Source organism: Micropterus salmoides, unplaced genomic scaffold (assembly GCF_014851395.1).
Source record: "Micropterus salmoides isolate LMB-PRFRI ecotype aquatic unplaced genomic scaffold, ASM1485139v1 Ms_hic_scaffold_1, whole genome shotgun sequence".
Lineage (NCBI taxonomy): Eukaryota > Metazoa > Chordata > Actinopteri > Centrarchiformes > Centrarchidae > Micropterus > Micropterus salmoides.
This window is the reverse complement of record NW_024040040.1, coordinates 10356568-10500746: the sequence shown is the minus strand read 5'-3', so window position 1 is coordinate 10500746 and position 144179 is coordinate 10356568. Positions and strand designations below refer to the sequence as shown.

At 41.0% G+C, this 144179-nt stretch overlaps 8 protein-coding genes and 1 pseudogene across 12 annotated transcripts in view; 5 read left to right on the top strand and 4 right to left on the bottom strand.

Moving 5' to 3' along the window:
* Positions 1-47698: 47698 nt before the first annotated feature.
* Positions 47699-53319, top strand: LOC119902066 (L-threonine 3-dehydrogenase, mitochondrial-like). Its single transcript, XM_038717964.1, has 10 exons — positions 47699-47824; positions 49216-49406; positions 49534-49576; positions 49841-49911; positions 50833-50982; positions 51117-51289; positions 51431-51521; positions 52510-52602; positions 52710-52886; positions 52970-53319. Exons 2-10 carry the CDS (start codon positions 49223-49225, stop codon positions 53107-53109), a joined length of 1122 nt encoding a protein of 373 aa, XP_038573892.1. The 5' UTR covers positions 47699-47824; positions 49216-49222; the 3' UTR covers positions 53110-53319.
* Positions 53320-53475: 156 nt separating this feature from the next.
* LOC119902056 lies at positions 53476-54230 on the bottom strand (annotated as a pseudogene).
* A 1025-nt stretch (positions 54231-55255) lies between these two features.
* On the bottom strand, positions 55256-58703 carry cunh8orf74 (chromosome unknown C8orf74 homolog). Its single transcript, XM_038717944.1, has 5 exons — positions 58161-58703; positions 57012-57195; positions 56259-56482; positions 55923-56078; positions 55256-55832 (listed from the first exon to the last, which is right to left on the bottom strand). Exons 1-5 carry the CDS (start codon positions 58206-58208, stop codon positions 55581-55583), a joined length of 864 nt encoding a protein of 287 aa, XP_038573872.1. The 5' UTR covers positions 58209-58703; the 3' UTR covers positions 55256-55580.
* Positions 58704-64942: 6239 nt separating this feature from the next.
* On the top strand, positions 64943-77489 carry rp1l1a (rp1 like 1a). Its single transcript, XM_038735365.1, is given in 9 exon segments — positions 64943-65110; positions 65112-65186; positions 65412-65804; positions 65917-66181; positions 66327-71359; positions 72258-73238; positions 73322-73924; positions 74012-74359; positions 75690-77489. Coding segments are annotated over 9 exon segments (8316 nt in total). The 5' UTR covers positions 64943-64951; the 3' UTR covers positions 76149-77489.
* Positions 77490-80003: 2514 nt separating this feature from the next.
* On the bottom strand, positions 80004-90116 carry gckr (glucokinase (hexokinase 4) regulator). 4 transcript variants are annotated; one of them, XM_038717910.1, is made up of 19 exons: positions 89675-90107; positions 88934-89086; positions 88748-88822; positions 88601-88669; positions 88300-88373; positions 87428-87494; positions 87277-87330; positions 87061-87155; positions 86819-86924; positions 86603-86721; positions 84587-84685; positions 84013-84110; positions 83724-83800; positions 82431-82527; positions 82240-82349; positions 82008-82085; positions 81580-81723; positions 80810-80944; positions 80004-80725 (listed from the first exon to the last, which is right to left on the bottom strand). In XM_038717910.1, the coding sequence occupies exons 1-19, from the start codon at positions 89714-89716 to the stop codon at positions 80612-80614; spliced, it is 1806 nt and encodes a 601-aa protein (XP_038573838.1). In that variant the 5' UTR covers positions 89717-90107; the 3' UTR covers positions 80004-80611. The 4 variants fall into 4 exon arrangements, 3 of the variants coding, with proteins under 3 accessions (XP_038573838.1, XP_038573854.1, XP_038573846.1); XM_038717926.1 differs by having other exon boundaries at positions 88601-88671; positions 88762-88822; XM_038717918.1 differs by having other exon boundaries at positions 88601-88671; positions 88756-88822; positions 89675-90104.
* Positions 90117-94981: 4865 nt separating this feature from the next.
* LOC119902019 (XK-related protein 6) lies at positions 94982-111669 on the top strand. The gene is made up of 4 exons (XM_038717883.1): positions 94982-96384; positions 100314-100510; positions 101234-101651; positions 102420-111669. The coding sequence occupies exons 1-4, from the start codon at positions 95798-95800 to the stop codon at positions 102922-102924; spliced, it is 1707 nt and encodes a 568-aa protein (XP_038573811.1). The 5' UTR covers positions 94982-95797; the 3' UTR covers positions 102925-111669.
* Positions 111670-111763: 94 nt separating this feature from the next.
* enpp4 (ectonucleotide pyrophosphatase/phosphodiesterase 4) lies at positions 111764-120850 on the bottom strand. The gene is made up of 8 exons (XM_038717897.1): positions 120725-120850; positions 118053-118290; positions 117270-117563; positions 116948-117052; positions 115470-115668; positions 115184-115357; positions 114596-114865; positions 111764-114332 (listed from the first exon to the last, which is right to left on the bottom strand). Exons 2-8 carry the CDS (start codon positions 118287-118289, stop codon positions 114232-114234), a joined length of 1380 nt encoding a protein of 459 aa, XP_038573825.1. The 5' UTR covers position 118290; positions 120725-120850; the 3' UTR covers positions 111764-114231.
* Positions 120851-124781: 3931 nt separating this feature from the next.
* clic5a (chloride intracellular channel 5a) lies at positions 124782-135014 on the top strand. 2 transcript variants are annotated; one of them, XM_038717858.1, is made up of 6 exons: positions 124782-125380; positions 130631-130740; positions 132201-132326; positions 132410-132516; positions 132617-132798; positions 132890-135014. In XM_038717858.1, exons 1-6 carry the CDS (start codon positions 124847-124849, stop codon positions 133052-133054), a joined length of 1224 nt encoding a protein of 407 aa, XP_038573786.1. In that variant the 5' UTR covers positions 124782-124846; the 3' UTR covers positions 133055-135014. The 2 variants fall into 2 exon arrangements, with proteins under 2 accessions (XP_038573786.1, XP_038573797.1); XM_038717869.1 differs by lacking the exon at positions 124782-125380 and adding an exon at positions 127752-128025.
* A 2278-nt stretch (positions 135015-137292) lies between these two features.
* The window catches only part of mgat5 (alpha-1,6-mannosylglycoprotein 6-beta-N-acetylglucosaminyltransferase), a 113419-nt gene continuing 106532 nt past the window's right edge, over positions 137293-144179 (top strand). Inside the window, exon 1 of the mRNA XM_038717845.1 lies at positions 137293-137451. The gene's annotated coding sequence lies outside the window, so the exon portion shown is untranslated. The remainder of the gene's footprint in view (positions 137452-144179) is intronic.

Below are 144179 nucleotides of genomic sequence, written 5' to 3'. Positions count from 1 at the left end.
AAAAACTAAATAAATAAATAAAATATTTGCTCCATGAGAGATAATCTCTGAGAGAAGTATTTTGAACACCCATTGTTGGGGTGTTTATGCACAGACATCACTTGCTATTTGCTTGCTAACTACCCACTTTCTTTTTCAATTTATTCTAAGTGAACAGATGATGTTTAAAAGAAATAGTTATAATGGTTAAAATAGTTAGCTAGCTGGGAGTTGATTAGCTTAGCTTAGCATAAAGACTAAAGGAAAGCCTAAAGGAAGCAGAGGGAAACAGCTGGCCCAGCTTACTCCAAAAAGTCCAACTATAAGGTACTGTTCCACATACACATTCGATTTCTTGCCGAGAGTTAGATGAGAAGATTCATACCACTCTCATGTCTGTACACTAAATATAAAGCTACAGCCAGCAGCTGATTAGCTTAGCTTAGCATGAAGACGAGAAACAGTGGAAACAGCAAGCCTTGCACGGTCTGACGGCAAGAAAATCAATACCTCTAAAACTAAAGCTGTATCTCGTTTGTATAAGCTGTACAATAAACTATACCTAAAAAATGAATACAGGCCCATACATACAATTCCAGTTGCAATTATCATTAGTTCTTCCAATAGATGCAATAGAAAAGGAGAAACAGTTGTTATTTTTGTATAATCTATTCTTTTAAGTGAAAACTATGATTAATTCAGGTTTGGCAGCCTATCTAATAAAAGCCTGAAATATTCATCCTAAAAAAAAAAGGTTTTGCAGCTTGCAGGAAATAGCCACATCCTCTGTGGGCTCTGTGTCCACACTGGGTGACGGCTGCTAATTGAAAACGAAGAAATAATTACTGTCTTAAGAGTGATTGAGGAGACACTGGGGAATCTGGGAAATATGGGACTCCACTGGGACAGGAAAATCTCGGTGGGAATCAATGGGTCCAAAGGGAATTCCTCTTTTGTCATTCAGTCAGCACCCAATGGGATGGACACACATTAATTTCACATTTATTTATTACTTATAAACACATTTGCCCATAGTTTTGAACGCACAAACGCACACATATATTGCGAATGTACAGTTCACATATTCATAACAGACCAACACAGACACACTGCAGTCCTGAGGGAGCAAGACTATAATCCCAGCAGGCTGGGTTGTGTGTCTGAGTGCTGATAACAAATGGCGATGGATTGGTGGCTCTGTGGTGCTGTCTGAGGAACAGTTGGTGCTCTGGCCATCCTCATCAGCCGATTTCAATTGGCAGTGCAGCCTAGCATGGAGACCCTAATCTCTCTGCAGACTGTTATTTATATGTCTGACCCTGCTAAGGAGGCGCAGAGCACATAAAACATACACAAGTATACAATTCTGCAACACAGGGCTAAAACATGTGAATGCATGGAGAGTTTTCCAAAAATACTATAAGGCAGATTGGACAAATTGGAACAAAACACATTAGAATAAATGCTACTTTGATTATTATCTGATCCTGATTTTGAGTTTCAACAAAATGTCAGGTTAGCGGTGAACTGTGAACACCGGAAGACAAAAGACGGAGATTGATTTTTATGAGAATGGAGTTGATGAACGCCGTCTCTCCATCCATCTTATTCTTCAGACACTCGGCTCGCCCCTTTTGCCTTTCAGTTGCAGAGTTTAGCCCTACCTCGTATCTCCCATGTCAAACAAATCTATCTGACTCCGGCAAATGAAATCAATGCACCAATGACAGACCCTGCATGGATGTCTTCTATTTAGTTTGATTCTATTGTTTGAAGACGATGTTATTTCAGACCCGTTCTGTATGTTTTAGTCATTTATGTTAATTTGAGATTTTCCTTTCAATGATGTCGCTTTGATTTTGATTGGGCAAATGGCAGAAAGTGCAATTTTTATTACACTTGATGCTGCAGTGTGAATGCCTCTACAAATCAAGTGTAATAAAAATTGCACTTTTAACACTTTCCTCCACGCAGGTGATATAAGATTTATAAAGTAGTTGGTTTAAGCCTGTAGGTCCACAGAAGTGTGGAGGGTTTTTTGTTGGAAGCAGAGCTTTAAGTTAAATACTCAGGGAGAAAGAGAGAGGACTTGCATGGGAATGTGTGTGTGTGCGAGTAGCGAATATGAGCGAGTGAGTAATGTATAATCTGCAGAAGAGCACGTTCTAGTGGTGTGTTCATAGCACAGCAGTGAAGGCTCAGCGGGAGCAGACTGCCTCTCAGTCTGTTGTCTGTCGCTGCTTCACCCTAGCAGCCGGCCTTTTCTCACACACTAACACACCCACACACACACACACACAAATATGAGAGCAGGCTGTCTTTTCACAGCAACAACAAACACTCTCCTTGCGACATGCCGCTACATGGGAGACGCTGCAAATAGCCGCCTTGTTTTGAAGAAAACATGTTTTGATGTGGAGAAGTTGTCACGGCAGTGATTCTGTGAGGTTCTGGTATAAGAATAACCACGGCAGACTTTGGCTTTAAACTGCCTTCTTTTGTTTTGATTCAGAAAAATCAACATGGTAAATGTTCTCAATATGTTTCTATTACTTGTATTTGTAAGAACTAAGAGTTTATTAGATGTAAAAGCATTGCAGGATGCTCTCATTTCACATCTTTAAAGAGTCATTTAGTACCCATTACAACGCCATCAAACCTCATTGACCTCAGCCATAGACGCAGGGTCAGTCTTCAATAGCCCCTCTTAACAAAAGCAAACAATAGGACCAAATGGCCTCCACAACAACAGACCGTCAGCACACACCAGCCATCACACCCCCCCGTGTCTTGGAAGATTTGGGTGACATGACTTGCTATTTTGAGCTCCACATTTTGCCACTGTATATTTTGCAGTCAACCATGGTGCATGGTTTAGTGTTGCTGTCGCCGCACTGCTTTGTATTGCCTGTCTATGAGATTACTGCTATTTCAGTCTGCTTTGTCATTTTTAATACATGACGCATGTGTCCACTTTGAAAGACTTTTACTACTACTACAGGGTACGTGTCCTGGTAAATAAAAAAGATGGGTCAACAAATCCTTTATTTATGCCTTCTTCCCCAGCTGTGTAACTTATATTGAGCTAATGTAGCATAATCTGAGGTTTTCATTTAGATTTAAACTAAATGGTTTGTAATGTTTATGTGGAATCATCATCCACTAACTGCCTATGGCAATAAGAGGTTAATAGAAAAGGCTGTTAGTCTCGTTCCCAAAACTTACTGACTTCCCTACCCTGTCAGCCCATTGCTCACAAATACAGTTTTTATTTATTTTTTTAAAGGCTCAGTATTTTCCTAAAACAGCTGGACACTTTAGTTTTTGGCAAATCTTACTCAAACAGTAGTAATCAAACAGAATTAGCATGACGTACTAGTACTATGATTTTTTACTGATAATACTGATTCAATTTATTTCCATTTTGGATTCTCCTGTTATCTCAGATTGAGCTCTGTCTGCCTCATATCAGTCTGTCATTCATGCACACTGTAGATCATGTGAAAGCAATGGATACATGTCCAATAATGACCCACTTCTGTACAGTAAGGACACAACAGCAGGTGTATTACAGTGCATTTAAACAACAAGGACATTTTCATCTCATTTATTTGTGCATGACTGCTGGAGTGTTTTGCAGTCTGTGTTTGCTTTCCACCGACAGCCAATGGACATGCTCCCTTTCAGATAACTTACTGTAATGGAATCTTGCACTTATTTCACTCCTGTCTCTCCTTTTCTTACCTCCTATCTGTGTACAATAAATATTGTACTTCTTTCGATAAATTTACAATTCCAGTGAACGTGTCTTTGCCTCAGTTTTGTGCTATATACAATATATTATATGATACAGAACGTGCATTTTTAGCAATATATTTTGCCACATGGTATCCCTGAAACCCAGACAACTTGAATGTGTGTCTGTTTTGAAATAGGATTTGAAAATAATGGTGCTTTCAAAATGTGCATTACTTATTTTGAGCATTGTGTCATTAAAACGTTATTAAATAATATGAGATCTCTCAAATTAAAATCTGGAGACTCGACCATAATGCTATTATTATTACTGAGCATAGACGGCTACACCGGGAGACACAAAACCTCTGCTTTCTTAATTTCCTCCCGCTGCAGCAGCCCCGGCCTCAGCCAATCTGTAGGACTGCAGGACCCGAGGGACCCACCAGCCACCAGCTGACTGACCAAGCGGCTTGCTCAAAGGCACAATTAGAGGGTCTTTGTTTCAAACGGAGTGGCCCTTTGTGCCGCGATGTCGCCTGGTGCTGGAGGGGAACGTCATCAGTCACTGGCTGAATGGTCCAAGTGAGAGGAGATATCGCGCACACACACACTTACACACCGGTTGGAGGTTTGTGTCCCTATCAGAGTCGAGGGATCTGACGACACCCTGCTGTGCTTCAATAGGCAGCTCCTCTTCAGTAAGAGATGGTGCTAATGTCATGTGGATGATGGTTCATCAAGCGATTCCTGGTATAACCAGAATTTATCAGATTTCTACACAAACCCTAACACTTGAAAGCTAATTATGCACCAAACCGTAACTTTAATCTTTCTCTTTATCCTAACTGTGCTCATCCTTGAAATGACTTTCGTGGTCTTCAACTGTGTTTTGTTTTTTAAACCTTTTTTACACCTTTTTTCCTTAAAACTAGAAGGATTGGGTCGTGTTGCAGTCCCAAATGAGAAACAAAGTGTTGTTTTTTTTTAGAGAGCTTCAAGTCACCATCCTTTTAAAAACACCACCATGATCAATACTCCATAAGCTTCCAATTCGAGGAAAATAAGATGTGATCAATGCCAACAAGCAAGACCTCATTATTACAGAGCGATTGATCCCATTTGGTGTAGTAGCCGAGCACGACGTTGTGGTTACAGCGCACAAACTGCAAAAACACAAGATTGCGGCTTCACAATCCATCAGAGAAAAACATGAGGGACCTACTTTTGAGAGCAAGACATCAGACATGGACGTAACAGGGAGACAGAGATAACAACATCTTTGTTTTAAAGGCTCGGCCCGTAATTAAAGAAGTGTTGAAGCACTGTCACCCGCTGCTGGTTTTGTTTACACAGTGTTTTGTTTGGTTGAAGATATCTTTTTAGTGTGAAATTTATTTGCTTGGCTTTTGCAACAAGGACTGACAGTGTGTTAAAGCTGAACAAAACTATTCCCCATTTTTCAAGACTCAAAAATGTGTTTTTATTTTTAATTGCTGAAAAAGTCAGTTATAATGGGCGTGGAAGTTTAAAATTCCTACCTCTAATTAAACTCTTAAGGAAGAGATATGAGTGAGCCCTGAAATGTTGATGGTTGAATATATTCCAGACCGTCAGATTTCTCCAGTCATGTACATCAGACATCACACATGTCAGAGAAGTCATAATAGGTCTGTGCCCAGTACCCCCCCCCCCCCCTATCAATCCACCCTTTTCTCTCTTAAATTTGTAGTTTCTTACAGGGAGCCAGGCCTGGATTATGACATGGTTGACATCATTTGATTTCCCCTCCCAGGAGCTCTGAAAGTGCTCCATTAAGAGTTTATTGCTGGTGGGGCGGCGTGCCAGTGCTAGCAGCCTGTCCCTGTTACCCACAGACTCACCTGCTGGGTATAATCTGTCCTGTTAAGATTAAGCCAAGTTTAAATTTACACATACTTTGGAGTCTTTGTACTGAAAGTTGTTCAGAAACACACATTAAGCAGTGAGGATTTTACACTCTGAATATACATATGTAGACACCTGCGGTGCAATTTTCTAACATCTAACAGCTTATTTTAGCATGTTTAAGCACTCTATAACACAAATGTATCATTATTGACTCATCATATTTATCCACTTGTTAGACAGTGATGGTTTTCTTGTGCGAATGGTCAGTGTTGGTCTTCAGAATCAGTTCATGGATGGAAGAGACACCACAGGTCCCTAAACACAGGTTTCTAATCTTATAATTCGATGGTGTCTGCATTATGGCTACACACAAAACAGCATTCTCGATGAAGACACACGAAACTGACAGCGTGCCATAAACCAAAAGACAAGGATTGCAGTCTCCAGAAAGGGTCATCAAAGCGAAATCGAGCCCTTTGCCAAGGCGTGGATTCAAAACGGAGCCGAGAATAGAACGGAGCAGTAAATCAACAGGAATCCTTTTATTTTCCTCCTGGTTCTGGTCTTCAGATCTTACTGGGGCATGTTGTTTGTCTCAAGATGGAGGCGCAGACATGCATAGAAGAAGAAGAGAGGGAGGAGTGTGTGTGGAGGATTTGGACGGAGGCAGGGGGGTTGATTGGTGGGAAGAATTAAAAAAAAGAGGTGGAGGGCAGGCGGGCAAGCAGGACAGTGACATTCACGCGTTACGACATGGCGACACTGACAAGGTGTCCTCCCCACCGCTCGGCCAAGCTGTTATCACAGTCGGCCCCTGTTTCCAGGTCGCAACCCTCAGCGGCACCGGCATTATTGGGTCGCGGCTTGGTGCCACAACCCAGCCCCGGTGTGGGCCAGCGATGCCATTGTCCAACGGTGAAGCGTGGCTTTGAGATACTGAACACACACACACAGACACACACAGGCCCACTGATCCGCCCTGGCAACCTCCCTAGCAACCATCTGTCCTGCTTTGCCATGCTCGGGCTTAGGCACAGCTAGCAATGGGCATGCCTTGACACGTCTGAGTTAATGGGACAAAACGGAGGCGCACAAGAGGACAAAGAACTCACAAATAAAAGAGTGTAGCCAACAGAGATGCAGCAAGGACGGCATAGAGAAAGAAGAAGTGAGGAAAGAGTGGAAGTAAAGACTTACTTCGTCAAACCGGCTAAAGAAAAGATGAGCTGCAAGAGATCTTGGCTCAATAGTTCAAAGAATGATTAATGTTATTCTGGCCTTTGTTCTTTAAAGTCGTGGAATGTAATCCTGGATCATGTTAGTACAGAAAGGATCAGATGATTTATATGTTTATATCAATTACAGTCTTAAGATACATGTTCATTGGAAGGGAAGATTTGCACATGTACTTTACACCCAGACGTATTATAATATACATTAATCACCTTTATCAGTCAGCACATGATGAAGTAGAAAAATAAAGTAACTAATGGATCATGTTGGTCACATTCCTCAGTAACTTACCAGGAATCACAACACTGTAATAGCTCAACAAATTCTAATCAAAAAACAATATATTGACCAAATCTGTTACAACAGAAAACATTATTTATTTGAAGAAATGAAGGCAGGATTTCTTTCCGCTTTTTCTTCTCTCTTCTTTCTGTATTCAGCACCTCACCCCTTCAACATGATCGCTTCTTTTACCTAATCAGTTATCTTGTCATTGTATTGCCAGCCATTACCATTACAACAAATAACAAACCAGTGACATGAGCATACGACAAGTGCTGACAAAGACCTCACGTCCAAATTTGTTAAGGCTTTCTTATGAAGTATAAAAGGATTATCTTTTGAATTTGCATCGTGTTCGTAGAACATTGAGCGGTGTTCACTGCAGCCTTTCAGTTTTGAAGGGAAATTAACAATTTCGGAATACAGAACCTCTGACGGACCTGATTTCATAGTCTAACTTACTTTTGTAGACTTTGTTGAACGCATTGTCATTTCTACTTGGAGCAGATTAGAGCGTTGATGCCCTCAAGGTCAACGTGTGATTGGTAAGGCGTCGGAAGAGTGATGGTTTGCTTCCTGACGCTATAGATTTGAGGTTGGTGGGTGGCGGGCGAGAGCGGGTTAGGGCGTGGCCGGGGAGGGGCAGGGCTGGGTGTGACGCTATATCACAAGCAGATACATCTTCCTCTGTCGGACACGCTGGCTTGTGTTGCCTTATCAGCGTTGCGCCAAAGGCCTCTGACACAGTGAGACAGTGACCCCGCATCTTTCTCTTTCCCCAAAAAGTCTTCTTTTACATGCAAAAACGCTGCCTTTGTCACGCTGTACCCACAGATCAATTCCCCGCCCCCTCTAGAGCCCAAAACCCCGGTCCTATCCAAGAAGCAGAGGGGAGCCTCAGACAACTCATGATGGAGCCCCTTTTGATTGCAACTGAATTTTGCAGCAGTTCTGTTCCTCTCTCATGACCAGATCTGGAACATACCAGCAAGCTTGAACAATGAAGTGTAAGTTTGCCTCAAAAGAACATCTAAAAAGGAACCGTAGAAGTTAAAAAAAAAACCTGAACAGGAAAGCTTATTGGAGACAAAATATGGGAGTTCAAAAGGATTAGCAGATATATGGCTGTGCATGTCTACTTGATTTAGAGATGGTTTTGTGCTTGTGAATTCGCTCATTCTCTTCTGTCTCGACCACAACAAAGACCCAACGTTCACCCTTGAGAGCTGCTCCGACCATTTCCCCCTTTATTTACACCGTATAAACAAGCTATGTCAAGTCAAAAGGAGAGCACCACTCCCCTGGGTTGTCCAGGCTGTGAGATCAGGCGCTCATCATTCCAAAGTTTGGTCCCGTCTTTTATCTACTTCCTATGAGACCTTGTGCTCTGGCGACAAGGACGGTTAAAAAGGGGGGAAGGAGTGATCGACTTGAGGATATGATGAATGTAGCAGATGAAATTTTGCGCCATGCCAACTCTCTACTACCCCCCCTTTCTTTTCCTTCTCTCTTTCTTTCACCGTCTTGCATTTTCAAAGAGCTGAGAGGCCATAGCGAAAGTGAATGAACCATGACCACAGGCAGATGCTCCCCACCTCCCTCTCTCTCTCTCTCTCTCTCTCTCTCTCTCTCATCGTGCCCTTCCCACTTTACACCCTCCATTTCCCACAACTAACTTAACACTGCTGCTCCAGTGAGGCACACGGTACATTTACACAGTTTTGGGTGAAGTTACTGTAGTTGATTATAATTTAAAATGGACTCAAGACTTGTGAGGTAAAGATTCTGTTCCTATGCTCTCAGCATTTAACTATGTAGTTTGGTGTACAGATAAAACGTTCATTATACTATAGCCTACTTCTTTTTCCTACCCTTTACATGTTTAAATCTTTTCATTGTACTGTGTTCTGTGGTACAGTTTAAGTGTTTGTTACAGTGCAATTTTGAGTAATTGCCATTTGTTAATTTCTCCTAATTCCCTCTGGGCACTTGAAGGCTAAATGAGCACAGATGGGACACTTTCAGTCCTTTTGGAACAGTTCATTTGACTGATTTGGATTCAAAATTATTATTTCACACTCTACTTACCGTACTTTGTCTCCTCTCAGAATACTGTGTGCTGAAAGTCAGTAAACACATACTGATACAAAGAACACATCTGAAACCTTTTAACAAGTAGCAGATATAAAAAGTTCCAGCTCATGTACAGTCACTGAAACACCTCTAGATACAGTACGTTTTTGGAAAAGCTGACCTAACTTACTTTAATAACATTTTTAGTTATATATAGTTATATATAGTTAACTAATAATTTATTTTGAAAACTTTTAAGATCAAATGAGACTGTGCAGCAGTGATATGATGAAAAATAACAAGCTAAACACTTCAACAAATGGCGAACATTTAATGCAGGCTCTGTTTACATGTTTGAATAATATCTGCAACTTGCAGGTTTATGAAAACAAAAAAGCGTTATCGTCAGCGTCATCAAGATAAACACCTTCCTGCAAAGTTGAGTAATTTGACATATATGGTTCTAACATACATACATCCAGTAGTAATTCAGTTAGTAACAAAATACATTTCTATTTCCTGCTTTTGGGGGAACTTATTAGTAACATATTAGTTGCTGTAATGTACAGTAAGATTTTGCGTTGTAAATACAAAATCATCATTAGTTAGAGTTTAATGGTATTATAAAATAAAAAAGTGTACACTAAACTGCAGAGGGTTACCCACCACTTTATACCTTTAACATTGGATTATTTTGGTGCGATTCAAATACAAGACATATTTATTCACTGTAAGAGACCCATGGCTTTTTGTTCTCTCTCACACTGATAATTAGAAACATATTTACTGGCCCCGTACTGTCAAATGCAGAAACAACAAAAGTACTGTTATGAAAGAAATATCTGATGCTGCCTGTCTGAAGTGTATTAAGTGGAAATAGTGCCAGTGTACCGCAACACATTCTCATAAAAAGGGGAAAAAAGAAGGTGTTTTTTTTACTGAAGAAAGCTTTTTATCATGTTTATCACATATTCTTAAAATATTATGTCAATAATACAAGATTCCTTGAAAAGACGTTCTATTCAATGCGTTTGTGTGTGTGTGTGTTGACCATGACCACATTTCTGAAAGCAGGAATCAGGCCAATCACTGGCAAGCACCGGGGCAGCGAAGCGACCCAAAATTCACTCTCCTGACTCTCAATAGGTTTTCACTGCAGAGCCAACAACGCTGCCTCATCACCCCTGTCTTGCCAAAAACAATGTTTGTGTGTTGTCTGAAGATTTTCTATTCCAAGAAGCTGTTTGGAATGAGAGGCAAAGCCTGAGCTGATAATAATGTTAGCATTTTGGTAACCAAGGACTCATATTAACCATTATTCTTTAACCACAAAATTGGTGTTTCTGCCACTAGTACATTTCCCCACTGGTTTAATCTCTGTCTGCATGTCCTTTGACTTCTCTATATATTTTGTTGTTAGGATTCAAGAGGTTGCAGCACAAGACAATAAAATCGTGTGTGTGTGTGTGTGTGTGTGAAATAAAACTAACAAACCTCTATTACTGTTTGGCCGTTTCTTTTCACTTTTACTTTGGTGCCAAAAGGGAAACTGTCACATACTGAATGACAATATAGGCCTCATGACGAGAAAAATGTTACACAATATATTCTAAATCAAACATATCAACTACATTTATGAAGTAAACACCATCTATCCACTTAAAAGAGCTGAAACGATTAGCAGATTAATCAATTATTCACCGTCAGAAGATTTGCAAATTTGACAAACTCTCTATTGCATGCTTTGTTAGAGGCTACGTTATATCATATCATGCCATTCTAACTTATTAAGTTAATTTCCATATAGCCTTTTGTGCATTGTATTGTCATTGTTATTATGTAATTGTGAGTTGTCAGTTTGTATTGTCATTATGCATATCTTTACATGATAAGACGGTTAATTAAAACAAACAAACCTACTCTGTTTCAGCTCCTCAAATGTGAGAAAATGTTTCTTTTCTATGTTTTATATAACAGTACATTAAATATGTTTGGGTTTTGAAAAAAAAAAGGCTAATTTTTACTATGTTTTGGAGTATTAAAAGATCACTAAGAACAAAACATTTTTTTTATTTAGATGAAAGTAGACAGCTAAGATTGGACTGAAGCAGAACTACGTAATGATTTGCTCTCAAAAAGTTTGAAATTCAAACAAAAGTCAGTAAGCATTACACTTTTTCATTTAAAATGTAGTACAGCTGTAATAGACACCGGCTTGAAAGCACACTGAGACAGTTTTACTAATTCACTGTCTCTCACACACACACACACACACACACACACACACACACACAGAAGTGTGAAGGACATGATATGATATAATCCCTCAGAAAGAAAAAAATGGTCAGAAATCCATCCTCCACCAAATAATTCTGTAAATTGAAACTGATCTATTGCCGCGCGTATCAGTCTTGATGTGTATGGCATGTTATTGCGCAAGCCTACTTCTCTGTTTGGAGATGGAGAGGAGGCTCCTTCCTCTTTCTCTCTCAGTAAAGGATATCCTGATAAAAAGGTAGAGTAGATGAGAGGGGGCGGTGGACGCGAGGTGATACAGCGCACAGAAAAATTTCATTTCCTGCCTTGTACGAAGAAAACAGTATCAGCTGGGAAAACCTGGCCACGAGATGGGAGATTTACCCTCCGAACATTGATAACCATTTGTTCATTTCCTGACAACAACAGGGGGGAAAAATGCACGAGTCTCCTCTGAAATGGAATAGGTTGAGTATTCCCTCTCTTTCTCGTTTTGTTCTGCGGAGGACGGGAGTCTATTTCGTCGCCGACATGCAGCAGTGGTCCTAATCACAGAATCAGTTATTATTGGGGGCAGTGTTTGCTGCATCGGCTGCATAGCTGAGAGACGAAAAAGAAGGGGTCTGCGGTCAAATTCCCCCACTTTTGTGTCGCTTAGCTTCTCTCCGCCAGGTCGGATTTGCATTTTAATGGAAGGCTTTTATAGACTTCTCGGTGGCGTTCGTGGCACCACAAGTGGCATCATTAAGTGAACTAAGCCGGATTAGAGGCGATGCTGAGGTCAGATACCCATGCGCCATAACAGAGCCGAAACTTTCTCCTCCAGGATTAGACAGAGACAGAGAGACGATGATTTGGGGGGGGGGGGGGGTTGGGAGGGAAGGAGGGGTTTTTGTAAGGACAGAGAGGTAGAGAAGAAAACAACTAGAAAGTGAGAGAGAAAAAAAGTGAGCGCTGTGGAAAGAGAGGGAGTGAGAGAGAGACATAAGGGAAAGAGGAGAGACAGGCCGCAGCAAGGTGATGAATTGCTTGTAAAGTGGCTCCTCTTCACCTCGAGGGCCTCTCAGCTCCCTTTTTTGGCTCCAGTTTCAGTTTCCCACAAAGTGGTATAAAGCACAAACCCTGAAATAAGAGTGTTTGCAAACAATACTGGGCTCACAGAGAGGCGACTGGACCATTCACATAGTGCCAGGTGAGCTGTCAGTCATAGAAACGGTTCATTTTTGGTCATTTTTCAAAATGTCTTTAGTTGTTCATTGCTTTGTGCATGCGTTTGTAAAATGTATACTTTGAAGGCTCATTATTATGGTTTTGTATTTCCCTGTAATGCACCATAGCATTAAACAATGTTATAACATTCTTTCTCAGCTGTGGAACTTAAACCATTTTCTGATGCCCCAAAAATATATTTAAAGTTAGAGTGTGGGACTTTTAAATATAGATGAACATCTGTTACATTCAAGCACTTGCCAAGCGAGTTAACACAATGCTGATTAAGCATCTCACCAGTAGGTAAATCTCTCTCTACTTGCAGTACACTGAGTTATTAAATCTGGGGTCTGTGGCGACATTCCTGCGCTGGTGAACCAGTACAGAGCGCTTCATTTTACCCCCCCCACCAGATTTGCGACAACTCTCCCTTGAAGCACACCAACTTTGCTTCGAGTCCTGTCACCTACTCTGACTCTGATTGGCAAACCTCTCTAACCCTAACCAGGCAATGAGTACTAGAAGAGTTCTGGTTTGGATACCGCTGGCAAAGCCTATGTCATAAGCACATGTTGACATTGTTGTGTAATTACTCTCACTGTCAGACGGGGGAGACAAAAGCTCCATAATTAAATTAATACAAACATGCGACAACTAGTCAGCTAATGGTTTGAACTACTGACGACTAGAAAAATCTTTTGTCGGGTGCAGTCCCAGTTATGAACAGCTGATTAACCTGATTTGGGGAGTTGCAGAGCGCCCTCTGTTGCACAACCTATGCAACGACAACACTTATAACATGACTGAAGAAACCGTCTCTCCGTTCCTTTTAAAATGGTCATTTAATGGCTGTTATAAACACTGATACCGATTTATCTGCAATTAGCTCAAACACACACTTTATAGAGACTACATCTACTCATTCACTGTCCTTCAAAGCCTGAACAGAAAACACACTAAATCTACAAACTTTTACTTTAGCATGACTGGAAGTCTCTCAACTGTTCTGCGGTCTTGTTTTCCAATTAACCTTTCCAGGGTCCAACCTTTGCATGGAAAGACATGGATCAATGCCCACAATGATAAACATCTGCAGAGCACCTATAACTGACTGGAAAAGTGGCTTTGTAAGTGCTGTGTAAATATTAACTAATGTGTATTTGCTGTCAGTCCACAGGTCTGATGCATGCCAGGTGCAGATACGAAGGGGAAGTTGCTGAACCGTTTGAAACTGCCGGCAACGTCAGTGGCAGGTAGGACTGACGTTGAACCGCTGGAAATAGAAAGCAGTCCATGCATCCAAGTTTATGTCTACTCAGTGTCACCTCATATTGTTATTTAAACACCACACCAGTGAGAAGACTAAAGAGGTAGCCATAATCTATGAAACCACACACAGTGGGGACAAAGTCAGAACAACGGCAGCTGCTGCAATGGAAGAGTGACAAACAAACTGAAGATTTGTTTAATTAGTCTAAAAGTTTAAGATGGATTTGTCTAACAAGCTCCAAATGTCAAAAATTGAGAAGTACGGGAAAATATATGGAGACATTTTGATGCAAATATATACATTTTCCAAAGCAGAGCACACCACCTCTGGACTAACTTCTGTTTCTCTAGATTGATATTTAAACAAAATAAACACTGATCACCATAGAAAATTTCATCACTAAGAAAGTAAGAATGTACCGACAACAGAACTGCTTCTCAGAAAGAAAGCTATTTTTAACCAATCATATGGCAGTCTTGTAGGAAGACCACAAGAACAGTGGGGTCTGTTGAGTATACCTGAGCACACCACACACTATTGTTTTGGTATCAAAAGTCGCATAGTTACAGCAGTGTGGACACAATATAAAGGGCATGTGTATATAAACAAGGTCACAAGACAACGAGGTGTGGCAATATCTTTGCTTCTTAACAAAACAGGGCTGGAAGTCTGACACCAAATAGATCGGTGATGCATAGCGTTAACGCTGATGAAAAACCTTGTGCCAACAGAGACAGGAAATACCACAAAGTCTGATACCTTAAGCATCACTATCTAATCAAGCAAGGAAGAGTGCAAGTGCTTACACTCTAACCAGCAATGACACCTGACCCCTGGAATCTACAGGGAAACAGCTCACTAACAAACTAGCATCCCCTTTATCATGTTGTTTTAAAATGTTAAATAAAAAACATTGTCCGGCTGAATGTTGGTAGAAAAGAACAAGCTACAGCTTGATAATAATTGGACATGTCACTAACATGGTGTAATCAAACAGGCAAGGCAGTGCTGAACCACTAAAAGTAACATGTGAGGTGCTTTTGGTAATGATCTTAAAGAATACACTATTACACAAAATAAATACAAATACAAAATAACTACATGTATTTTCTGTATGTACAACACAGCGTGCCGTGCAGAGATGAGCGTCCCGTCACTCAGCAGGCACCAGGCCGTGGAGGTCACACCCTGACAGTTGAGGGAAGAAGAGATTATGCCTGTCTGTGTGTATGTGTGTTTTTAAAAAAGCAGAGATTATGCATTGTGATATCAAACTGGGTTAACGTAGCGGACTGTGTTTGCATACAGGGGTGCCACGGCCTCGCAGGTTTCAGCTTTAATCCCCATACGCACTGAATCCTCACCGGCTGATTTGGCACTTTTTCAGAGTATTAGGCCACCAGGCGAGGAAGCTTTGTTTACCCGACACACAAGTCATCATGTTTCATAAAATGCCTACTAGCCTCTATTTTTCTCACCTTTTTTCCTTCACCACTTGTATAGGAATTATTGCTTTGGTTTACGTCAGTGACACGGAGCCCTTGTCTCAAAAGAGATGTGGTCCTTCACACAGTTTTAAGACAAACATGAGAAATATGTATGTCTCACAGCAATGCACAAAATGTATCCAGAATTTATCTTGAATAAACAAAAGCAAAGACAGATTGTACATTTACATTATTCAAATAACTCGGGTCTACAACATAGACTGTGTGAAAGAAATTAATGTATCCACTGTGATGTCACCCATTGGTTCGTAGACTACCGTTTTGAAGCCTCGAGTTTGACATTTTGGCCGTCACCATCTTGGTTTTTTGGAACCAGATGTGACCAATAGTGACCACTTTTGGGTGAGAGGGTGGAGCTAGCTAGTTTGGTTAGTAAAGTACATCTGTAATTCACATTAACTGTGATAATGGGATGCTAATTTTGACTAGCGAAAAACATGCTTAAAAATAAAGTAAAGAGTGTTTTTTAGTACAACTGAATGCTGTACAAGACATTTTTAGACGACCAAAATGTTACAAATGACTTTCATGAACTGAAAACACACTGTGAAAGGGTCAAAGTTATTCGACACCAACAGCACAGCTGTTAAATAAGCTTTTTCAACAGCGCTGGTCAAATGTACACAGTGCAGGGGATATGTTTCGCCTCTATCCTGATTGACAGATGACTGTGGTAGCACCTTCTCAATCACAAGATAGCCACGCCTTAAAGCATATCCTGCTTTATAGTCTATTTTCCTTTAAATGCTACCATAATTTACTAGGTGAACATCATGCTGTATTGAAGAAAACTTGAAACTTGCGATTGAGACCATAAACTCATTTGGAAAATGTTTACTGAGGTAATCAAATGAGAAGTAGGGTCTTTTTCCCCATTGACTGCAATACAATCCGACTTCTTTTTGCAACCTGTGTTATCGATTTGGAAATATACTGATATGGGATTATTTTGATATCAATAGAAAACTAAGCGAGAACAAGACAGAACGTTATGTTAAATATTTTCGTGATGGCAACAAGACTCAGTTTATCAAAGCTCATATACGTAGCTTATTAAGGCTTTAAGGCCCCGAAAACATTTTCACAGGCTCCTCAAAAGTTATATATGAGAGATTTCAGTTCTTTTTTATTTTCTCTGTGCTCTTCTCACTAATTTGAAGTGGGTGGGGCAAGGTGTCACACTGTGAACCAATCAGGATTTAGAAATGCAAAAAACTTAAGAGATATATTTGAAAACCATGGGTTTCAGACTTACAAGACTATTCTAGGAGTGGTCGTTTGGGTGGGGGGTGGGGGGGTCGTAACACATAATGGGGAGACGCATCTGAAAGCTCCAGAAAAAGCTCATAAGAGGACCAACTGGCTCGGCCTCCTTAGTTTTTTGGCTTGTAATGAAGGCTACATACAGGTATACCAAGTCACCTTGACAGATATATGACACTTCTGTTAGACTGAAGTTGTATCTGCTGTTTGCAAAGTTTGCAAAATTTGTCAACTTACTTAACCTTTGTATTTAGGCTCATTCCATTTGTTACTCACATTTGCAATGCTGTAGGGATGAACATAAGTATAAAGCGCATTCCTAACAGCAGTAAACTAAAAATCACAAAAAGTATTTTGTGGGGAAATTAACTAAAGGGAATAATAGATTAGAATCAATAGGAAAAACATCACTTCACAGCTGCTTTGATTAATGGCCTCTCCTGGAATGATAAATTAAAGTTGAAACTTTCTGTACACATTATTAACCCCCCATTTTCTAAGTCATTTAAAAAGCTGCAGGCTTATTTCCCATTATGTTGATAATATGAGGATGGTTTGCCAAAACTCTTTGTGCTAATTGTGTGTTGGTTCAAAAAGCCATTTTCTGTTAGAGTGCACAAATCCATTACGGCTCCTCCTTAGCCCGGATAATGGGGATCGAATTAATGCGAGGGCTAAAACATGTGGCCCGGGACTCTAAAGATATGATTGATCATCTTATTGCTGGGTATTCAACCGGTTTGGTTGTGTTAATCGATACCATTACCTCCATTGGATTAAACAACGAACCCAGACCAAAAGAAAGAAAGATGTGAGAATGGCTTCAAATACTTAAACTGGTTAATATGCACTTCATTCAAACCACTACTTTAACTTGTAGTCTCAAAACAAAATCACTTCCATCGTAAGATACATCAAACACTGCCAGCTGTCGTGTGTCTAAACCATGTTGCATGGACTGGATAAGGTGGGTTAGGTACTGAGATTTTCATCATATCAAACCCTAATGGCTATAGCCATTAAATATATTATATAGTAGTTTGCACTGTTACTGGCAAGTGCAATAGGTGCACACTGCATCATGATGTAACACAAGAAAACTTTTACAGTGCATTCAGACCAAAACCAAATTAAATCTTTGTATCACTTTTGAGTGAGTTTTATCGCTGGACTACTTTTGAGTGTTCACACACAATGCGATAATGCAAATAAACACAACCCGCAATTACTAAAGCGGTATGAAACCAAAGTAAACATTTTGCTGTGATTAAATTGCCATAAATGAATCAAAATGATGCCGAAATAACTACAGCATGATGCTGATTTGTTAAACATATGAATTCATGCCTTGTCAGGTCTGTCAGCAAGACAGCAAGACAACAGCTTTTAAAATGTTTGTTTTCTGAATGGAGTTTGGATCGATAAGGCCTGTGCTATGCTAACTTGTTCACAGTAAAGTACAAAGATAGCTGGAATCAAGCTTGGAAATATTATTAACTCGAGGTCCACTGACCAGCTTTCTCCTGAGCTTTCAACTGCATCTGAAGGTGTTCAGTGGATTGACCTGGCTCAGCTTTCACTGAGATTGCTCAAACTGAGTGGTTAAAAGTGAAGGATAGTGGACCTTGTTTTTTTCATGTTTGTATTTTTCCCCTAATCACATGCATTTTCTGTTCCAATTCAAAATAAATGAATCTGAATGCAGTAATTTAATAAGAAACAAGCAAAAGTACACTAAAGTACATCAGGCAGATAACAATGAAGGCCCACTAATGACTTGTCAACCCGCTGAGCAATTGTGATCATGACTGGAGAGTGATGATATGGCTCACTTTATGTTTGTGTCTTTACTGCCAGCACCCAAATGATCTGCAACAAATGACTGAAAGAACACAGCCAAAATAATATTATAACAGTAACTCCTTGGGTAACTAACTCCTTTTCAAAAAGAGCTAAAACTAAATCATAAACCTAAGAGAACATACAAAGTGTTAAGGAATGAGGTTGCTGAAATGTACAAGAATGTGTATCAGCAGGGCAGGTCAAAGCAGGAGGGGTGAGAGGTGTCAGCTAATCTGCGGGTTGATATAGATAAACAGTGATGCCTCCCAGAGAGCGGATGTTGTACCCAGATGGACACGGAGCAGTTGGTGGCAGCGGGAGAGAAAGAAAGGGCGATCAGATAGGCGGAGAGGGAGGCAGACTGAGTGGAAACACTGCAAAAAATGTCTCATTTATTTGTACGTTGTGTGTTACTACTGCTATTTAACTTGTTAGAGAATATTCATCATTTCAGAAGTATCAAGTAAAAAGGAATCAATTCAAGACATTTTTCAAAATAAATGAATTTGTTATTATATTCTCTCAAAGCTGAGAGGGAAATTGCTAGCAACCTTGCTTTCTGTCACTAACAGGATCTTTACTTCTTCTTCTTATTTCTGTATATTTACAGAAATATACATGTCGGTTTTCCATCAGCTTGTGCCAGAAACTCCGAAAGCTTCAGTTACTCTTAAAGCACGGGAGCCTTCATCCTGTTTTTAGCTGCGAGGCAAACTGTCAGAGACTGAACACGTCGAAATGAAAACGATGATGATGTATCAATGTTGGAGAGCAAAACATTTCAGAGAGGTGAGAATCAAGACTTAACACTAAATGACTTGAAATGAAGGGCACTTTTTGCAGTGGGCAGCCATGCAGGAGGAAGAGGAGGAAGAGAGCGCAGCGGGAAAGCAGAGACATCAGATCGCCTGTCCTGGACTCCTCGGATGTGTCATCTCACACTAATAACCCTCATCTGATCTGAATGTCTCGCCTGTTTTGTCCTTTCCTCTCCCTCTGCTCCCTCTTTCCTCATGTCTCCATCTTCGCCACACCTCCCTCCTCACCTTCATTCCTCTGCCCCTTCTCTTTTTCCATCCCCCTTTGGTTGTATCACTCTCCCTCTCTGGCCCATCTCCTTCTCATTAGACCTTATCTGAGCTTCCACATTCACTGTTGGTTTTTATCTGTCTAATTATGTTGCTTCTCACCTATGGAGGGCGTAAGGGAAGCCCAGTGGCATGCTGGGAAGACAATTCTTCTCCGGTGTTCTCTTGTGTCCTGCCCTCTTGACTTTTACACACACACATAGCCTCTCTCTCGCGCGCACACACACACACACACACACACACACATAAAAGACAAGCAGAATTTCCCTACCCTCTTTTCAATTTAGTCACCTTTTCAGCATCATGGGGGCCCTTTGATCAGGGCCCCCGGCCCCTAAGTCCCTCGAACAGCCAGGCTCAGTGATAAGACTCCCCAGACACTACTCCATTATGAAGCAATGATAGGAAATACACACACTCGCCGCCATCATACACATGCATACACCAAGGCAGACATACACAAATGCTGCAAGCACATAAAGGAATTTCCACACACTCCTCCCCTGCTTCCTTATCAATCTTTTTCAGTAACCACTACGTGAGCTGCATGTGCTCTTCTTAAACATAACCGTGCAAGAATCCAGCCGCTGTTAATAGAATATTTTATAATACTGGCTGTCCATGATGTATCAGAGAATGAAAGACCATGTGCTAGTTTTTCTGTAAGTTTCTCTTTTTGATATTTCGTATAAACCATGTGAAGACGGAACTTTTCAAACTTTACACAATGATAAAACCCATGACATTACAAAGTAGTAGTTTTCAACTCCCGCCCTCAGCCTTGTGATCTAATTAGGGAAGGATTTACACCTGGCACAACAGGTGAATGCAATGTTGAAAAATGTCTGCTACTGAGGAGTCTCTTGCATTAAATAGATCCAGTCATGGAGAATAACTAAGTATAGTGACTGTACTCCAGTAATGTACTAAAGTACAATTTTGAGGCACTTGTACTTTGCTTTTTTCCATTTTATGTTACTTTTGTATTATATTTCTACTTCAGGAGGGATATAGTTTCCAGTTTGCAGATTTAGATTTTACACACTAGAGATACAATTAGTTTATAAAATATGATGCGTTGCTACGGTAAAACTACCTAACAGTGTAGTAAAATTCCCTCTCTCTGCTTACATGGTCATGTATCAGCATTAATAAACCAGTAGTATCATAAATAATAATGCAACAATGAGGAGAGGGATTCTGCTACTTTTTGATACCTTCCATTTTGCTGACATTTTATTTTACTTAAATAACATTTTGAAGGCCTCTGACATGTAATGATGCATTTTCACAGTATGATAATGCTACTTTTACTTTTTCCACCACTGAATACATGTTATATGTATATAATGCTTAAATAAGTTGTACCTTTTTATATACAGTCAATGAGTTGTACTCTATGTGAAAGTGGACATAGTAAAGTGGTAAAAGGACACACGAAAAAAGAAACACATGTGGTCAAAATGATGATGTTTATTTATTCAGCTTAACTTTTATGCAGACATAATGACCAACATGTGTCATTGCTTTTCATTAAGGATGGTAGACGATTTTGTAGACAATAAGGAGATGCACAAAGGAAGCAGTGATACTTCTAGGTGAAACCACTCAGTTAGAAACTTCTAACATTAAAAGTGTTTTCATACTCAAATTGCTTTTTCTGTCCAAAACTCAAAGATATTCAGTTTACTATAAAGTAAGACAAGGCAAATTCTCACATTTATAATGATTGAATGATCAAATGTTTTGAATTTTTTGCTCTAATCTTTTAAGCTCCAAAAAAGATTGTCTCGTGTAAAAAGCATAATATTAATCAATGTGAAAAACAAAAAGTCTGGAGCTTCCCTTGAAATAAAACAGCCTTATAAAAAGGTTATTGCTTGCTGTAAGTATTTTGCTTAAATGTGTTATTTTAAATTGAAAAAAACATGACACATATTTAGGACATTGCCATGGGCCCTGTTTTATGCAATATAAAAGGTGCATCATCTAAGCATATAAGGTGTATTTGGGTTTACATTTTAAAATAAAGGGTGTTTTATGTTCTTTAGGGAGCTAAGGATTAGTCCCCTACTAAGTAAAGGTTAAAAGATAAAACTTCCTGACGGTTTCTGTAGCACACAGTGGGGTGTTTCACAGACCGGCAGGAGTCAAGCCTGTCGGGTCAAACTACAGCCTATGCTGCTGACATCTGGAAGTGTGTGCATGCAGTAGGACCTACAAGGGGCGATAACCTCAACAACGATGGCCCTTCCGTATCTGCTCACTTGATCCCAGCACACACACACATGCAAACACACCACAGAGCGCACAATATGTGATTTTAATGAACCTAATCTCCAGGATCACCAGGTCTCTGAGCCGGGAAATTAACGAGAGCAGGTTAAACACACACACACAGCAGGTTCAGTGAAACCCCTTTCAAATGATGTGTGTGTGTGTGTGTGTGTGTGTGTGTGTGTATAAGGGTGAAATTGGTTTTCCTCAGGATTAAAGGATTAAAAAGGCTGTTAGTTCCTCAAAGTACTCCAAATACCCCCTCAGTATTCATTACAGCAGATACAAAAGGCAGAGAGGAGCTCATAATGGCCCCAACCTTCTAATCATCTGAAGAAGGGACGCTCTTGATCTCGCACCACACACACACACACACACAGATCTCCTTTTATTATCATTATCCACACTATTAGCATGAGATAAGAACTGTCTGGAAATGACAACAGGGGGAATTTTTATGTAGGAAAGAGTATTGAGGAAGTTGCGGCAGAAAATGTTTTTAGTATTTGTACATTTTCAAATGGATTGGCCAGTTGCTGCTTCAAGAGTCACCTCCAGTCTTTTCTTAATGATTCCCCGATGCCAACAGGTCTAGGTGTGAGGTCTGCCAGCCATAAATATTGTTGAAGAGGATCATAAATCAATATCTGTGTGCCATCACAGCCAGAGTGCCCCCTCCACACACACCCCATTGAAAAACTGTCCCTTCAAGCAAGGAGGAGGGGGGATTAATTGAAAGTGATTGAGAGCGATTCTCACCGTGCCCTTTTTTCACCCAGCGGGTGGCCACTTGTTCGCTGACAGCAATAGAGGGATTGGTTTACATTGTCTGCTGCTGGCTGACCAGCATGTGTGTGTCTGTGTGTGCACATAAAAGCGTGGAGGCTTAACAAGGCTGAAATTGATGCCGTTTTGGGCAGAGAGTCATTTTTGATGGTTGTTGACATTCAGCTGCAGAAAATATTGCATTGGGGTGTGGAAAAGGTCAAACCCAGGAACGAGCAATTGGGTGCCGAAAAAGAAAAAAGAAAAGAAAGCAAGTGGGAGGTTAAAAAAAAAAAAGATTTCATAAAACAAAAGTTGAAATCATTAATAATTGTCTCCTTTGATCGTCACAAATCCTCCAGGAAGTAAAATTTGTTAGCATTTTATTAAAAAATATATTTAACAAAATAAATGTGGTGAGATCATGGTTTTGTATCTGGTCACAAAGTTGTTAAGGTCAAAGTGTGACTGTACATCAAACAGAGCACTATTGCTGAAGATGTTTTTGCATAGAAGGACTGGTGACAAACTGTCAGACTTTACTGCTGTTCACTTGTAGTTTCCTACCAACCCTCCAGTTGGTTTATTTTAACCATGACCACGGTCATTCCCTAATAATGTGCTTATTATTGTAACCATGGCAATGAGGTCTCCTAACTCCTAAGAAGTTTTAACCAAAACCATAGTTTTTCCCTAAACCTACAATTTATGTTCCGCTTAAACCTAACCCAATCTTAACTATAGTGTTGTCACATCATAAAATGCAGCAGTGTTTTGGAAGCATATTACTGCCAACAGAGGCGTCAGATCAGAAAACGCTTACATATGTCGTTCTAGAGGACATAAAGAAAACAAACTTTTGTGTTGTTTCATTTGGAGGACTGGTTGCCCATTACATCATTAAGCTAGACTGATGAGATTCTTTACGTAAGTTACGCTATTGACCCTCACAATATTAAATATATTCTGAGTGGAAATATTAATAATAATTAAATAATAATATATTGTTGTTTGGATCTGTAGAATAGCATAACTTAATTTCGGATTACTAAATGCATCTTGAAGTGCATAAAAGGAAGGAATTTCTCCATAGCTAATGACAGAATGACAGAATCAGCAACACAGTATAAAAACGTGTCATCTGCATAAAGATTCATTTTGCTGTCAGACAGAAGTAAATATACTCCATTATGAGAAATTTACTGCATTCAAACTTTCACTAAAGTAAAATTATAGCTGTATTATGAACAAAATGTACTCGTGTTATTATGATTACTGATGTTTACTCATTTACTTGTAATTCAGGTGGAGGTGGAGCTCATTTCATATACATTTATAAGAACGTATCATATTTTATAAACTGATTATAAGTTTTGAATGTAAAATATTGATACACAATGTATCTTTAGCTGTGAATATTTATATTATATTATAAATATTATATATTATACATAAGTGTTTTCTTCAAAATGATCAGTTCCATCCTGAAAATAACATCAGTTGTGCAAGTTAGCTATTGCCTTATTTGGTAATAAGAAAATAAAGGCACACTCATTACTGGGTGCACATTTAAAATGGCCCACAAGCAGGTTATCACTAAACACAGGGCACACTACATTCCACAACTCAATGGTTTTACTGTCCAGTGGATGAAAACCCTCCAGTCTTAACTACTCGCGCATAAAACACCCCATCAGCTACTGCAGGAGACAGGAAACTATTACATGCACATCATTTTTCTTCACTGTTGGCACAGTGAATCACATCTGCCTCCTCCTGTATCTTCTTCCTCCTATACAAGCACTGAGAAAACCTCCTGACAAAATAAATACTGCAACCACAGCTCCTCAGCTCGTATTTCTTTGCCCGTTTCTTCTTTATTTCCCGTCATCATTTCAGGGGGAGACAAATGTTTGTCACATCCATTGTCTGGGTATACAACGGCTGCTTGGGATTCTGGTTATCTATGATTTTTTTCTACTGTTGCACTTATTTAACATTGCTCTGGATAAGAGTTTTAACTAAACACATAAACTGAATTTGTATATGTCAGCATTTCTCCAAGCCAGGTCTCCAGGCCTGTTTCCCTGCTATTTTTGCAGATTGGAGTTTTACTTCTGTAAACAGTACTAGGGAGGGGGAACTGCTTTATAAGCTGAAATGAAGTACGAAAACCACCAGAGATTTTACTCAAACATCCCTAATTTGAGCAAAAGGTCAAATTTTTTTCAGTAGAACTTCAGCTGGTCCCAGTGCTGGTGCCGCACCGGTACGCAGTACTGGCACATTTTACTCTTGGTGTATCAGGGGTTTTCCTGAAAAAGTCCTCGCTGCCCTCTCTATATCAGGTTCTCTGGGCACTATGTGACTCTCACCTGCCTGCTAATCTCTGTCTGCGGAGACAGACAAGGGAGACGCTCAACAATTCTGTATTTCATTGGTTTTAAAAAAGGATAAGGACCACTGTTTGCCACACATATTGTTCTCCTACATGTACTGCCTGACGTATTGAAGACAATCCTAACGATAGACTGTATTTGCCTATGCAGGAATAACAAATAGGTGTTTGCCTGTAGCCAGTCTGGCTGCAGTCTGCTGCCTCTCTTAGCAACAAGTTTTATTGAGCTAACCAGCTACTATCCATGGAAGGTTCAAATCAAGGGCAAGTGGACTTGTTGAAAATACCTGAAGGCTAAACTTTTTCTCTCTCTCTCTTGCCTGTCATTCACCGGTCTTGTACAGACCTTTGCGTGCATTCCGTGCTGCCGACAACTGCATGTACGTCGCAGTTGCTCGCGGGTCTATTTCAAGTAGGTGGAGGTTTGAAAATGACGTAATATTCTTTGTGTGGTTCATCAACGGTGATAAATTATCCGAAAGGTCCGTGAGGTGCGGACAACTCAGCACAACACCAGAGAAGCTGGAGCTCAGTCTCTTCAGCAAGTGTTCCTCTGCTGCCATTACACACATACACGCTACACCTACACATTTGCACTGACAACCCAGGGTTAGGGTTACAATATTGGATTTATTCACACACTTTAAGAACATTTATTACATGTTTATTTAAAACATTAAATGTTGAAATGTGTATTGTAATAGGCTGTATATTAACTTATTGTCAGAAAAGTGGTAGTTCTATGTAAAATCAAACGTTGAGCACCCCCACATCGCCAAAATGGCATGATCCTTGTTTCGCTGCGAAGCTTCGACTGTGAGATTGGCAGTCGAATCAGGATCTGCCCATCGAAGCATCGAATCTTTGATTATTCGGGGTCTGCCCTATTCCATACGTGTCTGGAGTATCAGAGAAACTCGAGAGGATTTTCCACAAACACCACATTCCTGTGCTTTTTTAAACTTAAGAACACACTAAGACAGATGCTGGTACACCGCACACCCATAAAAAAAGCAATCTAGATGTTTTAAAAGAGTGAAACAGTACATTTACACCAGAGTTGATAAACCATCTCTCAACGGGGAAGGAGATTATGCTCCGCTTACAATGCTGTCCTTGCAACTCTCACCAGAAGACTTACATTTGGCTTCAGGTGACAATGCAAAAGACTGCCATTCTGACTTGGCCTCAGGTGACTCGGGTGACTTCAACAAACATAATGTCATTACAACAACCAAGAGCACCGACAAAGCAAGCGGTATCCGTCTCCTTGATACTGGCCACACAGAAGTTAAAACCTGGCACTCTCTGCCAGTCAGTTACAACTGAAGAAGCCTCTTGAATTAGAGAAAAGTCCAGCTGCCCTTGATTTTAACCTAAACTCGGAGAACTGGATGACTGAGACTCTTCAGAGACAGCTACATACTAATAATAGTGAACATGTTTAAAGGGAAAGGGTGGGGTTGATTGTGCAGAAAGGTAGATCTGGAAAACTTAAAGATATTCAGGGAACATGAGTGAGAAGTTGTTATTTGCCAATTTTTTTCCTTAACATTTTGAACATTATGTTGAAATACTGTTTCAATAAGCTCACTTCTTCAGCAGGCTGCCGATATCCCTTTCAGCATCAATTTCCGTTCCACAGACTGCCAAGATGATCCATCCATTTTTTCACGTATTTCATCATCACCTATCCACATTTCTCCTTCCCTTTAAATACCAAAACCCATCTTTCTTCTCACCATTGTGTTAGTCCCCTCACTCCTTTTTCTTTCCTCCTGCCCTTTTTTCCGCTCCTCTTGTTCCTGCCAAACTTGGCTTCATTAAAAGCACTAATGACTCTCATTAACGGACCGAGAGATCGATTCTGCTGGCGTTCACTTGAGCATCTGCTAATACGGTGTGATTAGTGTTAGTTTTATTCACTGAACCTCTATGTATGTTTGTATGTGTGTGTCCTGCCATTACTTTGATCTTCATTGATTTTCTGTTTGGCCAGTGGATGCCCAGGTGGACTTTCTCCAAGGATTTCTGCCTCTCAAACAGACTATTTCAGAATCACAGCAGTCTCAGTAGCAACTATGAAAATAACTGTAATCACACAGCAAGTATAACAGAAAAACAATATGTTCAAAAACTGTGTTTGTTTCACCCCTTTTTCTCCATTTTCCCCCTTTCTCTCTGTTTCTTCATCTTCCAGTCAGTGTCTATGTTTTGCATTATCTCCACCAGTCTGTCTGTGGGTTTGAAGTGTCAGGGAAGGCCTGAACCTCCAAGGCTGAAGCATCCCAGAGGTTAGACGGATGTCAACACAGCAAATCACAGTGTGATAGCATTGCCATATGCTCCCAGCTGACCAGGACAGTCCATTTCGAGTATACACAAGCTTGGCCAGAGGATGTTTCCTAATAATTCTTTGGATTTCTTTTATCCTTGTTAAAGACAAGTCAAATGTTTAGGGTTTGGCACATAAAAGAATTTTAATAATTGAATGAGTTTGGAATGAAGCATTGCATTATATCTAGATAATACAGGGCTAAAAAGAAGCATACAGCATTATGAAAAGTAAGAAGTACTGTGCCACCTCTGCCAAGGTGTGTTCAACCCCCAGTGGGGATACACAATATAAAAGTGTATATTTCCATTTTTCTCGTGCATTTTGGGCATTATATTTTTAAAAGTTTAAACATTTTTGATTTGAGGTTTGCACAAACCACCAAAATATGTATATACTGTATATGTGTATACTACAACATACATGACATTTCACACATCAAAATTAGTAGCAGTTTGTAATCCAAACAAACAAATGTTGTTTAATTGGAATATTAAACAAAAGAAGCTGAAATCTTAATGGATGCACATATATTAAAGTCTATTAAATTCTATCATATTAAAGTATATTAAAGTTTATTCTTGAATGGTTATTGTCATATCTACTTTTATTGGGTTTTAATATGGCTTATTAAATTATGCAATTAAAAGAATACCATGGAAATCAAAGGGAATACATCTGGAGTTTCCTGGGTTTGAGCAGAAGTACCTACTTTCTTTGTTTGATGTTATCTGTGTGTCTCTTACAGACGGGCCTCTGAGGATTCCCCTCTGAGGGCTGTGGATGATATTGTTCTCTGTAGTTTGCATCTGCTGGTTTGATAATCCAGTGATTTCGCCGTCAGAGGGGGATTCTGGGAGCGCAAACACGCAACAACACACAAACTCCTGGACTGTGACGGCAGCCATTGTTCCTCCCAAACAATGTCTTCACTTTGATGTCTGTGATGCTTGGCCGGCCGAGGGAAGTGTATTCAATCTGTGCTACAGCACCCAATTCCCTCTCTCTTTCTCCCTTTCCTCCCCCTCTTTTAGTCTTTCCTGCTGAGAAACCAATAAACTAAAAAGTATAGTATAGTACAGTATATTCCCTTTCATTTACATTCAACAGATTTGTGGATTTTCTCAAAAAAAAAAAGGACTGGATATCGTATCATAAATGTACAACACTGTATACACACATGCAGCACTAAGTTCATACTCAAATAGTTTATGTCAAAGGTTTGATGCAAGTTAAGATAAACAACTGCATCATTTATGGCAGTAAGTCTAGAAAGCTGAGGAATTTTGGTGCTAAATTTTTAATATAATACTTTTAATGCATTCATGTCATTGAATCATTTGTAAAAGCTTGTTAGGCCTAAATATTTTTTTCCAAAAAATATCCACAGCCTTTAAGACTCTAGTATTATTAAAGGATTACATTTAAACCCACAAAAAAAATAGCCGAACTTGAATATCCAAGGCTTTTTGGAAGAAAACACTAAATTTAAAAACAATTTAAGAGCTTGCCAGTAACTGGGTGCAAAAAATGAGCATTATTTACAGTAATAAGTCAATTCAAGAGGTCACACACTTGTATGGTCTGATCTGTTTCACTTTTATCACTATGACATGGCATGTTGATTGTTGTTTTTGTTTCACTAAAATACCATTAAAAGCCCCTTCAAAGGCTTAAGCTTCAAAAAAGGGTTTTGCCATTGTCTTGCTGCAGGGGCGACATGCTGGTTTCAGTCTTGATTGACAGGTTCGATCCTTCAATGTGCTTTAGCACAAAAAGGTAACAAGCAAAAAGGAAATTGTCTTTTGTCCCTGCCTCTCAGCTATTTAACCTGTGCCAGATTTCTCATTTATTAAAACTGAGACATGTTGTGCGAGACTGACACAAACATGTGTAATGTAGTTAAAATAAACGCTGCAACACTGGTTTATTGCCTTGGGTTTACATTTTTCTCCAAGCACTCCTTTTTATTACATTTTCATGTTTTTGGTTTTTGCCTTTAAATAGAATATAATTAATCAATTTGCATCATTAATTGTAAGATGTTCCTCCATTTTTACATCTACATTAAACACATCTGCAGCAAATTTCATTTAATTCATTCTCATGTACATTTAATATTGTTAATACACTACTCTATACTTTTCCTATCACTTTATGATGACCTTTTAACATATTAATTTCTGCTATGATTTATTAATGCCACTGTATTATTTTCATTGATTAACTTACTGTTTAGCTTAACTGCTTTCAATATTTCATTTTACTTCTTTTAAAATCCCATTTATGGTGTTAGGGCTTTTTATATCTGACTCTTTTAGAGTTTGTTTAATATTTTGTCTAAAAATAAAGTAAAGCCCTTTGAATTGCCTTGCTGTTGGAGGTGTACATATAAACCTGCCTTTACTGGCCTGTTATTTTATTTTTTTTGATCGTTTTTATAGTAAACTTGGTGTCTATGGAAAGAAAAAGGTCCAGCCAATTTGAGATTTTTTTTAAGGTGACTTTAAAAAGTACAAAGAAATACAAAGATAAAGCTTCCATGTAAATAAAAATGTTACAAACTAAAATTTGGAAACAAAATCCAGCCAGCCAGCCAGCCAGAGGTGGAGGCCTGAAGCTCTTCTCTGGCCTGGAACCACTCTTAAGCCAGTAGTTTTGTGCCCCCTTCTGGCAAAAACTGTCCAGCTGATACAGTTGTGATGGACAGAAATGAGACAAGCTAGTAATATAGTGGTAATATCTTTTATCTTGCCACACAAGGCCAACAGCCACCAATGCGCACAGATGATTAGATTTCCACAAGGGTATACAAATTCAGACAATTTACTTTAGTCTGACAACTGAAAAGAGGGTTTCTCTCAACAACCCTCAACATATATTTGGTACTATATGGTATTTGCATTTGTTCTTGTTACCCATACCAAAATGCTCAACATATGCTTAAATACCTGTAACCCTAACCGTTACCTAAATGACCAACTTTAACCCGTATCAGTAAACAACAATTAACACACACACATATATGATTGTTTAGCAGAATGTCAAGTGTGATACAGTCAGGTAAAGATACCAAAAAAAGAGAAAAGAACAGAAATACATTAGTTGTTGCAACATAATCAGAACCAGATCAACCGTTTCCCCTCTGTCACCTCCGAGTACTCTGGAAACCAACCAGGCAGTAGACTCTCCAACTGCACCTCTCATTCACTCCCTATCTCTCTCTCTGTCTCGACTCCATAACTTGTCACATTCCCCATTTATTTCCATGACTGATGCCGACTTCACCTCTCTGCCTTTCTGTGCCTCACTCTCCATCTCTCTTGCCGTATTTCCCCATGTCTCCCATTTCTTCTTCAAATTCTTTTCCCTTTTCTGCCTCTTTCTCTTTCACCTGCTTTCTGCCTTGCCCTCTCTTCTTCTCACATCATCTCTGAGTCTCTCTTTCTGACTCTCCATCCGTCATCTTTCCCTCCATGTGTTTCACTCTGCCCGTTTAGCTTTCTCTCCTTCACACTTATATTCTTTTGTCATTCCTTTAATTTCCCTTCCCTGTATTCCACCCTCCCTGTCTTGGTCCCCATATCTGGTCACACTCCTCATTCATTACCATAAAAAAAGATGCTGACTTTGCAGTCATTCAGTGTTGGTGCTGAGGGTGGGGTGAGGCATGGGATGGGTGTATATATATGTAGGCCTACTGTATGTGTGTGTCCATGGGAATTGTCACTATTAGCATGGATTTTAACTGGTGGCAGAGAGGAGGAGACTCGAAGGCCAAACTTTTATTGTGACTGATGGCTTCCTATTAGAAGGAACACTGTTATCAAGATGGAAAAAGACAAACAGAGGAAAAGAAAGAGGTAATGGAGGGCAAGAGCAGACAGAGAGAGGGAAATAAATAAGAGGAAAGAGAAAGGAGGAGCAAGGAGAGATCACATAAGTGAGATAGAAAGCAGAAGAGTGAGAGAATGAAGAAATAAAATAGGAGAGATGATGAAGAAAAGAAATACAAAAAAGGGCTGAAGAACAGATGAAAACTACAAATAATACTAAGAAGAATTTTTATTTAGAGAAAGATCCTTTAATCTGCCCGTTCATTCACAGACTGAAAAGTCACTTCTACATGCAGTTCATATTTGTAGGTTAGAGGACAACAAATACCAGAGATTATATACATGTGTCTCCCATCAGACCTTTTATACAGCTACATCCATCCCCTTAAGAAATCTGGGTGGACTAGTCCATTGTCGGCAACACTGTAAAATCAATGAGCAGGACTAATGGCAATATTGAACCTCCATATTGAACCATTTTTTCATGAATGTGATGAAATACTTTGATCTACTGGATAAGAATGGGTGATTTTATCTATAAACAGTTTCTTAAAAGATTTCCCAGAAGCTTTACTATATATATCATAACCTCAAATGATATTGAGAGATAAAATTTCCTATACCTTGATAGAAGATTTCATCCATATGACTCACCCCTATTTAAAACTATATAACTATAATGTTAGACATGCAGTTATTGATGTTAGCAACTGGTTGGAATGAAAACCCACAGACCTTAAAGCGAGCGCACTTCAATTAATTGTAACCACATCCACATAAATAAAATAAAAAAATGTTACCTATTTATCAGGTAGAGTACCATTGTTCTTGTTTTAGGTAATTCGTGGCAGCTTTAAGTTAGTGTAGAGACCCAGCCTTGCCAAACAACATCACAAGCAACAGAGCTTCAGGACTTCAGGACATGCTCCAATTTGTGTCTGTTTAAAAATGAGTTCAGCCTTTGTGCATTTTTACTATATTCCTACCCACGGCTGGCCGGGTTCACCGTGGCTTTTCTCACGGCCGGGCGGTGGCCCAGCGACGGGCGGGGTCATACTGTTTTTGTTGTCACCACATGCAAGCAGGAGGGTAAACAAATCCAGTTTTAATAAGGGCTTGTAGCTCATAATCCTCACCCGCCAGCAGGTGAGGGCCAGCATATGGGGAGAGACCACGACGAACGGACAGCACACGAACGCACACACACACACACACACACACACACACACACACACAGAGCAGCTGTCACTTGTTTTCCGAGGCAAGACCGATCCAACAAGAACACCGTGGGTCTTGGGGAGCCGAGCCAAGAGAGGGGAGGGAGAGATATATTAATGCAAATGACAGAAGGTGAAGAAAAGAAGGAAACTAGGAAGGAAGGAAGAAAGGAAGGATTTTCTCTTTCCAATTTAAGTCCATTTGTTTCCTGCCACCATTACATTTTCGAAAACAAGCTGATATTTTACACAAAGCACTCCAAGGCTATTATAATTGAACATGAGCCGAAGCAATAGCTCTATATTTTACTGTGTGGAAGAGTGCGACGCGTTTTAGCTCGGCTAATTTACCACTTTTCTGTTTTGTAAACATAATATGTTTGACTAGTGGGACTTGTTCATGGTTACTTTGCCCCTGTGTGCTTTATAGTGATAAAATGCTTTCAGTGAGGAGGAGAGGGGGGGGAGGAAAAAAAAAATCAATTTCCCCCCTGACTGATTTGGTTACCCACAGCATACACACAGTCTAGCTCGCTGTTGTCTTGTTTTTAGCAAACAAACCTTTTTTTTTTTTTTTTTTGCAGCTTTAGACCGTACAGTTCAGAGAGGCTTTCATGAGTCAAAAAGGTTGTTTTCACCGCCCATAGAGGTTAATGTGATGTTTGAATGGATGTTTAAACTTGAAAATGAAGCCAGAACTGAGGTTTTAATGATTTTATGTCACATACTGTGTGTTTGTCCTCAGAAAATGGCTACAGGAGCCACTCAGTCTGGTTTACATCTCTGCTGCCTCTCTCCTTTTGTTGCTTTCTCATATCGTCTGTCATCACTCTCGTCTTTTCTCCCCCTTTCGGTTCTGTATTACCCTCTCAATTTTTCTCCATATTCTTAATTTCCTCCCTATTTGGTTAACTCTCTTTCTCTGTCTGCCTCCCCTTTGTCTGCCTCTCCTCTCTTTCCTCATCCGCCGCCTCTCTTACCCGCTCCCTCTCCTCCATCGTAACCCATTTCTGCTTCTTATGAAGTGTGAAAAATGATCGTCTGCAGGATGAAGTGGACAGAATTTGCCGGCGTAATGGCCTGACAAAATGAATCGCGGCCTTCCTCGCCATCCATCACCGCTCTGAGGCGACCGCGGTTAAGATCTGTGAAGGTGCTGGCTTATTGATTACTAGTTGTAACTACAAAGTGTCTGATTCAGTGTTTGTGGCGTGGCAGGGTGGAGAGGGGGGTTGATAGTGGGTGGAAGGGAATGCAGGCAGCTATAGCACTTTCAAAAATCCTCTTTTGATAGATTTTAAATGGTGAAATATTGATTTCTGTCCGGTCCAAGGCCTGGCCGAGCAGGCCGCAGCTATTTGTCGGAGGTATAATGCCGGACACCCGGTTCTACTTGCCACCATCAGTCATCCTGACACAGGGAAAAATGAGAGAGGAAGGGAGAAAGGGGAAAAAAGAGAGAGGTAGGGAAAGAGAAATAAATCAGAAGCTCAACCATTTACCTTCATTGAATGAATCTTCAATATGTGAAGTGCCTCACGCATCCGTTCAAGCTGAATTATCTTATTTATGAATATTCTGTATACTGTTTAAAGCACTGACTCATGCTTTTCAGTGGTTAGAACAACAACAACGCCCACAAAAATATAGCGCACAATAACAGCAACACCCTCTAAACTTTCCTCATTATTGTCCATTTGGCAAAGGTACTGAGACTGTGGGTGATGGGGGGGGGGTTATGAGATGGAGGGTAATGACCTACAAAAGACAGCAGACCATGAAAAGGTGATTATTGCTCTTAATTGCTGTCCACAGAGGCAGCTAATGCAGACAGGTAGCATTAATCTACATTAAAGACATTGGCGACGGCGCGCTGAATGCTTTTCTGCTGATTCACACTCATTTAAGGCTGCGTGTTGTTACACTGATAAGCTTGAATTTATTGCATTTTTTTTATGCTGAGCAACAAGATGGGAGGTTTGCAATTAACCCATTGGGGTCTGAGCCTTGCACATGCAAAGAATATTATGATTACCACTGCGTGAAAAGCGACAAATCCAGATGAGGCGACAGCAGCATACACCTCCTATTTACTAATCAAAACACATTTGCATACTCCAATAAGCACAATACTCGCCTGTGTATGGAAGAAAAAGTACAAATATTGTATCATATAACCATTAGCAGGCAATTACAATACACAGTCTTCTTTCTTCAATTGATAGCAGTTTTCCTTATAATCATTTAGAATAATCACAATGGACTTGCACCACACCTGAAAACAACTGTAATCAACACAAATAACACAATGAGCGTTTTAGCATCTTTCAGCTCATTATTTTGGTTTCACGGCGCTCCATTTTACTGTTTTGGTTCACACTCGCTGCTTTCCAGACCCAGATAGCAGTTTTGAGCTGCTAAAGAGCCACATATTTATCTCAGGAGTCTGTAGAGACTAGAGCTAAAGAAAAGTAAATGTGAACTTTCATCAGGTAACTAGAAACTGTAAATGAATGCCATGTGTCTGTTGGATGGGTAAACAGCTGTTTGCTAAGCTGTAAACACAACATATACATATTATCAAGTTAATAGCAACTTTATGAGGTTAGGATAATATGTAAATATTGTGTTTACACATAGTGCTGTCCCTAAGTGGTTTAAACTACAAACATTTAAAGCACTGTTAGAAATGTCTATATGACATTAATCTGCTGCTGGGGTCACATGAGACAACTGTGCATTTAGTTTATTTACAGCAGCTGTCTGTATCAAGGTTGGATTATAAACCAGGCAAAGTGGGCTACTGCCCCAGGGCCTCAGACTCTTAGGGGGCCTAAACACCCTGGATAAACTGTGTGGCGATGTGGTCTGTTTTTCCATTTTAGAACACAATATAAAAAGATGATAAGGTTGCTTCTGTATTTTTACCCTCTTATATCCTTTCTTGTTCAGGAATGTGTCAACATCTAGTTTTTGATGATCCTTGGCATTACACTTACACGACGCATATTCTGAAAAAATATTGTAAAGAAGCAAAATGCCACAAATGAGCTGACACGGCAGCAGAACAGCAGCAGCTAGCACCCCCGCTGACCTGATGGGTACTTAAATGAGAAGGGTCAACAGGGGGTCAGTGGCAGGTTGATCTGACCCTGGTCTGTATGAAGCAGCTATAGGCTGAACTGAGGTATTATGGGTGCTTTTTTGGATTTTATCACCTCTAACCTCTTTTTAAAAAAAAAATTTTTACATTTGAATGAATCTTGAGTAAACGTACTGTCCACTGCACTGTAGTGTATTATGGTGTGTGGAACACTTGTATTATATTGTCCTTTTACACATAAATGTGAGCTTCCCAAAGCAAATAATATGCAATGCTGAAATGGCAATTAAGCATTGAATCTTAAAAAACCTACAGAAATCAAATTAGGCCAAAATATTAATTCTTGACTGATGGAGGCAACAGCATATTCTGAAAATATTAATGCATTTTAAAATATTAAAACAAGGTATCATTATTCAACAAAATAAAAGTCTGTTGTCCCTTCATGCTAAACACATTTAAATGTGTATTAGAATATGGTAACTAAATATCATACACTGTATTTATATCAAAGAATTGCCTCATTTAAACACATTTGTGGTGTTGAGGAAATTCATTCAAATTTTACAATATTATCAATCATAATTTAGATTAAAACTCTTGTGCAATGCAATGTTTTGGTCCAAAGGAAAAAAAAAACTGAAATTAGGGCAAGAGCAGGTGGTGACCGCCACCCACGCACCCTGCACATGTAACACACACACACACACACTTTCAGCACAGAGGAAGCTCAGTCCTGGTGGGAGGTCTGAGGTCTGGCCCTCCACATTCCACAGACAAGTGTCTAGCACCTGCTAGGCCTCAGTCAGCCTTTACTGGCCAACAGATTAGGACGGGCGGACACACTCCAAATCCGTTTACTTTACAGTCTGTGTATTTGTGTGTGCATGTGTGTGTCAGGGAGAGAGAGAATCCAAATCCATTACAGCTCAAATATTTATTTGACTGAGCAAAAGACAAAGAAAAGGGCTTTGACATTAAATCAAAATATAACAGTAACAAATACCCTGAGCAAAAAGACAGATTCTGTGAATCTAAACACACAGCCCTGGTATGTAAGACTCACCAAGTCTCAGACACCACACACACTATACTGTATGTACACAGACATGCACACGCACCTTCAGCAGCCCATATCTGACAGGTGCACATGTCAGTGGTTAGTTCAACCTGGATCAGAGCATTTGGTCTCACTCCGTAGCAGCCAGGCCCCTAGGGTGTGTGTGTGAGTCTGTGAGTAACCCAAGGGCCTGATGCTCAGTACTCAGACACTGCCCATATTGTTTTCTTCAGTGGAGCTAGAAAAAGGGAAGCTGATTTACAGAGCTGTCTGGCACTGGAGCACACGGATGCATGACTGACTCAGCCTAATGGAGTTTTCAGCTTTGGATTTACACTTCTCCCTCTCTGTGAGGAGCGGAGCCGCACGTAAGCATAATCTGGCTATGTTAGCGCCGTGATCTCGTCCAACAACGGTTACCAAGTAGTGATTGCTTCACTGCCAATAGAGCCTGAACCCCTTCTCCCTCATACCATGTTTTGAGCGTATCAGAGGTAGTCAACAGATTTCATAGCGACAATCTAGACGTCTTTTCCTTTTTCGATTATTTTTTGGTTATAAAAGCCCCTGAGTCAGGCACGCTAAAGCACTCAAAAGGCTGTGATGCCCTCATTTAAAATCAATGACTGATTCTAAGTGGACTAAACTCAGATTACACTCATGATTTAACTGAATAAAAAACACACCTTAAGAACCTACTTTCAATTTACACACATGTAACTGAGGTTAAGAAGCTTTACAATTTTCAATTCAAATATATTATAGTACTTATTGTGGGCATGCAAACCATGAAAACCCAAAGATAATTGAATTTACTTTTGATCATTACTAATGAATTCAGCTGTAATATTGTGTTTTCCAGGAATCACAATAACGACTTAGCAACTTACCGCATGTTACTAATATTAATTAAAGACAAGAACCCATACTGGATGATTGTTACAAAAATAGAAAGAAGACCAATAATGCTGGGAATCCAACATTAACGCATAAACTGGACCTAAATCGTTTTTTATCTGTGTCAAATTGTTGGACTGCCATCAGGGCAGGACTGTGCATCTGCGTGCAGCTGCCCCCAAACACTGGCTTCAACAAATTACCCATTTCACAGCTCACAGAGCATTTAGCCTCCAAACTATGTGAACAAAACCATTCCTGTGCTTTTGCAAGGACACCCACTCACATGTGATCATAATATTTCTATCAGTGGCCCTAATACCATGGGCCAAGTTCTACAACCAGATTCTGATCTTAAGATTGTTGGCTGCTATTTAAAACCTTTTAGTCATATGTCATTATGATCTGTCTGTATGGTAAGAGCACTGAAACACGGAAAAGGTGCATTTGTTGTTTGCTACAAATAATTGTTGATGATGAACCTTTTGTCTTTCTTTGAAAATCAGACAACCGTTCGAAGGTGGCAAATGTAATATTCAATCTGTAATCATGTGTGATTGTACTGTGCGTCAGTTTCTGACTTGTAAAAAAGAAACAGCTACTGGAACATCTTCGGACCGGATTTCGCCTGGCAAAGTGTGCTCACACTGAGAAGGACAAGAAAACAATCACAGGCAGGGTAAGTAAGGGTAAGTATTAACTGTGAGAGAGTCGACACCAACAAGTCCCAAGTCTGAACTTTTTGTTTAGAGTCCTAAAGTCATTATGTGTCCTTCACTATATTGAATGCCTTTTCAAATGTTTAAACAGAGTAAAGGTTATTACAGCAAATCTACATAAATAACAAATAGGTCGGATTGATTCATTGCATTCGTTGTCAGGAAAATAAAGACTTGATTCAACCTTCTTATAACATCGTCTTGGAACCTTGGTCTTAGGGAGGATATTAAGTCACTCCTCTTCAAAAGGTTGAGGTCCAAGTCCAAGTGAGTGGTGTTAAAGTTAAAGTCAAGTTGCTTTTTTGATTTTGTCAAGTGATCTGACTTATGACTCGAGTCTGACTGGAACAAACGCTAAGATCGATTCAAGACAGACTCACACAAGAAATTGCAGTACAGAAATGCCAGACTAGGTTAGCGGTAATTTTAAAAACGCTGTCACACAGATTGTCCACCAAAGAGCACTGACAAGTGGCAAGATTTTACCACTGTAAAACGTCACACTTAGTATGTGTGTGGTCACAATTGATTTGAAAAAATCAAATGTATCAAGATTCTTTGTTAATTATGTGATTCTTTGAAGAACATAACAATTGTAAATTTCTGTATTGGCATGGGAAATCCAGCATCAGTCACTTTAGTCCCTAATTTAGCTCCAGATTAGCATTTGTTTTGTTCAAAAAGACCCTTAAATGAAAGAAAGGGAGTATCATTGACCAGTAAGCTGTGCTAGATAGCTTCTGTGTCTTCTTTCAATCACTGATTCGAACATCACCTTCTGACACAACAGGAAATAGCAACATTAGATTACAACAACGCAATGACAAATATGCTAAAGGGAGTTTGGTTCCTAGCTGTATGTCACGGGGCCTTTGACAGCTCTTGTGTATCTTGTGTTACTCAGCCATTCGGCAAGCGAGGTGAGTGAGTAGACTCCAGCGCATACCCATCGACCGTGTGAGAGCAAACCATGAGCGCCGGCTTGGATCCAGACTTCCTTTATTATTACCTCATTTTGGAGCGATGTCAGGGGACTTTGAAGCATGTACGCCAGAAAACTCAGGGTGTAACAGCTCCCATAGCAGAAGCCTTGGTCCAACATCAACTGTTGGCAGGGGCTAATGAATGCTATATAAACTGGAAAACTGATTTCCTTAATCCACTTACATTTCTTTAGATTCTATGGTGCGGTAAGCCTATTAGGCTATAGAGCTGTGGCGAATCGGGCAATAAGTGTTGAAAGTAACAGCGGTGGGAGAATGGGCAGGAAGAACCAACTGTGGCACAATTGTCTTCTGAAACGGACGCCTTTTAGAATGCAGTATGTAATGTGCGATCAAATCATAGTAGTAAAAAAACTGATTTCTTCATTGCTTATATCCATAGTGGTAAGCTTGGATTTTCTCTGGGGTTCTTTCTAAACATTTTCTGACGAAAAAAAAGAAACCAGGGGAGACAGAAAGAGACAGAGGGATCAAGGTCTCTCCCTATAATTACAAAGATAGCAACGGTCGCACTCCCTCCACAGCGGAGCCTCCGAGGCGTCACTCCCTATCCCTTCATATTGTATAAAGACTGTTCTATCATCCCAGGAACGGCATCATTGCTTGTAAATTAATTTGGGGTTCCTGTCAGTCGGGGCCTTCTTCTCTCTTATCTGGCAGTGTAATATGGGAAGCTGAGAGGCTGGGGAGATATTGCTGAGAGCGCTGAAGGAGAGGAGGTGAGAGTAGAGGGGGTGACGGGGGAGGTGGAAGTCAGTATTAAAGAGGAAGGACATAGATAGGAGGAAAGAGAGAGGCCGGGGAGGAGGAGAGGTGAGTGAGAGAAGCGAATGGGTCCCCGCTAGATGTCAACATTGGATTCAAGGAAGGACCTGACTCGGTGATAAGTGAATATGGTCTGGCGCCCTATTTTCCACGCGCACACGAGAGCTATTTGTCATCCAGACTGGACTCTACACCGAGAGGCCTTCACCTATCAGCATTATTTGTCCGCGTGTCACAGCCTGCGGATAAATCTTCTCCCGAGCATCCTTGTTTAAATCCACCCCCCTATTACCAAAAGGTCCAGCCCTCTCATCACCACATGTGCTCAACGCACCCACACACACACACACACACACACACACACCTCTGACCCCTTCAGTTGTTTCTAATTAACCCCTCACCCACTGTATGTAGCCTCAATTCCCTAATGGCAATAAATAGACTACAATCCCATTAGTGGCCTGAGTCATGATGGCGAATTAGGAGAACACTGACTAAATGCTGGGATGGCAGAGAGGCTGAGCTCATTCCCGTACAATATGATCACCGTTACTTAGAGTGACAGGCTGTGCCTTTATTGTCCGAGAGGGTTTATTTGTAGAAAATGTAATTTTTATAACTTATTAAAACATTTATTTATTTATTGTGTTTTTTTTCCATTTTGTGTTCTTATATATCGCAGCCTGTTAATATTATCAGCGTTTTGTGACGAGTAGGTTTTTGTCGGGTGGAAATCATTTGTGTGTGGCTGAAGAAGGAGGAGGCAAAATTAAAATGACTGAAAGGCTTTTACTTTGCTACTTATAAAACCGTACGCCAAATAATATATACTATTGCGGGAACAGAGTAGATAAACTGCTTTTTAATGTTGGTCACAGATCAGCTATTAAGAAGAGAGCCATTGATGTTTTTGGTAAATTGACCAATTAGCAGTGGTGGGAAGTAGATTTTCTCGAGTACAATTTTGGGGTAATTGTATTTAAGTTGAGTAATACCTTTTAATGCTTCTTTATTCTAAATATTGCATTTTTTACTCAACTACATTCATTTGACAGCTATAGTAACAAGCTGCTTTTCAGATATAGATTTGATCAGTTTGTGTAAATATGATGCATTGTTATAGATCACAATACTCAACATCATAGATAGTAATTAAAATTAGTTTCACATTGACAACACTAAAAAGTCGCTTACATGTTCATGCATCAATAATATTCCAATATTTTCTCCACTGAGTTGGGATATTTTGCATAATTGAGTACCTTTAATAATTATACTGCAATTACTTTTGTACTTTTTACATTAAGTGAGATTTTGAGTGCAGGACTTTTACTTGTAGTATTTTCACACTGTGGTACTGTTCATTTAGCTGACGCTTTTATCCAAAGCGACTTACAATTGCTATGCATGTCAGAGGTCGCACACCTCTGGAGCAACTAGGGGTTTAGTGTCTTGCTCAGGGACACACTGGTGGATGGGTCACAGTGGGGGATTGAACCCAGGTCCCTCACACCAAAGGCATAGTCTTATCCATTGCACCATCGCCACCCAAAACATCTTCCAGCACTGCCAATTACAAAACACAGGATTTAGTGCAACACTCAAAACAATTTAAATTAAATCAGTAGCCTTTAGAGTTTGTATTACATGAGACAAACGTTACAGTACATTTGCTAAAATGTGCCCACACAGCAGCAGGGGAAAACTGTATTTGAATTGTGCAGATTCAAAGTGAGAATGCACTGTGTGTGATCAGTAAGACCACTCTGTAGCTACAAAAAGAAAAGAAAAGAAAAAAATGTGTTCTTTACCACAGTACATTGTGGTGAAGCTACTAATTTACCGTAAATTGTATTGTTTTAACAGTATATGTAATAAAACTACAAGGAATTGCTTCATTGTGTTATTTGAAGTGTAAACTCCTTTATTTCAACCAGGAGGCAGTGGTAATTACATTCATGTGTATGTATGAAAACAATAACTATTTCCAAAAAGCATTTCCACATTAAACAAAGAATATCTTCTTTCTAATGCAAAGTCTGCCACAGAACGGAAAGCATCCTATTATTTCAGGCGAGGCAACAATGAGCAAAACAAGCCTGGAATTTGTGCATAAATTCAGACATTTGGCAGACCTCCAATATGGCAAAAAAAAACACCAGAGGCTATTTAAGCAAATGAACAATAAGACATGCATCATCTATTGTGGCCCATTCTGCATGGTTAGAACTGAATCCACAAGAAAAATTGGTTTATCTCTAAAAGCTTGGAACGTGGAGGTAGACAGGACGGATAAATCCGCCCCAATGTATACTTAAATAAAAACACTGTATTTTAAGTTTATCATCCAGTGGTTTCTGTAGGGGCAGAGGATCAAGCAACTCTGAAAATTAACATTTTGAAAATGTTTCTGAAAATACACATCATTTGTTAAATATAAATCGTGTAGGGTATGTGTCGCAGTTAATAATTGGCTTTTGTGGTTATGGTAACAATCGTTATGCATGATAGGAAATAAAAAGAAATAAAAGAAGTGTATGGCAGATATTTATTTTAAAAAAGGATAAACTAATTTATTTTCCTATTTTTGCATTTGCTGGATAACAGTCAAGCCTGATTTCTTGATCTCTAGTGCCACCTGGTGGCTTCTAGTAAACAAAGACATGCACACAAACATCTAAGGTAAAGGTCAAGATACTTTATTGTCTCATACACTTACATGTAACGAAATTGATTCTCTGCATTTAACCTATCCCTCAAGGGAGCAGTGGGCAGCCACTGTGCATCGCCCAGGGACCAACTCCAGATTTGTACCAGTGTCATTGGTCTATTTTCATTTGAATTCTGTGTCAGCACTTTAATAACACTTTTAGTATTAAATTAGACCATTTTAATTTCAGTTAACAATAATATATGCCAATGTTTACAACTGTGGTGTAGTGGGCCTGACTTCTCAATAAAAACTGAATTTTTAAAAGACAATTGTGACTAAATTTAAGAGATTAGTTTATTTTCTGAAATTACATTTTTTTTTTCAATTGCTAAGATGCAATGGTGATAACTGAAGCCACTTTTTCAAAACTCTTCACACAGTCCGCATTACCAACATGCATCCTGGCTTATATGAAACACTTTCATATAAGCCTCAAAATAAACTCGTTCAGCCAAAACACTTGCAACAATACCCACTCAGAAAGCATGCAATCTCACTCATAACAAACAGGAAGCATTATGTACATTTGTTGAACTTTTATCTTTGAAATGTGACTGATATTTTCATACTAAATTTGTATTTCATTACAGTTGTTTTCAGTCACTTTGATACATTTCTCAGATCAGAATAGAAATCCTGCTTGTTCAACCTCCACATCATCTAGTCGCTTGTGCACATCATATGTAAAAGCAGTGTCTCAGTCTTTTGAGAAATTGCAAATTGCTCATGCTTTGACACATTTATGCAAATGATTATGTACATTTGTCTGCTGTTTCCTACATTATCAATTGCTTACTGTATGTCATTGCGTAAGTCACTACATGCAAAATGGTAGAGCACGTCATAATCTGCATTTTCCTACATATGTCTATTAGACTTGTTTTGTAAATTTGTCCTACAGTAAATTGATGAAGTTCTGATATGTTGTGCTGTGAATAAGAATCTGTGGCCCAATAGACAGGAACATCAACCTGACGGGGTGTTTTCATGTTTCCATTTCTTATTTTGTAATTGTTTCTGTTGTGCTATGCAGTGCTGTAAAATAGTTTTGTTTTTTTTATTTTCTGCATCACAATGACAACAAATCACAGTGCATACAGTAAAAGTGTAACTGTGAATCCTGTCCAAATCTCTTGCAATGTTTACTGTAACTCTGTACTGTTGAAATTGATCTATGCCATACAGAAAAAGTACAGCCTTGTGCATTTTCAATCATTGTCATCAAAAGTTTAGCCATAGTTTACCCATACAAATAATTTTGCAAATGTACCAAAGCGACTGAGAACAAATGGAAGAAACCTGTAACATATTTTCACTTTATTGACTGTACTCTAGTATATGTTACAAGAATGAATCAGAACTACATTCAGTAATTTACTTGTGAAAAAAAGAAGTTCCTGACATTTCAGTGCTGCAATACACTTTTTTTTGTGTTTACATAGTTAACACTGGTACCTGAGACCCAATGACCACAGTCTGTAATTGATGCACCATCCCCTTGAATCAATTCTGATAAAATTCAAGCACATTTCTTGCTTTACACTCAGCTTGCAGTTTTACAGTAAAACCACATTCAAAACATTACACATATTTCTCTAAAATATAAAATGGATGTAAATGTTCAGCAAAGATTTTCTATTTATATATATATCTGTCCAGCTACAGCAAAAATGCAGGAAATTTGCAAACATTTAGTTTTGAACAGTTTTGGACACAATGTGTTAGCATTAGAAAAATGTGCTGCAGAAATATAGTGTTTTACAGGTGGTGATGGGAGAAGAGTTCATGGATTTTGGAGAAAGTGGTCATTGAATGCATTTTGTGTTAAAGCAATGAAAAATGATTCACAGTTTGGTCCACATACACTTCTGTTTCGCTGACTGTGTGAAGAGTTTTGACAATGTGACTTCAGTTTGGACCAATGCAGGTTAGCAATTGAAAAAAACTGTTAAACTGCATATTATTTAAATGAACTGGAATTAAACTACACTACACGTTTGACATGCACACGCCCCCTTCACTGTGTTCCTTTGTCAAATATTTTACTGCCAAATAAAACTGATAATCAAGGATGGCAAGGGATTGGATAGTTGAGTCCGAACAAAAGGTATTTCTATGCAATATTAGAATGAATTCTCCTGTGTTTTGGAGGCCCCTCCTGCGGGGCATGAACTTGTGAGATCAGCGATTTAACAAGTATGCATGCATAGATGTTTGCCTTTGTCTAAAAGTGTGTGTGTGTGTGTGTGTGTACACACTTGTCCACTACTCAGTTAGCGATGCAAGACACAGATTAATCTTCCAGCGTCCAACAGAGAATAAATCACTCGTTCATAATTAGCAGGGGCAAGGTTATAACTGACAACGAATTTCATCTTAATTACAGGAGGGAAAATTTGTTCCATTAATTTTATGGGGTTTGCATGTACACATCTCAATTTTAAGTTAATCACACCTGTCACTGTTCTAGTAAATGTCCACAACAGCTAGAGGGTCACTTAATTTATTCTCATGGGAACTTGAAAATGATTTTAATAATTAGCATGCATTGGTTTACATAAATCAATGTACCGTTTAGCTAACTGGGGCCAGCTGCTGTTTAGAGCAACAAAGAATAAGGTATAAAGTAGGATCATGTATCATTTTAGCAACAAAGTAAACAAATTCTGATTTGTGGGACTGTTCACTTGTGAAGTACTACATCAAGCCACATAACAGTAAGTCGGAACACACAACTGATTTATGTTAACCTATATCAATGAGAATAATTGCATGTCTCAAATACATCACTTATACAGCCCTTTCTATATGCTTGGCTTACAAAACACACCCAATAAGGCCGACATTGTCACAGGCTTTGGTTGGTTGGGTGTTTTGTATTTGTTTCTGTGTTCATTCCCTGCCCTTGTGTTTGCTCTTCTCTGTAGTATGTGTTACTTTGTTTATTAGTTAGATTTACTTGTTATGAGTTCATCAGTGTTTTTAGTCTTGTTTCTATGTTCTTTACTTCTGTAAGTTTTGTCTATAAGTCACTCATGTTGTCTGTTATGTTTCATGTTGTGACATTGTTCCTTGATTGTCTTAGTGGTCTCACCTGTGTGTAATTAGTTTCTCCCTCACCTGTGTATTTAAGTGTTTGTCTGTCTTTCACTTGTTGCCAGTTAATTTTTGATATTGCTGTGGATGTTTCCTGTATTGTCCCGTGTTTCTAGTTTTAGTTTATCTCTACAGGAGTCTCTTTGTGTTTTGAGTTTAAGTCTCCAGTTTAGTTTCGCGTCTCTCGGTTCCTTGAGGATAATTCTCTCATTTTGGACTTTGTTTTCACCTGCGCTGTAAGTTTTCACTTTAGTTGCAATAAACCTCACCGACTCTCCAGTTTCCGTGTCAGTGTCTGCATTTGGGTCCTGAACTTCTGTTCTCCAGCGTTCAGCCAGGAGGCTGAACGTAACAGACACTGCTACAGTTAAAATATTCTGGATTCTCTCAACCAACTAGACCTACCTTCTGCGCATGGCTCATGCACATCACACACAATGATGCAATGCAAACGACAAATAAATCCAAATTTGTATACAGCAGCAACAATACAACACATTCAGTACAGGACACAACAAGAACCCAGCAGGGAGTTAAATATTCATCCACAGAGAGACATTTAGCCATCAGGAAACAAACCAGCAAAGAGAGATACATACACAAAGACAGAAGACTGTATCTGTATAATATGGTTCTGGAAGTATCTGGGCACTATTATTTTACTTTGAACCAAATACTTAATTATACTGGTTTTAATGTTGAAACCACTTTTACGAAAATGTTTAATTCTTGTTTAATTGAGTCTGTTCTAATATTCTCTTTAACCTGCTGGTTTGTCCTTAAAAAAACAGAAACCGGTTGGAAGGAATTGTTCAGACTGTGCAGTAAAATTGCATGCATAAATCTGAATGACCTCTCCCAAATACAGAAAGTCAGAACCAGGAAGAAGGTCCAGTCAGTCCTCCCTGACCCTAGTCACCCCTTGATCAGGGAGTTCAGGTTGCTCCTATCCTGACATCCTTAAATATTTTGTGTAGGCTGTATGGTGTATCACATGCCAACAAATTGCCCCTTAGTTGATATTAAAGATTTACCTTACCTTATCTTGTTTTTGATGTCGACGTTGATTCACCTTTCCTTCGTTTAGAAAAAAAGTTGTTTGTCATGTAATGTCCCACTGCAGGTGTTGCTCTGGTGGCCATTTATTTGTTGGTTGACAAGTCCTCACATCTTCTCTCTCCATTGCTAATAGCTGCTGTCATTAGCAGCAATACAAAACTAGCTAACTCTGCCCTTTGTTGAATTTAAATAATGTCGCTAAACTTCCCTTGTTTGTTGAAAGACCGGAGTGTGTTTGGCTTCACAATTCACTTCAGAGTTTCTTTTTCCAGAAACGTGCATTCATGGTTAACGTTATAGAGAGTGACAGACGCCATCCTGTTCCTGACACTTAAGTAAGTTAGTTTATAACCAGCTTCACCATTGCAGTCCTGCACTGGGTTGCTACAGCTTTGTGTAGCTTTTTCCTTCTTATTTAGGGTGTAAAGTCAACAACAGAGGCTTAACTAACTACTTGTTCGTTTGTAACTACACCAGCTTCTAAAGTTGGTTGTAACACAATTACATCTCTTTAAAGGCTTCTGCACCATAGCAACCGTTTTGCTCACTCATTGCTTAGCTGTTTGTGAAACGTCACGACACTACAAGGATTCTGGGAAAATAGCCCATAGCAAAGTGAGGTCTGAGTTTCATATACAGTCTCTGATGCGCACTTGCGAAAAGGGGTGCTGATGATGTCCCCTTGAGAACAACATTAGAGGATCGGGACACCTTACGGTCTTGCACCCTTTAGCCAGAAGCGCATTGAAGGACACAAGTGCGGATGTCTCGCTTACTACGGATTTTATTTTGAAAATGATAACAGGAAGCTTGGACTTTATTTGGACAGGGCATGGTAGCCAAGCCTCTCGAGCTATAAGCCAATCACAGTGGAACAAACCTCTTCGCGTTTCATCACAATCGCCGGCTGGGAGAAGGAAGTCGTCTTTTCATTTTTCCAGCGCTTATCAAAGTAAGAAATTGTATTTTTACGATATACGTTTCATGTATGTTACGGTTTAATGACAGCGAGGCTAACGTCAAAGATGAAGATGTTACGTTGGTCTGGCAGATACCTTATCAGCCACTGCTAGAACAGCAGCATTATCTTGGTTGAACACAAGTGTCACGTCGATCTCTTTTGTAAAAACGACTAACTTTACTAAAACGTCTGTGTTCAAACACGTAAATCGCGTAAAACAGGGCGTAACGCATTTTAAATAATCCATTTGCGCACTGTTTGCAATTCTGCAGTGTACCCACACCAGATAGAACAGCTTTCCAATTTACACTTCACTTACAGTTACAGTTTGTCTGTTGAGTGTGTCAGAGTGGCATTTGTTTAGTTGGAAAACCTGAAGCTGCAGTGTGTGTTGCTGTAATAAAAGTGTCACATGTTCAGGTTATTTCAGGTGTCCATTAAGTTTCCTTCGCCAAGAGGTTAAAATTATACTATACAAACATAATATCCATTGCAGGGCTACTAGATTGCATTATTTACTAATTTTACAGGCGTTTCTGCTTTGGCCACATTAATCCGGCTGCCACCGTATGCTTAAAGGTGGTCTGGGATATAGATGAAGTGGTCTAAATTTAGACCAAGTCAGCAGCAGGCTAATCTGAGATGGGTGCGGGGGTTAGGTAAGACTTAATTCACATATATGTGTTTATTTTTACTGTTCTGTCTTAATAAATACACAACATATGCCTTTTAATTTAGGTTGCTTCATCTTAGGTTTTAATAAGCCTTCTCAATTAGTCTAGAGGTGAAGGTTTAGACAGAGAGAGTGGAAGAAAAACATAGATGATCAAACATAGATATGCAGAATAAATTATACAGGTAGGGTACATATCATGGCAGTGTCAAGATGGACTTTGTTTTCCAAATGTCAGGCTGTTTAAAGTTAAGATGAAACTTCTGGTCGCTGCTGTTTACATTCACCCCAGATGGAAGTTCAAAAAATACACTGTGGAATGTTTGGGGTGTTTACGTGTATGTATAGCTCACGACCATAGACTGCTCGCGTCACCCCTTAACTGTGATATAGTATCATGGCCTGAAGTGACCTATTGCTTTTATAAAACGGTTACCAAGTATGGCAAAAAGAAAGTAGGCTGACAGACGCACTACAATTTGACTTTATTTCATCAACAGACATTTCTTTATGAATACAAAAAGTAGTTCCACCAGGTTGCCAGTGTGACACCAAAATCTGTGACCTATCAAATGTCATATCATTTGTTGTGCAGCAACTAAAAAACTGTCCACTGTCAGTAAACCATAATTGTAGTAGCTGCGCACGCGCAGTATTTTAGAAAACTTCGGCTAAGTGCCCCTGTCATTGTTTCTGTTAATGCACGGAGGTGTACGATGCTGGTGGTGCAGTTGCTGAGGGGTGCAGTAAAGCATGCTGGGAGTAGGCCCCACTGCAGTGTCAAGCAGTTGATCTCAGCAATACGTGGCATCAGCTCATCCCCACAACAGTTATGTGCTTTTGGGAGAACTCATCCGTCATCCTGCACTGAAACTGACCACCCCAAAGTCCTCATCACTGGTTGGTTCATGGTTTTTAGTTTCTTGATTTTCTGAATTTCCTCCTCAAATGTTCTCTTTATAGTATCAAGTAAAACACTGTCACAGTGATATTTGATCTCTACTAATTTGTCCCTTTTTTTTAATAGGAGGGCTTGGACAGCTGGGGGTGGGGATCGCCAATTTGCTGAGGTAAGGAGTTCACATAACCTCCTATTTCAGTTGTTAATCTATTTCCAAAGGTGGCATAGTAGTTGTAGTTCAGTAGCAAATTTTTCCAGGTGAAGAGTTACAGCAAGTGCCACCAGTACTTGTTGGTCAAAGACTATATAATCTGGGATGCATTCTGAGGCTCAAAAAGGCTGGGAAAACAGTTATTACAAATGTCTCATGGTGCCAGAAGGCCTGAAAAAGCTAGTTTTCCCAGAACTAACCATATTGATGTTTCATCCTTAGGAGACAATTTGGAAAAAACAACGTGATCCTGTCTGACATTAGGAAACCCCCCATCCATGTCTACCATAACGGTATGTGTTTGTGTGCACGCACTCATTTCACTTACTTTTTAATGTGAACTGAGCATTGCTAGCTGTTTACCAAGTTTCCAAAGTTGTAAGATCCTGTGAGTATTACAAAACGTTGTGCAGTATTTTGTCTGATAAGCCTTTAAAGGCATTAATCTGTTAGTCAAATGGGACTTTCTGTTAGTCAAATGGGACTTTCTGGATCGTGTTTCATTGTTTTACCATCAGCATGTCCCCACCAATGAAGAACTGTTTGTGGTCTGAGTCCCTGTTTAGGACTGGACAGCCTTTGAATTGAAGTGTGCAGAGCAGGCAAGATAATATATGTGAAAGAAATTCTTGTGAGCTAGTCTGCGCTTATTGATGAAGAAGGTTTCAGGAGCCTCAGGAATTATTATAGATTCTTGGCTGAGAAGAAAATGGCAAGAGCAGTACAGAGTGAGAACACAGTGCAGTGCCAAACCAAATCTCAAGTTTTCTTCATGGTCCATAGTATTTGTCTCTTTACTGTCCCTATGCAGTCTTCGATGTACCCCTACAGGGTCATTTTTTACTGGCCTAAATATGTGTAACCATCTTATTGGAAGTTGAACTAAGTCACGTTGGGTTACATTCTAAGGGCAGACGCAAAAGCAGCATATCTCTCATCAGTGACTGTCTAGGCAACAACTCCACCCAGTTGTTGTCATGCACACACAGAGGAAGACAGCAGTTGACCTATTGCTAGAGAGACGGAGGTCTGCGAGTGATCTGAAAGCAACATCTATGTAACCTGTTCATTACTTTTTACCCACATTAAGTCCCCTACATAAAAATGAAACATCTGAGCAATACTTCCAGGCATGCACTTGGTTTCCACATAAGTGTCCACAACTGAGTGGGTAGACCTTGTTCAAAAGATGCTATCTTTTTGCATGCATGCAGGTCCATTCATCTTCTCAGACATCCTGGACTATAAGAACCTCAGGGAGATCGTGGTCAACAACAACATCAGCTGGCTTGTCCACTACTCCGCTGTGCTGTCCGCCGTGGGAGAGAACAACGTTGCACTGGCCAAAGAGGTCAACATCACAGGTACATGCACGTACACTTGCGTAATAATAATATTACTGTGAAACTACTGAAGATAAGACTCTTTATTACAGATTCTACAGCATTTAGAGCCATCCCAACACAGACTCTTATGCACAGCCTCTCTCTCTTTGTAGGTCTCCATAACATATTAGACATAGCAACCGAACATGGTCTGCGTGTGTTTATCCCCAGTACAATCGGTGCCTTCGGTCCCTCCTCACCCAGGGACCCCACCCCTGACCTGTGTGTGCAGAGGCCGCGCACCATCTACGGTGTCTCCAAGGTCCATGCAGAGCTGATGGGTGAGGTGAGACACACACCGTTCACGCAGATCTACAGTTCTGACAGACATGCACAAAGACATCTCAAGTTCCTACAGTTTTCTTCAGTGCTTGACAACAAATCCCCGGAGAGCCTGATGATGCTTTGCCTCTCCTCTCTTTGTCAGTACTACCACCACAGGTATGGGCTGGATTTCCGCTGTCTCAGGTATCCAGGCATCATCTCAGCTGACTCCCAGCCTGGAGGAGGAACCACAGGTAAGCAGGTCTGAGGAGGAAGTGTTTAAGGCGTAACCTACCTAAGCCATGGTAGGTTTTATCTGTTATCTCTTGCTGTCTCATCAGCCAGATAGATTAGCTTAGCACAAAAACAGCTAGCCTGGCTCTGTCCAACGTTGACAATATCCGCGTACAAGCTCTAAGTACCTCTAAGTAACTTGATATATCTTGTTTTTATTTATATATATATATATATATATATATATATATATATATATATATATATATATAACTGCCTGAAAACGGCTCAATCGTAGTTCAGCCTTTACTTCCTAAACTGTCATTTTGTAACATGCACCATAAGGTCATAATGCTCGCCTAACAGCTAGTGTAGCAGCCCTCCTAAACTGTCATTTTGAAACACACTGAGCTGTAGCACACACAGTGCAAATATCGCCCGCTGCCACCTGTCATCCCCACTCTCCCTACTGAACATTGGATACCCACCAAGCAGTTAATGGACTGTGATTTAGAGACAGTGCACAGTTGAATCGTTACGTATGAAAGATCAATTTGTTACAAGTGAATAACTTAACACTCTGAAATGTCTTGCTCAAGTCCAGGTTAGGAAGCTGGTTTGGGAACATGTATGACTGAAGTCCCAGCTGCTGAAGGAGCTTTGTTTGTATGTTTTTTTTGAAAATCAAACCATGTACAGGTACAACCCCTAAATAAAATGATAAACCTGAAAGCATAATGTGACCTCTTTAATCTGTAAAAGAAAGTGTAAAAACAACAACTTCTGGTTGTACAAGGGGGGGTAATGTAACTATTTCTTGGCCTGATGAAGTGTCATCCTGGAGAGTCCCCTGGTTGCCTGAGGACCTAACTTTGATGATAACACTCAAGTTACTGCGCCTGGGCAAGAAATAGTCAAAGTAATAGTTTGTATGGATTAAACAGACAATGTATAACATGTTCTAGTTTTGCCTGTCCTAATCTGCTGATCTGTTTGTCCATTTCCCAGACTATGCTGTGCAGATCTTCCACGCAGCTGTGAAGACTGGTTGTTTTGAATGCAACCTGCGCAGTGACACACGGCTTCCTATGATGTACATTGGTAATGCCAGACTTTGTAAATTTGTGGTAGAAAAATGGGTGATATTAATACTGTAATCCTCTTTGACCTCCATCTCTTTGTGTTCCTCTTAACCTCCTTCTGTTAAGATGACTGTCTCAGGGCTACTCTAGAGTTCCTGCAGGCCCCGGCAGACACACTAGTTAGCCGCACCTACAATATCAACGCTATGAGCTTTACACCGCATGACCTCACCCAGGAGATACAGAAAGTCCTGCCTGACCTCAAGGTCACCTATAATGTGGATCCAGTCCGGCAGGCTATAGGTGAGATTGCAGATATCATACTATCACAACAACGGTGTTTTAGCAGGATGCCATTACCAAATATCTTTTCTGTCTCTTCTCAGCGGACGGCTGGCCACTGGCATTAGAGGACAGCGCAGCGAGGCAGGACTGGGGCTGGAAGCATGAGTATGATCTCCCAGAGCTGGTGCAGTCCATGCTGAGTCACATCACTATGGGCAGCCAGCTGGCACAAGCCTACTGAACCGTTTGTAGCATTTAGCAACTACATACAAAGTTTTATTTGAATTTATATGACTGAGGAATTTAAGAGCGTTTTAACCATCACTATTTTTTACATTTACATTTACTCATTTGGCAGACGCTTTTACCCAAAGCGACTTACATTTGAGGAACAACATACAAGCATCAACAGAGCATCAAATACAGATCTACAACTGACAATACATACTAGTAAGAGCAGCAATAAATACTAGTAAGAGCTCATAGTACATATCACATCAATGGGGTAAATACCTAGGGACGGAAGTAAGAGTTAACAAAAAGTGCAATCAATACAAGATAATTGTAGGGGATAGAAGAAGAAGAGGTGTTATAAGAGGAAGTGTTCTCGGAAGTGATGAGTTTTCAAGAGCTTCTTGAAGTTAGAGAGGGACGTCCCTGCTCTGATGGCGTGTGGTAGCTCGTTCCACCATCGTGGTGTCACAGATGTGAATAGCCGGGACTGGGATTGCTTTGTGTGAAGGGAAGGCAGAGCCAGGCGGTGTTCGTTGGAGGAGCATAGCGGACGAGAAGGAAGGTAAGTTTGTATTATGGAGTTTAGGTAGATGGGTGCAGACCCAGTAGTCACTCTGTATGCGAGCATTAGTGACTTGAATTTGATTCTGGAGGCCACGGGGAGCCAGTGGAGGTCACTGAGTAATGGAGTGACATGAGTCCTTTTGGGCTGATCAAAAACCAGACGCGCTACTAGTTCTGAACCATTTGTAAGGGTTTCGCTGCACAAGCTTGAATACCTGCTAGGAGGGCATTGCAGTAGTCGAGGCGAGAGATAACCATGGCCTGTACCAGAAGCTGGGTGGCGTACTGAGTGAGGTAGGGCCTGATTTTCCTTATGTTGTATAGAGCAAAGCGGCATGACAGAGAGACAGCAGCATCATGGTCTGAAAAGGACAGCTGGTCATCAATCATGACACCCAAGTTTCTCACCACCCTGGTTGGAGTGATGGTTGAGGAGTCAATTTGTAGTTTGATGTTATGGTGGATAGATTGCTTGGCTGGAATGACCAAGAGTTCAGTCTTAGAGAGGTTTAGTTGAAGGTGACAAGCCTTCATCCATGCAGATATGTCCGAGAGACAGTCCGTGATCCGCGCTGAGACAGTGGGATCGCCTGGCGGGAAGGATAGGTATAGTTGCGTATCGTCTGCGTAGCAGTGGTAAGTGAAGCCGAGCGAATGATCGGCCCCCAGTGAGGGTTAAAAGTTCCTATGTCTTAACAAAATCACCAAGTCTTACCTTAAACCTTAAGATCCTAAATTATTAACAAATAAATTCAGACGGGGGGTTTAGGATTGAGATCAGTAAATTTAATACTACCAATCTGACAATGAAACAAAAGAATAAACTTTAATATCAGAGGTAAAAAAAAAAACATTCCAGACCACTCAATATGGTATTTTTGATTAGATTTGTGATTTGCACCCATCTCCATTTCTGACCATGCTCTTCTCCCTCCTCATTTGTCCATCTCATCCCTCTTTTCCTGTCTATTGTTCATCCATCCAGCTTAATGTGTAAAACCAATGTTGTGCCACAAGCTCATGCTGGATACTATCACTAAGTTACTCAACTTTTAAAGACAGTTTACTTCTATCTCTCAAATGAGTGTATTTATGTCATGTTGTGTCTGTAAGTATGCAAAGACTTTGCCAGCCTATTGTATATGCATCTGTCATCTGTTGATGACGCTAAAAGCTTGCCTTAGGGGGCGCTTCTGCCATCCAGTTGGCTTTGAGTAAGAGCTGCACTCCAACTGGTCACCAATATGTACTGTAACCATACATACTGAAAAGGCTTTACCTCGGGTACTGTTACTCTAGAAACTGGTAACCCCAACTAGCTGCACTGTAGGGATACTTTATAGATTTTAACCGTAGTTGCCTGCAGCAGTATCCTCATGTGATAGTTGTGTTTTCAGGAAGTGAAACCTAGCCGGAAGAATGGCTTCTAAAAGCTACTTGACCTTTGCACTAGGTGCTTTTAATATTTATTTTATTTAATTTGAATGATGTTTATTGTTGCTTTCAGTTTAGTAGCTGCAGTCTTGGTGCTAAATATTTGTGAACATTGAGTCAATGAATGCAGGAAAATGGAGCTCTACTTAAATGACTAAGCTCTGTGGAAGAGACATGTAGAATGAAGGGAGCGGGTATTAGAGCTCGCTGTTTGTTTGTTTTTTATGTTGACGTTTTCTTTAATTATATTATTTGCAGCTTTTGCTGTCAAATCAAAAAAATGACTTTTTTGAAAAAATAAATAATGTATGAAACCAGTTCTTATGACATTTCTTTTGTAAGAAACATGGTCTATACACATGATCAAAGCCCGGTTGTGAACATTTTTGTAGTCCAGTCTGTTTTTGACAATTAACCTGACATCAAATTTCCAGTACAGTAGTGAGATTCATTTATTTGTTTTCTTCACATTAGCTTTATTCACACTGCATTCCCAGACTCCCTCAGTCCTGCTTTTGCTGTGTGCAGCTTTGCCTTTGCTTGTGCATCTGGAAGTAAGTTGACTTGACCTGTGTTGGAAGTAACAGGGTTGTGGAGCCTCCCGGTGGCCAATGCTGCCTGCTGCAGTTTGAGCTGCAGGATGTCACTGAGCAGGGAGGTCTCTTGGTTCAGACTTGCCAGCACCTGGCCTTCTGTGGCCCTCACAGCTGCACGAACCAACGCCAAAACACCCTACAGAATGGCAGACACAATGAAACATGTTTCCAAATGCTTTCACTGGTTTTCTGTTTTGTATTCCTTTGTGAGTCCTCTTTATGATACCTCCTTGTCCAGTTGCTCATCCTCAGGAACATCAACCTCCCCCAGAGTTACCCTTGACCCTTCTCGGAGCATCTGCAGCTTCTCCTCCTTATGTCGCAACATTGAGCTGAGCTCAGCTTGATGACGCTGATGCTCCCACTCATGCAGATCTGTGCCCTGGGGCACAAGTACAGTGCATTGATCAGCAAGGGACACTTAAGCAGATGCATTAAGTTCACTGCAGCATCATTAGATATTCAAGCCCGAATCTGCATTAAATGACCCGTCTGTCAAGTTGTTAGTCTGCACTAGTCTGCCTGGTTGGTAGTCAGTCACTGATTACAAGGGGTTCATTACCTGTGCTAGAGGACAGGGTGTGGGTGGTAACTGCACCTCTAAGTGTAGCTGAGCGATGGACATGTTAGCAGCTCCCCCTACCACCGCCTGGAAAAGCCTCCGCCGGTTGATGCAGGTGTCTGTGAGGAACTGGGTGAACTTATGTTGGTGGACAGAGGTAAGGTTTGGTAAATGCTCAGGCAGCGCTTCTCTCAGTAGGGACAGTAGTTTGGGTACGTCAAGATCTGATCAATAGAAGACAAAGTCCAGAAGCCAGAGAGAAGGTTTATTAACGTACAATTTGTGCTCTGCAGCTATGAAAAAAGATCAGCTCAAAAACCTACACAGCTTCCAACTCTAAGTGTTATGGACCTGCATGAATAATACTGCATTTAATAAGACAGACAGGGAATGAATCACTGGAAATGACTCACTTAAATTTGGGTTCCAGGGTTGGAAAAAGAACATCAATTACAGTAGATGATCAATAATAACATGAATTCATATGAATTTTGTGTGTTTCTAGTGCAGAAAAGTGCAAAACCATGTTTTTGTGTTGCCATGCATAGATTTTTCAACAACACTTAGCAACTGAAATTCACAAACCGATAATAACCGACTGAATCAGTGGGTACAGAACATCACATTTGTTGCACTCTCAGGAAACACAGTGCTCTCCCTGATGGCCACATTAAGGCTCCTTGATCACGACCTCCAGGTGAAGCACTGTCACCTGCAAGGCCTCTGTACAGTACACTGCTATGTAGCTCTGACCGTCCAGCTGAGGGAAGAGGTCTTTGGCCATCACAGCTGCCCGAATCACGTCAGGCCAGGGGAAGCCACAGGCCGCAGAGAACATGGCGACTTCATACACAAACTCCTGATGGAAGCACCGGCGTTCATCGCAGAACTCGGGCCATGAGAAGTGGCAGCTGAGCCTCTGCACGCCAGCCTCTCTCTGTCAAAGCACACAGGTCATTTGTTAATTGTTACTGAATTATTGTTAATGCATTGATGTAGAAGTAGCATTTTAATGCTGTAGGTAACTCTTATCTATCTCACAACTCAAGTGCTGTCATTATGATTCACTCAGTTCACACATTGCTTTTGCCCACTGGCCTTACAAGCAAGTCGTTGGACTGGGAGGGGAAAAGTAAATGAGTATACAGGGCCGTCATGTGAGGAGGGCCCACAAAGATACTAGATCAAATAGCCATAGATGCATGGAGGGGCCAATAGAGTATGCTTATGTACAGAGCCCAGATTTTTGTGTGACGCCCCTGCTTTTCAGGTGGATTATTATACTATGTTTGGTGCATCTGTTACAGTGAACAGACTACCTGAGGCCATTATATTGTTAATTCATAATCTGCAAAGTAACTGGAGTTGTCAAATAAATCTAGTAGCGTTACAAGTACACTATTATATTCTGAAATGTAGTGGAGGAGAGATATAATGTAGCATAAAATGTAAATATTCAAGTACAAATGCCTCAAAAGTCACACACTGTATTTGAGTAAATCTACTTACATGATCTAACTGATACTTTAATAATTACAATTTCACAACTTCACAATGTAAAACATTAAGTTTAAATCGTAAGTAAGTACCTGGAAGCTATTAATAAAAGTGGTGTGAGGGAGCATTCAGTTAATGGCCCATCTGAGCTGACAATTTGTTGAAGAAAATAGATGGCCTACTATATTTCTGGCCCCAGAGATATAGTCGTCAGTTTTAGGGGCCAATGCAAGGTTTGAAGGTGAAAAGAATCTGCAAAAGCATGTTTTTTTAACTTAGCCTTAACTTACAATATGTTTAGGTTGATTATGATCGTGTTGTAAAAAAAAAAATCCTGGCAGCATTTGAAGGCACCACAATAACACGATTTTTAATTAGTAGTTAATTAATTAAACACCCGCCTACCTGGTGTCTCGCTATCTGTGCTATTTCATTCTCTGTGAGGGAATCCATCCTTAACAACCGACACAAGCGCACTGGGTTGCCATTGGAGAGGGACGCGGGCGCGTAGGTGGGACGCTGTCAACGTGATGACGTCGCACACACGTATGCATCTCTGGCTGATGGTATGTTCAGCTAGATATTTCATATTATCTGCAGCACGAAGCTTTATTTTTAAGTTAATTACTTAATGAAAAAAATACTTTTAAATCATATCAAATTCAATCAACTAATTATCCGCAATCTGTTCTAAAACATTCACATAGTTAATTAGCCTAATGAGTTCAGCTGACACCTGTTGTATCCGAGGTTTAATGGCGACTGCTTGAGACAGACTGATATTGTGTTGTCAGTGAGTTTGCTAGTAACTGATCTGTCAAATATAATTAGGTAGGTTGGTCAGTTCGGGAATGCCACAGATGGCCTCAAGCAGGTGTAATCCTCTTTAACATGAACCCCACTCCTCCTCCTCCTCCGCTCTTCTCATCTCTTCTCCACCACCTATTGTTCCTTAAGAAATAAATCGGATGAGAGAGGGTTTTCCAATGTAAAGATAACGGATTGAGATTATGTCAAACTAGCCATATCAACATTACACCATTTCCGGTGGTGCATTTACAAATAAAGGTTGTTTAGCCTTTATTGTTGTTTAGCTGAATTACAAAACCTGTTTTATACTTGTAAAAACTTTATTGCAAATCAAAACAGACTAAGTGAGCAGTAGTAGCTTCTTGAAATGCATTGCTGTGTTGGTTGGTAATAGTGGTTCTGCTAAATCACAGGTAATTTCCATAGCAGGTCCAAGGTGGATTCAGCTTTCTGAATAATGATTTTATCCCGCTGGGGGGGGGGGGGAGTCAAATTTCAATATGAACAATTCTGTTTCTGCACACTGAAAACAGACACTTTTTATTTTTATTCTATACATGTAATGCAAGTAGCCTAATCCTTTTTTGGATATTGGGCACTTTTCCAAATCTGCAGTGTTGGGGAGTAGCTACATGCAGTTTAAAATAAATGGAACTGTAATTCGTTACTAGGATAAATGTGTAATTAAATTACAGTTACTCATGATTCACATCCGAATATTTTATGTAAAAAGCTAGGCTAGGCTTTGTTGAATAACATTCATTTGTTGCTTTACATGTTTTTTCAGAAGAAATTTTGAAAAGTAATCAAAAAATAACTAAATGTAATAAGTTACTTTGAAAGAAATAGTTACACTACTGTTAGGCCTACATTTTAAATAGCGTAACTTGCGATGTGTAACCTAGTCTGATTATGTAAAAATGATGCTGTCCCATTATTTGAGCTTTTCCACATTAGATTCTTTATACAGAATCTTCCAGCTAATGTATCTGATTTAGTTAATCTAGTCATAATCGTGGGCAATTTCCATATTCACACATTAAAGATGAAACAAACTGTTTGAAAAAACTTATATACGTAAATGTCTCAATATTTAACCTATTATTTTGAATGAGAGCAGATCTGTATGGCTTTATGAGTGTTACTAATGGTTGTAAATATTATGTTAATGTATCCGCTACAAACTGCAATCAAAGACAGTATAAAAACTGCGATGCAATATTAATTTGAAAGCCTAAATCAGTGTACTTCCGCTCTTTAAGCCGCCGACTTGACGCATACCTGAACGTGCGCCTTATGTCTATGATCACCGGGGGAAGCTGAACGCGCAGCGCTCTGCTGTGGTCGGTGTGTCTGACGGAGCGGTGCACGCTCACTGCTGACTTTTATATCTCACCATTTGTTTGTTTTCTGGATCTATAATCGCCGATTGATCTTCCATCACTGCTGCGGGTATGCCTCTATAAAGGTAAGCTTGATCTCTTTCTTTTCCCTCAAACTCCTGCTGCTTTAAAAACTCCCACAGAGCTGGAGCTGTAGTGGGTGTCAGTGTTTTTGTGTGTACCAGTGTATGCACGTTGTTAATGTCTGCTGACATCTTATATAGGCCCTATCTGTTTTAAAAACTATTTACATATAGACGCTATACAGTATGTATATTGTGTGTGTGTGAGAGGTCCAGTTGGCTGAGGTGAGTCACACACACACACCTGTTTATGGGACCAGAGACAGAGCAGGAGGGATTGATGAACAAAAGTAGGCCACACATCACATAATCTCTCCTTTGCTTTCCTCTTCCTTTGTCATGCTGACTGAACCAATTAGCCTCCAGCACTGACAAGTTCTCACTATCTCTAAAGCCTGTGACGGGGCAGGTGCTGAAAGTTTTTGCATGATGAAGTGTCTGTGCTGTTGTGTTATACCAACAAATACAACGCAGAAGTGATGGTTTCCTTGATTTATCCACAAGGAATACCCATTAGCATTAGCACCAACAGTTTCCCAGAGAGCGGCTGCCTGCCTCCTCGCTCCTGTCAGCACAGGATCTACTCATCCCTGACTTCCTGTCTACCCAGAAGTCTCTGAGGCCCACCTACTCTTTCTCGGTCTCTCATTAAAGCTGTGAAGCAGATACAGATTGATGAGATTAGGAGTTACGTAAATATGGATTATGCAATTGTGTGCTTATTTTAAATGAATTAGACTCTTATTTTAACTTTTTAATATCAAATAATGAGTGTCTATTATTGCAGTTACAGTTCATGTACTACACATAAAGGTTCAGTGTTTTAGATTTAGGGAGCTCTATTTGCAGAATGTGGCTGCACACTTGGAACAGGGAGGGTAAGGTGAGTAAGGTGGGTATTCAAATCAAAAATCTAAATGCTACGCACTGCTCCTTTAAAAGCTGCTCAGATTAATATTTTTATGCTAACAATATATCAAATTACTGCTTGTATATCACTCTGCCGTTCCCCTCAGTTTCAGTTTGTACGGCCTGCAGCGTGACTCTTTTGTTTCACTCTCACCGCTCTCATCAGCATCATTTCCAGACTCAGCATGCAGCTGCTTCCCTTGCTTTCTATTGATAACCTGAGAAGCGTTCGTTGCTGCTCGTTATCAGAAGAGAGGAAGTTAATTAGAGTAACTAAGTTCAAGTATGTTTTCAATTGTGGGGTCTTCTTGGCCTTGTTCCGATGTACCTGGCCGTATTGGCCCATTTTTCCTGCTTCTAACACAACTTTGAGGACACAATGTTTACCTGCTGCCTAGTATGTCCCACCCACAACAGGTGCCATGATAATGATATAATCAGTGTTATTCACTATACCTGTCAGTGGTCATAATGTTATGGCTGATTGGTGTATGCCAATTTTGGCTTGTTGTTGGCCCCAAGTGGACAAAAAAAATCAATGAATGTAGGTTTAGGTATACCTTTATTGTATGCTTAGTATACTCCAATACATTTATTCTGAGGCCCTACACACTTTTTCACTTACTGCCTGATTACAGCTCCTCTCAGGATGCTTGATTGACATCTCCCTCCCTCTCCTACCAGTTTTCAGTGCGGGAAATATTTGTATGTTTACTGTTTGCTTTTACTTTACCTTATTCCTGCTGTCCACAAGTTATGTTACACATCTACTCAGTTATAATTCCAACCTTATACCTAAATATAGCTTTTTGTTGCATGTTCATTCAAACAGGGTCAAAGAAGTAAAGGAAATAGGGACATGACAAAAACAGATTGAAAATATGGTAGGTTTTTTGCTCACACTAGTGGTGTTTTGCTCAGTAGTGATGACCAAGCGGTCATGATTTGCTCACCGTCAATTCAGACGTCCAGACCGCTCCAATAACGACAACTTGTTTGCCATGACGCATTCAACAAGAGCAGTTGGTGTTTTCGGTGATTTCAGAAGGCACCCTGCTGTCTGACAGACTGTCTGTAATTACAATCCTCTCCAACTAGAGCCGTGTGTGTGTGTGTGTGTGTGTGTGTGTGTGTGTGTGTGTGTGTGTGTGTGTGTGTGTGTGTGTGTGTGTGTGTGTGTGTGTGTGTGTGTGTGTGTGTGTGTGTGTGTGTGTGCGAGAGAGAGAGAGAAAAAGACAGAACAAAGTAGACAGAGAGCAATATGTGCTGAAAACCTTAGATCTTTGTACCATGTACATGTTAGATGGTTTTCTTCCCTCACCTTGACGCACACATATCGACGGTACAAACTGACCACTAGAGGCCAGGCCAGCTACGGCAACTTAAAGCTAATGGGTGAAATGGATTTGTGAAAATTTCTCCTTCCTTTACCCTCACTAACTCAAACTGCAGGAACATTTCAGTTACGATTAAGTTTACCAAATCATCCTTTAATATATTTTCCCTCCCACCCACCTGGGTATAAGTTAGAATAAAAGAAACAATACAAATTGCAAATTAGCATGTGCTTCTTCTCCAGGTCAGGTGCGTAGTGCATAAGAACATCACTTTTGTCACCACCATCTTGGCCTCACCATAGCAACCCCCCTCCTTCTCCCACACACGCACACACACACACACACACACACAGGTCCTTAAGCAGGCTTTTTGTTCTATCCTTAGCCTCCCCCTCCTGTCTTCTCCTCTCCCTTCATTTTTCCTCTCTCCACTCGCTCCCCCCTCCTCAGTGTGCCCAAATACTGACTGCCATTTTACCCAGAGAGCTGTGGAACCAGGGGCTCTGCTTTGCATCTTAGTGTATGACTCAAGCTGCAGAGATAGCCGCCACACACACACATTCAGACACATAGTGCTTACTCCTGGTCTGAGTTGACCTGTCAGACCCTGCACGGACAGAAAGAGCTTCCCTCCGGCGTTTTCACATCTCTTTGGACCATGTTTCCTGAATATGTGAGTAGTAGATAGAAGTAAACTGGTGTAATAATGGTGTACATACTTGTTAAATGTTAGATGAATGAATTGTGGTCATATTAGTGGTAGAAATCCTTAAATTCATATGTAAGAATTAACAAAAGGTATTATTTTAACTAAATTGGTTAATAGTGGTACAAATAGTTCTTTAGGTGACGTTAAAGTTATAAAGACGGGTTTGTAGTTAACATATAATAACAATGGCTTAGTGGTAAAATAATCAATGGTGCAATGGTAATATAATGTGTTAAAACATTTTGATACATAGTGGTAAAAGAGAGTCTGCAGTTACTTATTATTATTCATTATTTTTGATGTTGTGTTTGAAAGGTTCCCCTTTTGCTGTTGCTATTATGCTCAAAAATGTGGCTCATGATATAATTTATTGTTAAAATTACTAATTAATGTGCCATCAGTTTGTATGTTTTCAGGCCTCAGCAGGGAAAAGAATTGAAAGTTAACGTGTGCAGGTCTTTCAAATTCTAAATGTAAAAGTACAGGCCTACTTTCAGATCAGCAGCTAATTAGATTCTCCTTCATCCCAATTTCTTTGTGAACATTTTGTAAAGTCCTCTGTAACCAGCCCTGCCAGCGTCCTCGTCACCCAGTTCAAATGCATTATTTAGATGGAAAAAAGTTATTTGCTGCCATGGCTCTTTTTAAAAAAAAATCATGTAGTTAAACAGTTGGTTAGACTGTTGCATTTCCTTCAGCAGCTAAACGAAGCGTTAGGTTGTTTAGAGAGACAGCTGAAGTGGGATTAAGAAGCACAGCGTCACGTTGGAAGTGTCTACAGCTAAGAGCAGTGATTTGGCCTGCAGTCTGGCCTCAAGGAACCTAAAAGCCTGCTAAGCCTGTTGATAACATTCACCTCCTTTCATAGGTTATTGAAAGTCATCACAGTTAACAGTCATGCTTAACATTGTGATCATTCTATTGGATTTAAGAAGTGAGGTGTCCCTCTGGGCTGATCACTGTAGTCTCCTTTACTGATTCAGGCAACACCTGTTGATATTGCAGTCATTATTATTGTATCTCATATCAGGGACACATGATTTGTTTTGTTGTAAAGTTTAAAGTTGGTCTTGTCTAAGCTTCAAACTCTGTTAGCATGTGTGTGATTATACAATTATCCAAATGCACACAGACCTGTGAACCCCGTCAATACAAAATACAAAAGTATACATTTTTAGTACTACTCTGTAAAGCAGTCGGTTGTGCGGTTATAAAACAAAGTGAAACAGTGTGACCTACGTCCTGTATATTATGCAAGCTGGTTTATGTTGGCTGTGCAGAGTCAGGACAGAAACGTTTCACGTCCGTTCCAAACAGGATTTCTAGATGTGTTCTAGTCCGCTCTGTTAAATATAGCAGGCTGTGGGAAGCTTTAAATATATATATATAGATGTCCATGGAGCTACATTTGATATTGTCAGTCACAGTTTTCTGTTATAGTTCTGTTAAAGTTTTTACCAAATCATCACTTACAAATCTGGCAATTTTTGGCAGGCTGGCGTGTAAGTTGGATTTGGAAATGACTTTGTAGAAAATGCTTCCCCTGCCAAGAAGACATGTAACCATGTCAGTCCTGTTAGAGGATGTGCTGTCCTGGCTCCTCAGTCAAACACCCTGATTAGGAGTTGGGACCTTGAGTGTGATTAGAAAGTATGTGAACAGGAAAACTAAAGGCAGTGTAACACATTAAATATGGTAACATATAAATATATCAATAATAAAATGGTAAATCTATTCAATTGAAGTACACTTTTGTTATTGTAAATGATGATAAATACACCACACTTAAACTGTATATGTGTTTGTGTGTGTGTGTGCAGTTTAAGTTAGTGGCAAGGCAATGATAGTGATAAAACACTTGGGTGGGGTATTTTAGATATATATATCTGTTTTGGTATTTAACAACCTCTTTAGATTCCGTATTGCTCGTTTGTGTACATCCCTCAGGTGTGTGTGAGATCGCAGCATGCATACGGTCCGGGCAGGGGTGTGGGAACCCCAGCCCCCGTCTAAATATGTCTCGCCCCTTCCTCCACCACCCTCGTCCAACTTACGCCTTGCCCATGTGACCACAGCCTCTCCGGCCAAGCGGATCACCTTCTACAAAAGCGGCGACAGCCAGTTCGGGGGGCGTCAGGATGGCAGTCCACAAGCGCAGCTTCAAATGCTTTGACGCCCTGCTGGACGACCTTTCCCAAAAGGTTGGGTGTGACTGCTCTCAGAGCTGTGATGTAGATATTTCTTTTGAAGTTGACTGTGTAGATGCATCTGGACTGTTCTCAACTTGGCAACAGATCTGCTTCTTGAAATTTTCACCTTCTGGTAGAGATTCCTCTTATTATTTTGGGAAAAACTATTTTAAATGTTTTATATTGGTAATGTAATTTATGAGATGTAATGGTAGATACGTGTGTGTCCACATATAGGTGCCCCTGCCCTTTGGCGTGCGGACTGTGACCACTCCCCGCGGCATCCACGCCATCAAACACCTGGAGCAGCTCCAGGACGGCGGCTGCTACCTCTGCTCTGACCGTCGCCAGGCTAAGCCAGTCAACATGGAGCTGTCCAGCAAACGCCCAGGCATCTGGTACCATCACAGCCGTAGGCCCCAGCGGCCCGAAACCTCGTCCGCAGCACCGCCCGGCCATTTGCCTTACAGGCAGCGACGGATCCTGCTGGTGAAGAACAGCGAACCTGGGATGAGGAGGAGCGTGGTGCTGAGCAGGAGGTCGACCCGGAGCCTGCGGGCCTTTCTTGATGAGGTGTCTGAGGTGATGCAGTTTCACGTACGCAAGCTGTACACTGCAGAGGGACGCAGGGTAGGAAGTGTTTTTTTTTTTTTTAATGTGTGGTCAAGATTTAGAGTGTGTTCTGTATTGAAGATGACACCCTGTGTAGTGAAAACTCCTGACACTGTGAATCTGTTTCCAGATTGACAGCGTGCAAAGCCTGGTGGCTTGTCCTGGTGTGTTGGTGTGTGTCGGCCGGGAAGCCTTCAGCCCATTGCTGGTAAACTTCATCAGCAAGAGCTCAGAGGAAAAACTGCCTGGTCTGAGCAGCCGGTCCCCAGGCCTTGGCCCCAGGACTCCTGGAAACGGGGCCCGATCTCCTGCTGTTCAAGGACCAAGATCCCCACCTCACGGAGCTCAGTCCAGAGCCAGCGAATACAATGAAGGGCATGAAAGCAAGAAAAATGGTAATGGCGGTAAGTTATTTGGTCTTCACAAAATGTATAATGTATATACACATTCACAAACCTCAATTTCAACTGCAGACCTAAAATAACTAAAGGAGTAAGAATGAAGTTACATTTACATTTGTTTTTCTCTCTCTCTGTTTAGTTAACTTTGGTCTAGAAACCAAAAAAAGCATCATCCACCCTCGTTCAGATTCCTCAAACCGCTCCACCCGTTTCTCCTTGTCTTCAGAGAAGTCATACGGCAATGGTGTCAGCACCTACTCCCAGGCCAGGCCGGCTATTATGAACGAGGACATTGAAAAGCGTGTCCTGGTCAATAAAGATGGCAGCCTCTCAGTAGAGATGAGGGTGCGTTTTCGCCTACAAAATGACGAGACCCTCCAGTGGTCTACCCAAATCAAAAAATCCCCATCGCTGACCAATGAATGTTGCCCCCTGAGCCAGGCTCAGCCCAGTTACCTGCAGCAGGGTCAGTCAGAGAGCTGCTCTGACCCTGATTCCACATCCTTTGACCCTGAGTGTGTGGATTATTCCAACCAACCGCTGCAGTGTTCATTGGAGGGGAACAGCTGCCCCTGCTGTTACCAGAGACAGGAACAGAAGTATGACTTGTGGGAAAACCCAGTACACAGCTACAAACGCCCTCCTGTCCCTCCCCCACGTGCACCCAGCCACACCCACACTATGACGAGACACACACACTCATCAAGCTCATCTTCATCATGTAATTCGAGGAGGGTGGTGCGCTGTCGAGCACAGCTCTCCAGCTGCGGAGGGGGCTCAGGTTCAGAGCAGAGCCAACTTGTCCAAGAGGAGATGTGTGTGACACAGCAGGTTGAGCGCAGGGTAGAGGTGGAGCAGGATGGAGACACCCACGTAGAGGTGTGCAAGGTGAGCCGATGCTGCAGCCGCAACCTACGACCACTTAGCCGGAAGTCAGTGGAGGATGAGCTACTGATGGAGGAACAGGGGGAGCGTCCTTTTTCTACAGTCAGCAGCTCCTCACGTGTCCTGCAATCGCTGAAGGAGGACCTGGATGATGACCTGCCCCCCAGCGCCTCACAGTGCTGCCATAGCAATGAACCATCCCCGTCCCCATCCTTCGTGACAGACCTGAATGACGAACCAGCGAGCAGCGTCTTGGCAGGTTCCATCCACTCTACCGACCACAAGGAGGGGGAAGAGAGAGGAAGCAGGGCGGTATCTGCAGCCTCTTCCTGTCACTGTGGAGCAGCTGAAGCAGAGGAGATGGATCAGGCTTCCAGCTCCATGTCTAAAAGGAGCAGGTTATCTTGCAGGTCCAGCAAAGCCAAGATCCCAAACTCAGAGGAAGAGGCAGTTGCAGATGATGAGGACGAAGAGCTAAAGAGGGTTGCAAGTGGCTTGTCTGGTCACACAGGACTTTCTGCAGGCTCTCTGCAGTCAGGGCCATCCAGTGTATGTCCTAACTGTGGAGGCTGCAAACGTCCGGTCGACTCTGTGTCCAATAGCAGAGCATCACAGAGGTCCCATCATTCCCCCCGAGCCTCTCCAAAGCCTGCCACACCTCTCTCCAACCAAGAGAATGCCGATAACAACAGTGATGATGACGGCTCAGATGTTTCGGCTGTGTCAACGCAATCCAACAAGACCAACCTCTCCAAACACGGGCGCTTTTCTGCAATGTCAGATGTCCCGGAGGGCCGAGCATCTAGTGCCATGTCCACGACGTCCAATCCTGAGGCAACAGGAAAAGGGGAAGAAAGGGCTCCTAGCGCCGCCTCAGCCACAAGCCACAGGTCCAATAGATCACACAAGTCTGGCTGTAATGAGGAGGAGAGGAGCCCCAGTGCCATTTCGGCTCAGTCCAACCTGTCTGCCAAGTCAAGGAAGTCTCACAAGTCTAAGTGCAGCAGCACAGCAGAAGTCAGGACAAGACAGGAAGCAGAGGGAGAGAATGCTGTAGAGAGAGCACTTAGCTCCTTGTCAGCCAAATCTGGTGCGTCGGTCAAGTTAAGTATACAGTTTGCCTCCCCGACTGATTGTGAAGAGGATGACACAAACCAAAGAACTCTCAGCGCCCTCTCTGTTAAGTCTAATGCTTCTGTCAAACCTGACAAGGCAGAAAGACCTGAAAGTGTCCTGTCTGCTAAATCAGCTAAATCAACTCAATCGAATGTGTCAGCAAAGTCCGGCACATCTCGCAGGTCCACTTGCAGTCATTGTGTGAGAGCAGTATCTCCAGGTGATAAGGCAGCAGGTGAACCCGTTATCGAAGCAACAGGACTGGAAGAAGGAACGCAGGCAGAGGCGAGAACAGCCAGTGCTATGTCAGCCAAGTCCAATCTATCTGCCAAGTCTCATAAATCCCATAAGTCCACCAAAGCTGCAGAAAGGTCACTTTCTCCCAGGTTGGAAACTGGAGGAGATGGAGAAGAAAGTAAAGCGAGTCAAATGTCAGTTAAATCTAACTTGTCTGTTAAGTTTTCAAAGTCATGCAAGTCTAACTGTCATGTCAATGAAACTGCAGAATCTCCAATATTAGGGGCAGCTGAAGTAAAAGAAAATGAGATGGCAGAAGAGGAAACACAGCAGAGGCCTGAAAGTGTAACTAAATTGGAAAATAAAGAGAGGGCAGCCAGTGCAGGGTCCTCTAAATCTCATAAATCCGCCTGTAATGAGAGCGCAGGAGCAAGTTCTGAGACAGAAGACAATACAGGAGGCGGTGAAAAGGCTGAAGACCGGGCTGCTAGTGCTTTATCCGGTAAATCAGCTTCCTCTGCAAAGTCTCAGCACCCAGATTGTGACGCATGTTCAAGAGTGGCCTCTCCAGCTGAAGGCACAGGGAAGACAGAGGTGGACAGCATGGAGGACAGAACCCACAGCGCCCTGTCAGGGAAATCGCATACCTCTGCCAAGTCTTCAAAATCTCAGAAGTCAAACCGCACAGTGGCATCACCAAATGAAGAAGAGAAGCAAAATGAAAATCAAGAGAGCGTGTCTAGTGCCATGTCTGTAAAGTCAAAATCTTCAGTGAGGTCCAGCACTTCTCACAAGTCAAACTCGAGCAAGAATCTCAAATCGGTGTCACCAAGTCCAAATGCTATCACCATTAAAACATCAGAAGGGGTCGATGAGGAAGAAAATGAGACAACAGTGAGGGCACCGAGTGCTGCATCAGCAAAGTCAGGGAAATCTAAAGTTTCATCTGCTTCATCCAATCATAACAAAACAGCTGATATTGCTGTTATTGAAACAGTAGATGCAGATGAAAAGGTTGAGGAAGACAACGCACCAAGAAGTAAATCTTCTGAACAATCTGGCCAAATGCTTGCACGCAAAAGCACGCGTTCCCCACGGACCCATTCACCCAAAGCTCCAGCTGTATCCCCCAGCGGTGCCTTGTCAGTTCACTCCACAACCCCTGCTAAATCTGGCAGATTGAAATGCTGCTGCGGAGCAGCTTCAGCACTTGAAAGGGCAAAAAAGGAAAAGGAGGGTGAGGATAAGGAGGTGGAGAAAAAGGAAGATAACGACGAGCTGAAAAGTGAGGAGGCTTCAGAGCGGCCTGCCAGCATCCTGTCGTCCTCAACCAAAAGACACAGGAGAGAATCAGGAGGCACGGAGCAACCGCTAAGTCGAAATTCATCGGGGTCAGTCTCTCTGGGGTTGCCAGATGACCAAGAAACACCTGACTCAGACAGTGGCAAGTCTGGTGTTTCGTTTCACATAAACACTGACCGTAGGAGCAGAGTGAATACAGCAAATCTTGATGTCCCCAAAAACATAGAGCAGTCCGCTATGGATGAAGACGAGGAGGGAACAGGGTCCAGCTGTAATGGAAGTAAAAGCACTTTATCTCAAAATCCTCCAGCCATTGATATCCCTACTATTGAAACCACAGCGGGGAGTGAGGATAAAAGTGAAGAAGGTGGAGAACTAAAAACAAAAAGAGCGGCCAGTACATTTTCAGCCAAAAGCAGCAGGTCTCACAAGTCTTCTTGTAACTGCAGTGTCAAAGCAGCAGCTCAGCTGCTCGACAATAAGTCCAAAGAACAACATACTAGTGCTAGCTCGACAAAAGCTAGTAATCTGGACGCCCCGGTCAACAGGACCTCATCTGCAATGTCATCACCAAGTGCTAAAGTTCGGAGCAAATCCCCTGCAAGTGCCAGCTCTAAAAATGCCAATGTAGGAGAAGTAACTGTTGAGGATTCAGCAAATAACTACACCGAAAACCAGGCTGCCAGAAGACCAGCTAGTAAGGCCAAAGGGAAAGATGATATTGCAGACAACAAGGTAGACAGTGTCCTCTCCAAGAGTCCCTGTTGTCTCAAGCCTGAGTCGGCAGCTTCGGCTCACTCAGGCTCAAAGGAGAGCAAAGGCGGGAAGGCCAAATCCAGTGGCAGTGTCAAGACATCGAATTCTCAAAAGAAAGAAACGCCTATCAAATCCCCAAGCCCCTGTTCTTTACACAGCTCCAGACCAGGTAGCAAAATGGAAACGGACAGTCAGAGCACCCTGTTTCACTCCCTGTCCGCTGCTGACCTGCTGAAGGAAACCATGGCTGCTGCGCGTCCACCCAGCCAACAGACGACGGCCAGCAAAACCAGCGACAAGCCAAGGAGCGAGAAAAGTGGGAGGCATCAGAGGAGGAACAGGAACCAGGCGGATCTGGAGGAGGTGCTGGACTTGACACCTGCCTTTCTGCCCAACGCTTCCCCTAATGAGGTGGTCAGTGACTGGCTGCGGAGCATTCCCACTGACAGCAGCATGCTCGCACTTGGTGATGAGCTGAATGACGAAGAGGAGGGGCAGGAGAAGGTGGCGGAGGAGAGACATGTTGATGAGGGGAACGAGGAAGAGGTGGAGCAGGAGGGGGTGGTGGAAGACAAACTTGGTGAGGAGCTGAACGAGGAAGAGGTGGAGCAGGAGGGGGTGGTGGAAGACAAACCTGCAGAAGAGGAGGAAGTTGAGGCTGAAGAGGAAGAAGAGAAAGAGGAGCAAGCTGAATGTGATGCAGCAGAGGAGGAGAAGAGTTCAGATCCAGCTCCGGTTAAGGCAGTGGGGGCTTCTTCCCGCCCCAGCGCTCTGTTGTTGAGCGGCGAGTCTCTGCCCAGGAACTGGCAGTCTTCAGCTGCGGTGATGAAAGTTCTTCTGAGCTCTTCTCTGGGTCGATGTCAGAGCATGCCTGAGGTAAGCCAGTGACCATATGCGAAGGACTTTTAAGCTGCGTTTACACTGCAGGCCTTAATGCTAAATCCCGATTTATTGCTAAGATCTGATTTTTTTGATTGACTGTTCACATTATTTGGTTAATGTGGCCCGTATCAGCACGCTTTCATACAAAAGTAAACATGGAGGCCACTCGTTATTTTCTTTCCTGACAGAGTTTCGACAGCTCTGCCTCTGATAGGTTAGGGTTGGTTAAGGTTAGGATTAGGGTGGGGTTAAGGTTAACCAATGAGAGGCAGAGTAGGGGACAGGACTTAACGCAAAGCCGGTGTCAAATGAGAGTTGTCGAGACTCTGACAGGGTTTTGCAACATGTGCATGCTAGTTGTCCGGGTAGTGCTTATACACACTGTACAGAGACAGTAATAAAGGCAATAAAAAGTTGTTAAAAACTTTCATAAATCAGGAGAAATACGAAAAATCAAGAGAGTTGTGATCCCGGGAGGGATCGCAAAGGGAAAAGATCCGATCTTCTTCGTCACCTATGAGCAAAAAGATCTGATTTGTGTCACTTTGGTCTGCAGTGTGAACGCAGCCTTTCTCTACATGATCATGTAACAAAACATTTCCTATTCTATTTTGTGGAATTATTACAAAAAAGGAATCAAGGTTCCGGCGTTAGGATGAAACTGTTAAAGCTACATCTAACAACTATTTGCAATATAATGAATAAGAGCTTTTTTGTCAAACCAATAGTCTAAAACCCAAAGATATTTAGTTTAATATTATAAAAAACTGTCATTTGAGAAGCTGGAACAAAGGATGTTTGATAAATAACTTGAGCAATTCAAAATGTTTCAGTAATTGACTAATTCATTATTTTTTTTGGCAATATCTATATTCTCCGCTGTCTTCTGTAGGTGTCTCCAGTTTATGGTCGTAGACTGAGCACATCAGCTAGGGGGCTCCTGGACTGTTTGGCTCAGCTCCAGCTCATTGACCCTGCAGTGAGCCCATGCTGTGAGCAGCAGAAGGACCGCAACCAGCAGTATGAGGACATTATGACCATCCTTCAATCCCTCTGGCTCACTGAACCCAAGGACATTGAGGCCACTGAGGTCAAGGATATTGGCAAAGATCAGGTGACTCCACCGAGGTCCTCATCTGGGGTGGATATGAGCACTGGCTCCGGCGGATCAGGGAAGGAGGATGGAAATAAAGGTGGAGATGAGACGACGCAAAACAAAACAAAAGAGACAGACTCTTTACATGAGGATGAGGGGGCGGAGAAGGTTGTAGAAGAGGAGGAGGAAGGAAATGCAGAGGCACAACACAAGGAAACTAAGTCAGAACCAGAGGAGATATCGACAGAGCAAGCTAAGACAGACATAGCAGAGGAGCTGGTACAGAGTGAAGAACAAAGTACAGTCCCTCCAAGTCTGGACAGCCCAAAAGCCTCTGACAATCCCTCATCATCAGACAAGAGCTCTGCTAATGACAGCTCAAAATCCCCCACTGATAACGAGACGCTGGAGGACTCCAGCTCAGGCACGCCCCCGACTGTCCTGCGAGCACCTTTGTCAAAAAGACCATCCCAAGACCCTGATCCGAGGTGGGTCCTGCACCTCCTGAAGAAGCTGGAGAAACAGTTCATGAACCACTACATTAACGCCATGGCGGAGTTCAAAGTTCGTTGGGACCTGGACGACAGCCTCATCCTGGACACCATGATATCTGAGCTGAGGGAAGAGGTGAGCCGTCGCATCCAGAGCAGCATTGAACGCGAGATGAGGAAGATTCAGGGTCGTGCCGGCAGAGGTGGCAGGTCGCCCCGGCCGCCGCAAGGTGGGAACCTCTCCAGGGAGTCCACCATGACAGACAGAAGGCGTCAAATGTTGAAGGTAATTCCACCACAAATCCTTTTTCATAAAACAAGAAACTGCTGCTTGTAAGGCAGAAAGATAACGTTTGATTTATTTTTCAGATCATGAAGAATCAGTCGGTGAAAACTGGAGACTCCCTCAGCGATGGTGAGATGACGGGTGAGTTCAGCGACCAGCGAAGCGATGATGAGTATTGCCCCTGTGACGCTTGTGTCCGCAAGAAAATGGCCGCCCGGCCGCTCAAAACAAACCCGATGGCAGCCGAGGCACCGGTGATGATGGAGTTCGACCTCCTGAAGATACTGCAGCTAAAGAAAAGCCCATCACCTGTGCCTGCAGACGTGCCACAACCTGCAAAGGGGGAAGATGATACCGTGGTTGTAGATGAGCAGGGGAGGAATTTAGAGGTTCTGCAGGAGGAAGAGGAGGAGGATGAAACTAAAGAGGATATCAAAGCTGATGAAATAGGAGAAGAAGTAGAAGGGGGAGAGGCAGGAGAAGAGGAGGAAGTAGGAGCAGAAAATGAGGGAAATAGGTTGGGCGATGAGGAGCAGGAAGAGGAAGAAGCAGGTGGTGAGGAAGCTGAGGTGGTAGAGACATCCGAAAATGGAGAGAAGGAGGGAGAGGAGGAGACGGAATGCCAGTGCCAGTGTGCCAGACATGAGGAGGAGAGCGACAAAGCAGAAGAGTCAGAGGAGGGAACAGCAGAAGGAGAGGATGCTGCAGAAACTAGCGACAAGACAGGTGAGGATGAGACAGCAGAGGATGAAGAGAGAGCAGGGGAGGAAGAGGGAGAGAACGCAGAGAATGAAGGGGAGACAGGGGACAATGATGGAGAGGAGGAGTGTGCAGAGGTGGAAGAGTTTGAGGAAGAAGAAGAAACGACAGGCAGGGAAAGCGGAGAAGAAGAGGCAACTGGGGAAACGGAGGACGACGGGGCTGCAAGAAATGAGGCAAACGAAGAATCCACGGCGGTGGAGGAGTTTGTGGAGGGAAATGTCAGCGCTTCGGCTGAAGCGGGGGATGAAGACGATGGGGACGACGGCACCGGGGAGGGGGAGTCCCATGAAGACGAAAAGGGAGGAGAGAGTGAAGAACCGCAAGGGGAGGCATCAGAGGAAGAAAGAGCCTCACTACAGGTAGGATGAATCAAATACAAAATAACTTTAATCAGTAATCATTCTGAGGCAAGAAAAGACGAGATTAACTTTCAGCTAAAATTGAACCAAAACACTATGTGTACACAAAAGTTAACTGCTGAGATCTGGGAACGCTGCAACATAATGCCTGCTAATCAGGCGGGTTAACGAACACGATCAAACAAATTTTATTTTGAAGAAAAAAACACAGGAAAGCGGGAAAATGACTACCCAAGCTGCGTGTTTTAAAACATCCATCACAGTTTACAGACCGACTTCCTGGCTCAACTTCGAGATGCCGTATTTGCTGTAGTCTGGCACACACACCGTTTTCCGGTAACTATGTAAACTCTAAATAAATGGGTTATAACATAAACAACATTTATAAAGTAGTTACAGATAGATAGAGACAGAGATATGAGGGCTTTTTAAGAAACAAAATGGATGATCAAAGAAATAATGAGTGATGAAACTATAATAAACTGATACAGTTGGTACAAAGATGAACATTTATAAATTATTACATTTATTAATGAAATATTTGTTATATTTTTATAAATACTTGCTTCTTTACTCTCTGTGACAACTGAGCAAACTCATCTGTTCATAAAGACACGTTTTGAATGCAATTATGAACTATTTTAAATCCGACTGTCAATCATGTGTATTAACAGTTAAAAACAAACTGTGAGAATTTGTTCTGTGTTATACTGTTATCAATTATATATTAACTTATTATGCAGCAGTTATACAATTGATGACAAATACATTTATTAACTGTTCACACTTACTGCGTAGGGGAAGGGGTTTTCAAGTAAAGCGTTCCCCGGTTTCCTTTCCAATGAGTGAAGTATTTTTAATCTGAAAGTTTAATAGCGGTGTGGTCTGCTATAAGATGACTATTAACTTAAACACAAAATTTGTTCTTTGAAGTAACTGTTTTTTTAAATTAGGTTGGATCACATAAGGGACTGTTCTAGTTATGTACGCCAATTTGAGCACCACAGAGCGCCTGCACATGGCTGCAGCGTTAACGTCTACTGTACCTTAAAGAGTAAGCTGACCTACATCAGCTCTATCACTAATGCTAAGCCTGTGGGAAAAGATAATCTCGCTATCCAATTACACAGACTGAACTGTAACAGACAGACTGTTTAACTGCAAAAAGCTTCTGTGTAACAGGTTCTCATACTTTAAATCATTGTGATTCATCTAATTTATGGACCAATCCTGTCACCAACATGTAGCAGCAATTATTGACCCAGTAGTGCCCAATTTGGGTAATTACAATTACTTAGATAATTTTCTTGTCATCTTGTTTAACCCTCAGGGTCAGGGGGTGACAGAGGGAGAGGAGGCCGACGCCGAAGACTCAGACACTGACAAACGTCCAAGTGACACCAGTGCGGACGAATCTGGACGTGAGGGGGCTGGAGCCACAGGAGACGAGGAGGAGAAACAGGGCGCAGGAGATGGAGATGAGGTTGTGGAAGATGCTGTTGAAGAGTTCAAGCCTGAGGAAGAGGAGGAGGGAGCGGTTAAGAGAAACAGCAGGGAGGATGGCGCTCTCCTCCATCAGTTCACCAGGACCTCGGTGGAGTCCCAGCCCGGCTCCTTGGAGGAAATTAACACAGATTCACCTCAAAACCCTGTAAACTCCACAGAAGTGCCCAAAATGGCTGCTGATGTATCCACTGGTGGTGGTACGGGCCAGAGGAGGAGCCGGTCGCCGGCCAGGGTCAAACGGCGCAAACCCAAAGAGAGTGACGTGGAACTGGATCACTCTTAACTCGCACAGAAACAAAACCTTATGATGCACAGACTTCAGAAGGTTCCCATAAACCCTTGCTCTGTCTGTGACTACACGGGTAGATTTATGTAGGTTAAAAAAAGCTGTTACTGAAAACAAAGACTCAAACACTTGAAGCACTTTATCACTCCAGATCCAGTGTAGGAGGAGTCACAGTGAATAACATGTAGAAACTTGAAACCACATCCTTATCCTACTTAATTATATGAATTATATTTGTAATGGTTATTTATATATTTTTTAAGTTAATTGTATGAATGACGATATATGACTATTTCTGTACTGTATGTGTATGAATCAGGTATATTTTTGAAAACAAAACAACTGACACCTATGAGTGTATTATGTAAACTCAGTTTTGTGTTCAGTGGACCACAGGTTTAATGATGTATTGAATCATAGAGCCATTAAGTTAACAAGTACCTCAGAGATATGTTAGATGTTAATTGACTGTTCCAGTAGTGTTCGCCAGAACCGGTGTGTTGATACTTGGTTTATGTATTAGGTCAATTCTCAATAAGTTGATGCTGTATTCTCAGGGGTTTGGACAGCCACTTTGCTCTTGAAAGGTAATCTCCTAGCCGTTACTTAACTACCTACTTAAATCTGTAGTCTGTAAAGAAGACCTCTGTTTATAATTGTACTCGAGCTCTGTGATGTAACCTGATTAACTTAAAGGAATAGTTCAACATTGTTGGTTTCTTGTCGAAGAGTTAGGTGAGAAGATTGATGCCTCTCTCTGCACCCTTAATTTGAAACTGAAGCCAGGCGACACTGTGCATAGCTTATTTTAGCTCAAAGACTAAAAGCAGGAGGAAAAAAACTAGCCTGGCCATGTCCAAAGGTCCAAATGGAATGAAATCTCTACCTCTACCAACACCTTTAAAGCTCACTAATTAATATGTTGTATATGGTTTGTTTGATTTGTACAAAAACAAAAATGTAAAAATGAGTTGTGGTGTATGGAGAGTTATGTGATAGGCTATATCTTAGTCATTTTCGTGACATTGCCAGGCCAGATGCAAGGTATTAATTTATTAACTTTAAGTTGTAGTTATTTAACCTCTGGACAGGCCCATTCCCATTATTTATGTCAGCTAAGCTAAGCTAATCGACTCCTGGCTGTAGTTTCATTTTTAGCATATAGAGATATCTAAGACAAGATTGATCTCACTCACTGCAAGAAAGTGAATTACCATATTTCCCAAAATGTTGAGCCATTCATTTAAGTACCTTTTGGATTACTTTCTACTTCAAATTACAAACAGTATTTTTGTAGCTTTATTGTATTATGTTTAAACTTTTGAATAGGTTTTCCCTTTAAACATGCTGATGAACTCTTATTATATACCATATAAATATTTATTTGTTTAGTCCAATTTACTTTACATGCATTTCCTTCCCAGGAATCCATTTAAAGAACTTGCACACCAGGGCACTATGTGACACTGAGCATATCTGTGTGTATCTACAGTAAATGCCAGGAGGCAAATGTCTGAATTTGATGTAAACCTTTTTCTGCAGCTTGTCTTTGGGGTGTGTTACATGCTGTAGATTCTGGTGGGGTTTGCATAACCAGCCATGTGGAACAACAGCGTGAAGCGTGTTACTGATGCCTTACTGTATCTATGGTTATATGAAGGTAGATCACAAACAGAGGAGTGAGATCACGGTGGCTGTCTTTTGTTTCCTGACATCTTCTCTCTCTGTGAGTGGCTCTACAGCAGAGTCAGAAAGCCTGTTAAAGAGACTGGAATGGATCAAAGCTGCTCTTTAAAATGCTGGAAAATATACTACATAAGACCCCGTAAGAGTATTTTATCTCATTTAACCCTGAACCAAGGTGAGTGAGCTCAGCTCCAGATTTATTCCCTAACAGTACTTTTAGAGCAGAGATGTTCTGCAAACGGTCAGTGTGTGTTCGTGCGTGAATGAGGCAAAATGTGTATCCCTTATTGCTTTGTTTGACAAAAAAACTACTGTTTGTGGGACCTAGAGGGTGTGTGTGTATGTGTGCCTATGCTGCTATTGGTCTCTTTGGCTGTCCATCAGTCTGTGGCATCAACAAGTGAACACAGTGTACCTAGAGCAAATGGATAAATGAATGTGATAATGTTAATATAAATAAATCAATAAATGCACAGGATGGTGATTCTCATATTATTTCACATCAGAGCGTGCAAACTAAAGTGTTGCTAGATTGGTGTATTTATCTTGATTCTAAAATGATTTAACCTGAGACCATTTGGGCTACATGTTACTTCACTCTGGTCTAATGTAACACATTTCAGGTTAGGCTTGAGTGCATATTTAGAACACTTTACCTTCAGCTACCTGTAGTGGTATCTATAGCTGATACTGTAGTTTTATGAAGTCTGTCTCTTAGATTAACAGGAATTGTTCAACATTTTGGGAAATGTGCTTATTTGCTTTTTTGCTGAGAGTTAGATGAGAGGATTGAAACGACTCTCGTAGCTGTGCAGTAACTATAAAGCCAGAACTAGGCCATTAGCTTACCTTAGCATAGAGTTTGAGCAGGAGCAGCAGCTATTCTGGCTCACTCCAAAGCTCAAACATATGCCTGTCAGCACCTCTAATGTTGCATTCAATGTGTAGAACAGGAAAACTGCCCATTATTACAACCATGGTTACCACCGCTAGCCTTGTAGTCACATCATCAAAAGTCTAAATTAGTCTAAAGTCTAAATTATTATCTTTTGCTGTGTTACCATTTGACTCTGTTCAAAATAAGCTGCTAGCTGCTTCCAGTGTTTATGCTAAGCTAAGCTAAGCTAAGCTAATCGCCTGCTGACTTTAGATTTAAAATTAGCATACAGTCCTGAGTTTCAAATTCTACATATAATGTAATTTGCTGTACACTCAGTACAGATTTCAATTCAAAGTTTGAATGTTGTTGATGTATTAACTAATTTCTACTGAAAAAAACAATTCATATAATAAAACTTCTGCGTCTTCTGCGGATAATGGTTATTATAAAAGATAGGGGTGGTGATGGCGCATAGATAAGATGCTTGCCTTTGGTGTGGGAGACCTGGGTTTCCCACTGTGAGACATCTACCATTGTGTCCCTGAGCAAGACACTTAACCCCTAGTTGCTCCAGAGGCGTGCGACCTCTGACATGTATAGCAATTGTAAGTCGCTTTGGCTAAAAGCGTCAGCTTAAATGTAAGATATTGCTTTTGAGGGGGTTTAAATATAATTTTCCAATGCTCTGATCATCACAATCCCATTCACCTCTCTTGTATTGTGTTTGCAGCAGCAGAAAATCTGGGGACAGAAATTGCAGTAGAAAGAAAATCAAAACTATCTACATGAATAGGTACCGCTTTAGGGGTACTGTAGGAGAGAAACTGGGAGAACCAACCCACTGAATTGAAATTTGGACGAATCACCCCTTGGCCCAATGATAAAAGCAGTGTAATGATTATAGCAGATGTTCACTATGTACAGTGGCGCCCCTTTGTATTAGTCTCAAGGTGGCAAATAGTAGCTTTTTTATTACTTCACAGGTGTTTATATAAACACTGAGAATTATGTGCTAATGCTTTCTGATCCAGCCCTGATGTGTACTTTACCTTCCTGGGCTGATTTTGCTCTGTGCTTCCCTACTGTGTTTGGCTCTGCTCTAAAAGTGTTTCCAAAGCTGCTCAAGCTCTCAAGACACACATACGTCACACTAATCCAGTACCTGTGTGAGTGTGTGTGTGTTGAGCTACAGAGGGATTGAGGTTGATTTACATCACACAGACCAAATATGGCAGAGCCCGTACTGTTGCAGGACACGGTGAAGCATGTGAAACATCACAACTCAGTATCAGCCCAGTATCAAACTTTTTAACATAATTCAGTCGTGCAATATACAGTATGTATTGAAATGTCATGGAGGTACACCTGCTTTGGTCAGGAGGAGTTCAATTACATCAGGAGAACATTTTTGGCATGCCAATTACTGAAAAAGTAGAAACAAATAAAAATTTTATTGATGTATTTTCCTGATTTTATCACGTGCACTATATTCTAACATCTTTTACCTTAATTTGTGAAACTACTTGTTTAAAAACCCAGTACAAACTGACTGTACATTTGCAGGTTTTTATGACAAGGTTTGCTTTTCTCGAGGTGTAAAGTCTGCCCCTTAGTGTTATAACATGGTTTTGCATTCAGGTGTCAAATTCCAAACTGTTGCCTCAAAACAATATGGTTCACATTTTGGCTTATAATAAATATTAGCTCATAATCAAACCAACAACTAACAAAAGAGTAATAATTACACAAAATGTTTAAGAAGTCAGTTTATCTGAGATCCACATTAAAGCTATGATCTCTCTGTAGAGGTGAAATAGAGGACTGATTGATTAAATAATATAAATGACTGCAGTGTATGTGTGTAGGGAAGGTGCTTGACTTCATGTCATGTAAATTATGACAGGCAGGCCTCCACAGCCTCCCTTACGATTGGCTGTTGCTCCAGATGAGACTCTGCCTCCATGAGAGAGCAACCAGTCAGCAAACAGACCAAAGCCAGAGGGACCACCTGCACAGAGAGAGGAAATATATTACAGCCAGCCACCAGTCATGCATTTCCTCCAATACATTATGCACCTTACTTCCTCCTTACCTTGGTCCTGTTTCTGGCAGTGTGTGTGTGTGTGTTGATGTCAGAAGATGTAATGTCCACTGTCAGCTTGTCCACTCGGTAGACGGCCTTGAGAAGAGCTTCCTCACATTGGGACTCAGGGCAACCTGACAGCTTCTGGAAGGAGAAGGAAACAGCTTTGATTTAGCTCCAAAACCCTCTCAGTGGTTACTGTAACTCAACTGACTCTTCTATCAGGTTCAGATCAGGAGTATGTGCTGTACGTCAACATGGTTTAAAAGTAAGTTTAGGAAAACAGAAGTTTAGTTATGTAGCACCTTTAGAGCAGATGTCACAAACTGCTTCACAACAAAACTACATTATTATAATCTTGTGGAGGGACCCTGTGTCAAAATCTAGTTAATTATTTCACTTTATTTAGGAAAATACAGCACGTGGGCACCACTTCAAGTTGTTCTTCATCACACCACCTCAAACTAACTGACACAAAGAAATCAGATAGTATTCCTGTATAGGAGAACTGGTTGGTTTCTGGGTCTCTTTGTAAAATATAGTGAAACTACCATCTAGTGTTCTTTGGGCTGTGTGCAGTGTACTAGATGAGAAATTGGAGGCAACAGGGGCCCAACAGTATAAAGGTTAATCCAGCCATGATCCTGAATGACATGACATCGAAACCAAAAAGACACATCTTCTTCACAGTGTGTTGTGAAAATAATGCGCAGTTGACAAACAGACAAAGGAACATGTATTGTATATTTGGTGGGATAACTTCCTTTAAATTTCTATACCTGGAGTAAACATATGGCTCTGCGGTAGAGTTTCCTGTTGGTGACCTGCACGTCGATCATGTGGTTCTGGTAAATCTTCCCCTTTAAAATGTGAGCTCCGGTGCTCACACCGTTCAGCAGCAGCTTAGTGGACAGCTCCCACTGCTGGGAGAGAGGCGGGATTGATTTTCTTTCTACATCAGCATCAGAGGAACAATGTAAACATATGAAAATAGCTTGTCATCTAAAATAGAAATAAACTAATAAGAATGTCTTTTAACATTTGACAGGGAGGACTCACTGCAAAATGGTCTGTTGGAGGAGGGAAAAGGAGAAAAAATGAGGCAACCTTGATATTTATCATGCTCCAGTGAGTCACTGAATCAATGTTTATGTGTGTGTGTGTGTGTGTGTGTGTGTGTGTGTGTGTGTGTGTGTGCGCGCTGTACCATGTGTAGTAAGCTCCCTGAGGCAGGTGACAGCCAAGTAAATTTTAGTGAGGATAAACACAGCTTATTGATGTCATCCTGCAAAAAAATGGAGACTATATGAGATAGATAGATAGATAGATAGATAGATAGATAGATAGATAGATAGATAGATAGATAGATAGATAGATAGATAGATAGATAGATAGATAGATAGATAGATAGATAGATAGATAGATAGATAGATAGATACTTGTTGGACAGCAGCTGCAGTGTCTCCATCAACATGATGATAAACAGCATGGAGGTTGGACGTCTTTTTTCTCACTCTGTGTGCCAACGTGGCCACCTCACTGACATCGTCTGTGGAGCGAAGCCATCGAGACACATGTTAATTTCATTTGGACAAAATCCAAACATGAAACGAAGAAGGTGTTATCTCACCAGAGTGCGTGTAGAGAAGAAGAACGATGTCCTGGTCATTAAGAGATGGCAGAACTAGATGCAAAAAATCCTCGTGTGCTATGCAAAAGTTGGGACCCTAGAGGAAAGAAAACACATATGTTCAAATATCTATGTGATGTATATATCATTTATTTTTGTAACGTACATCATGTACATTAGTTATTTGTGGTAGTAGATATACATTCATACAGCTTTTCAATATTTTTATGAACAACATTTTTTTAAATGACATATCCAACATTTTTATATAAGCGATACACACATTAGTAGGTTAACTTACAGACTTGTGCATTTTAAAGGCCCTGAAAATATATTTTCTCAGTCAACTTCATGAGCAATGGGGTCCAAAAATGACAAGCCAAAGCTAGAACAGTGTTAGTTTAGAGAGATTTCTGAAGTGGGCGAGGCTCAGTCAAATAAAAGTGAAGTCAAATACCTTCATGCACCAATCAAGATTCAGCAACATTTGAATCAAATGTGATGACAGTTTTGGGGTAGTTTTGTCTAAATTGCTTGAGACATTTTGTTTTGATTGGTATTTATGGCTGACATTTATTACGTTTATATAAAATAGTTGTTTGTATTGTCAGTGGGGTGTCCGCCATTCTCGCACTGAATTCAAATGCTGTGCACTTGCACAAGGGATTGACAGATAATTACACATGATGTACATGAGGAAATTGGTAAGCACGTGCAATTTGCAAGTAGTTAGTGTGTCTGTGCATATGTCACGTAATGATGCAAAATAAATAATAAAAAACAATCTTCAAAAAAGGAATATAAATAGAACTTGCCAATTTCAAAAAGCCTTTGACTCACTAGATCACCCAGCAGTATAAAAAAAGAACTAAAGCAGATTAATTGAAAACAGACATCAAGTCCAGCAGGGTTTCATAAAGAAGGTACAGCAGGATGTCTTTCACACTAATCCTGTTCTGGGTTAATCTACAAGTTAAATGCAGCTGAGACAGATGTGTCATGGCATGGTGCAAAATAAGCTGTGTTTCATTTTAATTGAATTTTAGTGACATTTTAATACTTTTTAAGGATTTTTCAGACTTGTAAGACAACCCAGAACAGAAGACAGCGCTACCGTAAAAGAAGCACAGAGGAATGTTAAATCTAGTCATCATTCATAATTAAATACCATTTATTAGTCCATTGTGTCCGATTAGAGCTTTTGTTCTCCATTTGCAATAATTAGTTGTCCATTAATTCCAGTTGTCCTCTTTTGTTTAAATAGATGTTAATTCATTGTTTTCCTTCACATACCAGTGAAATAAGCGGACCCTCATTGTTGTTCAGCTCTCTGTATCCTCCACTGATGAAGCCTCGAACATCTCCGTAGTCTCAGACACACAGACACAAATAATATACATATATCGTGCAAAAGTAAAAGATGTATCTCTCCCAGGTTACCAATTATATATGTAAAAATGCATCTGTGATCATTAACCAACATCTTGTTTTAGACTTACTGGGTCTCGGTTGCATTCACAAGTCGCAAGTCCTGGCTTTGCACAATGTTATCACACAGAAAAAAATAATAATTCAGACTCACCTGCTCCAAACGTGGGTTTACACTCACTGGCATCAATGAGGCCCAGAATAGCGAGGGAGCCCCAGCCCAGATAACACACACGCCCGCCACTCCGCAAACTGAAACACATATGGGAGAGTAGCAGATCGCTGAGGTCAAAATGTTAAAACAGAAAGTTTTATTGTTTTTTATTGTTTTTTATTGTTTAACACACAAATGCAATTATAAACTTTTACGCGTTTTAGATGTTTAATGAGAGGAAAGGCTCATATTGCACCTAGTGGGCCGCCAGTATTGTAGACCGGATTTCTCCACCACTGGAAGCTTTGGAGCACTGGAGCAGCTAATCCACCTTGACAAATGTTATTATTTTGGGTTTCAATGGCGAGTTTCCACTTGCAACATATTAAAATTCACTGGGGTGGGGTTTTTTTTGTATTTATTTCAGCGTTTTTGTGAAATGTTTGACAAACCTCTTGGCAGCTAAAGCACCAGGCTACTGCTGCTGCTCTAAATCAGAAATAGCTCTGTGTCTGTTGGCCTTGTTATAAAAAATTCAAGGTTAAAGTGAAAGGTGTGAAACAGGATGTTCCACCTCTGTCCAGCTGCCTCCATCAGAGCAGTGATCCCCTCATTCTGGGCATAAGTGATATCAAGAGTTTTCTCGTATGCTCTCATGTGCTGCAGGACGCCCCTGTTGGGAAGAAAGAAACACAAAGAAGCTAGGTTTAGATATTTCTGTTATACGGGCAGGTAAAACAGTGTTTGGACAACTAGTCTATGTGTAACTATTTCTGCTCACCTACAAAGCCTTTAAAGGTCAGGCACCATCAACTCTTAAAGAGCTCATAGTAGCTCTATAGCTTATTATGCCACTAAAACATTGCACTCCCAGAATGCAGGGTTACTTGCTGTACCTAGAGTCTCCAAATGTAGAATGGGAGCCAGAGCCCCTCCTGTGGAATCAGGTTCCAGTTTGGGTTCAGGAGGCAGACCCCATCTCCACATTTAAGAATAGATTTGAGGAGTTGAGTCCTGAACCATCCCTTAGTTATGCTGCTTTAGAGTGCCTAAATCCATTGCTTCAGCTTCTGCCCCATGGACCTTATTTCGGTAAGTAATATATATGGTAGTCAATGGCTAAAGACAACTTATTTTTTTATCCCGTTTGAATTGTACCCTGAATTATGCATATGATGTTGGTCTATTTAAAAGATCATTTTGTCTGTCAAAAGAGTCTCAGTTTATCCTAAAACAGTAAATAACATGTTTTGTCAGCGACATGTTAATGCTTGGTTCATTGCTTGGTTGTTTCTAGCTTGGTAACTTAGCTATGTTCCACACAGAAATGTATCTCAGCTGATGTGTTTGATCCAACAACTCGGTCCTTTCATCAAATCATCTACACATGAAAGCTCTTTGACGTTATCTTCAGTAACGTTAGCTTCAGTCCTTGAGAAAACAAGTTACAACTTCATATAAGGTCCAATGGTGGTCCACTGGAAAAGGAGAGACTTAGGCTCGCTACAGGCTGCAGGGAGACTTCCCATGATGCACTGAGCTCCTCTCCTCCTCTCCCCCTCCACCTGTATGTTTTCTTTTTCTTACATTACTATCTCGACTTGTTCCTTCTCCTGTAGTTTTGTGCTTTCTCGTCTCTCTCCTTTTATCGCTTTCAGGTGTTTCTGTTCCTGCTCCGCTGCTACAGTTGTCATTATCAGTAATGTTTTTATTCACACTATCCCCCTACCATTCTATCATTTTACATCACCATGTGGTACTTGCATTATCTCGTGTGTTCTCTTTCCACCCATCTTAGTGATGATATTCAACTTGCCAGTGACACCTAAATTGCTGCCGTAGGTAATGCATACAGAGCATGCGGATTCAAAATGAAGCAATGCACATGCAGCCACACGTGCCTTTCTCTGACAATGTGAAAAACATGTCCAGGGGACTACACGTTTTTCAGGTGGCTGTAGGAGAGAATCGACTGCAGGCTGTTGGCTGTCAACACAAAGAAGCACTTAGGAAGCATCATGTTGAACCTTTTGGTGCTGCGTTGGAGACCAAGGTGACTTCAGGTCATGATGATAGGAGACCAATAGTGTTTTTTTTGGCGGTGTTTCCTTATAATCTTAGAGTCAGTCTACAGTCTAGATGTGTCAAATTTCCTGTCTTCATACCAGAAATGAATTTACTTTCATGTCTATTAGATCCATGTAAAGATCTGAGTTGCCTAAAAGGTTCTGCAAATATGTTTGGAAAGGCGTATAATAAATCGGAAGGTGATAAATTTAAACAACTCGTTTAAAATGTCTGTGTTGTCTAAACTCTGGAAATAAGATTATAGTGGTATGAATCTTCTCAACTAAAGTATTTCGCAAAATGTCGAACTATTTCCTTATCAGTATCATTTCAATTTCTTCTATATTTGGAACCGCGTTTTGTGGTTCACAGGACACTTTGAAGCAGCTGTACATTTACCTAAATATCTCTGTTTCAGCAGCAGCAACTAACATAGCAATAACAGACTGTAAGTAACGTACAAAGAGTCAATATATTCATGTAATTGCAGATAAAGCCTCAGATCATTTTTCACCATGCTTACTTTTCTGTGATGGGTGTGTTTTGTAAGGCGGCAGCATGAGCGGCAGACAGGACAACCTCCAGGAGAATCTTAGTGGCACTGCCTCCCTTCATCCTGGAAGAGCCACTGATGGCCTCTGGCTGAACACAGACACATTCACAGAGTCTCTGGCCAAAGTATTTCCACTGCTCTCTTGAGTCGAACATGGCTATAAAGAGTGCAAGTTGAGGTTCTTACCCCAACTGCTGGGTTGAGGAGGAAGGCCTTGTGACTTTTGCCAAGCTCCTGCATCATTTGCGCCACACTGCGAAATGTGAACGTGCAGCCTGGTATGGGCTCATCCCTAACACACCGTTATTGGATGTTAAAAATAAACTTTATTCAAACCCAAAAGGACATATCACACAAAACAATCACTAATTTACATGACATAATATTAATGGAGTAAGACTGAAGTATGTGTACACACACTCACACACCTGGCCTGATGTGTAGGATTGAAGCCAACCAGTACAGGCGTGTAGACCTCAGGGTGCTGCAGGCAGAAGTCCAGCTGACCTGCTACAAACGGAGCCTATTGGCCAGGAATCAAATGCACAAAAAAACAGCTTAAGTTATGTGCAGGTTTACAAGGTCCTGATGTTAACATCCTGTCCAACCCAGAATTCAGATTCTGACCAATTAGAGTCACTTACAGATAATCCGCAGGAAATACCTATGAACAAGACCTGCTTCTTTCCCTCACAGACCTGCAGTGTGCCAAAAACAGGTAGTGGTGAAATGCTAGAGTTTTGCTAAACAAGTACCACATTTACACACACACACACACTCCACCATGTCCCCGACCTTCTTTAGACTGAGCATGCCCAGTTTGGGATCATCTTCAGGAGCTTCTTGAGAGGATAGCAGAGCTCTGAGGAAAATGAGAGCAAGACAGAGATTTGCAGACGTAAAGTAAGATTTTGTATCATGTAAAAGAAGATATTACACATTCTTCCTCTTAAATTAAAAGAATTTACTAGCCATAAAACACACCTTAGTTGACCCTATTACACTCGCTGCGACAGCTTTATTCTCTCTGGTATGACCAGTAAATTATGGTGGTTAATGTTAGCAAACTTTAGATAAATATTTCACTAATATTACTGATTTAGTTTGCTAACTTTATTACTCACATTTGCTTGTGCTATTGTTACGCTATGTTTTAGCACGTCCCAGATAAGATTTTAATAAACACAGTGTGCTTACTTCTTGTAGTTTTGTGAAAAGAAATATTAAAACGCTAACCTTTGACATGCTAATACATAGCATAGCAGTAGCACAAGCAGAGAATGAGGCAAATTGACTCAGTAATGTCGGTTACAAAGCAATACCTATCTAAGGTTTGCTTGCTTACATGAGATAACATTAGCCACCATAAGCTAAAACTAATTGAGTTATATTGGTTTGCAATTAAACTTTTAATTTGTAAAAAGAAGATGTTATTCTGTCTCTGTCAAGTTATCTAGTCTCACTCTAAGTAAGTTTGAAGCCGTTACTTCATTCAGACTATGATCTGGCCAGCATGACAAAACTTGTCTATAAGACTGAGGGGTGTAAAAAAGAGTCTTTCAGCACTAAAACAACAAAATGTCATTGTAAATGTAAACTACTCCTGCTGGTTATGTGTTTTCAATCATGAGTGCAATTTTGTTCAGTGCAACAAAACCTCAACATACCTGTCTCCCCCTGCAATAATGTAGGAATAGACTGGACTCTGGTTCAGCTCCCTCAGCGCTCTATTGAAACATGACTAACAACACAGGCACGCACAGGAAGTCATTTTTCCACAAAACAAGTGAGATTTGATCAGATTATTATCCAAATATGATATCGTAAAGCAAGGTTCTGGCTGCCTTGCTTTACGATATCACAAAATAGTCTTTTTTTTATCATAAATAATTTGATTAGTGTTTGTTTCCTTGTTCCTGGTGTGTAGTGGGCTAAATCACATGGGGAGCATTTCAGCACAACATTTACCGAGATGAGGAAAGCCAGTCGACCAGAAGTCCCACAACCGCTCAGGACAACAAGGCTGTCCTGAGGATCCTGTTAAAAAAAAAACAGATTTGCTTAATAACATGCCTGACTGAGCAACAAAAATACAGACAGATAAAGATAACATACCTTGAGAATGAGAATGAGCTCCACCCTCTTAGCAACCTCCATCAATGTTTCCACCACTTGTCCACTCAAAAGCCTCTAAAAATGAAAATAATAATTTCTTCAGATTACAGATTGCATAATTTCTTTCAGAATACAGTTTTGTCAAAGAATCTTGAAGGCTACACATCATTTATCAAACGCTTGTACCTGGTAGGTTGCCCCTGCTGCCTCTTCTTGAAACATCTGGGTGTCACAGGCCTGTAACATCCCCACTATACCATTAGCTGCAGCCCGGTCTATGTCACGAGTCAGGGGATTGGACTTCTCTGAAACGGGAAGGGACGGCTCATAATCTGGGGACTGAGAAATAACAAAATATCAATTTAAAGAATAATTCAACATATCTGCTGCATTCAAACATCTCTGTTTCTTGCTGCTTCAGTCCAGTGATTTAAAAATAGATATTAAAAGATTTTCTTCCAAGTTGTTGATTTGATTTTATGCTAGTTTGTGTTTTGTGTTTTAGCATGAGTTAAGGTGTGGTTGAACTTTTTGGGAAATATGCTAATTCACTTTATTTGCTGTTGTTAGAATAGAAAATAGATACTACTCTCATGTCTGTATGCTAAATGTGTAGCAAGAGCCAGCAGCAGCTACCTTAGCTAGCACAAAGACTGCTATGCTAACAAAACCTGCCTACAAGCACATCTCTAAAGCTCATTCATTACTTATTTCTCTTTTGTTTAATCCATATTAAACCAGATGTGTAAAAATGACAAGTTGCTGTGTTATGGGGTTGCCAGACTATTTCTTGAACTAAACTTAGCTAAGCAGTTGCTGTAGCTTCATATTTACCGTACAGACATGAGAGTGGTATCAATCTTTTCATCTAACTCACCAAGAAAGCAAACACGTATATGTATTTCTTCAAACCTTCCTTTAACTTACCTCCCATTCATGCAAAGACACTTCTGTGGATTTCCCCGTCATTGTGGATGAGTCTGTCCTCGTCTGCCAAAAACCGTTTGTCACAAGAAATGTCCCTCCTTGCAGCTTGCTTCCTTTTTGTCAGCTACAGGAACTGAAAATGAAAACCACAAAGTACTTGGCTCTCACTCTAGTGACAAAGTTCACTTAAGGACCTTTGAGACTGAGGAGTGAAAGGAAGCGATGAATTCTCTGCCCCACATAAACACAAATGCCGAGGGTTTCTGTGGATTAATAGCAGTATAGAGTCATTCTTGCAACAATGTACCACAGCAAAAAAAAAAACTTGGGACATGGAAATGAGCTGAAAACGTGAGACAGTCTTGAAATCATCCTTGATCTCGGTTCTGATCAGAGAGTCTTGGCTCAGTCTCACAATAAATAAAAAACCTCCAACAGTGAAATTTGTTTCTTAATTTTCAAATATGCTTTTCAACCCAGCAATGTACAAAATACCCAGTTGGTTCTGAGCAGTGTGAAGCCATTTACACCCCAGCAGATTGTGGAGTCTAATCCATTTCACCCCTTTCAGTGGACTCACTGTCAACTCCTGCAGTATGCCTCACTCCCTCAAACTCCCACTACCGTCTCTCATAACTACCGGCTAATTGCTTTCAGCGACACCGCGGCAAGGACATTATTCACATCATATCCATCAACAAAGGAAAGACAAATATTTCTCCTCACACCTCAACTCCTGTCGCCTCTTTTTTTTTTTTTTTTTTTTACACAAAATTAATTTTGTGTTTGGTACTCTGTAAAGACCTGTGACTCTCTTTAGAGTGATTCATTTGTACCACTCATTACTGGCTCACACTGATTATTAATGATATCAGACATCTGAAGTACAGTTTCGTGTGAACCTCTCTGAGTCAGTCCAACACCAGAGCTGTGCGTAGGGCTGTGCGATGAGTCAAAGCCAGGACGAAGCAAAGAAGAGTCATAACTGAATGCTTTTCAAGCAAACGTGATCACAATAGTGAAACGGGAATGCTTAGCCAATCTGTGAAGTTAACCACCAAGGCTGCATTGCACCAACTTTTAAAGAGTCTTCAGGCTAACAACACACTATACAACCACAACAGCAGGCAACTGCCTAAAAGCCCCAGGCTTGCTGTGTGCCAACTGGTTTTTGCTAATCTAATAATAGGGGGGATAAGTACCATTAAAGCAAAATTTCATCTGACATGGTGAGGGCATAAATCTGCATTAATTGATTTTTGTCAGCTTGGGGGCAGCACAGCCAGCTGCAAAATCAACCGTAGCATATTATCACCATATAATTTTGCTATGGCTAACATGTGACTGTACTGTAGCTTAATTTCAATCATTGGCAAGCTATTTTATTTCACACAAAAGCTCCAAAATGTACAAGCGGGATGTTATTAAAAGATTTATTTCATCAAACAAAATGAAACTGTCAGGCATGGCAGCTGTATTTACATAGGACCTCTCAAACACAGAGGCAAAGAAAAGCAATAGAATGACTTTACGGAATATAAAAAACAACAAGTAGGAAAAACAGCCTTTTCCCTTTGTTTTGACTTCTTATTGAGAAATCTAATAAGCAGTTTCAAATGTGAATGTCTGTCAGCCTCTGTGTCGACTCCGAGCAGCAAAGCAGCTGCATTTTTCACACACTGAGCACACAGTTCTCACTGAATGATGCAGCAGCAGACTCTTTGACCAAACAATGACAATGTCTGAATTTATACGCAAAACCGTCAGAGGACCACAAGCACAAAGAGTATTTTTCTATTCATGCCTAAACTGGTGGGTACAACCATTTTTGTTAGTTTGTTCTTTTTGCCTCTCACTAGCTGTGTTTTGGTGAAATCAACGTGTTTTCAACCTGTGTTCATAAGCTCTATAAATAATACATTCTCCTTGACTTGAGTTGACCCATGTGTTCTTGAAGTCGAGCACTCTGCACATTGACCTTGGCACCAAACCATGAAAGGTCCTTCGATTTTGAGGAGTCCTCCCTTGCCATCCTGTTCCACTCTCAGCATTTTTCTTAAATCTTGACAAATTGCCCCCTAAAGGAGCAAGGAAGTCATCAACGCTTAAGTGGTTCTTCTCATCATAAAAACACCGGAACAGAAAACGGTTCATTCGGGGTGCAGAGGGAAGCGACTGTCAGACTTTCTTTGTCAAAAGCTGCTGTCTTCAGCTCTGCAGTAATTTTCTGTCTGCCACAGTCACCAAGTCAACTAGTTTGATGCCGTGGAAACAGTCGGCCACGGTGAACGTCACTGAAATGTCAGATTCTTCAGTTTTATGCTGATCACTCATCACTATGTTACTTCATTTGTGCGCCTAAAAATGGTAAAACATCCCAAAGACCCTGAAAGCTCACTGTGTTGTATTAAAATTACAACATTATGGTTATATAAATGTTTTTCCTTTTCTGGGTTCAAATTCAAATCAGCTCTAACAGCACAAGAGTAGCTTTCTTATACTGCCAAAGCAATGGGAAAAAGCTCTAAAACTGCCTCTGTGAGCTGAACAAAATGAATATAAAATAGCAGGTCATGCCTGTGTAATTACTTTTTTTATAGCTTGAGTACCTTAGGTTCCCTCAGGTTTTGGTATACATTCAAATATTCTGCTGCACAAAATGTATTATCTGTCTTCTCTACAGAGAGTCTCAGGTACTATTACTTAAGTATAATTTTGGGGTACTTAACTGTACTGTGTCCATTTTATGTTACATTATACTACAATAAAATATTGTGCTTTTTACTGCTGATAATACTTCTGTGTTGTAGGTTGGGATGACGGTAGCATGGAGAAAGGTTAGGTGACGCTTGTATCAAGGCTTCAGGAAAAACAGGTAACCATATATTTGCAATCTCCAAAAATAACTAAGAAAAAAACAGGGAGGGAAAAAAACACCTTATCAAATGAGGAACACTGTATTCATGCTGCTCCATCAGGCTCCATTGTACTTACACATAATTGTACTATATTTGTATATTTGAGAGCCTGCTTTCCCAGCTTAAACTATTAGGTAAAACTTGTGTACTTAAATTTAAGTAATTTGTTTTACCTTGTGGAACTACCACCACTGTCAGACTCTATTTAGGGGTTGCCCAGTTGTCCTCCCTATACTGTGCTCACATTATCTTCAAATGTGTGATCTCTAGTCATAGCCAAATAAAGTTCCAATTAACTTCGTGTTTTGGCTGTATTTTCCCAACAACTTTTTCATTGTTAGTAACTCTCTTCATTCTGTCTAGGACGCAGGTTTTGTTAATAAATTGAAACTCAGGACTTTCCTCTGTAGTTACTTGTACGACTCTTATATCATTTGCCAGCCACAAAGCCTTTGCTAGCAGATGTACAAATTTCCACACATTTGAGGCGTTCTTATCTTGCTCTGTCCTTACAGTCATTCACAGCCAAATTAAAACTCGGATTTTGTGTCTTCCTGATTCCCATCAACTCAGAACAATGTCATTGTCATCTTTTGAGGTTTATTGCTGATCCAGGAGCTGCTGCCGTTGCCTACTTTTGATTGGAATAGCAGAACCAACTCATCAGCACACAGGAAGCATTTGATCTCAAGTCCTCTGGCGTTTTGCTTATTCATTTGGATAAATATTGTGTAGTCAAAGGGGGAACTTAGTCTACAGCCTATGAATCATGATAAGAGGTTCAGTTTTTTCTTTCTGTCATTTTTGGACATTGTGTTCCTTCCAATACTGCTGTTCAGGAATATAGCAAGAGTTTATTATGGCACATTGAGCTTCATGCCAGCAAAAAAATAGAACAAAGTTTGTATTTATTATGTTTTCCTAGGAGTATAGATGTGACACAGGTGAAACTGTGGCTGTTTTCAGTTCAGGGAGTGTTTCATTTTTAAATGCATGAAAAGCTGGAGTTGGTTGTGGAGTGCTAAACGTCTACCCGGTTTGCTGCTGACACATGCATCTGCAGGTGTTCAGGTCATATTTCTTCCCATTCATGAAAGATTTGATGCAATTACCTTTAAATACAGGTGTGAAAAGCTACACTCCCAGCTGCAGCCTGCAATAGCTTGCGTGTTGCTGTCACTCGCTCTCATTGTCTCTTGCTCGCACACAGTCACACAGAAACAACCATACAACCATCCACTCGCTCTCCCTGTCCGTCAGCCGCACAGCCACTGTCGTCATGACAACAGAGAGGCTAATCTCCAGTGGACAGAGAGAGCGAGAAAGTGCACAGAAGCGTGTTTCTGAGAGGCGAGGAGCAAGTGTGTGTGTGATTAAGTAGTGCAGTGCAGTGCATGCTTGCATATTTCTAATTATGTGCGTGTTTAGGGAAATATATATTAAGCATGCACTTCTGTGTGTGTGTGTGTGTGTGTGTGTGTGTGTGTGTAAAAGCATGCTTGTGAGAGCACAGATGTGTGTGCATCCCACCTCAATTTAAAGACATTACTGGTGATTACATTTGTCTTAAGAGGAATCATCACTGAAGCAGAATGCTCTTCTTTTTTTTTTAAATGTCTCCATGATACAAACATTTCTTTGTATCTCTTTCACTCTCATCCTTTACATTCCTCTACTCCATCCCTCTTCCAACCATTAAATCCATCACTTTAATCCATTTTTCCTTTTCCTGACCTTCATCGTTCTCAAAAACGTGTTGACTCCATTTGCCTTAAAACTCCTAAATGTATCCCTTCTTCTTTTGTTTTTCTTTCAATATCATTCATCCGTCCGACTCCTAAAGTCAGCCTAAATCATCTTTCCATCTCTCGCCATCTCGTCTTTTCCCCTCATCTGTCTCTGACACACCCCTTTCCTCCCTCTAACAATTCCTAAACATCCCAGTCATCCTCTCTCTGGCATTCTTCCCGTCAGTCTTTTCAGCCTTTGGAGCGGCTTCTGCCTGACTCATCCTTTCTCTTTCACTCTCTCTCACACACACACTCCCTTCATCCCTCCTCTAATTCCTAAATCCATCCCTATTTCTCTATCCGCTTCTCAGCTTTCCTGCTCCCTGAGGTCCTTCCCTTTTCCTCACACAAAGACACACACAGTGGCAATCCCAGTTTCTCACATTCCTAAATCCTGAAATGCTTGCTGGCCTAGCAGGGATCACACACTCGCACACACACATATGTTACGGCTGATTAAGCTGGCAGAGCCACAGGGCAGTCAGCCCACTGGAGGGGATGATGGAGGGATGGATAGAGAGGTGGGAAGTGCAGAGAGAGAGATGGATGGAGGGGAATATTTTGGGGGTGGAAGAAAAGACAATGATTGATGGGGAGATGAATGTCAGTGGTGGTTTTAGATGCTGTTTTCATTGGAAAACAATAACCCTCTTCCTATACACCTCAGTGGGCTATTGCATTATAACGTGAAGCGCGGGCATGTGCGCGTCCAGATGTGAATTCGGGGCTGAAGTTGTCATCCGGTAGAGGGCGGAGTGAGAGAGAGAAAGTGAAGAGTGGGCAAGCTGGAGCTGCAGAGGGCTAGAGCTGCGGAAAGGAGCGGACATGGGCTGCAGCGGATGCCGGGTACCTGCAGCCTGAGTGCGGGCGGGATGAGAGTCGGGAGTCGGGGGTCCTCCGGTTGGCTGAAAGGTTTATATTAGCTCGAGTCGTGGTTTGAGAGAATAGTCTGGTGTCCGGTGCGCGCCCTCCCACCCACACACACACACGCACTCACGCACTCACTCACTCACTCACTCACACGTCTTAAGAACAGCGGGAGATGCATTACGTCATAGCCTCCCGTCGCCCTAGATGACCGCGCGCGCAGGACGGGATGATGCAGGGCTGCTGGACTAGAACAGGAACGGATTCCGCTGCTGCTGCTGCTGCTGCTGCTGCTGCTGCTGCTACTCGGGAGCTCCCGGTGGCGCTGACTCGACCTGACGAGGAAGAAGGGGAGCCGCCGTCGCGCGGCCGCCGGCTCTGATGGCTCCTCGCACCCCGGGCGGGAAAGAGACACAGCAGTCGCCGCGGCGCGAGAGGGAAGGGGGCAGCAGGAATCTGGGAAGTGACGTGGTATCCGCGCCCCGCGAGAAAGCACAACGGTGCGGTTGTCGTGCGTTTCGCAGGAGGGCAGGAGCGGCAAGGGGAACATGGCCGCGCAGTCGGACGGCTGCAAAGCCGGGGTCGGGTACGGCAGCGGCGGGTTCGCCCAGCTGTACGATGTTGATGCCGAGGAGCCGCTGGACTCCGCCGCCATCCACATCTGTCAGTGCTGCCGCACCTCCGCTTGCTACTGGGGCTGCCGCTCAGCCTGCCTCGGTTCCCTGCTCGGTGGGGGCCAGCCTGCCGGAGGGGTCGGCATCCGGGAGACTCACTGCCCGCCTCGGGAGCAGCTGTGGCTGGACTGCCTCTGGATCATCCTCGCCCTCCTTGTCTTCTTCTGGGACGTTGGGACGGACCTGTGCCTGGCGGTGGACTACTATCGCAGGCAGGACTACCTCTGGTTCGGCCTCACTCTCTTCTTCGTACTGGTGCCGTCGGTGCTGGTCCAAATACTGAGTTTCCGCTGGTTCGTGCAGGATTCCACCGGCGGGGGGCTCGGGGAGGTGGAGGGGCTGACCAAGCGGGGCGCAGTGGCTCTGGGGTGCCTATATCCCGGCAGGGACCGCCTGCAGCTGGCCACTATCTGGCTGTGGCAGGCCACCATACACATCCTCCAGCTGGGACAAGTGTGGAGGTATGGGGGGGGGGGGGGGAATACAAACAACAAACCACACCTGATCATAACCTGTCACCACAGTCCCTCCCTTTATCTCTCTCTACACTTAATGTTGCTGTTGGGTGGAGTGGGGTGTCTACTCGATGTAGCTCAAAGAAAGCAAAGCTTGCTTCACACTGACAGGCGGGAGAGGAAGAGCAAGAGGAGGACAGGGAGAGGCTCTCTGTGACCTGAACTTACTATCTGGGAATGACAGACAGAAAGTCTATTAAGAGAGACAGCGCGTGGGGGTTGGGGGGGGGGGGGGGGGGCAGTGATCCCACTCTGTGAGCTACTGTAACGTCTTTGACTTTCTTTTTCTGTTTTGGGTCACCTTATGAAAAGTTAATTCAGCAACCCATGCTGCACACTCTCCAGGTCACAAGTCACTAACACTATCTACTACAACTGTAGTAATTACTACAGTGAGCATTTACACACTCTCTAGTACCGCTTATATATGAATGTGTTTTTCGGATCTGACGCTGTCCATGGTGCTGAACACAGTTCCAGGACCACGGACAATGTCTCAGTCAGGGTTCACTTGTGGGGTCCGACCAGCTTTGTGGGGCCAAAATGCTCGAGTTTAAAGAAGTTTAAGGCTGTTTGAGGGTTCAGGTTAGGTTAAGGTTGTGATGGATAAGGTTAGGATAAGGGGCAAGGGAATGCATTATGTCAATGAGATGCCCCACGGAGCTTGAGGAACAAACGTATGTGTGTGTGTGTACATTCTTGCGTGTTTGTGCGCGTGTGTGCGTGTTAGCGTGTGTGACCAGTGGAAAAACGGTGTCACGGCTCTTCCCATGAGTGTCAGCATGCATGGAGAGTACAAAGAGGAGAAGCATCTGTGCTTCTGGCAACACAGCTCTCTCTCTACCTCACTCACTATCTCTCTCTCACACACACGCACACACACACACACAAGTCTACGCATTGAGTTGGAGAAGGGTAAAGTGCTAATTGTAGTGTTAAAAGCACTGACGGGGGGGGAAAAAACACACAACAAAAACACAAAAACACAGCCTTTTTGCTCGTACACACACATACACACACGCACACACATACGCACATGTCTTTCTGTTGCAACTGTAGGTTCTTTGCTCTTCTTGCTCACTTGTGTTATTTACTTGTGTGTGTGTGTGTGTGCGCGTGTGCATCTGTGTGAAGCTTTGACAGCAGTAGCAGTAGTAGCAGGAGTGTGCTAACTTGTCTCCAACATCCTAGCCCTCTATACAAGGACACAGTGCTCACTCTCACTTCCTCCCCTCCTCGCTTTCTCCGAGAAGACTCCTTAATGGTGTCCACTTGCCTCTGGGCTGGCAGCAGGGAGAGTAGAGTGATGAGTGTGTGTGTGTGTGTGTGTGTGTGTGTGTGTGTGTGTTTACACTCACTTGTGCTACTCAGCTCAGCTTCGGTCTCTGTGTGGTTGTAGGGTTAACTTCACCCTCCCCCTTCACACACACACACACACACACACATCCCTCCTCCACCCTCATTCACTCCACCCAGAAATCACCCCCTCAGCTTGCAGAATGGACTCTCCCACCTGGAGTAAGTGGAGGAGCAGGAGAAGGAGGAAGAAGAAGACGAAGAAGGGGAGGGTGTGGGGTTGTTTTGTAGCTGAGGAAATGCTACGGCCTGATTGAGACAGATAGCTTAGAGATGGAGAGGCTGTGGAGAGGCAGAAAAGGCTGCACATGCACAATAGGCATAAAAAAGGGGGGAGGGGAGTGGAAAGAGAGTGAGAGGGAAACGGAGGAGCTGGAGTGGTGGGGGTAGGGTGGAGATGTGGAAGATCTACTGCATTCAGAACATATGGTTGAAACCACATCCCTCCATATTAAAGCGTTAAGTGCCTGTTAGGCTCCCCTGCCAGTAAAGCCTCAATCCTTCCTCTGAACATAAATATAAAGACTATTAGTTATTTATCCTTCTTTGTTCTTGAGTCAAGGACAAACAGCATCTGGGCGTTTGTATGTTATTTTAAAGCTGCATAATCTATTAATCCAGCTTTAAATGGCTTGTTTAGAAGCATTAAACATGTATGAAGAACAGGATGATAAGTGTAGGTCGGGATATGTAGGCTGGCCGTCACCCTGTCAATAAAAAACACAGGAAGTCAAGAAGGATAACTTTCTCTCTTTAGTGCAAATTCAGTCACATACAGCATAACAAATTATGCCTAGAGTAAGCATGTGTATCATCTGTACAGGAGGGAAATATGAAAAAAACACATTCACAATGCAGTGGAAGTCTAGAAATTGCTTTCTGTAAATAGGTGGTGTACTAATGCCTGAGAAGTAAACGCTTAACATGAAGCAAAAGGGACCTTCGGATGAGCAAAGCACATTCAACACTGTCCACAATAAACCTCTAAATCTATTGAAAACTAATCACTATGGCACAGATGACAGCAGCATAACCACTAACAGGATTGCATAACATGTAATTCTGGTAAGGCAATAGGATGTGTGTTAAACTGGCAATATAACTGAACAATGGCAGCAAGCTAAGCGTTTTAACTTCAAACTTACTATCAGTGCTGGAAGAAGTACTCAAAACCTCGTAAGTAAGCGCATCAACTTATTAACATGAAAATGTACTTAAAGTACCAAAAGTAACAGTGCTCATTATGCAGAATGACCCATTTCAGAATCATGTACAGTATATTGTATTATTTGATTATAAATGATGTGTAAGATTAATTTAATGTTGTTTCAGCTACATTATACTGCTGGGGGGTGTAGCTTACATTATTACGGAAGCCTTAAGCGGCCATCGATTCAAATATTTTTTTTACTCCATTTTTCCCATGATAATGTACATTACTCTATATCTGCAAAGTAACAAGTAGCTAAAGTGCAACATTTCTCTGAAATGTAGTGGAGTAGAAGTATAAGGTAGAATAAAATGGAAATACTTGAGTACAAGCACCTCAAAATTGTACATGACTACAGTACTAGGGTAAATGTACTTACTTACTTACCACTGCTGCTTACTGTGTGGTCAGAACACACAGAGAGGAGAGTCACATGCAATGTATGTGAAGCATAATGCAGTCCACATTGGATTCGTCAGGCCTACCTTCTTACTGTGCCACTACATTGTGAGTTAGCCAAAGGGCTCCCGTCGCTGGCAGCTTAAGTGCCTGTACATGCCCAGCCTTTTGCATCAAGCCAGACTTACAAATGTAGGCACTCTCCTATGGATGGTGCATTATTTATGTTTTGTGAATGTAGGAGCACATGCACACACAAACACACACACACGCAATGACACTCAGGCACATACAGTAGTAATGGACACACAGGGAAGCAGGAGGATTTCACACGTGTACATATACACATATATGCGTCCGCACACACCTACACACTGTGAGTGGCCTGAGACAATTTTAATTGAAATCTCTGCCTACATACCACCCACATGTACTGCAGCCTCCCAGAGCTAGAAATCTACTCAGTATGTATGGATCTAAATATTTTCATGGCTGTTTGTTCACAGAGGGGTTTTATCAACGATCAGAACGTGATAATTTTTAAATCAGACGATTAGCAAACATGGACATCCTGAAGAGGATGGTGCAGATTTGGCTACAATTAAACATTAAACGTTGTACTCCAATGATTTCATTTTGCATTTCCACAAAGTTTGGGGACTTGAGAGTGACATATTTAAAAGAGTCCCTAGTGTGGGTCAAGCTCCAGAAACAGTAGATATTAAGTTTCTCATATTGCAACACAATAGCACCTTAATGCACCTTATGGTATACACATAATTTGATAGCACATTGTAACTTCTGACTTGGATGACATAAATAAATTTCCAAGTAGAACGTTTGTTTTTGCTGAAAGGTTGAAATGGTTTACAGTACCTTTGTTATTAATTAGCACTCCTACCCCCTGCAGGTACATCAGGACACTGTACCTGGGCATCATGTCGCGTCGGCAGAAGGAGCATCAGAGGCGCTGGTACTGGGCCATGATGTTCGAGTACGCAGACGTCAACATGCTGCGGCTGCTGGAGACCTTCCTGGAGTCTGCGCCTCAGCTGGTCCTGCAGCTCTGCATCATGATCCGGGAGAACCGAGCCGAGACGCTGCAGTGTAGGTGGAGCACAGATTACACCGGAGAGACGAAGTTGCGTTCCTCAGACTGCAGCGCGGGGTGTCTGAATAGCCAGGCTCTAGCTACATAAACACTATTCCTGTCACATTTACAAACATAACACCATGTTTTCGTGTATCCCACAAAGAACATACAAATCAACAGCTGCACAAGCAGTAATTAGCAATTTGCACACATGCTCAGTAATTTGTGGCTGCAGATGGTGTTGCTTTTGGATTTTCTCGCTATGTTTTTTGTTCAGGTAGTCCCAGAAAAAAAAAGCGCAGTCACAAGTGTTCGGGGGATGTGCTAGCCAAACTTCATCAGCCTCCTCTTCCTTATTCATCCGGGATATGTATCATCTAGGCGGCCACCCACTGGTGTTATTCATCCCTATCACTCTGGAGTTTTGGGACACCTTCTACTTAAATGCAAATATGTGACTAGTACAGGGGGTAGATGCACACAGCAGCTGGGACATTAAAAATAACTTTATATTTCAGACTCATACTGTTAAGCGTCATTACCAAATGTCTCTGTCGTGTCACACAGTGCTTCTTATTTAAGGCCCACATTATTACACATTAAAACACCCCCAGTGACTCATAATAATTTTGTGTCTATGTATGTTTTGTGTCACGAACCTGAAAATCTTGATTCTGTTTGTTCTGATCATCCACCTACTCTATCTTCTTTTGTAACCCTCCTCTGTGTCTCTGTAGGCATCTCCTCCCTGGGCTCCCTCTTGTCTCTCGCCTGGGTTCTGGCCTCCTACCACAAACTGCTGCGAGATTCTCGTGATGACCAGCGCAGCATGAGCTACCGCGGGGCGCTGCTGCACCTCTTCTGGCGCCTCTTCACCATCTCGTCCCGCGTCCTCTCACTTGCCCTCTTTGCCTCCCTCTTCCACATCTACTTCGGCATCTTTGTAGTTCTCCACTGGTGCGCCATGGCCTTCTGGGTCGTGCACGGAGGCACCGACTTCTGTATGTCCAAGTGGGAGGAGGTGCTCTTCAATATGGTGGTTGGCATCGTCTACATCTTCTGCTGGTTTAACGTGAAGGAGGGCCGGACGCGCTACAGAATGGTGGCATACTACATTGTGGTGTTGGCCGAGAACACCATCCTCACAGGGTTGTGGTGAGTTAGATGTAGAAACAATTGTGTCATTTGTATTTCCTTCCACACTTCATATGGAAAACTCTAATAGCATGCAATGTTGTCACCTATGCTGATATAACCTCGAAATGTTGTTTTAGGTGGTTTCTTATCCAGGGAAGTGTTTATTTATAAAATAGTTAATCATTTTGCTCCACTGTACTTAACAAGCCTTTTAACCTCCCATGCTCCTACTAAGTAGTAATGAAACACAGCCTTCAGCACATCCCAGCCTCCTACACACATTTGAAAACCTACTTTTAATGGATAAGTCTGGTGATATTCTAAATTTTTCTTCCTTTCAACAAATACCATAAAAAGACCCAAAATAACAATTTATCGTGTGTGTATCAAAGCCTAATATATATTTTCCTCTGCGCCACAGAGCTCCATTGTTGTCCAAAAACGATTAAAAACACACCAACGAGCTTCACTGTTGCAATGGGTGACATGTTCCGTCATTACCGTGAACACACACTGTAGTTTATTTTGACTCAATCCTACAAACACTGTCCTGCTGCTGTAAATACTCACTAGAGCACCAAATGTGGAGCAATACTGAAATGAGCTGCTGAAAATAGTCCCCAACAAATACACAGTTTACTCCTGTAAAGTTTGCTAAAAACTACAGTGCCCAGCTGTTTTAGGGTATTATTAAGCCCTTTCTTCTAAAGATTAATGTCATCAGCAGGAATTGCACATGCAGACACACTCACATGAATTTAACCATGTGCTGCCGCCATCCTGCAGGTACGCCTACAGGGACCCAGTGTTGACTGACTCCTACGCCGTCCCAGCGCTGTGTAGCGTCTACCTGACGTTCGCCGGCGGCGTCGTGGTCATGCTGTTGTACTACGGCTTTCTGCACCCTGCTACCATCCACCTCCAGCCAAGCCCCGCATCGTCCTGCTGCGCCCAGCTTCTTTGGGGTCTGCCCCTTCCCCCATCAGCCCCGCCCACCGCCCCACCCACCCCGGCCCACATGACCAAATCACAGACGGAAGAGGATGTGGCCGAGACGTGCCTTCCCGTCTTCCAGGTGAGGTCGGCGCCCCCCACCTCCAAGCCCGAGGGCCCACTCATAAAAATTGACATGCCCAGGAAACGTTACCCAGCATGGGATGCCCACTACGTAGACAGGCGCCTGCGGAGGACTATAAACATCCTGCAGTACATAACGCCAGCCGCCGTGGGCATCCGCTACCGTGACGGACCCCTGCTGTATGAACTGTTGCAGTATGAGTCCTCACTCTGACACACACACACGTCAAGAAACACACATCAGTACACATAAGCACATACGCACCATGAAAACACATGTATGTATACATGAGTGTTCAGATTCAGAGAAGATTTAGAAGCACTCTCCACACGCACAACGTCGCACTTGATGTAAGCACACAGATTCAAAAGCAATCTGTCACACTTTAATGCGCCCACACACTCACAAACAAACGCACACATTCCTTGCGGGCACCTACGACCTGCGAGTCCCATGGCCATGACTCAACAAGCTGCTTCAGCGCGAGTCCGTCTCTTTCTCTCTTTATCCTTCTGTGTCTCTATTTCCAGCTCATATGATCACCCTTCATCTGTTCTCACTGATTTAATTTCACACATCCGCGCTCCGCTGTGAAGAAAAAACAAAACAGTCAAAAATGAGCGCCAGAGTCTTTGACCACCGCATGCCGTTTGCGTTGCGTCTCTCATACTTTCACGGGTTTCTGTAGAATAAAAACATGTGACACAAAGAAAGAACAAACGTCACTTTTAATAAAAGGAGTTTATGAACATGTCGTCGTTAGTCTAGTCAAAAGATAGTGTATATATTTTCTATGTACAGAAGGGTTATTTTTTATGTACCGTTACGTTGTTGTCGACTGGGGATAAAGTAGTTGGACACTGCTGGGGTTACCTGGGAGAGAAGCAAAGCGTGATGGGAATGATGGAGACAAAGAGGGTATTAGCATCTACTGCGCACTCAAACAAACTGAGAAACTTCAGAGTTTGCACTACTGTCTCTTGCAGCAATAGTTTGGACATTTTGGGAAATAAACATTTTTATGCCAGAGTTAGTTGAGTGGATCAATACCACTCCCATGTGTATACACAAATAATGAAACTAAAGCCAGGGGACAATTAGCTTAGCTTAGCATAAAAACTGAAAGCTGGTAGAAGCAGTTAGTCTAGTTATGTTCAAAGTTAAAGACCTTTCCCTACCAGAACCTCTGAAGCTCATAAATTAGCATGTTGTGGCTACTTTTTGACATGTCGCAGTGACTCCCTGGAGTCTTGCCCAGCCAAAAAATAGTTACAGTAAATAGCTTCAAATTTAGAGGTGTTAGCATAGCCGAATTTTTAAACTTTGGAAACTTTATGATAATCTAGCACAAATGTCTGCTGGTTGTAGCTTCACACTTAAAGGAAAAAAGTTAAATAGTAGTATCAATCTTGACCTAAACCAGAGAAAAGGCACATTTCCCAAAATATCAAACACTAAATACACTACATTGAGCGACAGTTAGCAACATTAGCTCTAAAAGTAAAAGGCTGCAGCAGCTCAAGAACTCTATTACAATGTCTTGTTCTTGTTCCTGAATGGCTGGCAATGTGAAACTATGTACAACAAAACATTTACTGTGCCAAAATCACTGTGTCGTGGAAGAATATGTGGTTTCATGCCTGAAATAGTTTAAAAACGAAACTGGCGTCGGCTTTGCTGGATTAGATCATAGACTGCATATAAAGACGAATCCCCACCTCCTTCTGTACAACAATTAGGCCAAAATATTGCTGATATACTAGGTGCTGCCAGCTTGCACTGATGACATCATTTGAAGCGAGAGGGGTTGGAGCCACAGTATCAAGGCCCCGCCCATACACCCGGGCTGACTCAATCGCGAGTTGGGCTGTCATGACATGAAACCCCCTTTTTTAGCATCAAATGTTAATTAATTTAAATAAAATAAATTAAATTAATTAAGCCAAACTTATCAGACAAAATTACCACTTTAACATACATCAGTGGGGTAAGCATGTCCCCTTTGCTAACATGGAGGGGGCAGGGTTTTCGACTGCAGCGAGCCACCAGGGGCCTTCACTTTTGCGGAGCTGTCATGTCGTCCATCTTTATATACAGTGTATGAGTTAGACAGCTGAGAAAATAGCAAGAAATAAAGTTTTAAACATTACGAATCTAGAGGCCATATACTAAAAAACAAATGTTTTTATTGGCCTGTCTGTTGTAGTCACCTTTTCTCACTCAGCATCTTGTATGCTAAGGTGTTAACATGGAGCTAGAGCTAAAGACCTGCTGTGGACAGATGGATCACTAGTTAATAGTCAGTGTGTAATGTGCCACTAGTCAATGTGCCAATCTCCCGAAAACCCTTTAATACTTATTCTTAAAAACTTACCAGTGTAGACTAATCCATGGTTCTGAGACCTGAAGTATAAAAGCAGGCCATTAAACATTAAAAATACCAGACCAGAGATTTTAAATTAGTCAAACAGAGAAGAATCAAAAACAACAGTAGCACCATCATCTTACATATAAACGTCCATGTTAGCAGAAGAAGCGTTAGTGCCTGCTGATGTTTTTAGTCTTACTAATGTATGGTTAAATTATATATCATCGTTACACCACAACTCATAGAGAACAGGAAGGAACATAAGGCAGTGTTTTGTGAGTGTGTATGTCGTCTGGAGGGGTCAAGTAGTTGTTCTCCATCGTTTGCTGTTATGCTTAGAGGGGTCGTGGGAGGTTAGATTTTCTTCAGTTATTCCGTCCACGGTTGCAAATGGTTGCGTCGGTTAACCTTGCTAGACGATGAAATAAAATCATCAAGTCATCTCCAAATTTTCAGCAGAGAGATCAAATGCAAGACTAATTATTTTTGATCTATGTCTACCAGCAGTTACCAGTGTGTGATGTCTTAATCATATTGTCCCACACTAACAGGGTGCTGCCACTGAAGCTGATATGAAACAGTTTTGGACTTCAGTCGTCACAACCCTCTCGATGACTTGTCTACTCCTGTAAAGCGTCCAATATCAACTCCTCCAAAGCCACCCACGGCTGAGCTGTGATGTATGGCTCATTATTTATTTTTTTGGTGTGTTTATCCCTGTAATCCAAGCTGTTACATTGGCAGGCGACAACAAATGAGCCAAGATATCAGTCATCAGCCCGTCGACAGGAAAGTTGCATCTGAATCACACGCTGTGGGAGGGGCGCCCAAACACCGCGTGGCGGCGAGTACACATGAGGGTTTGGAAAGTGGTGAAAGTGTATTTGCCATCCAAAGCTCCGCACTTTATCTCCAGTCCCACGTCAGTGGTAGAACAGGTGAATCTCAGCTATGAGCCATTTCAGATGGTGCAACTAGAAAAGATGAACACACACATGCTTCTTATTATTGCTGTTGTCCAAGAGGATCGAGCAGGTGATAGTGAAAGATATTGGGAGTGCATAAAGAGTGTTAAAAGGGATACTTTAACATTTTTTGAGGGGATTTCTAAACTCATATGTTTCTTCTCTAGGCGTGTCAAATTGTTAAAAATATTAACATATCTTTTTAGTGACTGAAACAATTACTTGATTAGCTGATTAATAGAAAGCTACTTGACAACAATTGGATTGATTAAGTCAGTAATCAAATAAATGCCATTTTCCAGCTTCTCAAGAATGAGATTTGGACCAGTGGTTCCCAATCTGTTTGGCTTGTGACCCCTTAAAGGAGCACTCCACCGATTTAGCATTGCACACCTATAACATTGTCAGACTCACAATGGACAGTTAAAAAAAACCAAACACAGCTCAACGACCAACAGTTCGGACAGAGAGTTGAGTGTGTTATGTTAGCGGTAGCTAATGTAGCTTCAAGCTGTTAGACTCAAGCAGAGATGTGGAGCCGGCTACAGATGTCTGGAAACCTCCCTTCTCTCTAACTCCACACCCCAAGATAAGTACTTGTAGTATTCAGCCCCAACTGATACTGACTTCAGTAGTACTCCCCAAGACCTGATAAGTGTAATAGCAAAGAAAAGTCAACTTGTCGCGACCTGTCAGCACTGGTTAGGACCAGTACAACCAATAGGTTATTTTGTCTGTGTGTTTTTGTTTTATCTGATTAATTTTCAGAGGTCTGAAGAGATACAATTATTCAAGAATTTACAAAAGAGCAAATCCCCTAAGATTTATCTTGCGACCCTTAGTGGGGTCCCCACCCCCAGGTTGGGAACCACTGTTGAAGACTAAATGATCCATCAGTTAATCTAAAAATAATTATAACAGATTAATACATCATTAAAATGATATTATTATTATTTTACAGCCAAATGAGGCAGGTGAAAAAAAGACTATGATCAAAAATGTTGACATATCCCTTTACGTTTGAACAATGTGAACAAAAAGTGAGCTTACTTTACTTTTCTGTGGTGCTAGTAGATTAAATACAAATCAGTTAATTTGCTACTGCTTCAAATTAGCAAAAGATTCATTAGGTGCGATCGCGTTACAGAAGCAGCAGCATCGGTTCATATGGTGCAACACACTCAAGCTACAGAGTCAATTGGCTGCTAATCCCACTTCATATGGTGCAAGTATGAAACACACATGTACTTATGGTGCAATAAGGGCAGATTGTCTCTTTGAAATCTATGGTGCAACTTCAGTACTGCCTTCAGTTATCGGCCAAGGCTGTGCCAAAGGCTCCGTCCAAATGGACAACTGCTCTTCCTGTCCTGCAGAAGCTATGCAAGTCTCCAACGCAGGGAGATGTGCTTAGTGTACACGCTCACACACACACACACACACACACACACACACACACACACACACACACATACATACACATACATACAGGGTTTTCCTCCACACGCAGGGAGATATGCTTAGCACAAACATGCAGACACACAGGGAAAAGTAGTGTAACAACATGGGATGTATCCCTACCTCACCGCTTGAACACACATAAACACACACGCACACACTAACGTCCAATAATCCCTTACCCCTTTATAATTTGGGAACAATATTCATATGGTGCTATTGAGTAAAGCTGGGTGGTTTTTGTATAGTTGTGGTTACAGAGGAATGAAGAATTTGGCCAAGTATGTTGATTGTTTCACATTCAGATCGTTTGAATAATGTAATTCACTCAATCTGGGTTTCCTCGTGGACAGAGTGTACATAAAAACAGCAACACCTTCTGCCTCTGTGAAAACTGAGTGACACATAAAAGCTGCAATGCCTTATTCACTCGACAGAAGTGGAGGTGGAATTTTTTTCAAGCTATCTGAGTCATGGTTATGAACAAAAAAGAAAAACTTCAGGAGGGTGGTGCTAATTTTTTGGTACACTCTGATGTGGACGTGCAATGTACATTAAGCATGGGATCAGTGTGTCAGAGCACAGAAGTAAAAGGTATACAGCATACTGTGTTAGCACGCTGTCCTAACAACTTGAATATGTGACATATAGAGAACACAGTTAGACGAATATTTGTTAGTTTCACAGATCGTGCTCGTGAATTTCTTGCATGAATGTTCTTGATATGAAGGCACATGTGCTCCTACACGGTAGTGGTTACTGCAGAGGCTTAAAGGTTTGAAGAGTCACAGCTTCGTATGTGCTTCTGGGTGGTTAACAGGGAGATTTATGTTGAGCTGCCCAGAACTATAGCCACTGGCTTTTCCCTTCCCTGGCACCTGGACCCAAACCATGGCCCCTTTGCACCCAGAGCTCCAGCCAATCACAGATCAGGTTTAACACAGCCAAATCAGGTCTGATACAACCAAAAAACACAACTCCTTCTTTATATAGAAGTATTCATGTGTGGCATTCAGACTCGGCTGTAGCTACATAAACTGCAGGTATCATACCTTCCTACCATGTCCATTTTGTTTGACCCTTCAGATCACCCAGCGATCAAAAAGTCATGGATCCACACTCTACAGTTGAGTCTGTACGCTACAAATGAAACCCCAAAACCCTGAGCCTTAGCCAGGCCCACTCTGTAAGGAATTAAAATCAAGTCAGTGTTATTGTATGGCTACACATCCACAGCTATGCAAGACAGACAGAACGGTTCTGGGCTTGGATAACCTTTACAAACATACCACATCACTGTTCTTATGTATTGCCTGTTCTTATTTCAATTCAATGTTTTGCATTTTTTTTCTTTGTTTGCAGAGAAAAGGAAACCAGAAAGTGTTAACATGCAAACATGTGATGTACTATTTGTTTATGATAATTTGGTAGTCCTGCAGATCATTTCTATGGACTTAAATTACATTTTTCCCTAAATAGTTTGTCTTTTGATGGGTTAAAATTGGTCGGGGGGGGGGTAACTGTGCAATGCACCTGTCCCTTGGTAATAACCAGGATTGATACAACCTCCTGAGACAGGAATGTGCAACTGATTGTGAAAAGTAAAACCAGAAAGTTATTTTTTGTTCTTTGGATAAACACATTATGGTTCCACTATCAGGGTCTGCAAAGCATATGAGGCCTGTGGTTAGGCTGTGTGTGTATGTGTGTGTGTGTGTGTGTGTGTGCGTGTGTGTGTGAGAGTATGGTGTGTGTATGTATGTGCGAGCGCAAACTACTGTATGTGTCAGTAATGCTTCATATGCTTTTTTTAGCCAAAGTTTTACTTGCTTGGTCCAGAGCTGTGAAAATTATCATTACTCATCATGGATTTGTAGAAATCGAGGCCAGACACTAAGCTGTTTCTGATCTCAGACCAGTTTCTACCAGATCTGAGTCCAATGACAATTGAAATCCTTTCCTTTTAGAACCGCAGAGTTTTGGTTGTTTTGGCACAAATACTCAAATTCAATCATGGAAACAAGTTGGAAGGATTTCCATGATTTGACTCAGGTGTGGATACTATAAGCACAGGGCAGGGTCAAACTAAACCTTAATGTGGATGTATCAATAAGATGTACCATGAGTTTTTATTTTGTCGGGGTCATGCTTTTCTACTGTGTTCTTCAGCTTGGAAAAAAGTAGCTCTAGAGATTTCAATGTGCAAAAGTACCTTTTATTTTCTCGTGGTTGGCCGTCTGATTGTAAATACCTTTTTCTGGTAATCCTTGGTTGGATCTATGTTCGATAAGTTCACTTAGATGGCTCTTTCAAATGTACTGATAGTAAACGTTCTTTATAAATAACCAGAATGTAAGACGAGTGAAGAAAAATCCGGCTTAACTGGAAACTGTGTTTTCGTAGGAGTCTGTGCCATCGTGTTGTCTTGAGTATAAGCACACTGATATTAGATCTGTAGGGAGGATGAAGGTTTTGGAGGTGATTCGCCAGACAGCCACAGCCAAGCTTTGGTTCAGTTTCTCTGGAAAAAGAGATATTTGGATGAACAGATGAATAATTAGACCAGCAATATTTGTCTCTCACATTCCTGATAAACAAAAAAAAATATTTTCAATTGCCATGCAAAGGAAAACCATCAAGACCAGCGATGATTGGTGAAAACATTATTTTATTTATTTATTTAGAGGACAGAAATGTAAATTTTAACCTTTCATATTTTATATTTTGCTAATGGGATAATTTAAATGCTCAATAATTTTCACCAATCCCATATCTGTACGCAAAAAAATTAAGCTGGAGCGAGAAGAGGTTAGCTTAGCTTAGCACAAAGAATGGATATAGCGGGAAACAGCTAGCTAGCTAATTAGCACTCAAATTTGAATGTAAAAATGTGTCCTTGACAAAATCTAACTTAACAAAAATGTCAAACTATTTTTTAAAAACAAGTCAGAACACGGTTTGCATTCGAAATAAGTGAACTTGACTCTATTGGCAAAATTTTTCACTTGTCAATTTACCCAAATTCCAAAATAACATTAACATAACGACTGGAAGCAGTGGGAAACATCTAGCAAGGCTCTCTCCAAATCCACCTACAATACAAAGTTTAATCCGTACAAAGATTTTAAGAGGCAGGATAGCCGTTTCACCCTGTTTCCAGCCTTAATGCTAAGCTAGGCGTCTCCTGGCTGTAGCTTTTTATTTAGCGTACAGACACGAGAGTGGTATCAATCTTCCCATCTGACTCTATTAAACTATTACTATTCTTTTAAAATGTGACTTTTATGCTTTGAGCTCGACAGATGAAATCCCATTTACCTCCTCTGTATCAGGGTGGAGGCCAATATCTCAAATCTTGGGCAAATAAAACTAAACCTATCTACATGACATGGTACTAATAGATAAGTGAGAAACTATGATTTTTGGATAACAACCCTTTAAGAAAAATCGGTGGATGTGATTAAACGGCTTGATAAGATGGTCATATTTTCAGTGTGCAGCTACATGCCAATGAACAGTTCAACACATTAGCACATATTTCAAACTTAAGGAAGGACATGTTTAAAGAGGAAAAAAAAACAGTTGTCCTGTGTTTTTTTACTCAAATGAAAGCAGGGGCTGTCTGGCTAAAATCTCCTGTCTTCGCTGTAGAAATGATGGCTGCTGTCATAAACCGTGTTCAAACCTCTCCTGCATCAGCTCATAAAAACACTTTTCAGGGATCTTCTGGTCTTTTGAGGAGTCCCAAATTCACACCGAATGTTTCTGAGACAACCACAAGCGAAACAGGAGAGAAGCGACAAGACACATTGTGTATCTCTTGTGCGTCTGTGTATTTTGTGTCTATGATAACGTAAAAAGCATTCTGGGGAAGAGTTGAATGATATTTTCAAAGGCTCCAAGTGGCCGCATTAGGAAATGTGTTATTTTTGTTACAATACCTCCTGAAAATAAAGTCTATTTATCTGTGAAGAGACAAAGATTTACAATCATACAGATGACTACATAGAAATTATGAGATTTTAAATGATGTAAAACAGATATAAATGAAAACGTACAGTTCATTTGGTTTTGAACACGATACAGAAATGTATATGCGTCAGTATTGAGTTTGATTTTATATATTTACCATTTTATTACATTGTAATGTTGTGACTGCAATGGAGAAAAAAAAATATAAAAAGGAATATAAATTAATTTTTCCAAATGTGTGTCGCTTTTCCTTCCCATTTATTGACACTTGATTTGACACTCAAAAAGACAGATTTTCAGTCAACTTTATTCATTTTGAAAATGTCACAGGAATCTCTCTACAGGCCACACAGGATTTGCATAGTTACAAAGGATTTTTTTACCCTTCTCAAAACTAGACAATTAAAAACAGTAACTTCAAACACAGAGTGCAAAGATGCAGTTTGCATGTAGCATTTAAACACCAAAGACATAAATATGATATGATAAAAATGAGACCATGACTGGGAGCTTCTATACAGCATTTCCCTCCATACCACTGACCTGTATTTTACACCGGGATGGTTTTATGGCACCAAATCATGCAGTTTTACAGTAAAATACACAGAATAAGTGGAGTACTGGAGTACCACAAAGGACAATGCTATTAGAGTGAGTCGGTCATGTTAACCATGGTCTGATAATACCAAGGCAACAAATGTTATTTTATAAATTGATGCTTTTAAAAATGCTATATGCAGTAGAAAGAACATAACTTCACATGTTTCAGCAGCAAGAAGCATATTTACACACACAAATAGAAGCATTAGTATATACATAGCATTAGGTACATGGCTGGAGATGCATGCAAGCAGCACTGCATTAAAGGATGAGGCTGGTAGTATTCTATAGTTTTGATATTGTCAAGAAAAGACCAAAACCAATAATGTGTTAGTCCTTCTCTCAATACTTTCCCACATCCCCACCCTATCAGTGGCACTCAGCCCGAAACCCATTGGTTCCTACTGTAGACGTAAATCCTGAAAACAGTTCAGAAATATATTTGTGTTTGTTTCCTTTTCTTGAAAAAAACCCTAAATCATTTAATTTAAACAGTTGGGCACTGTAGTTTTTAGCAAAAGTCACTCAAACAAGAGGAAATAGTGCATTTGTTGGGGACTACTTTCAGCTGCGGATGAATACACATTTTGGGCTTTAGTATTTACAGCAGCGGGTCAGCGTATGGTGGATTCTGAACAACCAAGGCGCTCTATTGCAGGAATAACATATATAAGACTATTCAGACGATAAGTAGGAGGAGGATCAATTCTTTGTTGGCTTTGGTATTTTAATGTAAAAGTAAGTCAGATAAATATGGAAACTTGCTCTTTAATAATTTTTAACTGAATTTGATCTGCTAATTTTGAATATAGGTGATCCAATGTGTTAGTGTCCTACCCAATGTGAATAATAACAATTATATTGTTTAGTAAAACAAATCCCTCAGTAAAAATGTCTCTTTTTAAGATGGTGAAAATCTCTTAGAGCATCTGTTGTGCATCTCAATCATAGTCTTTGGTACAATTCATATACATGCTGGACATACAGAATGGATGCCTGACACACCTACACTTACTGAACAATTTGCATAGAAATCACCCTTTCTAAAAACACCATTTTACTTTACTGTAGCATTTATATTCATTATTACCCATACACTATAATCCAATAGTAAAAATGAATCAATTTAGAATTAAGTTTTCAGACATGCAAATAAGGATGGAAGGAAAATGTAAGTGCCATTGAGAAGACTCAGACCCAGGTTTCAGTGTAACAAATAAGCCAAAGCAGTAACAGTAAACACATAAATCTAAAAAAAATCAAAGACAATCAAAAAAAATTCCACATAAAAATCTTTCAAGCTTTCCTCAGCACCTCAGTGAGATGCTAAATAAATCTTAAATGAGCTACTGGCTCCCTCTGCTGACAAAAAGTAACGCTACAAAAAACTTTTTAATAGTTTTTTATAAAACACAATTCCCACAAAAAACAAATGTGTTAAATCACTTATTTAAAACAAAATAATACAATTATTCCTCACCTTGTGAAAATCCTCTCACCAAACAAAGCCGTCAGTATTTCCTGAAAAGAAGTTACATTCCACAACAAAACGCCACTGGCCTTTTGTCACATTTTCAAGTCTATTGTAACAGTAACAACAAGGGCTGCAACGATTACGAACTATTTTGATAATCGATCATTTTGAGTAATTTTTATTTTATTAAGAAACAAAATAGGTAAAAATTCTCTGATTCCAGCTTCTTAAATGTGATTATTTTCTGGTTTATGTTCTCCTTTACAACAGTAAACAGAATATCTTTGGGTTGTGGACAAAACGAGACATTTAAGGACGTCATCTTGGACTCTGGGAAACACAGATTTGCCACCGTTTTCTGACATTTTATAGCCCAAACAACTAATCGATTACTCGAGAAGATAATCGACAATGAAAATAATCATCGTCAGTTGCAGCCCAAACAACAGCAACATTTTGGAGTCAGTGACAACTAGAGTATTCAGTGGTTCCTACAGCAGCTGTCAGTAGGCCTGAAGGCTTTTAAAACAACAGGTGTTTCTACTGCATGTCTGTACGCGAACATCAACACAAGCACGTCAGAGTGAAAGCTAGCGCAGCGGCCTCGGTGAGTAAAGTGCAACATGTCAAGTTCCTACTGGAGCACAAACAGGGGATAGACATTAGTGTGTGCTCTGACTGGTTTACTCCAGCAGGGGGTCGTCGTCGTCGTCGTCGTCAACCTGCAGCCTCTGGAAGGGCCGGGGGCCTGACGCCCGGCGTTGGCTCAGCGCCCTGAACAGAACTGAAGACAAACAGGTCGCTTTAGTTTGTCAGTAAAGTAGCGGAAATCCTGAGATGTACCTGAAACTGAATCTTAACAGAAAACCAAAGTGAAGAAATAACTCCCTCTAAACAACCTCTTTAGTAAATGGAAGGTAAGATTAAGAAAAACATTTTGTGGGGTCTATCCTGGGTCCCCTTTCTCTATCCACATGCTACCCACTGGCTCATTTTATGCAAGGACATAACACATATTAAATTACTGTTGTCATAATTCTGACTCACCAGTGATTATAGAGAGCATCAACAGGACGCCCACCACCAGGCCGATCATCAGGGGGACGTCCCAGCAGGTCTCGGCAGCCAGCATGCATCGAGCCTGGGTCAGGGTGCCGTTATTGGGCCGCGGGTTCACCGACAGCAGGTGGCACATGAGCGGGTAGACGTCCACGCTCTCTAAACGGCTGATTCGGTAACCCTGACGGAAGCTGGGCCCCGCCGCCACAAGGAAGGGGTGCATGCTGGATAGAGAGTTGTCGTAGCCATGATCGCCCACTGAAGGAGGGAAGGAGAGAGAGAGAGCTGGTGGTCCTATGATTGTCTTCCAGGTTATGCTGACCTTATGTCCACACAATTTAGTTTCTCAATTTGATATTAATACAATTTTGTTTTCTGTCAAAGATTGAGGTCACTTTCAGACAGGTCCAAAATTCATTAAGACTAAATTACCAAAAAGAGCTAGAGTTAAATTAAATTGACAGAATAAACAGAGTAGAGCAAAAGCAAGTGTGCGACAACTGAGCGACACACATTACATGTGACTTTGTTGTTAACCAAATATCTGGTTATCATAAGTACAAGTACGAGACGTACACCGTGGCAGCTTGTTCCCTCGCTGCACTATAGTCCAGCCCTCGTCAGCAATCAGTATGATTGGCTGGATCCACTCGTTGTTCCTGTAGTGCAGCCTATCAGGGATGGCCTTCTTCAAATAAGCGGTCATATGGGGGTGGCACTCATTCAGGAGAGTGAAGACGGCCTCTGGGTCTGTAAAGCAAATCCCCAACAACACTTCACTGCACCAGTGACTTAAAGTAATCTGACTTTATCTGTGTTTACACTGAAAATAAAAAGCTACACTTGATGTGAACCTGGTTACCTTTATTTGGGATGAGGGCAGTAACGGGGGAGAGGTCGATCAGCGTGTAGTTGTCAGGGTGGAGGCAGCCGTCCAGCCGTATGAGGCGCTCGGCCGAGCACTGAGCCATGCCGTGGTCACTGGTTATCAGGATGTTGGTGCGACCCCAGAGGCCGGTTTCCTTCAGCTCGGAAATCAGCAGGCCAATGTTGTCGTCAACCTGATCGTATACAGAGAGACACAGAGATCAATAACTGTTTCCTGCAAGCAAATCCAGAGTGAAAGGAGTTCTGTGCAAATTTGATTAGCTCTCAAGTGAGCCATTTGCAAGCGTATGCCATTTTTACAATGAATTTCCATCTTTATCATAGACATGCCGTGCAAGAACACAAACTTCCTGCAATGAAGAAAATGTTTCCAAAACCTGCTGCTTCAATCCAGCTTAAATGAATTTAAAACAATAATATTTCACATGAAATTACAGGGAAATATAAATAAACAACATGACCAAATATTCTTTGAACTAATACACATGGCAACAATCTTGATAATTACTGCTGATAATGTTGATTCACATGAAAATTTCCTCTAATCTCATGACTTGTTACTCAGTGTTAACTAGATGAGTGGATATTCATTATTCATTCTAGCCCACTACAAGAGTCCTCCGCCAGGAACTGTTTGTTTTATAATTAAAATCAAAAAAGTTTATGATTATTAGTTTATGATTATTAGGTTATTAATATACCTAAAACTAATACTTTCAATGATTAATTAATACAACTATACAATAAGTAAAAAGAATTTTCACGAGACTAAAAGTCTACAGCCATGCTAGCCGTGCTTTGAGCTAAATGCTAACGCCAGCATGCTAACATTCTCATAATGACAATGCTAACATGCTGATGTTAAGCAGGTATAATGGTTACCCTGTTCACCATCTTAGTTTGGTGTGTCAGCATGCTGACATTTGTAAAATACCACTAGAGTCAGAGTACAATTGAGGCTAATGGGAATGTTATTAGCAGCTATTCGGTTGTAAAAAAAGTAAGAGGAAGGGCGCCGGTTAGCTCACCGCTAGAGCGCAAATGTACAGTGTAGGGCTGAGGCTGAGACCTTGCTGTAATGGCCGGGTTAGGGTTATTTACTATCTCTCAACTGTCCTGTCATAAAAATGGAGGTGAAAAAAGTAAAAGTATTGAACAAATGTTATGTTTCACCAGAGGACTAGTCTAGAGGAAAGGGCAGAGGATCACCACAGTTAATACAGGTCTTCCTGAGAAGAGCATAAATGTTAGTCCCAGATTTCAAGGCAATCCTCTGATCAACACTGCCGCTAGTTTAGCTAAAAATCTCTCAACTTTTCTTCCTTTTTATGACTCAGTGTTCTAAAATCAGCACACATTTATTGTATAAAAAAAAGGTTTAAATGTATTGAGGACAAGACTTTTTGTCAAGTGAGCTTCTCTGAGGTTTTGAGCTTAACCGCATTACTGTACCTCCTTCAGCACTTCGCCCATAGCAGTTGTATTGTCCGGGCCGAATAGGTGACCTGACCGGTCCGGCTCTTCCCAGTAGAGAGCTGCGAACTTCACTCCTGGCTCCTGGTGGAATGGAGTGAATGGTACAGCATGTCAGACAATGGCTATTGACCCCACCAGACTTTCCTAATTGTATTGCCCTGTGCACTAAAATGGCATTAAGTGAGTTTTAGAACAGCGATAGAGCAATGGAAAACTTGGGACACAAAGCAAATAAAAGTGTAAATAAATATGTCTGTACCGTAGACGTTATATATTACACGTAAGCTAACTTTTTTACCTTTCCGTCTCCCAACATCCAGTTTGTCACGTTCCTCAGTCGTTGCTGGAACGTCACAGCGGGGTTGTAGGACATAAAGTGTGTCGCCGTGCGGTTGCTGATGATCACGTCGGAACCGGGCCACATCACTGCTCCCGTCTTGTAGCCAGAGTCCAGCGCCGTGACCCAGAGGGGCTGTGCTTTGTTCCACCACATCGGGTCGGTGTCGTTGTTGATGTGGAAGTGCTTGTGGCTGACAGGGTCATACATGTTACTGGCGAGGATACCATGAGACTCAGCATACAGCCCTGTCACCTGGAGAGGGAACACGATAACTGTTATTGTTTTTGTCATGATCATCGTAATTCATTGTTATGCTAGCTTATTGCGTATTTCAGTTTATTCTGAGACTTAATTGGTCAAGTCTGCTTAAATTGTAGTTGGACTAAAGCAGTTTCTACAGCCTTTTCATGTTTGCTTGACTGATTTACCACATATGCAAGTCTGCCTTATCATCTGTTTACATTATCAGCCAACAGCCAGAAGGAGGATGTGTTTTCAGACACGCATCTGATGTCTGTCAGATCATCTTTCATTTACTGACGCTTTATCCAAAGTGACTTACAATTGCTATATATCAGAGGTCGCACGCCTCTGGAGCAACGAGGGGTTAAGTGTCTTGCTCAGGGATACACAATGGTGGATGGGTCATAGTGAGAATTGAACCCAGGTCTCCCACACCAAAGACAAGCATCTAATCTATGCGCCATCACCACCCTACAAAAAGCACAGCAGCCAGGTTACCAGGCTGTAGTGATTGGGAAACGTCTTGGTGATGAAGACGTTGGTGAGCTGCTCCACCAGGACCCCCTGGGTGTACAGGAGCTTGAGGTTCGGCATGGGGAACCTCTTTAGGTAGTCCGCTCGGAAACCGTCGAACGACACCAGCAGCAGCGCCGGTGGACCCTGCTGTGCCGTGTCATTTTCTGCGGCCAAAGCAACAACTCCACACAGGAAACCCAGCAGAATTTTCAGTAACATCCTGAAAAGATATCAAAGATAATTGTTATCTGTAATTTCATTTGACAACACATGGTGTCTCTGAACAGGACTATAAGTCTCCAGTCACGCTAATGGCTCTGTAAGGCTGAGCTAAAGCTTGCTGCTGTTGAGCAGGCACAATGTTTGCCTATTCACCATCTTAGTTTAGCACTTAACATAGAACATAGAACAACTGATGAAGATGGGAATGTTATTAGTTTGCAGGTATTTCGTCAAAAAAAAAAAGTTTTGGACGCCAGATAGAAAGATGTTCCAATTCATCCTGCTGTGTTATACATGAATGACTGTACTAATAGTATCCAGTGTTTGTGGCAGCATTTCACTCTGAATCAAACATGTCAGGGTATCACCAAAGACATTAGGATTCATTCTCTGGGAAACTTGAATGTACAAAATTGCATGGCAAGCCGGCAAATAACTGTTGAGATATTGAAGTCTGGATTAAAGTGGTGGACCACATGAACAGTAGATGACATTTCCATCCATTGGGCCATGGCACGAGTATGGCAAAAAGAGAGGCCAAAACAATTATTCTGTTACTGAATCAGCCCCTCCACCCAAGCTGTGGACGGTGCAGTTTCAATCACAGTCATTACAGGACTGTATGTTGGAAAGAACCAAAAAGACCAAACCGTCAATCGAGATTTCTGGGTAATGCTAGACAAAAAAAAAAGGAACTGAGAACCAATGTCTGGCTGGAAAGCAATGTACGTTTGCCAATCATGTCTCACATACAGAAGCACCTTAACCAAAAATAGTCTTCGATTCTTCACTTTTGCTTAGCAGGAAGTGAAACTTCAGGCAGTTAATGCATTCTGTACCAGCAGGCAAAATGAAAATTACAACCAATATACCATAAATAAATATGTGAGCAATTTGCTGATTGTTAGCGTGTGCCAAGTCCACTTGCTTTACTGTCGTGTTCTGGGAGAGGGTTCTGTACATAGTTTTGTATATAGTGAGGTCCATTTATTTTCTCAAAAATGCGGGTCACCTGCGGTGAGGATGATGATAAGGGGTTATAACTTTACTTTAACAGTGTTGTGTGCAATTTTGTGAGTTTTCTCCTCTGCCTCTCTTCTCATATGCCATACAACAGTTTTGACTTTATTAAAGGCCCACAGTGGAACTGGCCTTGTACGTGTATTGTGTTGTCTATGTTGACTTTATAATCATGTGTACACAACAGAATAAAAGAATAAAATATATATCATTTTAAAATAGCCTAAAGAAATAACCTTCTTCCCCCTCTCTGATTCTGTTATTTGGTTCCCGTTCACACTGTATGTTCTACATAAACGTCCTGTTTCACATGCATCAAGTCACAAGACAGACAGGTACTGTTGTGACAATAAAAACAAGGTTACAGAAATGTATTACTCATACATACATCTAAAGTTTAGTTGTTTAATTATGTTATTGTGCCTCATTTGAGAGCTGTTGTATCAGTGTGTGTAAAAACATTATGCTACACTCATGGTTCATAAGCTGAGAAGAAGTAAAAACACTGCCAAATAATGTTGTAAGCTACCTGGCTCCATTTTTTTATTTGGACAGCCAAAACAACAACTCATTTTAAAGCTTGGTTCCACACCGTAAAATGTGTATTTTAATAGCAAGGACAAATAATTACACTCCAATGTCATATCAGACAAAGAGCTCATCTTACACACACATACACCAACACAATGTGGCCTGTAAAAAAAATCCCCCAACATGCTTCCCATTCCACTCACTTCTATCAAGTCAAATTGTCTTATTTACTTTCTTACTTGAGGGAGTTAAGTTATTCTGAAAGCAAAGATCACAAGCTGTGATCTCAAAGAAGCATAAAATTGGACCTAATCTTTTAAAATTAGATTCCCTACAAACCACACACACTGGAACACAGAGAGACATTGACTGTCGGCATCTCCCTCTCTCTCTCTATTCGATTAAATTAAGTAGCCTTTTTAGTCTGTGTGTTATCAAAGTTATATGAATATGAATGAAAATGAGTTTGTGAAAACCACAAATGAAGTTGGGCAAACAAACAGTACAAACAACTATAAAAGAAATTCTGCATCTGTTTCATGCAAATTACAATTTTAACACATCTTTAGAAACCTCTTTCTATATTTCCTTTTAACTTTGCCACTGTCTCGTTTGAGTAAACCGTGACGCAATATACAACTGTCACCTAAATAACCACAACGAGGAAGTCGCCGTTGTTGACGTAAAAAAAAAAAACCCACCAAAGAAATGTCGCTAATAATTACATAAATAAATGCTAAATCCAACGAAGAATGGGTGATTTCTAATGAGCCATGAAGCATCGATTCTACTTGCGTTACGTTAAGTTAGCTGTCTGCATAGCTAGCGTGCTAATGCTACAGCGTTCACATAATTAACAAGATATAATTTAATAACGTTACCTGATGCAGGCCGGACAGGCAGTTGTCCTCCAGACAGTACGGGTAAATAACTTTTCCCTGACGTCTATTTTCGCAACAACATCATCAATGGACTTCCTCAAAATACACAACCGCAGAGATGTTGTCGAGCTAGCTGAGATTACTTAAAGAAGATTCCGGTACGGCTTTTCAAAATAAATCTCTCTTTGAAACCGCGCATACTGTAACACAAAATACTGATATTTTTGAACAATAGTTTCGTTTTCTATATAAATAACAATTCTACTGGCAATTTATTACTAAGAAAAACCCAGCAATATATACACATAATTTTAGTTTTGAAAACATAATGCTTTAATTTTGGCGTGGCAACGGTCCACCTCTGCTCTTGTTGTAGCCACCTTGATATAACGATCAACTGACCACTGGAATGGGGGCGGCACAAATGTGTGTGGTGTATTGTTTGTGAACACATGATGATGTGTGAAGACAAAACAGTTTTTGTGTCATTGTTAAAAAATTTGAATTTTTTAAAATGTTACAGAAGTTCAATTACGATTAGAATAGCCCAAAAATATGCCTCTAGATCAAAAATTGTCTGTTTGAGACAATATTATGGTGATATGGTGAAGTGCATGACCAAATCCAACACAGCTTTATACATTGCAGCATTGTATTGCAATTTGCCAGGCAAGCTAATTGTCCACACCCACATGGAACTCTATTCTACATACAAATTGATCGCAAATGTAGTCTACAATATATTGACGGTATCTCTTTTCCAGCTTCACTGGTGACAGGTAAGATATGGTCAACATGATACAGAACTCTCTAAGATTTTTAAGTTCACAAAATCATATGGCAGAGAAATAACCACAGATTGGCTAAAATTTACATGAATCCTGAATCCTTCACTCAGGTGTGATCACACATAACTTCTGAACTGATTCATCCACAATTTTCAATCATCATCCAGTCATCACCAGCATGACAAGAAAACAACAAGAACAAATTTGGACTACGTTTTTATGACTTATAGTGGGCAAGTCACCATGTCTATCTAGGGTGGCAGGAGATAGGCTAGGTCTGACTCCTAGAGTAGCCTAATGATATTAGTGCTATGATATTTTACAGGACAGGCCCGATTGTAACGCTCAGCCTAGGGGCTTAGCATGAAATGAGCCCCATCTTCCCCAAGTCCCAAGGAGCCACAAGAACACAAACTTAGAAAACCAACAACAAGCAACTGGCATATCTAACTAATATAAACAGGATAAAAACAAGGTTAACAGAACTGGCAGCCCACACCTACTACTCAAAATAACCCAACGCACATGAACAGCTCAGGCAAAGTTAAACTGTGGCCGGATGGGAGAAGAGGAAGATGACAAAATCCCCTGCCCCGGCCTCCTCCGTCTTCTCCTCTTAAACAGCAGGCTTTCAGGAACAGCCAATCATCTGCCACAGGTTGGAACCGCAGCTACCAATCACCGTAGAGTAGAAACGTAGGGGAACTTGAGCGACCAATCATCAGTATTACATACATATGAAACAGAACAAAAACACAATTCACATCATCTCACCCAAATTTGACAAATTACAGTCCACACCGATGTCAACATTTCGTTTAAAGATATTAAACCTGGGATTCACTTTTTTGCCAGACATATAATATATATATTAATATAATAGACAATACACTTGTTCATATTATGCTTCAAAATGCATAAACATATTACTGTAGAGCGTACTGATGATTTGCATGTATTAGCCAGTCACAAAGTTTATATTCATAAACTCCAACATTTTAGACTTAAAGGAGCTCTCCACTGATTTTACACATGAGGTCAGTTTTGCTTTATTGGCATGAATGTCAAAGAACAATATCACCAAATCTTAAAAGATAATACAAAAGAACAATTATTAATGTCATGCAGTTCATTACATAAATAAAATAAAATAGATAAAACAGTAAATGTGTGTTTAAATAAAATAAATAAATACAAAACTAACTAAATAAAAAAAAAAACAATAAAATAAACCAGTAAGCGTGTGCGTATGTGTGTTGTGAATCAGTTTTACTTCTCATGGCGAGTACTACCAGAGACATTTTGTAGAGGAGACACGCCACTTTAAGAATCCCCAATACAACTCTACTCAACTCTGACCATTGAAAGTGCAGTTATGGCTCCCTCCCCATTCATTCAGACAGGGGCCTGGTCGATCCTGTCCTGAGTTTCTCTGAGTTTATTGTTTGGTCAGTTCAGTATCTGTAATTTAGTCTGTGTTTTGGTTCCATGTCTTTGTTCCTAGTCCTGTGCCTTATTTCATGTCTTAGTATTTACTTCTAGTTCTTTGTCTGCATTATTTTAGTTTACTCTGCTGGTATCGTTATGATCCCTGTATTATAGTTGGTCGGTGTTTGTCTGTTTACGTGGGTTTCTGTTAATGTCTGAAGTTAGATTCTTGTCTGGTATTTTGTAACATGTGTTCTGTCTGTTCCCCTAGTAATCTGTCTCTCTGCCTGCCTGTCTCATCAGTCCTGATTCCTCCCACCGTGTTTCTCCCGCCTGCTCGTTAGTCCCTGGTGTTAAATGTTTGCTGTTTCTGTTCAGTCTCTGTCCGGTCATTACAGTGTGTTGTAGTGTTGTAGTGATTGTAGCCTGTTCTGTCACGTCTTGCTTGTTCCCTGCCTGTTCCTTGTCCGTTCTTTGAATTTTGGATTGTACACCTGTTTCTGGATTTTTCTGTCGGATCACCTTGTTTGTTGGGACTGTGTTATTTTGAATTCCCTAGACTCAGCCACTACGTTGTAAATGTGCAGGGCTAATCGACACTCCAGGAACTCCAGGGTCAGGAAACGGGCAGGAAACATCACTGCAGATCCATATCACCCCGGACACAACCTGTTCCAGCTTCTCCCCTCTGGTAGGCGCTTACAGAGCACTGTACGCCAAAACCAACCGACACAAGAACAGTTTCTTCCCACAAGCCATCACTCTGATGAACAGCTGACTTCTGACTCACGGTGTCAGGAACAATTCCTGTGCAATAACACTCTAATAAGCCACCTGTTTACTGGTTACCACTTATTATTTAATCACCATTTTCTATTTCAGTGCTGTTCATACTGTTATATATTGTACATAAATCCTTTGCACTATGCTCCATCGCGCTGTGTACATGTATGCATGTATGTGTACCTGTATATCACATCCACCTCCGACATGTACATAATAATAATAATAATATTTTACTCCTGCATCCTTTGCACTCTGATCACTGCACTATTTGTCAATATGTCTATATTATTTTTGTTCATAGTGTGTATATTTGTGTTGTCTACACTGTAGCCTGTGTCTGATTTATTTTATTATTGTCTTACTCTATTATTGTATGAGTAAGCACATCATCATGAGCAATGTACAATCCTGAGTCAAATTCCTCGTATGTGTACACATACCTGCCAATAAAGCTGATAATTGAATCTGTAAGGACTTCGGTACTACTCACCCTGGGAAAACACATCTATAATGTCTTCTGATGATGTCATCAGGGTTTTGTCTAAGTTAGGCCTGAAACAGAAAACGTGTTACAAACTGGGGGCATTAAGTTTGAAAGAAGAGGTCATTTACTAGGCAGGGAAACTCTAATGAAAGACACTGTTGAGGTATTACTGTTATTGGAAATGTAGGGATCCAGCATTTTGAGTTTGCTCCCAAACTTGATGCAAGAAACCAACTTCACATTGTCTCTTGTCTCACACACAGCTGATGAGTTCTCAAATGTACAATTGCAAATGCTGAACCTACTTTGAGCACACCACAAAGTGTATTCAGAGCTGTCCAGCTGCATGTGCATTTCCTTACAGTGTCACATAAAGGCAACCAAAGTAAGTTTCCGGTCTCTGAAATGCCAGCCACCCAACAACAGCAATAATGTGCCATGTGTATGTAAGCTGTGTTCTCCTTTAAGGATCACCGCTGTCTTTGCTTGGCTTTGCCTCTCTTCCTTCCCCGTCCAAAGTCCTGGGGTGCTTCTTGATAAGGTAGGCACTTTTGGCACCACAGTCATTCTGCTGAACACCTTAGCACGCTCATTCCACCACCTCAGGACAACCCCTGTTTGACCTCTTCACCCAGAATGGATCCCTGTGAGGAGAACGTGTACGAGAACCCAGAGTTAACCTACCAGAACCAGTCCTCAGGTATATACGATGTGACGTGCGAGACACTGAATGAGACGCTGTGTGAGGCGCCATACGAGACGCCCCCAGACCTGACATCAGAGTACGAGAAAACTGGAAGGGCCATAGGACAAATACCGGCACCCCCTTCTCCCCCCCCACCTAAATCTCCCATGGAGGAGAGGCGAAGCAGTTCCTCCTCTTCTTCATCCTCCTCATCCTCCTCATCTTCCTCACATGCTGGGGATGAAGAGGAAGGGAAAATGGAGGGCTTGAACAGGGAGGAGGAGAAAGAGGAGAAGCTCGAGGTGGAGAAGAGCAGCAAAGACCTGAACTGGGAGAGGAGGTCTCCAGAAGCGGAGTTGGACGGGGGGAACTCATCACGCAGATCCTCATCCTCATCATCATTTTCATCAGCCTCTGAGAAGGAGGGCACTGAGAAGAAGCCAGAGCCTGAAAAGGATGAAATGAAAGTCTCACTTTTTGTTAAGGTAGGGCAGAAGGGGTGTGATTTTACTACATCATGTGATTCCAAATGGATTTCAGTTTAATCTCTGTGACATGTTATGGTGTGTGTTACATGCTCAAACTAACAAACTATGTGGGAACTAACTTGTAGGCCACATAAATCTCAATCATAATCACATTCATATCAGTTGCATATGAACAAGTGTCCAAGGTCGTGTGTGTGTGTGTGTGTGTGTGTGTGTGTGTACTGTATGTGGAATGTGATTACGTTACATCCAGATTTTGAATTTATATCTTATTGTTGGGGCCCTTTACACACCTCACTTTGCTGTTCACGAACACTTCTATTTACAGGCCATAATGTTTAGTCATTTCTGTGTGTGTGTGTGAGAGAGAGAGAGAGAGAGAGAGAGAGAGCATTAGTTTGAGCATGTGTGTGTTACTGTGGTTCTAAATATAAGTTAAGTTGAACTGACAGGAATGTTCTGAGTCAGTGCTGGCATAGTTGGGGATGGCTCCTGTCACGGCCATGTGAATTTATCTGTCTGGTCATAATAGCTAAAGATTGTACGTCCACACCGAAACAGACACACTAACTGAATGCATTACATAATCTTCCACACTAAAGTCCATTTGCACTGGAGTATACAGGGATCATAAACTAACACTTTGACGCTACAACCATATAAATAAAAGCACTATAACCCTGAGGTCATTGGCGTAAAATAAGAATGACTGAGGTATACTGCCACGCCACGCCACACCAAAGTAATTACCTTGTAGCTTACTTGAATTAAATATAACTAATTTAACATCATCCAATGTCACCAAAAATGTAACATTATCTAATTAGACTGTTGCTACAGGATCTTTGTCCATCTACAACTTATAATACAGTCAATTAAACCTGTAGGTAAAAACCAGGAGCTAAAAGTAGTATATTGGCTATGATTGTTAGCTAGATAACATTTCAGTTCCACCTTTTAATATAGCACCCTTCATAAAACGTGTTATAAGCTTTAATTAATGGTTTTATTTGTGGTTAATTAATCATTTACCAATGCTATAGAGATCAGATATAAGAATTATAAGAACAACGTTTGGGTTACCAGGTTGTGACAGTTGCTTTGATGCTGTGACAGATACTCATTTATTTAATTTACCAGAATGAACAATAATGAACTGTTCTACCATTTCCCATCTGGAGAAGGGCGTCTGGACCAAAATCCATTTATAAACAACTTATTAACATTTACAATTACAGGACTTGGCAGACTCCTCTAAAAAACATATGTCAATGATTTATCAACATTTATGACTTACCTTTTCTGGTTGTTTAAGAAACCTATAATTTGTGAATTGAAGAGTGAGATAAAAAAAACACAATAAGTGTGATGCAGGAGGAGAATTTTCCTACCTAAAAGTTATTATTATCAATGCATATAACTGAGTTAGATATATCATTGGTAAATGATTTATTAACCATTATAAACTATTTAACTATGGCTTCTAAGCCCTTTATAAATTTTGTTTTATTGAAAAGTGGTATTAGAATTTCTATTTGATTCTTTATTGGCTGGGCAATACAATTTCCACCAGCAATATTTTCTATTCTATTAAATTACACCAATGTCCAATCTTCTAGGGGGTAGGCAGAGATGTGAAGTTAAATATTGGTGAGATAAACTGAAAACACATCTATTAAGCAGCCCATGCTGGGACTTCAATATTTAACTGGTCAAATGATGTTAATCTTTAAAAATGGATCACAAATATCTGGGGGGTTTTTTAAAGAAAATGCTCAGCTATTTCCTAAAACACTTGGACGTTACCCACACACCAAGAAGTATTGCATTTGTTGGGGACTACTTTGAGACGCAGATTAATACACATTTGGTGCTCTAGCAGGTATTTACAGCACGAGCACAGTGTGGATCAACTCAAATTAAAATTACTACACTATGTGTATCCAAGCTGTCAGTAAACTTTAAACATACTCATCATGTTTGACCCTGCCGAGAAGCTGAAAGCCCTGGAGTTTGACATCACCCTGCAGCTAAGGCCAGTTGAGTGAGGCAGTTCAGATGCAAGCTGAGATTTCACAGCATGGGACCCATGGGTGCTGATGAGTGTTGGATGGAGACGATGACTCTCCATGATTCAAAGTCACCCGGTTGTGTTGTCAATCAGAGCTGTAAGAGTTGGGAAGGGCAGGGCACCCTTGGGTGACTTGGTCTGCCCTTTCCCTCCTCACCACACCACACCCCCTCCCCACCCCACCCAAGAGGGTTATTTTTGCCTGTCACTGTCACGCCCCGCTGCTGGGGCCACGGGTATAAATCGAACCTCTCACACACACTCTCTCGCTCTCTCTCTCTCTCTCTCTCTCTCTCACACACACACACACACACACACTCTCGTTGGCATTCGTCCTCAGCTGACTCTCTGACACAGCTGCTATGGGACCAGGCGGACTTCACCGCATGGACCTGGAGTAGAATCCGCTGTAAACTGAGACACAAACACACACACAAACACACACACAAACACACACACACTTCTACACACTTGTGGAAACAAAACACACAAGCAAAGCGTGTTTTTCTTGACCATGACGGATACTGCAGCCGAGGAGGACAAGGACCCTGATATTGAGCTATTTGTCAAGGTGGGGAGTTTTGTTTGTGTGTGTGTGTGTTTTGGTGTTTGTACACTTTGTGTACATAACAAACTGACACTAGGTCAGTTTTTTCACACTTCTAAATGACATTCCTTTACAGCTGTTGCTATCTCACCCAGCAGTCTGCCTTTATTAGTTGTTATTTTTGATTTTCAAGTCAAATGTAAGATGCATGTGCACACTATATAATGTGTATATATATATATATATATAACATATTCACTGGGTATATTTGGTTTGGCTCCTTTAAGCGTGTGCATGCCATGTTGTTGTTGTGTGCTGATTTTCCGTAAGTTAACCTGACACCCACGTGCATAGGCAATCTCTCTCTTTCTCTCTCCCAATGAATTATTACTGGGGTCCTTTCAGCATTGAGAACAGCAGCTTTAAATTGTCTGTGGTTATCATACAATATGTACAGTGTGTATATGTGTGTACACAGGTTTTTGGCACGTCCCTTTGTTTGTTGGCCAACACGGTCTCGACATCTATGACTCTTGCAGTCATTTAATGAATAGACAGTAAAAGGATGTCAGTGACAGTCTGTTGAGTCTACCATATGTGCACTCATTCACATGTTTGATCTTACTTGTAACGCAAGTTGCAAACATTATTGTGACATGCAAAATATTTAAAGGAATAGTTTGGAAAATGCGCAGATAGATTTTTTTTAAGTGAGAAGATTGATGGACTCGATATCGATATCTATCTACTAAATTTGAGGCGACTGCCAGCAGCTCATTAGCTTACCTTGGCATAATAGGAGGAAACAGTTACTGAAGCTAACAAAATCTGCCTACCTCTAAGGCAAATTTTTGTTTGCTCAATCAGTAAAAAACTGTACAAAAATATGATATGTGCTGCATTATTTCTTCACTGGACACTGTATGTATTATAAGAACTGGATACTCCAATATGTTTATTCATTTGAATAAATGCCAAGCTCACAAGGCAAAAACGTTTTCTAGCTTTCAGGTTTGCTTCCTGTTGCGCGGTAAACTGCACATGAACATTAATGTTTCGCTCCCAGGTCCTGCTATAAAACCTTTATGATTTAATAATAATAATAATAATAATAATAATAATAATAATAATAATAATAATACAATACAATTAGTATTACTGTTATATATAGTATTACTGACCTTTTTTGCAATTGGTGTCCACACAAAGATTTTCCAGATGTCTCTTTTATGATGGTGGTCTATGGGGAAAATGCTTTTGGGACCACAAGGTTAATACGCATGAGTATTCTGGCTGGCATGAGGCAGAGCCTATTTAGTTGTTACTTAGGATTATGTTGTTGCTTATCTCCAAGGTGTAACCGCTTTAATTTTAGTACTGAATAAATCAATGATTAGTAATAATTTACATTATAACTGGGCTAAGTTTCAACTGACACACTGGTGCAACAAGTGGCTGTACTGCAAATGGGTACTGGGATAAATTGGCAACAAGGCAGAGTGGCACCGCAGTTTCTAGTACTCTGTTAATACACCCACCCCGGATGCAATGACATGAGAGTGTTATTCATTTTCACATCTAAGTCTTGGCAAGAAATTAACATGTGTCTATTTTCAGGTTTTTTAATTACCATACCAGTCTGTTTGCTTTTAACTACAAATCATCTAGACTTTACATTGTTGCTGACCATTTGTAACGGTAATGTAACACTGACTGTGTGTTTGTACTGCAATCAATGGACAACAATGGCTGCATGGAAAGTTAGAAATTCATGGTTTACACAGGGGTTAGCTCTTCTATAAAGTGTATGATTTCTAGTAAGTGGGCTAAAATATGTTTTCCGTGTAATACACTGCAAATCTGATGTAGGGTGACTGGACTTCTGTCCTCAGGAATTTCAGAAAGTAAGTAAGTAAGTGGCAGTATCTTAAAACAAAGTAAAGAAAAGTAGACAACTCAAATATTTCAAGTTCAGTGAAAGAGTGTGTTTCTTTGTTTATTTTAGTGTTATAGGTGGACAGTGGGTTATATGATTTGAATAGGTGATACACTGCCTCTGTATTGTAGGAACCAGAAGTCTAAACAGGCAGTCAGGCGGCTAATGGAAGCAGCGTGGATTATTCATGTTGGACTTGGTGTCTCATTACAGTGTCCTGTTGCAGCTTCATGCATGCACGCAAACACACGCACACACACATTCAACCTACTGTATTTGATCATATGCCAATAATAAACGAGTGTATGTACGCACACAGAGCCCCAACATCAAAACCACTACTTCTTCTAGTATAATGTGTGTGATTTGATTAACTGATTGAGTCCTTGTTCACTTGTTAGTCGGGTGTGTGTGCCATGTGTGTGTGCCATGTTTGTGTGAATCAGTGTATGTCTTTTTAAGTACATGGTTTGCATGTGTGTCCCCCTGCATGCATGAGAAGAGGAGTGAGTCAGCATATGAAGGCTATGGAAAGTGTTTATCACAAAATGGACTCTAGTTCTGTTTTGTACCCAGCTCTAAACTCCATTTGTGTAGCAGTATTAGTGTTTAACCATGTTTTCGTGTATGTGTGTGTGTGTGTGTGTGTGTGTGTGTGTGTTTGTGTGTGTGTGTGTGTGTGTGTGTGTACAGGCTGGGATTGATGGCGAGAGCATCGGAAACTGTCCCTTCTCTCAGCGCCTCTTTATGATTCTCTGGCTGAAAGGTGTAGTCTTCAATGTCACCACTGTTGACCTCAAGAGGTAATAATAATATCATATTATAACACTATACTATTACAGTAAAACGCAATGAAAGACTAGAGGAAAAAGAATATATATCAGATCTTGGTTTACACAGACTTTTGAAACTATATTTCACTAAACGGTCTTTTAAATTATACTGAAACATATGCATGTTTACAAAAAGTTTGTTACTCTGCTATAATCTATAAACAATGTTTATATATTAACAAGGAATCTGTACTACATGTGTGTGAAAGGTGTAGCTCATAGTTATGAATCTACAGAGAATTGTTGCCCAACTCTGCAGTTTCCTGTCAGCTCTGTGTTTTGGTTTACTCGGTCACAACTTTACTGTTTTGGTTCACTCTCGCTGTTCTCATCACAACTGTTTCCAGCTGCAGCAGGCAGCAGCATTTAGCAGCTAAAAATCCAGATCTTTCCCTCAGGAATTTGTAGAGACCAAAAACAAAGCTAAATGTGAGAGTGAAACAGGAATTAATAAACGCTAATATTGTTTTCTGGATGTGTAAATAGGTATCAACTTCAAAAGTGACATACCAGTGTCGTATTCCTAGCTTGTTTCCCTGCCTCCACACGGCCGAAAGAGTCTGTTAAAGCTGGTTTAAAGCAGTTTTTGATAATCACTGATGTTTATGTTATCAAATGGCCCATTGGTCATTCAAAAATGAATCTACAGGTCAAATTCCCATACCTTTATGACAGAATACCATTAAAACTAATGACCACATTGAAATTAACTTGTTACCCTAATGCTAACATAGCATGCTGGAACTCACTGAAATACTATATTTATGCAAACTGACTGCAAATTCATTTTCAAAAGAACTGGTCCGCATTGTGCAGTAAAAGAAAGAAGAATTATTCCTTATCTTTAATCACACAGTAGTACCCTTGCCTAATATGTTTGTCATCTTGGCATACAGATAAAACTGTCAGCATTAAAGTGAAACCCACAAACACATGCCTATTTCATAATGAGACAAAAAATGTTTCAAGTTCTGCACAGGCACCTGCATAAAACATATAGCTCATGTAACAATTGTAAGAATATGCATTTGTTTCTATTGTTTGTGTCCCATACGCAACATCCCATAACTTACTGTTTGATTAAGCAGCTAACAGATAACTTAAGAGCAGCTTTCACATACGCATTTAATTATGCTCTGGCTCCAAGTGCTGTTTTGAGAAATACGAGTCGGTAATAAAAAAATTCTCAAAGGGTCGCATTTAAAAACACTTTAGCTAAAAGTGTAATTGTTTTTGGAAAATGAGGCCCAAGGTAGTCAGCGTTTGCAGCAATAGCCACCATGGCGTGCATAGATAAAGAAAGGATCGACAAAGTAAAGTAAACAAAGGAGCATTTGTTAACTGTAGACTGTAATTTTATCACTGATACTCTAATAGCATTCCATTACAGATATATAGTGGAGGTTGTAAAATGATTCCACTCTGATTAGGAAACCGGCAGACCTTCACAACCTGGCCCCAGGGACACACCCGCCTTTCCTCACCTTCCAGGGGGAGGTTCTCACTGATGTCAACAAAATTGAGGAGTACCTCGAGGAGAAGCTGGCTCCACCAAAGTAAGCATCAAATACAGAAACACATGCAGGAAGAAACAGATAAAGTAACGTCCTAAATAACACCGGGTTCCTGTTTCTTATAGGTATCCCAAACTTGCAGCAAAGAACCGTGAATCCAACACAGCAGGAAATGACATATTTGCCAAGTTCTCAGCTTACGTAAAAAACACAAGACCAGATAAAAATCGAGGTAGGCGTGCTGTAAAGCCTTTTAATACATAACAAGACCACTGTTTTATCAACTTTGATGACCTTATGACCTGAATGTGTGTTCTATGTGTGTGTCTCAGCATTAGAGAAGAGTCTAGACAAGGTCCTGGCTAAGCTGGACGAGTATCTGATTAGTCCGCTACCTGATGAGGTTCAGGCGGGACGCCACAGTGGTGAGGGAGAATCCAACCGCAAATACCTGGACGGAGACGAACTGACGCTGGCTGACTGCAACCTTCTACCCAAACTTCATGTTGTAAAGGTAAGCTGCTTTGGATTGGTTCAGTTTGGTTCATTTGATCTCATGAATTTGGTCTTGACCGCATGTATTACATCAACTTGTTTTTTGCCAGGTGGTTGCGAAGAAATACAGAAACTATGACATCCCGTCTGAATTCAGAGGGGTGTGGCGTTACCTTGGCAACGCCTACAGCCGAGAGGAGTTCACCAATACGTGTGCGGCTGATGTGGAAATCGAGCTAGCCTATAAGGATGTAGCTAAGAGACTTGGAAAATGAGTGCATCACAACCACACAAGTCACTAATGTACCTTTTTAACTTTTTGGAAAATCTACCAAAGCATACTTCTGACAAAAATTACACTCTTTACAAAGGAAGGATGAGTTGAAATGTTGCACAGTGTTATGGTGTATCAAAGAAAAGACACATTTTCATATTTTAAAGGTGCTGTGTAGAATCTCAAGTCTGACTGACTATAAAACACGGAAGGGGCTGAAAATTGTTTGGGTATTGTGATAGCACAGCTAATATTTCTCAAAAAAGAATTTGATTTTTATTTAGTCAGGAAAAGAGTTTGCAAATGACCGCTAAACCCCTCCCCCGAACAGTGATTGTCAATTCATAGCAAATGTAGCAAGCAGGTCTATCCACCGAGCCTTGCTTTAGATTTCTCAGCACGTCATGTGCATTGGGCTGTTTTAAGATTGATATTCTGCACGTGGTGTCATTTCTTTTAGTCTTTCCAAAACCAATAATTCGTAAATAATGGATTAAACAGAGTGTTTCTGCTTTAATGTAAGCTAAAATTGTTTGCATGTCTGGCTAACTAGCTTACTATCTAACTCAGCGTTACTACCAAGGCCAAGGAGCACCGTTGTGAACTACATTAGCTTGTGGGGTTACAGATTACATAAAGCTCCTTCACATCACGTCGGTTAGTCCTTACCCTGAAAGCCTTTCCTGAAACGTGCTACTGTTTGAAAATATGAAAAACAATGTAAGCTAATCAGCCGAGTCAAGTCAGCCAAAACAATAAACCCGGAGCTAATGCTAGCTGGATTAGATAGCTGGCTACTAGCATCATTTCAGCGGGCTAAATCGAGAGTTGCTGGCTAGAGCTGAAAAGCCTGAGTTTGTCTGCTTCTCTGTGAAATCAAGGGCCCATTGTTTCAGAAATTACTAAGAATTTTGAGTGGTAAAATCTGCCACTGTCACCTATGTAAACGGCATGTGTCATGCAAGAATGGAAAGCTTGAAAATTAGCAGTAACTTAAGTTAGTGGAGCTTAACAAATGGTTAAAACTTTAAAATAAAACATTGTTTGTGACAGCAGATCCCCAGTCAGCCAATGATGGAGGTTGTTTTCTCCTGAGCTCTACTGAAGTATTACTCTGCTCACAGTTAATCTGCTAATTAAACCCTAATGATTTCAAGTTGGGAATTTATTTTACATATATGTAATAGGAATAATGGGATTCATAATGCAGTTTTATTATTTGACCTGTCTTCTTGTTTCTGTGGATTATGTTTAATTATATGATTTGTTATTGAATTGCTAGTGTTATTGGAAAATACTGTTAAGAATGTGTTTCAGCCAAAGTGATTTGTCTTTTATTGGGGCAGTTTGAGGTTTGTGGACTTTATAGACTCCTTTTCTTAATGAGACAATGACTTACTAGTTCAATTTTGGGTTTATTCACCTGCTTGAACTGCGTAATGAAATTCTTTGGAGAATACTAATCTCTTTTACAACACAGTTCCCTTACTTTTACAGTCTCACACCTCAGTGTATGTCTAGTCAGTCTTTGTCTGAATTGTTCCCAGTCTCACAGTGTATTTCAGATTAAAACTATATATTCAAGTTTATTGCCATTCAAGAAAAGAAAAATCATGCAAATAAACCAAGTTTGCCCCAGCTGTCATTTTATTCAGTGCATACCGATGGTAGTAAATGTAATTTTACTAGTTCACTAGTGCCTTAGCAGGAATCAAGCTGTCCTCTGCCTTCAGCTCTTTGTGTCTGTACAGTAAATTATATATGTTTGAATATAGTATGAATGTGAATCATTCTCCTGCCCCGTGGAGCTGTGTGATGATAATATAATAATAATATAAATTGAATTTTTCTGTAAATGATTTTAGCTCATCTATATTCACATTCTTTCTGATGATTAGAACCATGAACCCACTGTGTACATGTTGCTCATTGAATAATAAATCTATTTTCTCAGAGACTGAGCTTGAGAGTTGTGATTTTTTTTCATTGAAACTGCCATTGATGTATGAATATGGTATTCCTGTACAACAGAATGGATACTGATCCACTGGATACTGTGTCTCTCCCAGCAAATCGTTGTTGTTGTGTTGCATAATGCAAATGTTCCAAGGAAAAAAGCAAAACCCCCAGCTTTGTCACTGTTTTTGCTTATGGGAATGCATGCAAAGTCATCTTAGGTGTGTCGTGCTGTGTGGGAAATCCACCTTTCTTATCGAACCTTGAAAACATGTTCATGCTGAGACACATACGTTCGGTAATTTAAAAACATAAACCCTTCATTTATAACAAAATGACCCCTAACAATAGTCCTTGATGATCAATAGGCAGAAATAAACAAAGGGAAACCTTGAATGCACGAACCTAAGGGTGAACAATGCATTTCCCTGAAGGCACTACTGTGTACACAGCTTTTTCCCCACCTTTTGCTTTCAGGGTTTATCTCCTCACAGCAGGTACTCCTCTCTCCCTGTCAGCCTCTTTCCCTCCCTCGACCCTCTTTCCCTGTGCTGGTTGAGTAGACGCTTTACTGTGTTTCCACCTCACAGTTATCTATTTTTATGTTCTGAACACTTGTAATTTCAAATTTCCACAATAATTACCTGCCAAGTCTGAAAATGCACATGAGGCACAGCAGGAGCACTGGCAACAGAGCTGTTAATATAAGACAAAAATGACCATGTCCCTAAATTATTTAAGAATGCTTTACCTTTTTAGTACTTTCAACAAATAAAAAACCTAAATTGCCTTCTAAAATGATTCTGAATTTCAGCATCTCTGCTGAAAATCCAAGAGGCCACTTGCTGTGGTCTAATGAGCTTGTAGCGCCTGATCGCCAGCAGATGGCAGTAACACAAAGCTTTTATTGGTCTGAGATGGCGTGAACATGTAGTTAGGGACCGTCATATTTTATGTCTCCCCTTTCTGTGGCAAATATTACTGAACATCAGTCACTATGGCCCACAATTATATCTATCATACAGGCCTGGTAGTAATCAAAGATTAAAGCAAGCTTCAGAAGAAAGACCAGCAAAATATATTTAAAAACAAACTCTGTAACTGTCTCCGGTTTCACTATACTGATTTTTGTCCTTCACTTTGAGGAATTTTACATTACATTTTAATAATTAATTCAATTACACATGATACTGTTTGAAGTCGTGAGACCTATTGCTGTTAATTACTGACCAATTTTATGTTTTTTGGTATTTTATTTTAATATTATTTTAATAATACAGAATTCATCCTTTTATTAAAGAATTTTAGTGATGAGTGTAACTTTATTTTAAATTTATTTCATGTAAGCCTCACTCAATAACAGTTTAACAGTATGTAACAGTATATAGCAATATTACTCATGTATACTTATGTACTTATGTATGTATCAGAAGTAAAATTATTCACTGCATGTTATACTATTACATTTGATTATTAATACAGATGAATTGATGTAATGTTAGTAACATTTTACTGTGTATCTTGTCAAGGTTCAACTATAGTGCTGGGTTGTTTAATCAATTGCAATGCATCGCATTTTATAACATCATTAAGGCTTTCATATTTCCTATTAAATAAAGCTGTCAAATAAACAACGGTGGATGAAGTATTCAAATCCTATACTTGAGTAAAAGTAATACTATCTCACTGTAAAAATACTTTGTTACAAGTAAATGTACTGCATTGAAAATGTACAGTATTTAAAAAGTACTCAAAGAAGAAAGAAAAATGTCCCCTGTGATTGTAATAGGTAATACTATTATATTTTATACCATTAGATTATTGTAACTCGTGAATTAATGTAATCAGGATTGTTCTGTTGTTTGTATCACACTACAATTAATGACTTTTTTCATTATGTATTAATCTGCTGATTATTTTCTCCATTAAAAGATTGCAACGATTTTGAAAGTAGTGAGAAATGTTGTCACAAAGTTTTGCAAAACTCTTTACTGCATTTGGATAGTAACGTTAGCCTACTCACCACTGCAAATCAATGAAGTGGGGTAAAACCATAGACTGTTTATAAGGGTAAAACAAACAATGTGTATTTCTGTATTGCAGTGGTGCATAAAGTGAAATGAAAATACTTCAGTAAAGTAACTCAACTGTGTGCTGTATTGTATTTGTTTAGTACTTCAGTAAAAGTACTTATCAGCCTTCCTCCTGTACTGCTCAGCGTTGTGCTGTGCGTTTTCCTGCGGGCTGTTAACGCGCACACAGTCCCTAAACACTGTCGGTCGCCTTCTGCAAGTGGGCAGAGCAAATACAGCGGCTCGTGCGCTGTGGCTAGAAATCAGGAATCTCATCTTCGCAGTCTGCTCAACACCTCGTCGTCTCCGCACGCTCTCTCCCTGGATTTTCGAAGTCTGAACACCGCCGACAGAAACCACAAAAGAACAGGTAAGCCCCTTCCTGTCAGCGTTCACAGCCCCGGAGCCCGTTTATTCTGCTCCAGGAAACACTGCTGGAAGACGCGGCGCAGCGTTTTAGCCGTGTGTGCTCGGGGGTGGGCGACTTGTCATTGCGGCGGTGCGTGTTTTGTTGTGAAATGAGTGGTGCGGGGTCGACCGAGGCAGACAGCTATTAGCCGTCTCGAGCCTCAATAGAGCTAATGTAGCCAGAAACTGCGTGTGAGTGCGGTTAGCCACGTTAAAGCTGAAGAGCTAACGTAAACGCTAGCTGGGGTTTTTGTGTGTGTGTAACGTTACAGTTTGGGAATCAGAGCCATAATCGCCGCAGCGCGCAGGGGGTCCCATTGTTATTACACAGCAGGCTTAGCTAGCTTATAAAAGAAGTGATAGTAACACAGTGCGATAATGTACTAGACTGTACACACACAGGGTGCCCTCTGCATTGTAGGTCTCGAACAAGTTGTTTGAGAATAACCCAGCTCCTCGCGGTTAAGGTGCATATTTACAGTTAAGTTACAGCAGTGCTTCGTCAGTGATGCCCCTCCGAGCTAACGTTAAGTGGTTATAATGACTCCCCCCTGCATGTAAATGTGTCCGATGTTCACCAAGCAGATAACATTTACAGCTTTCACTCAAGTGAAGACGACACTCTTCACACTGTTGCACTTTTCTTAAAACAGTTGTGACAGACACAGCAGGAACCAGGTAACAACGTTATGTCACCTTCACTAGCTAAGGAGAAATATTTGCTTGTGATTTTGTTGAACCTCCGGAGATGATGTGACAGTTCGTCATGTTAATGATTGCCCTGTAGGCCCATTGTGTCGTCTTTGAAAATGCAAAGCTGGGGGTAGGACCTGTATTTACGGCTCTTCTGTATACCTGTCTTTAGGCTAGGTTGAAAATTGAAGTTCACCGGAGTCACACGATTAGTTATGGCAGAGCTGCCGGTCAGGATTATTGTGTGCCTTTTTGTTGGGGTTCCAGCAAGATTAGATTAAAAAACCTAAAAAGTGAAACCAGTCAGACCTATGGGGAGACCGAGGAGCTTGATTTCTCGGCTCTGTAATAGGCCACTCTGGCTCATTGCTGAAGCACTTAGCTCACCAGTGCAGTCCAGTAATTTTCAGTGTAATCAGGTTATGGCACGCTGATTTGATTATACAAGATGTATCGTGTGTCCTTATCATGCAGGCTGCAAATGTGATTGTGTGTACTTTCAACAAGGAGCTTGTCCCTACGTCTTCCAAGGGTGCTTGTGGGATAGTTTTGGTGGGTGGGCGATCAGCAGCAAAGACTTCAGGACAAATGTGTCTCCTGGTACAGTCAGTGTGACCCAGCAAAAACGTCCCTCCCCCCTTGCTTATGATTCTTGACTGTAGGCTGGCAGCTAATGCTGAGCGTAGTGACCATCCCGAGGTGAGCTGCCCCTGGCTTTATAAAGAGCTCTTTCAGCCACCTTTTTTCAGGAGCCCTTGGGATTATAAATACTGAGGAAAAGGAGCTTTGCTTTGGTGGCAGTAAATGGTTGGAGGGGGTGTGTGTGTTGGTGGCAGAGGCAGTGGAGGGATGGATTGAAGATGGGGGGGGGGGGGTCTGGAAGAACTGTGGTGATGGATACCACACAGTGAAGTGGGACACTTGGCCTTTCTGTGATTAAAGGGCTTCTGTTCTCTTAGCACAAACACACACATCTCTCTTACTTGGGGTCAGACTGAGGTATAAAATCTGCCTTTTGGAATCCGTTTGTGCCGTGTTTGCACGTTAGCCAAGAAAAAAAAAAAATAAAAAAACTCCTACCAGGCACTCCGCTCTGAAGCGGCTCTTTCCCATCATGCAACTCGCACTCACTTCTTTACAGTCGGCCTACAGTGTTTGGAGCGCTGCAGTTCCAAAGCTCTCATTTATTTGTGCTGCACATCTGAGCGGTAGAGAAATGTTCTTTGGTTGGGAGGGTCACAAAACCTGCAGTAAATCCTCTTGAAAAGCTGTTTTCACATCCAAGGTAATAACTGAAAAACTGAAGAGGTAATGAAAGGGAGATTAGGGATTTCCTAAAGGCCTTTACTGTAACCTTGAACTTCAATCACGTCCTCGTTTTCATGCCTTGTTTTTGTCTCATTGACTGAAAGATTTCACTCGTGTGTGGATCATTGAGCTGTGAGCTGCTGTTACAAATTTAACTGTGTATAAATGTCAATAGGGTGGGAGACATATGAATTTGTTCCCTTTTTTTTGCTACCTAGCCGCTGTTTCCAATCACTTGTCAAACCTAGAATACTGGAATAATATAAACCCGCTGTCACAGAAACCTCAGCTTTTTTTGGGATTTAATATAGTATAGTTGTGTTAGCTGAAAATATTTTATGGGAAGGAAGTTCCACGTCTTCCTGCAAGCAATAGAGCTGCACTTCCTAGGCACCCGTGCTTGGGACATGTTCGGGGTGGTCCTGTCTCCTCCCACTCGTCTCATGGCATGTTGTGGCAGGTTAAAAACTGGCGGAAAGTGACGCCTTAGCAATGTTTGTTTGGCTTTTGTAGATTGCTTTTTATAAAGTGTTTTTTAACAAGTTTGTCTATTGCGAACAGCTTAAAAGCAATAAAGGCCAATTGAAACCACTGTATCAGAAGTAAGCAAGAAGTCTCAGGGTCAAAAATCCACTGTAAAGAGCACTATCTGTAAAGTCTGTGTTGTAGTTTCTGAGTATTAACTGGGTGTGTTTGTCATTACTCTTTCCTAGAAATGATTTATTACTTTATTGTAAATATAAAGAGCCATCTCTTAAGACACCAACCTGTCCTGTCTGTTGCTTCCTTTTTGTCAAATGTCTTTAGGTTGTGTTTTTGTATTCTGCATGTCTCCATATTCTGCTCAGTACAAACAAGGGCTGCCTGTCCTCAAAAGTAAGGCAGCTAGATGCAGTACAATTTCAAAAGAGGAATTAAAAAGAAGATTTTTGGGTCACCTCCTTCTTGGCATCCTTTTCCATGAAGATGCTGATGCTATTCCTTTCATGAAGACAGTCAAGAGTTCATTCATTCTTACCACTGTTGTAGAAACTGCAGTTTTTTTGGGCACTCTCTGTGTTTAAGATGTCCAGGAACTCAGCTCGATCACGTGGTCACAATTGATTCGTTTTGGGCTCCCAGGGTGGAGCTGGACTTCCTCTTATTTGGAGGTCAAGGTCGTGTGCTATGCGTTAGTGAGTGACGAGTCCAGGAGTGGAGTGAGGAAGTGTCACGAGCCCTCTCCCTGTAATGATAACACAATGTTGCATCATAGGATTCTGTGATGAACACCATTGGCTTTTTATCTGATCGTACTAAAGATAAGATTAATTAACACACAGAACTATTTATATACGTTTTCAGTGAGTCTTTATGACTTTGAATTCCTTTACGTTTAAAGGGTAGCAATTGGGGCAACATTTTTTGAAATTGGACCAGTACTGAGCGAGCACGCTGCAGTCGGCAGAAGCGAAAACAGGGCTGCAAATTAATCCTTTCGACAATAGACGTCCATTAAAGTGCTTGTTTTTGCCACTGACAGTCTTATGGAAAGGATCCCTACAGAGAGAGACCTTTTTTTTTTTTCTTTTTTTTAAGGAGTAAGACCCTTTTTGTCTAACCAGAAACAGTTGCTCTTGTCAAACCCACCAGACTCCATTGACAAAAACAGTAATTTTTAACCTCCTTCTGTGTAGCGCTGCCTCGATCAGTTAGTTTGCGTGATTGTGTGACAGTTTTAACCCTTAAAAACACCAAAGTCAGACAATTACACAAACAAACAAACACACACCGCGGTTGAAAAATTTGAAAGTCACCCTTTAATGGTGCATTTCTAGCATGCAATAAACTTGACTACAAACAAAGGAAGTATATGTCTGCTGTGAGTGGTCGCACCCTGTTGCGTTATTTTCAGACAGACCAACTCAGCAAAGCTGAAACAAGTTTCCTGCATAGACGTCCACAAAGTCATTTTAATTCCCAGTGGCACTCTTATCAGACAGACTGAGGTTTAGTGGCGCGAGAAGCAGAGAACGCGATAGCGAAGTAGCCGTGATGACATTTGATTTGAATGCTCAACAAAAGGACAGGTTTTGTCAGCTGACAAAGGAATGTGTGTTTGTGTGTGTGTGTGTGTGTGTGTGTATTTTGAGATTTGTGTCTCATGTAAATATGTTTGTGCTCATTGTGATGAGGGTTTTACTTCCTTTAGTGTTGCGTGGCTCTGGTGCATCACCTTCCTTCCTTATAATCGAGCTTACTGGAAGCCTGGCCAACCACAAAAATAATTTGCTCAGATTTAGGTTTATTTATGAAAGATTGTTGCAACCAGGAAGATTATTTTGTCTCTTGAAAAATCCATGTGAATGTGTTTATAATGTTTAACATATAGCACAAACCTTAAAACTTGTACCGTTGAATCACATTTTGAGCCCCTCAGTGACTCAGTAAACAACACATAAACAATGATCTGGGAGCCTCTCACATTTTAAATGAACTTCCTGAACTTAGCTGCAGGGAAAGCCGCTGTCAAACCATGGTGTTAGCTCGTGATATTGAGTTACGAGCTGGATTCACACCAGTAAGGTGGTGACGCTGCAGTGGGGCCTGTTTCTCTCGAGGCCCTAATGAATAATTAAGAGGCGGGGCTTATGTGAAGAAGCCCATTAAGATGCAGAGTCACACCGGTCTCCTTGGTAGCAGGGCCATATTATCAGGATCACGTCTCCTTTGGCCCGGGCAGCAGGCAAACTAGCACAGTCTTCGTCTGGGAGAGCTGAGATGTTGACTGGAATGAGCAATTCTTACCCTCCTAGATGAGTTTTTGAAACCATACTTGAAAATAATGCCACGACTGGAGTCTCTGAATGGACGGCTGTCGCAGTCACAGTAAGAGGAAGAGGCGGGCTAAGTTAGACACCAGGACACCTTGAATCCTATTTATTATTATTTTAAGTATGATCTTTTTTATTTAGAAAAATGTCTGTACATGTTTGTCTTTTGTCCTAGATGGCGTTTTATGTTGTTTAGTACTGAAATAACCAGACTAGTAGGGGAATGGCAGGAAATGACTCAACAATTTTGTAATGGAGTAATTGTTTAGGCTTTCAGTGAGCAGAAAATCTCTCAACATAATATGTTCTGGTTCTTCAGCTACAGGATTATTTGATAGAGTCAATATGTGATTTTAGCTTGAGTTCTTCCGCCCGTCAAATGCCAAAGAAGTGATCTGTATACACGTTGTATATAATTATGCAGTGCTAACCACAGTGTACATGTATGTGCGTCAGTACAGGAGTGCAGAGATTTCCCCTAATCATTGAAAGTGTTAAAGGTTACAGGAAGGAACAGTTATTTGTGAGTTCTGCTTGTGTCCTGCTCCATGTGTGGTAGTTAAAAAGTGGGTGCAGTGTAGGAACTACACAGCAACTTTCTTTCCTTAATATTAGATGTCCGAAGTTACCTGAGTGTGAGAAGTTGAGCTCTAAGAAAGCCTATTTATATTCAGGAGAAAAATGGATACTTTTTCAAAGTTGATCCATAATTGATGGTCACTGCTACATCTTGAGCATATTTCCCTACTTTCTGTGGTTATGCAACAAGCTCTTAGTGTATGTTATTTTAGTTCTGGAGGATGCTCTCTCTTTTAGACCTGGACTAATGCACTGGAATTAATCCAGGTCCTCCCTCCGACTTCTTCACCTATATGGAATATCGGCTCCAGTTGCAGTCTGAGCCGTTACCTCGCTCAGCCATCTGGCCTGGTCTTAACAATTCAGCAAATCATAGAACAGGGATAAAGGCTCTGTGATTAGGACTCTGCTGGAAAGATATTAAAGCCTGAGATGATTATTTTGACATTGCGATATCCTTGTTAACTCTAAATCCATGCGACTTTACAGTAAACCGGTTACATCTCTGCGCACACAGGGAAAATAAAGATCGCTGCAACATAGACAAATACCACTCATTGTAAACATTCGTATTGGTTAGTTCAGCAACAAACTTGTACTCGTGTTTGGTCTATTGTAGTTCCTGTTACATGTGTTTTATTGTGTCTTGATATACTCATTATAACTCCTTTGGTCTCGTGCTCTACTGTAATGTATTGTACTATACTTTTCTCATTTCCTCACTGCTGTATTTCTTTGAAAGCCCTTCTAGGGACGGGTGTTGCAAATTAGCAACTGTTAAAAACACTATGATGCACAAATTCGATTGTTGTTTTCAGTTTATCTATATCAGTTGTATCGGTCCCTACTAAAACAAACTATAAATAAATCATAAATATACGACTACTGAAAAGCAGTCCGCTGCACTGGTAATGATTTATATGCACTTTGTTTTAATGTTTTTATTTAATTTTGATGAATTTAGTAAAGGCTTTCTGCAGTGCTTAAATATAAAAGTTGCAACACAAACAGGACCCAGGAAACCTATCACAACCAAATCTTGAATTTCAGAATGGCATCTTTTAAAATGAATATTTCTTTGTTATTTTCTTTCTAGCGACGAGTACACACCCTCCTCTTTTCCTTTTCATTGTGGGGAACTGAACAACAGAAGCCGTTTTGGAGCTGAAATTTCAGCTCTGTTGTCCCTAACAGGCAAAACGTCCTTTGTAGTAGATTTGGGAGGACAGCGGTTTCTCCCAGGCTTCAATGATTCAATTGTTTCTGTCTTCACCGCCTTTTGAACCTACAGGGGTTT

Coding starts and splice junctions, on each gene's coding strand:
- cunh8orf74 (XM_038717944.1), bottom strand. CDS start 58,208: ATGGATTCCCTCACAGAGAATGAAATAGCACAGATAGCGAGACACCAG. Junction 57,196..58,160: donor CACAGATAGCGAGACACCAG/GTAGGCGGGTGT, acceptor GTGCTTTGACAG/AGAGAGGCTGGCGTGCAGAG. Junction 55,833..55,922: donor ATGAGCAACTGGACAAGGAG/GTATCATAAAGA, acceptor GCCATTCTGTAG/GGTGTTTTGGCGTTGGTTCG.
- enpp4 (XM_038717897.1), bottom strand. CDS start 118,289: ATGTTACTGAAAATTCTGCTGGGTTTCCTGTGTGGAGTTGTTGCTTTG. Junction 117,053..117,269: donor GGATGTTGGGAGACGGAAAG/GTAAAAAAGTTA, acceptor CCATTCCACCAG/GAGCCAGGAGTGAAGTTCGC. Junction 115,669..116,947: donor TGGGCGAAGTGCTGAAGGAG/GTACAGTAATGC, acceptor GTATACGATCAG/GTTGACGACAACATTGGCCT.
- LOC119902066 (XM_038717964.1), top strand. CDS start 49,223: ATGCTGGTGGTGCAGTTGCTGAGGGGTGCAGTAAAGCATGCTGGGAGT. Junction 49,407..49,533: donor CCCCAAAGTCCTCATCACTG/GTTGGTTCATGG, acceptor TTTTTTTAATAG/GAGGGCTTGGACAGCTGGGG. Junction 49,912..50,832: donor CATCCATGTCTACCATAACG/GTATGTGTTTGT, acceptor GCATGCATGCAG/GTCCATTCATCTTCTCAGAC.
- clic5a (XM_038717858.1), top strand. CDS start 124,847: ATGGATCCCTGTGAGGAGAACGTGTACGAGAACCCAGAGTTAACCTAC. Junction 130,741..132,200: donor ACCACTGTTGACCTCAAGAG/GTAATAATAATA, acceptor CACTCTGATTAG/GAAACCGGCAGACCTTCACA. Junction 132,799..132,889: donor CCAAACTTCATGTTGTAAAG/GTAAGCTGCTTT, acceptor GTTTTTTGCCAG/GTGGTTGCGAAGAAATACAG.
- LOC119902019 (XM_038717883.1), top strand. CDS start 95,798: ATGGCCGCGCAGTCGGACGGCTGCAAAGCCGGGGTCGGGTACGGCAGC. Junction 96,385..100,313: donor CAGCTGGGACAAGTGTGGAG/GTATGGGGGGGG, acceptor TACCCCCTGCAG/GTACATCAGGACACTGTACC. Junction 101,652..102,419: donor ACCATCCTCACAGGGTTGTG/GTGAGTTAGATG, acceptor GCCATCCTGCAG/GTACGCCTACAGGGACCCAG.
- gckr (XM_038717910.1), bottom strand. CDS start 89,716: ATGACGGGGAAATCCACAGAAGTGTCTTTGCATGAATGGGAG. Junction 84,111..84,586: donor ATGGAGGCAGCTGGACAGAG/GTGGAACATCCT, acceptor TATGTGTTTCAG/TTTGCGGAGTGGCGGGCGTG. Junction 80,945..81,579: donor GAGCCATATGTTTACTCCAG/GTATAGAAATTT, acceptor TTCTCCTTCCAG/AAGCTGTCAGGTTGCCCTGA.